This window comes from Enhydra lutris, unplaced genomic scaffold, assembly GCF_002288905.1.
Source record: "Enhydra lutris kenyoni isolate GAN:26980312 unplaced genomic scaffold, ASM228890v2 scaffoldscaffold12, whole genome shotgun sequence".
In the NCBI taxonomy this organism is placed as follows: Eukaryota; Metazoa; Chordata; class Mammalia; order Carnivora; family Mustelidae; genus Enhydra; species Enhydra lutris.
Window position 1 is genome coordinate 56,281,688 of NW_019154096.1, and position 144,179 is coordinate 56,425,866.

A 144,179-nucleotide genomic window follows, 5' to 3' on the forward strand; every position below is an offset into this window, starting at 1 on the left:
ATCTACTTGGAGTTTTGCCTGTCTCCAATTTTCTCCTGTTAGGAGGTAAGAAGTATCTCCACTTCAACCAAAGCCAACCTCTCTTTTTGTGCTCTGGATCCCATTTCCTTACTTCCTCAAGGACTCATTGTTTCAGGAAGGCTTATTACCCCTCCCCTTCATCATTGGTCTGTCCTACTCTATAGTATCATTCTCAATAACATACAGATATTTACCTGCATGGCTCATTAAAGACAAATAAAAAATTCTACTTGATTTTACATCTCCCTTTAGCTTGTATCCCAATTTCTCCTCTCTTTTCCGGAACATCCTTGAACCCATTATCTATCCTTGTTTCCACTCACTCTTCAGTCCTTCAACAATTAAATCCAATCTAGTTTCAGTCTCCAGCCACACCTCTGGAAACACTCAAGGCAGCAAACCTTTCCTGTCCTAATCTTAAATAGTCCCTCAGCAACGTTTGACCCAATTGGCTACTTCCTCCTCCTTAAACACAATTCCATAGATGTCCTCCAATATGAAATTGTCTAATATTTTTCTCATGATTATATGGGAATTATGGTTTTTGAAAAAGAGTACCATAGAGGTGCAGTGCCCTTCTAATCCCCTCATACCAGGTGGTACATGATAGCTACATGGCATCACAGACAATGTACACCTTTATTATTCGGTTAAGGTAGTGTTTGCGAGGCTTCTCCACTTTAAAACTGCTATTTTCCCCTTCCCTTCCTTTGGAAGAGAGTCACTAATTCTAATGCAACATCAACCTGTGAAGGGATGGTAATAATTAAGTTCCACCAAGAAAAATATATTTATCCCAGTTTTCAGATGAGGAAATTGAGGCACAGGGAGGTTAAATGAATGTCCTAAGGCCATACATGAATGGATGATGAATGATGTTGGCTAATTATCTAAATAACTTAAAGCTATCCAACTCATGTTTATGCAGACCAACTTGCGTGAAGGATGAGTTTGGTTGAAATGGTTTAAAAAAAAAAAACAAAACAAACCCTCCAGGTAATTGCAAATAAATGTGCTTAGCAAGACACTTAATCATTTCTGCATGCCAGTGTGTACAACAAAAATAAAAAGGGATACCAAACAACATTTGCCATTGTCATCTAAACCTCCAATATGCCTAATTCAGAGAAAAGAATATTTTAGAGAAGTGGTTGCAACTTGTCTTGTGTGGTTTGGATCTGGCTCGCATATGTGTTTCATTTGGCCTGCATGGTATTGAAAATTATTTTTTTCTTTCGGTTGTCAACTTTCAAGAATTGAGAAAACTGGGAAATTTCACATACAAATACAGATTTCACACGTCTCTCAGAAATTTGAAGGACTTAGCAACATTGGATCTTCATTTACTTATGACAAGGGTCGTGTGGTGCCACGTCACTGACAGTCCCCTTGGATGATTCTCTCTCTGGTTCCCCAGGGTCCCATGTAGCCACCTACTGTGATTTTTGGCTTTTGCAGCTGTCTGAGCCCAACACTCCTGCTAAGAGAGTCCAAATCACAGTCTCTAGTTGACTGAGGGGTTACCAAGATAGAAGGGGAGCTGACATCTTCTGTGGAGCTCCTGAGAATGGAACCAGAGTCAACTACCCAAGCTATAGGAGACAGTCTCTAGTGAATGTAAGGCAGAATGGTCTGCAGGTGTCTGCAGTCTGGCAATGTAGCAGGTGGTCCCAAATATGCTGACTTCCTTTTCCCCCGAGTGTTTAAGCAAAGGGGAGAAGATCATGACTCAGGGCTCTCAGAGACAGGATTTGTGCATGGGAGAGAGTTTGGAGCAGGCACACTGGAAGAAGCCTAACTCCAAAAGAATGCAACCTTGTTTTCCTAACTGATTATACAGGGAAGACCACATTAAAGTTCCCAGTTATTAAAAAAAATAATAAAATGGGGCACCTGGCTGGCTCTATCAGTAGAGCATGTGACTCTTGATCTCAGGATATAGAACTTACTTTTAAAAATATGGGAAGCAAAAGGTACAATGAATGACTCCCATATATAAGCTACAGTGGATGGTGAGCAGGACAGAGATATAGAGAGAAAACTGGGCAGTGGCACAAGGTAAAGGGACTGGCAGAAGATTGTGTTTTGTTGTAGATGGAAAAAGAGGGTTGAGGACGTGATGGAATGAAGCAGGTAAAGGTGTATCATGCTTATCAGTAGGCAAGCTGCATGCTGGATTTTATTTTCTGATTGAGCAGCTTTGGCTTTCTTGAAAGAAAAGAAGAGCCAGATGTAATATAAATAATTTGCACAGTCCCATCTAAGCACAGCCTGCCAAAGATAAGTGTTTTGGTCTTTTTTTGTTGTATGGTCTTATGCAGAGGGCAGAGCGGGTTTTGGTTAGATGGTTAGATAACAGGGGACTCACTCTCTGGTTTGTTACCAATAGAGATCATTCTAGCTTTGCCCTGAGTTGCAATCACCCATGGTCACATGGCTTGTTATAAGGCTGCTTATGTTTACAGATGGGAAGATTTGCCCGGGGAAGCATTTTGCCTGACTCTTTTCATCTATAAAGAAATCACTCAGAAATTAATTTGGGGTGTGGTGTTACTGGATCAAGACAAGCGGAGCGCACCTATCCGTCAGGTGGGCTTATTACCCCAACGGTGATATAGACATTAATCTCCTTGGTGTCAGTGGTGTTTGAGATGAGAAAGAAATGCTTGTGGCAGCTAATTATACCTCCCTGTATTAATTACCATGTTAAGTGACAGTTTTGTTCACACGCTGCTGTTTGGCTGAGGAGAAAGGAAAAGAACAATTCTGTGTCGTTCTCTGAAGATTTAGAACAAGAATCCTGGCCCTCTGTTCAGAACAGAATTCAGGTCGAAATAAGGAAAGGAGAGAACTATTCCACTTGTGTTTGGTGGCTTAATAGAAAAAAAAATTAATTACTTTCATCTTATTTTGACTCAGACGCCTACCTGAGATATGATTTGAAATGAGTTTCCTGTTCCTGACTCCCCTTGTTGAAGACCCAGGGATTTATCAATACCTCACAACAACAAAGAACATTGCTCAGTACAATTTGACTCAGATGCTGCTTCCTGCTCCACAGAGCCAACCACATGTCTTCTTAACTTCTATAGATTTAAGCAGGATTTATTCTTCATGAACCCAAGTGTGTATCCAAATCCTCTTGTTATTATAAAGAACGACAACAAAGAAGCCATCCTCTGAATAAGCCAGTCTTGTTTTCTATAAACCTCTAAAGAAAGATTTGTACTTTCCCCAGTCTTAGCTTTAGAAGAAATAAACCCAGTCTGGCCAGTACCCCTCCCGGAAAGCAGCATCCAGGAACAGCCCCTGGGGCCCTATAACTTTGCAGGCACTAATAGCAAGGACTCGGCAAAGTAGCTAAAGTGAATTTGTCACTAGCTCTTCTTTTTTTAAAGTAAGCAACAACTTATGTTTATGTTTGTCTTTCTGGAACATTGGCATGCCGTGCTGTTATCTAGTCAGAGACATTTTTATTATTTCTTTATGGGATTTATGACCAGTAGGGTTATTTCCCTGCTGATGTGTAGCGTTGCATTTTAGAATTATGCCCACCTGACACTTGAGGAAATTTCCTCTGAAGAGGTTGTATTTAAGCCAGAAATGGCCAATCTCATCCAGAGCCCACTGCTCAGCTGCTACTTTCTATGCAGCGGAAGAAGGACTCTTTAAGTTAGATTGATTTTACTCGTTCAGAGTTAACTCTACCATCTCTTTTCCTTTCTCATTTGAGTTATTCTTGGTTGGCATCCTTGCCTGCGTATTAACATGGAGTCAAGGCAGAAAATGCGGCACCTGAGCATTGCATGAGCATATCACACACGTGACACCCACAGATGTGCGTGCTGTGTGCAGGGATGGCTGGGGGGCTTGCTGGGAAGGGCACACAGGTGTCATGGAAAGAAGAAGAGCACAGAACCAAGTTGAAAGATACTTGGATTAAACTCTGGTTCTTCCAGATACTAGTGCTATTCATTGATTTCCCACCTTCCAGACATTGGAGGGTGGTTGTAAGGGACTTCTTAATATATATGTATAAATCATAGGAGATGGATAGTAAATGTTAGCTTATGTCTGACTGATAGTTGTTTTCCTTGGGAATTATATTGGATTCAGAGTCCATGTGAATATTATATGTGAAGCTTGCTGTTCAATCATTTAATGGTTTCACATCTCAGAAGTACTAACATGCTTTCAAAAATTGTATTTCTAATTTGATCAGCAATCCTACTTCTTCCAAGATGGGTCTGGGTATAAAAGTTTAAAATACTTTTGACTGGCATATATGTATATTTCTATATCTGGGTGACAAAGCACTCCATGAAAAGTACTGTACTATCCCAAGACGTTTTGATCCTATTCAAAATATTAAGATCTAAGTTTAAGCTATTTCAAAGATCTGATAATTTCCACTTTTATTCCCAACCCAGAAATGACTCTTTATGGGGCCCCCAACCCCAGTGGGAACATTTCTGCTGCTGTTCGCAGGAAGGGAGCATTCCTTTCATGCTCAGTGTGGACAATCGCTGATTGCATCAAAAGACTACCCCCTGTCCCAGTGTAGATGATAGAAAGTACACTGTCTTTTACTTAGCAGCTAATGAGTAATGGCTTTGTGGCCAGCAGCCTATGTGGCTGGCCACCGCAGGGCTATTGTGAGTAGGCAAACACTTTTATCCTCCAGGGTCTTGGGTGCTGCCTTCGGGTTTTGCCAAGAAGAGGCTGGGTGTTGGGCCAGCATCTTGTGAGCAGTCTGAGGTTCAGGAAATTAGCTAATTGCTAAATTAGCATGGCTGAGTAGTAGTATTATAGAAAGATGTAGCTGCTAGGTGCACTGGAGGGTCACACTGTTCTGTCTCTTGTAGCTAATTTGACTTGGGAAACTGGTCTGTCTCAAAGGGTTGCTTGGTACATAGAGAATCAGAGGAAAGAGACTGAGAGGTTTTTAGCATTACTTTTTGCTTTTTCCAATTATGTAAGCAATACATTTTCATTACAGAAAGATTGGGTAACACAATATACAGCAAAGGAAAAAAAGGAGCCACACACACCACCTTGAGATAACCAATGTTAACATTCTGTTTTGTAGTCTTGCATACTCTTTTGGGCATCCTCATTGCATTTTGCACATTCCAGGGCTGGAGGATAATTCATCCTTTTGGAGACTTAGACCCGGAAAATAGCATTTGTTTTTTGGTATTTTTTTTAGATTTTATTTTGAGCAGGGGCAAGAAGGAAAAGATCTTGTTCCTATAAAACCAGCTCTTGCCAGATAAATGGATGAATGGGCAGGAGAAAGGAGGGATGAATAGAGTAATGGAATTTGGAATGAAGACACCTTAAACTAACTGGTTGAGTGCATTTCGAGGTTGGATAGCTTTCCTTGGGTGGGCAGGATTTTGTCTGCCAGCATCTTGACCTTGTGGGAATCTCCTTTCTCTCTACTTGATGTGATCTGGTTAATTGTCAAATATGTTGGTATGCTCTCACTCTAGACCTCCTAGCCACGGGTTGGGGTGGGGAAAAGCATGTGACCCAATCTGAGAAATCATATTATTGTAACCTCATGGATAAAATGATTGGTTCAGGAGGGGTGGTCATGTGATCCAAACAGGGCTAACCAAAGTTTTGTTTTGTTTTCCTGGAATTGATATGTGAACATTAGGAGAAAAAGTTTCTTTATAGTGAAGTGGCTTACTGGGGAAAATGGGCGACAAGGGCTGCCTGATGCCTTCTTGCCACCATGTGGCAGAGAGCTTATCCAAGAGGAGGGACCAGCAGTGCAGAGACAGACAAAGATCATACGTATGTAGATAGGTAGGTAGATAGATAGATAGATAGATAGATAGATAGATAGATAGATAATAGATGGACAGATGATTGATTGGTAGATAGATGAGAGAATAATGAGAACTTTCTGTCATCAGTGAGTTGACATTCTTTGAGCCCTTGGATCCAGCCATCCTTAAAATTTTATTGTGTTCGCTAACTAATTTTTCACTTTTACTTAAGCTAGTTTTAGTTAGTTTTGGTTAAATATAACCAAGAGTCATGACTATCATTTTTCTCCAGCTCCTTGGGGACAGGGGCCTTATCTCTAAGCATACCACTTGGCACATAGCTTCCCAACTCGCTGAGTTATCTCTTCTTTTTTGTGTTCAGCATACAGTTTTTCCTCCTTTGAAGGCTTCAGCTTCCAGCTCTGCTTTCATGGTGGTGATGGGCCAACTCTTCTGGGGAAATGAGGAGCCCCAAAGCATCCTTTTGGCAATCAGCATAAGGTGGGACCTGTGACTCCTCTGACAGCTGACGGGGTCAGATGGGGAGGGCAGGCTCAGTTTTGATTAATATGCCTATAAAATGGAATTCTGGGACTGATCTCCACTCAACTCAAGCAATGCAAAGATAATTGACCTTTGGAAACTGCCTTTGTCAGTCTTTTTATTATTTTTATAGGAAAGTCCGCAAACCAATTACATCTCACAATGGGCCTTTTATAGTGCTATTAGTTTAATGCAGCTTTCAGAGAAATTAGTCCTCAGGGAGCCTGAAATTCTAGGAAAAAAAAAAAAAAAGCCCTCCATGGACTTATTTGACTTTTGGATTAGCAGGAAAGATGGATAGGTAGCATGATATCCCCTATAGTAACTTCTGACATTTGAGCCATCTGACCAAGGTACCAAATTCCCATTTGGGGCCTCTGGTGACTGCCCCAAACTAAAGGAAAAAATAAATTTAAAAGAGGACAAGCTGGCTCTTTAAAAAATCCAATCTACAAATCAAAAAGAGTTTATTCCCCCACAGTCTGAGGTTAAGGAAGACCAAAGTGAGAAAATTGAAATAGAACTTCTGCTCGAAGGTTTGCGTTTTTCCAAATTTGCAATTATAGATGTCTGTCTCAGAGCCTCACATTGGCTTCTGCTCCTCTTGCCCTGGCCACAGTTATTTGCAGAGTGACAGTCCTGGGGCCGCTGTCACAGAGTCAGGCTGGGCTGATAGAGAGGAGGTCTCATCTCAGCAAACTCACTTTGCCCTAGCCCAGGGATCAAGTGCATGGGGGACGGCGGCTCTGAAGAGCAGAGCGAGGGTACAGAGAAAGTTAGATGATGGCAAGAGGACCAAGGACTTATAAGGTGTCCTTTCATTGCTCAGGGTCTGATCTGCATGTTGCTTGCCCAGCTCATCTCTAGGACAGGCAAGGGGTCAGAGGACATTCCCATCAGCCCAGCCCTCACCCTTGAAACCCCAGCCCTGCCTGTCCCTGTGTTGTGTGGTCATTAGCCAGGCTGCACTTAGGAGCTCACAGTCCTTCTATCCCTTGTACCTTGAGGACTTGTGCTGTGTTCTTATTCTCTTTCTTTCCCAGTTCCTATGTGTTCTGGCTTTGACCTTGTCATATGCTCCCTGCATACCCAACCAGAGCTTTTTTTCTGCAAGCCTCTGCCACTGTCTGCTTGTGGGCTTCCTCTGGTTATAGGGGGAGCTTGCCTAGCCTGAGGAGGTGGGGCAGGCTGAAGGGCTGGGAGTCATGTCCCATGGGAGTTCCCCTCAACTATTTATGTGAAGGTGTTGGTGGACGGATACCCGAGCTCCCTAGCCTCTTAGGTGGAGAAATTTTGAGGTATGTTCCACATCTTCTCCTGGAGTTCCCTGGGGCAACTGAGCCTCAGTTGCCCAAATGGTAAACTTTTAAAAAAAAATTAACATATAATGTATTATTAGCCCCAGGGGTACAGGTCTGTGAATCATCAGGCTTACACACTTCACAGCAGTCACCATAGCACATACCTTCCCCAATGTCCATAACCCAGCCACCCTCTCCCTACTCTCCTCCCTTCTGCAACCCTCAGTTTGTTTTGTGAGATTAAGAGTCTCTTGTAGTTTGTCTCCCTCTCAATTCCATCTTGTTTCATTTTTTCCTTCCCTCCCCCCAAGCCCCCCACTTTGACTCTCAAGTTCCTCTTATCAGGGAGATCATATGATAATTGTCTTTCTCTGATTGATTTATTTCACCCAGCAGGATATCCTCTAGTTCCATCCCCGTCATTGCAAATGACAAGATTTCATTTCTTTTGATGGCTGCATAGTGTTCCATTGTACATATATACCACATCTTCTTTATCCATTCATCTATTAATGGACATCTAGGTTCTTTCCATAGTTTGGCTATTGTGGACATTGCTGTTATAAACATTCGGGTACATGTGCCCCTTCAGATCACTACATTTGTATCTATAGGGTAAATACCCAGTAGTGTGATTGCTGGGTCATAGGGTAGCTCTATTTTCAAATTTTTGAGGAACCTCCATGCTGTTTTCCAGAGTGGTTGCACCAGCCTGCATTCCCACCAACAGTGTAGGAGGGTTCCCCTTTCTCTGCATCCTGGTAAGTATCTGTCATTTCCTGACTTGTTAATTTTAGCCATTCTGACTGGTGTGAGGTGGTATCTCACTGTCGTTTTGATTTGTATTTTCCTGATGCTGAGTGATGTGGAACATTTTTTCCTGTGTCTGTTGGCCACCTGGATGTCTTCTTTGCAGAAATGTCTGTTCATGTTCTCTGCCATTTCTTGATTGGATTATTTGTTCTTTGGGTGTTGAGTTTCATAAATTTTTTATAGATTTTGGATACTAGCCCTTTATCCGATATGTCGTTTGTAAATATCTTCTCCAATTCTGTCAGTTGTCTTTTGGTTTTGTTGACTATTTCCTTTGCTGTGCAAAAGCTTTTGACCCTGATGAAGTCCCAATAGTTCATTTTTGCCCTTGCTTACCTTGCCTTTGGTGATGTTTCTAGGAAGAAGTTGCTGCGGCTGAAGTCGAAAAGGTGCTACCTGTGTTCTCCGCAAGAATTTTGATGGATTCCTGTCTCACGCTGAGGTCTTTCATTCATTTGGAGTCTATTTTTGTGTGTGGTGTAAGGAAATGGTCGTTTTCATTTTTCTGCATGTGGCTGTCTGATTTTCCCAATACCATTTGTTGAAGAGACTGTCTTTTTTCCATTGGACATTCTTTCCTGCTTAGTCAAAGATAGTTGACCATAGAGTTGAGGGTCTATTTCAGGGCTCTCTATTCTGTTCCATTGATCTCTATGTATCTTTTTGTGCCAGTACCATACTGTATTGATGATGACAGCTATGTAATAGAGCTTGAAGTCTGGGATTGTGATGCTACCAACTTTGGCTTTCTTTTTCAACATTCCTCTGGCTATGCAGGGTCTTTTCTGGATCCATATAAATTTTAGGATTATTTGTTCCATTTCTTTGAAAAAATTGATGGTATTTTGATAGACATTGCATTAAATGTGTAGATTGCTTTAGGTAACATAGACATTTTCACATTTGTTCTTCCAATCCATGAGCATGGAACATTTTTCCATTTCTTTGTGTCTTCCTCAATTTCTTTCATGAGTACTTCATAGTTTTCTGAGTACAGATTCTTTACCTCTTTGGTTAGGTTTATTCCTAGGTATCTTATGGTTTTGGGCTCAATTGTAAATGGGATTAACTCCTTAATTTCTCTTTCTTCTGTCTTGCTGTTGCTGTATAGAAATGCAACTGATTTCTGTGCCTTGATTTTATATCTTGGCACTTTACTGAATTCCTGTATGAATTCTAGCATTTTTGGAGTGGAGTATTTTGAGTTTTCCTCGTAATGTATTATATCACCTGCAAAGAGTGATAGTTTGACTTCTTCTTTGCTGATTCGGATGCTTTTTATTTCTTTTTGTTGTCTAATTGCTGGGGCCAGGATTTCTAGTACTATGTTGAATAGCAGAGGAGATAGTGGACATCCCTGCCTTGTTCCTGATCTTAGCAGAAAAGCTCTCAGCTTTTCCCCATTGAGAATGATATTTGCTGTGGGTTTTTCAAAGATGGCTTTGATGATGTTGAGGTATGTACCCTCTATCCCTACACTGTGAAGAGTTTTGATCAAGAAAGGATGCTGTACTTTGTCAAATGCTTTTTCAGCATCTATTGAGAGTATCATATGGTTCTTGTTCTTTCTTTTATTGATTGATTTGTGGATGTTGAATCAAGCTTGGAGCCTAGGAATAAATCCCACCTGGATGTTGTGAATGATCCTTTTAAGGTACTGTTGGATTCTATTGGCTAGTATTTTGGTGAGAATTTTTGCATCTGTGTTCATCAAGGATATTGGTCTGTAATTCTCCTTTTTGATGGGGTCTTTGTCTGGTTTTGGGATCAAGGTAATGCTGGCCTCATAAAATGAGTCTGTAAGGTTTCCTTCCATTTGTATTTTTGGGAACAGTTTCAGCAGAGTAGGTATTAATTCTTCTTTAAATGTTTGGTAGAATGCCTCTGGGAAGCTGTTTGGTTCTGGACTCTTGTTTATTGGGAGATTTTTGATGACTGCTTCAATCTCCTTACTGGTTATGGGTCTGTTCAGGTTTTCTATTTCTTCCTGGTTCAGTTTTGGTAGTTTATGCATCTCTAGGAATATATCCATATCTTCCAGATTGTCAAATTTACTAGCATATAGTTGTTCATCATATATTCTTATAATTGTTTGTATTTCTTTGGTGTTGGTTGTGATATCTTTTCTTTCATTCATGATTTTATTTATTTGGGTCCTTTCTCTTTTCTTTTTGATAAGTTTGGTCAGGGGTTTATCAGTCTTATTAGTTCTTTCAAAGAACCAGCTCCCAGTTTCGTTGACTTGTTCTACTGTTCTTTGGTTTCTATTTCACTGATTTATGCTCTGATCTTTATTATTTCTCTTCTCCTGTTGGGTTTAGGCTTTCTTTGGTGTTCTTTTTCCAGCTTCTTTAGGAGTAGGGTTACTTTGTGTACTTGAGAATTTCTCTTTGTTTCTTCAGAAAGGCTTGTATTGCTATATACTTTCCTCTCAGGACTGCCTTTGCTGTGTCCCACAGATTTTGAACAGTTATGTTTTCATTTTCATTTGTTTCCATGAATTTTCTCAATTCTTCTTTAATTTCCTGGTTGACCCATTCATTCTTCAGTAGGATGCTCTGTAGCCTCCATGTATTTGAGTTCTTTCCAACTCTTCTGGGTGGGAGTTAAAGTCCCCTAGTATTATTGTATTATTGTTGATGTGTTTCTTTGATTTTGTTATTAATTGGTTTATATAGTTGGCTGCTCCCATGTTAGGGGCATAGATATTTAAAATTGTTAGATCTTCTTGTTGGACAGACCCTTTAAGTATGATATAGTGTCCTTCTTCATCTCTTATTATAGTCTTTGGCTTAAAATCTAATTTATGTGAGATAAGGATTGCCACCCCAGCTTTCTTTTGATGTCCATTAGCATGGTAAATTGTTTTCCATCCCCTCACTTTAAATCTGGAGGTTTCTTTGGGTCTAAAATGAGTTTCTTGTAGACAGCATATTGATGGGTTTTGTTTTTTATCCATTCTGATACCATATGTCTTTTGATTGAGGCATTTAGCCCATTTACATTCAGGGTAACTATTGAAAGATATGAATTTCATGTCATTGTATTGCCTGTAATGTGACTGTTCCTGTATATTGTCTGTGTTCCCTTCTGGTCTACTACTTTTAGGCTCTCTCTTAGCTTAGAGGACCCCTTTCAATGTTCCCTGTAGGGCTGGTTTAGTGTTTGCACGTTCTTGTAGTTTTTGTTTGTCCTGGAAGCTTTTTATCTCTCCTTCTATTTTCAACGCCAGCCTAGCTGGATATAGTATTATTGGCTGCATGTTTTTCTCATTTAGTGCTCTGAATATATCATACCAGTTCTCTCTGGCCTGCCTGGTTTCTGTGGATAAGTCTGCTGCCAATCTAATATTTCTGCCATTGTATGTTACAGACTTCTTGTCCCAAGCTGCTTTCAAGATTTTTCTCTTTGTCACTAAGACTTGTAAGTTTTACTGTTAGATGACTGGGTATGGACCTATTTGTATTGATTTTGAGGGGGGGTTCTCTGTGCTTCCTGGATTTTGATGCTTGTTCCCTTTGCCATATTAGGGAAATTCTCTATAATAATTCACTCCAATATAACTTCTGTCCCCCTCTCTCTTTCTTCTTCTTGTGGAATCCCAATTATTCTAATATTGTTTTTTCTTATGGTATCACTTATCTCTCAAATTCTCCCCTCGTGGTCCAGTAGTTGTTTGTCTCTCTTTTGCTCAGCTTCTTTCTTCTCCATCATTTGTTCTTCTGTATCACTAATTCTCTCTTCTGCCTCATTTATCCTAGTGGTACGAGCCTCCATTTTTTGATTGCCCCTCATTAATAGCTCTTTTTATTTCAGCTTGGTTAGATTTTAGTTCTTTTATTTCTCCAGAAAAGGCTTTTATTTCTCCAGACAGGGTTTCTCTAATACCTTCCATGCTTTTTTCAAGCCCAGCTAGACTTTGAGAATCGTCATTCTGAACTCCAGATCTGACATATTACCAATGTCCATATTGATTAGGTCCCTAACCTCTGGTACTGCCTCTTGTTCTTTTTTTTTGTGGTTAGTTTTTCAGCCTTATCATTTTATCCAGATAAGAATATATGAACGAGAGAATAAAATACTATAAGGGTGGCAAAGACCCCAATGTATGCTAACCAAATCAGAAGAGACCCCAAATTAGAGGCAGAAGAAAGGAGGTAAAAAAAGTTTTTTAAAAATTAAAAGAACACATATATATTAGACTGGTGAATAGAACAGAGCCACCCACTTGATTTTGGGTGTATTTTGTTCTCTTAGAAGAAACTACCTGCCAAAATTTTAAAGAATGAAAAACTTATACATATACAAAAATAAGGGTAAACATGACAAAGGGATGGGATATGACTGTAAAGATGAAAATTTTAAAAAATTCTAAAAAAGGAGTTGATAAGATAAGTTGGTTGGAAAAAGAAAGAAAAAGAAAGTGGAGAGAATTTGCTCAGGCTGGAGACTAGAACAAAGTCCTGTGCTAGATTTAGGTAGATTTTGATCTATTAGAAGAAATTGTATCCCAAAAATTTTTTAGAAGAAAAAACCCTGCATGTATATAAAAAATGAAGTTAGATACAATGAAGGATAAAATATGACTAATAATGAAGTTTAAAAAGATTTTTTAAGAAAGGTATTGTTAAGATAAACTAGTTAAGAGACACTAAAAGAGGAAAGAGGAAAAGTTAAAAAAATTAGATTAAGAAAAAAATAAATTTAAAAAAAATTTTAAATAATTTTTAATTTTTTTATAAACATATAATGTATTATTAGCCCCAGGGGTACAGGTCTGTGAATCGCCAGGTTTACACACTTAACAGCATTTACCATAGCACATACCCTCCCCAATGTCCATAAAAATTTAAAAAATTTAATTAACTTTGCAAGATTAAAGAATCTTGTGGAGAAAGCCATGAATTCCATGCTTTGCTTTCTCCTCCTCTGGAATTCTGCTGTTCTCCTTGATCAGTGAGCTTGGTCTTGGCTGGATGGTCTTGCTGAACTTCGGGGGGAGGGGCCTGTTGTAGTGATTCTCAAATGTCTCTGCCCGAGGCATAATTGCGCCTCCCTTGCCAGGGGCCGGGCTAAGTAATCTGGTCGGTTCGCTTTTGGGAGCTTTTGTTCCCTGAAGGCTTTCCGTAGAGCTCTGTAGAGCTCTGGAGGACGGGAATGAAAATGGTGGCCTCCCAATCTCTGGCCCGGAGGAGCCGAGAGCTCAGGGCCCCACTCATCAGTGCGCTCTCAGAGAAAAGTGCTCAATCATCTCCCAGGTCTCCGGCCGTGCTCTGAGCTCACCCAGCCTGTGACCTTGCATTTCTGTCTCTGGCTCACAGGCCTGTTTGGAGTCTCCAAACCCAGCAGATTTCTGTCTCCAGAGGAGGAAGGTGAGTCTCCCTGGATCTGCCACTGTGGGGTCCCTGCTCAAAGAGCAGTGGTCTGACTGTGCCGCGGATCACAGTCTAAGGTAACCCTGAGCTGAGAGCTCACTTCTCGGCTCCATCTCTGTAGCCAGCTTCCCCACTCTAATACCTGGGTGCTCTGCTACACTCAGACACCCCCGATCCTTCTGTGACCCCACTGGACCTGAGACCACACTGTCCCTGTGAGGGCTCCACCCCCACTTAGCTTCTGGAGCAATGTCCCTCAGTGGGGCAGACTTTTAAAAGTTTGAATTTTGTGCTCCGTTGTTCCACCGCTTACTGGGAGCCCCCGCCCCCCCGCGGTCTATCTTTCAGTCGCTTTGGATTCACTTCTCTGCATGGCCTGCCTTTCAGAAAGTGTTTGATTTTCTGTTTCTAGAATTGCTGCTCTTCTTCTCTTCGATCTCCTTTTGGGTTTGTAGGTGTTCAGAATGGTTTGATAACTATCTAGCTGAACGCCTTCTACCTGATGTCGTCTCAGTCTGCTACTCCTCCACCATCTTGACTTTCCCCCCAAATGGTGAACTTCTTATTAACCCCCCATATTTGCTTCCTTCCTCTCTTGTCTCAGCCCTCACTCCTCTCCCACCACTTCTCAGAGTCAGATCCCAGATAACTCTCAAACTCAGCCTTGTCTCAGAGCCTAGCACTGCGGCTCACACCCTAAGTCAGACCTCACACCACATTTCCCATCTGCTCTGATTCTTTCCGTCTCGGTCTGAGATCCAAAATGCCTTGTCCCATACTGTCCTGGGCTCTTCTTGCTCCCCTCCTTACCTTGAACTCATACAACTTCTCAGATCCTATCTGTCTCCAATTCCCCCAATCCATGACCAGGCTCGAGTGCAAGGACACTCCCCTGGGAGTGGGGCTGGTATTCATACTGGTTCTGACCCAGTCCTTGAGTGGAAAGAATGGAATCTCATTTTTAATGGAGAAAAGAGTAGAAAGAAAGAAAGAAATCCTGAAAGGACCACACCCTGGGTATGCAGTGTAGGGATGGGTGTCTAGAGGAGAATGGGCTAGATGGAGAGCCGTGTTCACCACTCACTGGTCCTGTCAGTCTCTGGTCCTAACACCTGAAATGGCAGATGGTTTGGCTTTATAAGCAATGGGGCTGTGCCTTCTCTTTCCTTTCTTGAAAGTGCTCCCTTTGGACGCAGAAGCCTCTTGCTCACAAAGCAGCAAGCTCTGGCTGCCACCACAGCTTGTGTGACGCTGGGCAAGCTTCTAATCTCACCCATAGCTCAGTGTCTTCATCTGAAAAATGAGGCTCATCACGCACACTTCATAGGATAGTTGCGAGGAGTAAATAAGAAGATGTGATGAAGTGCTACACGGAATGCCTGGCACGTAGTAAGAGCTCCGTTAAGTGCTAGCTGTTCTTATTAACCTGGCAGGGACTGCCTGGATCTGTTCATTATCTTTTGATTTTTTTTACCTCCCTGCCGGCAAGAGGCATGCAGGAGCAGCTTCTTCCTCTTGGTGTCTATAGGGTGTTTATGGAATAAACATGCAAAAAGATACAGGCGTAGGGACCAAGTAGGGTCACATCCTTGCTTTTTCATCCTGACCTCTCAGGCATGCCACAGCTTTATCCACTGCAAAAACTTCCAGTTGCCTCGAAGACGCGCTGGTGCTAGAGGGTTTCTGGAGTATAGTGTCTGCCATGAGGCCACCAGGAGGTTAGGGAACATGGAGAAGTGGTTCTAGCTGTGACGAGGGGCTTGGTCCCATGCAGGTCCCCTGCACTCCTAAGAATGCAGCCCAGTGATGATGAAACGCTTCCGTCAGCAGCCTCTCTTTATCATGTTTAAAACCCATAGTCAGTGCTGGGGCTCGTCCCTGTCCCCGGGGGAAGGCCAGTGCAGCAGTGGGGGTATTTCACACTCTGAGGTGCAAAAGTATTTAAGCTGAACAAGTCGCTTAAATAATAGTGTTATCTGTTGCTTTCCCTTCAGTGTTCCGGACAGATAAAGATAAAATAGCCGAGGTAATTGTGGAGATGGAGTGTCACTGAATGATCTAAGCACAAAGACCATTTCCAGAGACAGATGGAGTGGAGGCTCCGGTAATTTTTCTTGAATCATGTTTAAAGTGGCACAGTCTGAAAAACCAATTTGGCAGGAGGGCCGCTCCGGGGTTCCAGGGCCCTCCTGAACTTTGGAAATATTAAAGTCCAGTGAGGTTTACTGGTAACAAAGAAAACACACTTTCCCCCAAGCAGCCTGGTAGAGGGGTGGGTTGCTACGGGGAGCTCAAGGGTCACCCCCTGGAGAATTCCACCCACACGGTGCTGGGGGCCAAGTGCCGACGTGTGATCACTGGTGGGCCTGGCAACGTGGCCATCTGGGCTTGGCTCGGCTCCAGGGCCAGGAGAAGCGATTTCACAGATAGGGGTGGGATCACCCCAGTGCCCTGGGAGACTTCCTCCCACATAATTCAGTTTGTTCGGGGGCGTGGAGGCAACAGAATCTAGGAACCGGGCTCTATGCATTCGAACATGCTGGCAGCATCCTTGGGCCCAATGCCAGCCCCGCAGCAGAGAGGAAGCAGGTAGGGGACTTCTCTTGACTCACTCCCAACCTGCTAATGAAGGAAGTAATGGGCTCTGAAGGTAAAATGACAACTTCTTATGGAACACTTTGCAGCCATTGAAAACCATGTTGTAGAAAACCATCTAATGATGCGGGGGAATATTTGTGATATATTGTTAGGGGAAAAAAGTAGACTATGAGACAGCATGCAGGTATGCTCTAGGAACCCGTTTTAAAAATTACAGACATGCACCCCATGCAAGGAAAAATGACTGAAGAGACAGCTAACATAGTACGTTATTTACAAATTTGTTTTGGCTTTGAATCTTTCTACATTTTCCAATTTTTCTGCAATGGGTGTGCATTTCTCCCGGAGTGAGCCAAAGAGATACTAAAATTATACCTTACGTTCATATAGTATTTATAGTCTTTGAAGTTTTCTAAATACAGACTTTCATTTGACCCTCATAACAGTTCTGTGAATTAGATAGAACCGTTGTTCCTGTTTTACAGATAAGCAAACTGAGGCTCAGAGCAAATGGAGAGCTTGAATAACGCATTGCCCAGTGTGTGTGTGGCCCTGTGCCAGGGCTAGTACCCAGATCTCATGTATTCTGGCTGTAGTGTTCTTTCCACCACGTACTAGGGGCTTGAGACAGGACTGTCGACAGTATGTGCCACCTCATGTCACACCCCCAGGAATGCCCACCTGCTCCCCTACCTGAGACCAGCTCCTCTGTTTCGTGTTCTCAGATCTGAGTTCATTTTTCTCTATACCATCCAACACAGTAGCTGCTAGCCATCTATGGTTATTTGAATTTGAATTTAAGATAATAAAAATTAAATAAAATGACACATTTGGCGTTTCAGTTACATTAGTGACATCTTCAGTGCACACGGGCCATATGTGGCTGTGCTGTACTTACAGGTATCCATCACCACAGGGTGGGCTGATGGGCTATTTTGGATTGTTTATCTCTTTTCATGATTACACCTTGGTTTATTCAGTTATTTTTAGATTCTTGTCTGTTCCCTGCCCTACGCTGAAGTCCATGAGGGCAAGGATCACCCCTGATTTGCTTCCTTCCATATCCCCAATGCCAAGTCCAGTTTTTTTTTTTTAAGATTTTATTTATTTATTTCACAGAGAGCACAAGCAGGGGGAGTGGTAGGCAGAGGGAGAGGGAGAAGCAGACTCGCCGCTGAGCAGGGAGCCTGACACAGGGCTGGATCCCAGGATTCTGGGATCATGACTTGAGCTGAAGGCAGCCGCTTAACCAACTGAGCCACCCAGGTGCCCCTGAAGATCGGTCTTGACACATACAAGGTGCTAAATAAATGTCTGTTGAATGTTCTCCATGGCTTTAGGATGAAGTCTACTCGCCTTAGTGTGGCTTCTGAGGTCCTGTGTCCAACGGTCTGCTCCCCCTTACCAGGCTCTCTCCAAACATTCACCTCCTTGTCTCCAGCCATCTGATTCCCCAGGTCTCTTTCTGTTCCTTTGATGTCCCATCCTGTCTTGAACCCAAGCCTTCACAACACTCTTCCCTCTCTGCCTGTAGTCCCCTCCTCACTACCCACACTTCTCCTGGATGACTCTTTTTCCTCCTTTGTGTCTAAGGATTAAAGATTGAAGGTCCCTGCCTCCAGGAAGCCTTCCCTGTCTCCCTGAGTCTGGGTTAGTTGCTGCTTCTGTGTGCATTCTTAGCCCTCTGAACTTCCCCCAGCCGCCACTTAGCATGCCATAGTGTAAAGGTCTCTTGAGATCTTTTTCTCTCCAGCCAGATTGTAAGCTCCATGGGACAGAGGCTATGCTTCTTTTACTCTCCATGAGGTCCCCTTGGGCCTAGATCAGTGCCTGGCACAAAGTAATCATTCGGTCAACAAATGTTTATTAGCAACCCACTATGTGCCAGGACCATGTCAGGCACTGGGCAGGCATCAGTGGATGAAAGAGACATAGTTCCAACCTTGGGGCTTCCCCAGTTTTTAGAGCCCTGCAAATGTGTGTTGAATGACTACAAGACTGAGGCTGTGTCTCGTGAGACTGGCCTAAGGCGCCAGCTATAGGGACAGCATGTCAGGCCGGAGCCATTTGATGGGGACTGTGGACAGGAGACGTTCTGGTTGTGGGCACTCATTTTCCTAGAGCCTGCCTTGGATTTCAGGTGAGGTCCAGGTGTGAGAAGACTGCTCCAAGATCTACTTCCGTGTGCTGCTGTCTCTCTACCTCTCCATCTCTCTGTCATTCTCTCTCTCTCTCTCCCTCTGTATCTCTAGCGCTTCTACTTTGTTTTAAATCCCTGTTCAAGTACTCTTAGTACCCCACCCGCTAGCTTATTAAAACTGCCGGGGCTTGGTTCCTTTTTCAAAGCATCTCAGGTCTTTTCTCTTGCTCGGTGAAATGAAAACAAAATTATTCTAGTGGAACATTTTATGTTAGATGCAATCTAAGAAAACAGCTCACAGAACTGAGGGCTCATTTGGAAGCAGCCAGGGCTCCGAGGGGTGGGAGGGGAGAGGGAGCAGACAGCACATTCTCTGCAGGGCAGGGAGGGTGGAGCCTGGGGTGAAACCGTGGCACCAGGTGCCAGCTGGGGTGACACTGGGATAAGTTACGACACAAATTGATGACCATTTTAACTGTTTTTATCCCCCTGGGATTTAAATCTTATTTTAATCCAGAATTACGTGCCCCTTCAGCCAGGAGCCTCTGTCCCTCTCTCCCTCCTTTTATCTCCCCATCCTCTTGCTTTTAATGTTTTTTTTTTTTTTCCTCTACTTCAAGTTTTTACTGTGCGCCTGGCCCCAGCCAGAGCCTCCCCTTCCTCTGACACCCACCCACCAGGCGTCTTTGGTGGTAAATGAAACGCCCCAGCAGGAGACAGAGATTTCTAGCTCTTCTCCTTCCTGCTGAGGCTCCGTGGCTGGGAGTTTTCAGCTCAGCCTGTTTCTTTTTCTTTTTTTTTTTTTAAAGTTTTTATTTAAATTCCACTTAGTAACACACAGCATAGTGTTAGTTTCAGGTGAACTACAGTTTTGTTCACACAGCATACAACAGTGGGTGCTCGCTCTTAATCTCCATCCCTGATTTCCCCCATCCTCCCCCCACTCCACACCTCCTCTTTGGTCACCATCAATTTGTTCTCTGTGCTTAAGAGTATGTTTCTCCATCTGACTCCCTCCCTCTCTTTTTTTTTCCCCTTTTACTCATTTGCATTTGTGTTGTTTCTTAAATTCTACATATTTAAGTGTGAAATTGAATGGTATTTGTCTTTCTCTGACTTGTTTTACTTAGCAAAAATGTCACCGCAAATGGCAGGATTTCACTCTTTTTATGGCTGAGTAATATTCCATTGTACACACATACCACCTCTTCTTTAGCCATTCCTCAGTTGATGGACACTTGGGCTGGTTCCGTAGTTTGGCTATGGTAGATAACGGTGCTATACACATTGGGGTGCACGTATCCCTTTGAATTAGTATTTTCGTATTCTTTGGGTAAATACCTAGTAGTGCAATTGCTGGATGGAAGGGTAGTTTCATTTTTGACTTTTCGAGGAACCTCCCTTCTGCTTTCCAGAGTGGCTGCACAAGTTTGCCCTCCCGCCATCACTCGGCCTCTTTCTGATAGGACGAGCTCTGAACTATGAGCCAGATGCTCAGGGATAGCCTGTGGCTCCATCCCAGCTGAACCAGACCGTTGGTGACTCTGCATTATGATAAGTCAGCGCCAATGTAAATCTCCGAGTCCCACTTATCCAGGTGTCCCAAGTCACAGGAGAGACTGAAGTCTAGAGAGGTGAGAGGGGAGGATTAATTCACACACAGCCCAGGTGCCAGACTCCCCACCCAGTGCCCTTTTCCTATGGAAAAGTCTGGAGGGCAAAACACAGTCCTTCCTCCTGTGGCACCGTGCTAAGGACTTCTGGAAGCCCATGCTGTTGGTCTTCTTACAGAACAGAAGGCTGACGGAGGGTTAAGTATGCGGCTCTGACCCCTACATGGCAGATGCCTTGGGGCCAGGCCAGCGATGGGAAGCAGCAGGGAGCAGTGAGGACTGTGGCAGAATGGAAACTCCTTGCCTCAATTAAAAGAGGAAGGAGAGCCCAGTGTGGCCTCTTGTCTGACTTCTCAAGAGGCACCAGAATTCTGGGCTTTTAAAAACAGACAATCTGGTTGGTTGTATTAAAATAGGAGACCCAGAGTCGTGTGACCTGAGTTCAGGCTATTCTTAAGTGGACCAAGTGCAGCCCGTGCCCTAGGCACATCGATGGACCTGGGGGACTTGACAGGGGACAGGGGGGTAGACGCAAACGATGAACATCAATGAACCCTGACCCATTGCTTAGCACTTCCTTTCTGGCTGCTTTCCTTGAACAACTTGCATAGATGGAGACAGGAATTATAGCAGAAGAATGCCGTGGAGTTTCTGTTTTAAGAATAGAGGGCTAAGGTTAATGCGGGTGGGACCTTCTATCCTATGCAGACAGCGAGGAGTTGGGGGGTGGATCTTGTGGTAGAAACTGACAGAATCCCCAAGTCCAGTTGAATTAAAAAAAAAAAATAGCCGCAGTGAGTGCTTACTATGAGCGAGGCATTACATGTTAGGTCATTCATTTAACCCTCACGATGACCACATGGGGTGATTTATCTCTCTCTCTCTTTTTTTAACGGGTGAATTTGAAGCTCAAAGAGTTTAAGTAACTTGCTCAAGGACACACCGTAAGTGGCTTTTTCTAGCATTATGCTTTCCCTTCCAAAGAGTTCTCCCCGCCCCCGACAAAGCCCATACACATGTGCACATAAGCACCCCCACTCTAGATGCAGACACATAAAATTTTATAAGTCATCCTAAGACCCCTATGAAAAAAAAAGTGACTTTCATATCTTGCACAGTTTTTCATTAGTGAAAACAGCCTTTGGATGAGCTTACCTTTCCCACAAACTGCAGTTTATTGGCTTGGCAAAGGTGTCAGTGAAGGTTTGATTGTGGTTTATTTCCCAGCTCCCGGAGAAGTGCTCAGCCCGGGAAACAACCCAGCCCGTCTTTGTGGCAGCCAGCAAGCTGGCAGCAGGCGAGGGGCAAGCACTGAACCGAAGTTGGCTCCTTTTCCTTTCTTTCCATTCCCTTTGGGGCTAAGCCAGGCTTTCTGCTCTCACTCCTGTCTCGTCCCTCCATGATGGAATAGGACCGGCCTGCGGTCCCCCAGCTCTCTCTCCCTTCCTCAGCCTCGGCCACATCATTGGGTGTGTGCCGGGAACTCAGCACCTACCTGCCTTGGGAGTTTGGTTATAGTCTGTGCGTGATCGGAAGCTCTGAAGGCACTCTCTGTCATATCCCTGTGAATGACGTGCGTTTAATTTTTTTTTTTTTTTGAGCAAAATCAGTTTATCTTAGAGATCATATATTTGCTAGGAATAGAAGTCCTTGGAGTTAGCGTAAGGAAGGGCCAAGGGCCTGCTGGAATCCAAGTAGAACCTGAAGCCACAGGAAAGGCTCTTCCCAGGCATACAGTGGCAGCAGAACGCCCTGACCTCACTTAGTGCTTCACCAGGAGTGTGATTCCGCTCAGCTCCTCTGCTGACCTCCTCCCTTCTATGGCTCGATCTCAAAGTTTCCATTTCAAATTCCCAGAAGTGACAAGCCAAAGGCCATCACCTGGGCAAGATGGCCATCACGGATGGAATCATCATCACAATGTTTTGTGCCCCCTATCATTTTACTGCAATATTATTATTACAGCAAAGATGACGTCAGAATGCCCAGAAGGGGTGAAGTCATCCTTTCCAATACTCAGCCTCAAATGCCTCTGCTGTGAATTTTTTAAAATTAAAATACATTTAATTAAAAAACTATGATATGCACATGCCTGTACGAAAGCCAAGTGATCCTTCTTCCATGCACCCCCCCCCCAAAAAAAAAATGAACATGGGAGGAAATCAGAGGGAAGGAAGTCAGGGCTCTAACCTGTCAAGAGCAGGTGACATCAAGGGTTAGGTGTCAACTCAGACTCTGGACTGTCCTAATTTCTCTTGGAAAGAAAATGATGAAAACAACGTAGAATGAAGGACATTTTGGCAGTCAGTCACCAAAACCAAAATAGTAATACCCCTGTACTGAAGTAGTCAAGAACATCCAGGACAGAGACTGGCACATAATAGATGTTCAGTAAAAGGCAACTGTGATGGTCAACTCCCGAAGGCAGAGCTCGGCAATGGCGTGGGACTGAGTGCAAAATAAAGTTGTTAAGGGAGTAACTGATAACCCACTGTGGCCCACAGAGAGCAGGAAGTGGCTTGCGTGGAACGGACTTGCGAAGAACACAAAAATAGTCTGGATTGGCCGAAAGAAAGCTGGAAAGGAATGACCATGGCAGCTTTTCAAAAATACTTGTGAGTATAACCAATATGCTAAGAAAGAAGAGAGAATAGAATCATATTAAATGCTCAGTTAAAATCACAAGAGACAAAAAAAAAGAGTATAAAACAAAAACAGGAACAAAGAATGAGGACAACAAATAGGAAAACAGTAAAAAATGTGATAGATATTAACCCACTTATATCAATAATCACCTTGAACATCAGTGGTTTAAAAGAAGCAATGGAAGGGGGCACTTGGGTGGCTCAGTGGGTTAAAGCCTCTGTCTTCGGCTCAGGTCATGATCTCAGGGTCCTAGGATCAAGCCCCGCATCGGGCTCTCTGATCAGCGGGGAGCCTGATTCCCTGTCTCTCTCTCTCTCTCTGCCTGCCTCTCTGCCTAACTTGTGATCTCTGTCTGTCAAATCAATAAATAAAATCTTTAAAATAAAAAGCAATGAAAAGACATAGTCACAGCAAATGAAAAAACAACACCGGACTATCGATTAAAAATGGATAGAGGAAAATAGACCAGGCTAACATGACTCAAAAGAAAGCAGGAGTAGCTACATTAATCTCAGAGCACTTTTCAAACTAAGGAAGGTTGTCTGGGCTAATGTCCGGGCTAGGTCATGATGATTGTGAGTTTGAAAACCCTCAATGTGTCTCCAAACTCAGAGCTTTGGAAGCACCTTCTCAAAATGTCCAAAAGAGCCATTTTACAAAAATCTGAAATCACAGAGAGCATCTCTGAGAGGTTGTTGGGCCGATTTCACTGTCTCTTGTGGGGAGCAAGAGGACAGGTGGGTGTGGGGGTGTGGGGACGGAGCAGGCTGGACCGGTTTCCACAGAAGACTCAGAAGATCAGATCCCTCCAGGCATCTGCCCACTCTCCTAGGAGCTTGAAGAACTCAGATACCTTCGGAAGACATGCTGCTGGGAAACCCAGCTCCCTGGTGGAGAAGGGCAGCAGTGGCAAGATTTGGGGGCTGAGACCAAGTTCTGCTTCATTCCCACGAGGATCCAAGGGAGCCAAAGGTGGGCCTGATGGGGACAAGGGCCAGGTCTAGCTCTTCTAGCCCCAAGGTTTCTATAGCACAGAACAGGGGTCGGGGAAGAGGTCCTCCCACCCCTGACCCGTCCCTGCACCTGAATGAGTGTTGCCTTTTAGACCCGCACAGGGAAGGATAAGCTTGCCTCCTTTGGAGACAGAGAGGGCTACATTGCAATCTCAGCTCTACCTCCAATTATCTGCATGGCCTTGTGCATGTTCCCCTCTGCATCTCAGTTTCCCTCATCTGGCAGATGGAAATAGCAGCATGAGGTTGGGGTGCCAGTAAGTGTGCAAGAAGCATAGTCATTATTATTAGCCGGGAAGCCTCACCAGAGCAGAAGGCACATCTCTTTCCTCAGCTGATCTCTCTAGGGCAGCCTGGCTCCAAACGGGCTCTCTGGCCTGATGGGCTGAATGACATCCATCTGTTTGTCTTCAGACCTCAAATATATTCACCCGTCTCTGCTTGCTGGTGAGCTCACCCATCAATTTCTAGTGTCATGGTGAGGATTCTAGAGTTGGAATGCCTGGAGGTTTTTTTGTTTTATTTTTTAAGTTATTTATTTATTTATTATTTATTTATTTATGAGCTATAGGGAACATGAGAGAGTGTCAGAGGGAGAGGGAGAAGCAGACTCCCCGCTGAGCAGGGAGACCCCAAGCCAGGGCTTGATCCCAGGATCGTAAGATTGTGACCCGAGCTTAACCAACTGAGCCACCCAGGGCCCCTGGAATGCCCGGGTCTTAATCCTGGTTCTGCTACTGAATAGCTGTGTCACCTGAGTGATATTATTTAATCTCTTTGTGCAAAATGACATTCTCACTTTTTTAACATTCTTGCCAGGGGTGAATGAATTCATACAGGTAAGGTGCTGAGAAAGGCTCCAGGTGCTTTGGGATCCGCTCTTCCCCTCTGAAGGACGGACGGCAGGGGTTGGGAGCTGTGGCCTGGCTGGGAAGTAAGAGCTTTTCCCCGGGAGCCTGCTTCTCTTCAGACTTGCCCCTGCAATCAGTCCAAGGTTTTACAGCCCCGAGTCCTCGTCCTTGGACAGGTGGCTGGCTTTCTGGAGCCTGGAGGGCGGAGCGGGTGTGGACTGCCCTTCACCGGCTCAGTGGGGATTTGCTCAGCCTTCCAGATTCCCATCCAGATTCCCATCCAGGTGTGAGGGGAGCGCAGTTGGCTAATTAAGCTGAAAGCAGCGTGAAGGTGCCAGGGAGGAAGTGGAGACATCTGTTCTCCTCTGATTGTCAACTGGCTCCTTTGTTGCTTCTTTGTAAGAACGGGCTCCCTCCTCCCAGCTGCAGACTTCCTCCCCCCAGCTGCAGACCAGTGGGAGGGCTGTCAAGGCGAGCTGTGATGAGAGATTTTCTCCTCCTGTGTGTGCTTTCCAGGCCTGGGCTTCTTACTCAACATCTACCTTTGGTGGAGTGGGTTCCATTTCGCCTTGAAGATAGCATGCGGAGCTGATTTCCTTTTCACTCAGTTGACATGTTTCTGCTGTATCCCCCCGGTTCCCTGGGCTCTGTGTATTTATTTCTAACATGTAAGGAGAGCTCTGTCTATCACCCCGTCCAGTGGGGAAACACACGGCCACCGTGTGGTTTATGAAGGGTGATAAAGCACTACAAAATTTGAACAAAACCCTTCATGTGCCTGGGTGGCTGAGGCCAGCATGGTTCATTCAGAGGCAAGGACCGCTTGGCTCCTCTTGGGGACAACGGATCCACAAACGGAAGGATGTTCAAAATCCTTTGCTTCTTTGGTCCGTAGTGAAGTCAGAGATTGGACACACAGTCTCATCAACATTCATCATGTCCCCAGCACGCTTCGGTCACGTAGCCGAGGAAATAAAGAGGAGGTGAGAGGAAAGGTGACTGAGGTTCATATACTGAATGCTTAGGAAGTACTACGCAGTGAGCAGTTGCTTCTAGATCTTCCCTAATCAAAGCTCATACTGATAGCGTGGTCCTATGTGCCAGATGTTGTCCTAGCACCTTTCTCTTCAATTCACAAGATAACTGACTTCGGAGTCATCCTGAGCTCAGGTCTCTGACCCAAGCCTGCATCGTTAGCTCATGCTACACCGTGTTTTCTATTTTACGTATTTTATGTATTTTTTTTAAATTTTATGGATTTTAAACTCGTTAATTGTCCTAGACCTCACACTTAAGGCTGTTACTACCATCTTCATTTACAGGCTGGGACACTCACTAAGACCCAGGAAGGTGAACTTAATCAGTAGCAGGTGAAGAATACGGTTACTGGGTTCCTGGTGCGATTACTCAGGTAATATCAATACGCATTGGAGAGTGTGAATTTGCCTCAGTTTCTGCTATTCATTGAAAGCACTGTTGTGTCTGCTTCGATGTTGTGTCTCCAGTGCTGAGCGCAGGTGGCCCGATAACTACCTGTTGAGCGCCTGAATTCCACAGCCACCTGTGTCCTGCTCCTCCTCCCGACTATAACCTGTGGGTGGGACTGTGCAGGCGGGAAGGCTCTGGTCCTCCAGGATTGCTGGCCCCAGCACCCCGGCAAGGTTCTCCTCACGGGGCAGCCTGCAGACCTGCCTTTCGCTGCCTGTGGCATGTCATTCTCTTTGGAAGATATGCAAGAAAATAAGTGAAATAAAGACATGCCAGTGAAATAAAAACTCACCCAGGCTTTACGAATTTCAACCTTCAGAAGAACTTAGAAACCATGATAATGTTTCCACCAAGGTCAGAAAGTGTGTGAATATATTAAATTGAAATTAGGTTTTCACAACTTGTGGGGTTCTGTGATGTCCTCAGTTACAACACATCAAAAGAAAGATGTATTGCACGAAGTGAGGAAGAAACATTTTGTTCTTGTAATCACCCAGTGTCTGCCAACCTCTACCTGTAAGGGAAGGGGCAATCGTTGCTTATCTCTGAGTTTCCTGAGGCTCTGTCAGGGGACCTGCTCCGTCTGGGTCTGGCCAGTTCTTTTTCTAGATACCCTTCTCTCCCTGCCTGCCAGGGTGTGCTCTGCGCTCTCATAGAATCTGGGAAATAGTTGAGGAGCCTCAAGGATCTACTTGTGGTCTGAACAGGGTTTTAGGTTCACGCAGTTGTCTTTTCCAGTCAGGTGGTAGAATCAGGCACACTTAGCTTACGCTTCTAGCTCAGTCCTGATCTGGGTGAGGTTGGGCAAGTCATTAAGCCATTATTATTATTATTTTGAGAAGATCCTGAAATGTAACCCTTAGAATTGTTAGATAAAGACAAAGAGTAAAGATATATTCTGTTTGTCCACTGAGGAAATAAAGAGGATGATGATGAACTGATGAACCCCAGCTCTAGATGAGACTGAGCTTGTGCCCCAGGGGCTGGGCAGGGAGAGGGTGTGTCTGGGAGTGTAGCTCTAATCCTATAGTTTTCTGCTCTGTTTTAAACGTTCTTGGGGGGCGCCTGGGTGGCTCAGAGGGTTGAGCCTCTGCCTTCGGCTGGGGTCATGGTCTGGGGGTCCTGGGGTCGGGCCCTGCATCGGGCTCTCTGCTCGTCGGGGAGCCTGCTTCGCCCTCCCTCTCTGCCTGCCTCTCTGCCTACTTGTGATCTCTGTGTGTCAAGTGAATGAATAAAATCTTTAAAAAAAAAGTTCTTGGGGCGCCTAGATGGGTTCGTCGGTTAAGCATCTGATTCTTGATCTCCACTCAGGTCTTGATCTCAGGATCATGAGTTCAAGCCCTCCCTTGAGTTCTACACTGGGCATGGAGCCTATTTTAAAAAAAAAAAAAAAAGGAATTAAAAACCTTCCTGCAGAGTTTGCATTGTATTCCATAATATGCCCATGCTCTCTGCTCCTGCGTCATGGGATAGAGAACCAACATTCCAGGGTTAATAGTGTATTGTGTGCCTTGTGCTAAGCTCCAGGACCTTTGGCATCATCCACCTGTCACCACCACTCCCCTGTTTCAAAGGCACGGGTGTCTGAGAAAGCATGACCACAGTGCCTGGTGCTTGGTAAGACATCTTCACTTTTCAGTTTGTTTTTAAATCTTGTAATTCAAGTTTCTAAATTATGCTTCTTTTTTAAATGGACGTATAGTTGACCCACAATGTTGCATTAGTTTCAGGTGTACCACATAGTGATTGGGGGAATTTCCCATGCTGTATCTTCATCCCCCCGGCTCATTCATTCCGTAACTGGAAGCCTGCAGCTCCCACTCGCCTTCACTCCTTTCTGTCCATCCTCCCCGCTGGCAAGCACCAGCGTGTTCTCCATATTTATGGGTCTGCTTCTGGGTACGACCTCTTTAATGTTGCTTGAAAATTATCTCTGGAATAAAGGCTGAAGAGGTCAGTAACTAAAGGGCTCCTTGGAGAGCACCTGTTTGTCCTTCCCCCTCCCCCAGACCTGCTGCCCTCTGTTCTGATATGGTTCCACCCCCGACCCCTGGGGGCCAGGCGCTTACTGCTTATTGAGTTTGTCAGCATTTCCCCCATGGATCTCAGACTGACTAATTAGCCTACCCTGCCTGATTGCTGAAGCCACAGGGCAGTGCCAGGCCAGCACTTTTCCACATGGCATCTGCTGAGAAAAAGCAGAGCCTTTAACCCCGTCTTGTCTACATGGTATGGGTACGCATGAGCTCGTGTGGAGGTGGATGTGGGGGCATACCCCCCTGGCTTGAGGGATCGGGGCTGTGGGTTCTACTCCTAGAGCCCATAGATACTTCCCTGCGTGGTCAGAGAGGGTCAAAACGCTTGGAGAGCCTTAAGCCAAAGATTCTCATCAATAGGGATGATTTAGGGGGAGAGTGGCATTGGGTAACTGAAACCATTACCCTCATTTTGATGCACATTTTATTCAATTTTTCTTACCATCTAACTTAGCCTTTTGTTTTGAAAGAAATCAGGATCAGTCAAAAAAAGATCAGATAGTTCTCTCTTCCTCTCCCTTGGGTTGACTAGATGTGAAAAGTGGGTCATATCACCAGTGATCTATGCTTTCTTGGCTCACAACCCCTCTTGCTAATGCAGGACCCCAGTCCTTGCCAGAGCCCCTCAAGTGTTCCCAGGAAGTTTCTTATGAAGGTCATAAGCAAGTCGGGTCAGCTGCTGCAGGTTTCTACTGGACACTGCTGTCCCTGGGCCAGCTGTGCCTGTCCACCTCTGCTGGACATGACCACAGGACACTCTGCCTTCTCCCCACCTCCACCACCTTCTGCCACAGAGCATCCCAGTCTCCCTCTGGGAATACCTGCCCTTCCACGGAAGCATTGGTAATGCCCAGAACCTTCGAGGGACTAACACATGGCAGCCCGTGGCACAGTTGGAGGGAATAGCTGTCTCTACTTTGTGCTTCCCAGAGCAGCCCTGCCCGATGCTCCTTCCTTTAAGAACAGCCAGACGTAGGGCTCTCTCATTTTTTATTGAGGGTCCTCTCTCCCCAGGGGATCGGGATGGTGTGAGGTTAGAATCTGGGTAATGGGTTCAAACTGATTAGGCTTTGAAGCCTCATTCTCCCACTGGGAGTTGTCTGTGCTAGAGCCAATTTCTTGATTTCTTTGAGCTTTAACACCGTGATTTGTGAAATGGGACTAAAACAGTGGTACCTGATTCAGGATTGTTTAGAGGCTAAACAGGCTAATGCACCCAAAACTACCTGTATCCCATAATGCTCTCTAATGTAGTTGATATTAGCTAAGAGGGCCCAAGTGAGACCGCTAGGGGCTGGGCAAGGACAGGGCCAAGTGACATTCTGCACTATCAACAGAATCATGCCTTCTCTCTCACCTTGACGACTTGACATTGGGTCAAGCTTCTCCTCATCTCCCTCTTCCCTCAGGAGATTCCCTGCTAGAAACTCCTTAGTCCTCCTAATGACCAATTTGTCAGATATTCCAAAACACATGTGAGTCCCAATGGTGATACTGCTTCGGCTCCACATGGGACCATGCTCCCCATTCATCTGCTTGTATCTTTTTATCTATGCATCTAAGCAAATGGGTATTTATATGTTGCCATTTGCTGTATTTATGTGTGTGTGTGTGTGTAGCTTCTTGCTGTACACACACATACACCCACACACACATTTAATTACAGCTACTCAGTTCCTTGATGTTGCGGTCTAAAAATCTCCCCCGTGAGCAGAGTTGCCTCATGGACTCCATGAGAAGATGCTAGTGAAGGTGGAAGGAACTTGCCATGGTTCCCTATGTTCAAGAAGCCTTCTCTGAATGGGGCATCAGAGGTTGTGGACTTGCCTCCTGGAAGGCCTGTTCTGATAACAAAGGCACGGCGGTGCATCTCAGAAGAGCAAGGTTTCCCAGAACAATCCGCGAGAGCCGCTGTGAATACACTGATGTTCTCTGAATGCAGGCATCTCCAGCAGACCCACTTGGCTCCAACTTTCCTGGCAATGAGTACACATTCTATTTCCTTTCATCTCCCACCTCCTCTGCCATATGACAGAACTTTCTACCATCTTTTTTTTTCTTTTTATTAGCATATAATGTATTATTTGCCCCAGGGGTACAGGTCTGTGACTCATCAGGTTGGGTTATAGACACTGGTGAGGGTATGTGCTATGGTGAATGCTGTGAAATACATAAGCCCAAAGAAGTTTCTACCATCTTGATGTCCTGTGATGCTCATGAAGGAAGTCTGCTCAGGTTAATAATGAACCCAGATGGGATAGAGCTTGGTTTGGGGTGTGGGATTTGGTATCTCCTGGGGTTACTTGGGTTTCAAAGTCTTCAGCGGTACTCGGGCATAGGAAGCAAACCCTCCCTTGAATCTCTTCCTTTACCTTCTGCTCAGTTCTCGCCTGAAGTTCAGATGCATTCTACCTACAGAGACTGACAGTTCTACGTGAGATCTGATCTGAGTCAGGACTGGTCCAGAGAAGCGATCGTGTCTTCTGAAACCCATTTCCAGCTCCTTTTCCATGTGTGGGTGATGAGGTATGGGTGCTTACTACTCCCCTATAGGCATTCTAGATCTTATGGGCTATGGCATATACCCATTACCTTTGATACTACATGTACTGTTATTCATTCTCTCCAACTCAAGGAAGCATGTGGGTAGGTGTTATGAAGGATCCTTGGGAAAATCCTATAAAGGATTTGAGATCCCTGGCAATGACCATGTGACAGATTTTTTTCCCCTTTCCAAAGGGTACAGCATATACTGCTAAATTATGGCCACTATTCTTTTTTTTTAATTTTTTAATTTTTTTATTAACATATATTATTTGCCCCAGGGGTACAGGTCTGTGAATCACAGGTTTACACACTTCACAGCACTCATCATAGCACATACCCTCCCCAATGTCCATAAGCCTACCACCCTCTCCCTACCCCACTCCCCCAGGCAACCCTCAGTTTCTTTTGTGAGATTAAGAGTCTCTTGTGGTTTGTCTCCCTACCGATCCCATCTTGTTTCATTTATTCTTTTCCTACCCCCAAACCCCCCACGTTGCATCTCCCCTTCCTCATATCAGGGAGATCATATGATAGTTGTCTTTCTCTGATTGATTTATTTTGCTAAGCATAATACCCTCTAGTTCCATCCACGTTATTGCAAATGGCAAGATTTCATTTCTTTTGATGGCTGCATAGTATTCCATTGTATATATATACCACATCTTCTTTATCCATTCATCTGTTGATGGACATCTAGGTTCTTTCCATAGTTTGGCTATTTGGACATTGCTGCTATAAACATTCAGGTGCACGTGCCCCTTCGGATCACTACATTTGTATCTGTAGGGTAAATACCCAGTAGTGCAATTGCTGGGTCGTAGGGTAGCTCTATTTCAACTTTTTGAGGAACCTCCATGCTGTTTTCCAGAGTGGCTGCACCAGCTTGCATTCCCACCAACAGTGTAGGAGGGTTCCCCTTTCTCTGCATCCTTGTCAGCATCTGTCATTTCCTGACTTGTTAATTTTAGCCATTCTGACTCATGTGAGGTGGTATCTCACTGTCGTTTTAATTTGTATTTTCCTGATGCTGAGTGATGTGGAACACTTTTTCATGTGTCTGTTGGCCATCTGGATGTCTTCTTTGCAGAAATGTCTGTTCATGTCCTCTGCCCATTTCTTGATTGGATTATTTCTTCTTTGGGTATTGAGTTTGATAAGTTCTTTCTAGATTTTGGATACTAGCCCTTTATCTGATATGTCATTTGCAAATGTCTTCTCCAATTCTGTCAGTTGTCTTTTGGTTTCGTTAACTGTTTCCTTGCTGTGCAAAAGCTTTTGACCTTGATGAAGTCCCAGTAGTTCATTTTTGCCTTTGCTTACCTTGCCTTTGGTGATGTTTCTAGGAAGAAGTTGCTGTGGCTGAGGTCGAAGAGGTTGCTACCTGTGTTCTCCTCAAGGTTTTTGATGTATTCCTGTCTCACATTGAGGTCTTTCATCCATTTGGAGTCTATTTTTGTGTGTGGTGTAAGGAAATGGTCCAATTTCATTTTTCTGCATGTGGCTGTCCAATTTTCCCAACACCATTTGTTGAAGAGACTGTCTTTTTTCCATTGGACATTCTTTTCTGCTTTGTCAAAGATTAGTTGACCATAGAGTTGAGGGTCTATTTCAGGGCTCTCTATTATGTTCCATTGATCTATGTGTCTGTTTTTGTGCCAGTACCATACTGTCTTGATGATAACAGCTTTGTAATAGAGCTTGAAGTCTGGAGTTGTGATACCACCAACTTTGGCTTTCTTTTTCAATATTCCTCTGGCTATTCGAATATGGCTACTATTCTTAAACAAGGTAGCCAAGGCCACTGCTTCCTGTAAGTCACCTGCTTATCTGCTTTGAGGGAGAACGTGGAAATTCTACACACCCTGGGCTGGGGGCTTCGTGTTTAGGCATATTTTTATACAAGGACACACATGAGCATGCACACAAGTCTTCAAATAGATTAAGTAGTCCCTTTGTAGCTTTTAAATAAAGCAGAATGTTGTAATATAAATTCACCATGGGGTTGGGTTTTACCTGGGGGCCCGTTATCTTTTCCCGGGATCTCCAAATTGATAGGAGTTGAGCAAATGACTATTGTGTGAATAGTGAATCAGACTGTGATCAGATCTCAGGGATGGTACACGTTCCACATGGAAAGGCAGTCAGAATCAAACCTTAGGAAACCGCTGGCCAAACAATGTATGGGTTCTTCTGAGTGGGAAAGAGCCATGTCCTTGGACCCCGACCTCGCCCCACTGCAGAGCACCCCTGGCTTTTCCCACCCATGATGGCTCCCTCCTTGGTTCCACTCGTGCTGGTGTCTGCATGGTCTAGTTCTTTCGTCCTATTATCCTGTACCCTTACCTCATTGTTCACTTAGGTTTTGAGCCCTTCAAATGCTGGAACAGGCAGCTGTGGCCTTCAGTTTCAACTCTACCCATTCCTATATGCTATATGGCCTGGCTGTTTCAATTCTCTGAACTTCAGTTTCCTAATCTGTAAAACTGGAATAATAACGCTTTCTTTGTGGGCTAAGGAAAAAAGGTAATATATAGCCCTTAGCACAGAGCCTAGCATCTGACATGGGTTTAGCAAATGCAAGTTTTTATTAAAGTTGTTATTAAGATTTAGCATTCATTCATTCATCTGACATTATCCTCTGTGTCTGTACCTCCTTGTTTGCTGACCAGAGTAGGAGCACAGCATGGGTTAGCTGAATGAATCAAGTCAAAGGGGATGAATTCCTCCTTAGGTCATGGGATGTGGCAGGAGTCAGTGCGGTCCGTACTCAAAGGCAGGGCCCAGGAGAACTTGGAGAGTCCAAGAAGGAGCTCGGATTTGGGGAGCAGGCATCAGCTAGGATGTGGGCTCATCTGGTTCCGTGGCTCCATTCTGAGTCTCGCCTTGACTACTGTTTAGATCATGGAAGACCTCTCATGTCCATGGATGGCGTGGAGAGGGTCAGGGTCACCTCTGTAGACCCCTGTGCCTGCAGGAAGTGCTGCCATACAACCCTGATCATGGGTATGGAAGACAGAGACCCTAGGCATTTGAATGAACATTCCAGCCTCTTGCCTTATTTTTGTGGAAAACTGCGGACAGATGTGGGAGATGACCAGCTCTCTGCTCCTTCCTTGCGACCTGACCCGTGGAACCTGCTCCAGGTGTTGATCTCTGTCTCCTCCAGAATGACCTTCCCTTGGCAGGTCAACACCTCTCCCTTTCAGCCCTCCCCTTTCCTTCTTTCTTTCTCTGTTAATGATTTTTGTAGTTAATGAGATCCCCCCCCCCCCCCCAACCATTCTCTACATATGTGACTCTGCCATCAACTTTAGTAACCATCAGCCATCTCTTTATAACCACTGGGCCTCTCAGCTCTCCTCCCCAAATTCTTCCATGGCCTCTTTATTTTTTCACAACTGCAGCAAACAAAGTATGTCTCGGTGAAGATGGTTATTTCTCTAATAAGGCGTCTCAGTATGGGAAGAGACACTGCTGTCGAATAATTAACAACAACTTTGCTGGGACCCTTGGCCTTAAGACTGAGTGTTCAGCAGCTCAGTTAATGCTCATGTGAAGGCATCTAATATTCTATGGAGTTTTCTCGCAATTACAATGGAACCTGATAATAATGATGCCTGCAAGGAAGTGTCCCTCCCTGTCCCTCATAAGGATCACAGAACTCTGCATCTCCATCGATTGATTAAGTCCTTGTCGAACATTTGTTGAACTCTGTGTTGTGCTGTCTGCTCCAGGGAAGTGGCTGGGAGAGCTCTAGAAGGATAGACCCTTGAGGCTCCCTCCAGCCTCTCTGAGCATCCGAAGCTGTCCCCCAGACTCTCTTGTGCAGCCAAGCTTGAAAACCAGGTCTGGGGGAGCAGGGGAGAGCAGGTGCTCTTCAGCGTCTGGAAGCTTTGCAGTGTGTTCAGAGGGTAGCTGCTGGGTGCCTGAACAGGGCTGAGCACTCTCTCGGCTCCCCTTCTCAGTTCTGTACCTTAATTGTGTATGTGTCTTAAATTCTGAGCACAGATGCTGATTTCAAGATTCAGAATCAAAGTTTAACAGCCGGCAGGTGCAGAGCGCATCTCCAGCCTGAAGCTCTCTGGCTACCAAACCCACACCTTTTGCATCACCGTCAAGTGATTTATGCCAGGAAAAGACTCAAGGCCATGTGTAATTGAGTGCTGGCTCCTTGATTCAGTTGGTCCAGTAGACATTGAGGAAGGAGAGGGTACGAGGCGTGGCATTTGGAGAACTCCACCATTATTCATCTGAGGAGGTTTGATTACAGTGGGACCTGACAGAGCCCCTCGATGATCTTGGAACTCATAAGCAGGCAATGCTTCCTCCATTCCTGGGCAAAATGAGAGCATTTCCTATGTTTGACTTAACACTTTCATTATAAGCAGGTGTGTGTTGGGGGAAGGAGGTGGATGGCATTGGCGATTTACTTGCCAGGCTGGGGGATCCTGGAATTTGGGATCCCCGAGAGGGTCATTTGCTTTTTCTGCTTTACAGGTTTAGAATTTCTGCTGTTTCAATTAGTTTGGCATTGAGGTTCTGGGGAACAGATCTGTGGCGGCCCAATAAGGACTCTGCTCCCAGGGGAGTGGAGCATGTAGTGGAGTGTGGAGTGTTGGTGTGGAAATTTACAAGAGAAGGCTTCCCAGCTACAGGCACCTGCGGGAAACAGGGCCTCCTGGGGACAGGGGGAGGCAAAGGGTGATGCCTGAGAAAGCCCCCATTGTAGATCAGAATACTGTCTGAGAGCCCGGAAAAGAAACAAAGGGTGTTGGCTATGCACCAAGAATATTGCTTCCTATTTATCCTGAAGATCTTTTTGCCTTATTCAGTATATGTTATTAGAATCAGACCACCCATACAAGTAGGCAGACATATCTCGAAACATTCTCTTCGGTCTTTCTGCACTCCATCCAATGCCTTTTGACAACATCAAGAGGATAACTTGTAACTAATCAGATACAACTTATCTCATTGATTGCACGTTTATCTCCTTGATGGGTCTTTATTTTTTTTTTTTAATCATTGTCAAGTATACATAACAGAAAATGTACCATTTTCACCATTTTCAAGGGTGGAGATCTGTGGCGTGGAGTACATTCCCATTGTTCTGCATTCATCCTCCCCATCCATCTCCAGAACATCTTCATCTTCCCAAACGTCCCAATCTTCTGTCTGCATGAAACACAAAGTGCCCACTTGCCCTTTGCCTGCCCCTTGCATCCTTAAGGACACTGGAGTCACCCCAGGGAGGAATTCCTTAATTGCACAGCATTCTGAACTGGAATGGTGTGTCCCCAGTCGCAGAGCGCCCCCTCGCAGACCCTGATTCCGCAGGTCTGGAGGGAGGTCTGAGGGCCTGAACCTGCTGTGCTTGTGAGACACGATCACCAGATTGTAGAGCTGGAGGAAGAAGTTCTTTCGAGCCTGGTACACTGACAACTCCCTATCCCCAGCCCCCAAAGCCCACCTGCACCTCAAACCCCTCCCTGGCTAATGCATTCAGAAAATGTGTGTTTCCTTTTCCTCTTCTCCAAACACTCCCAGGCTTCTTTCTGGTCATATGAGGAACACCAATTTCTGAGCCTTTGAAATATTTATCCTCTCCTCTCTGCTTTCCTTTATAATCACTCTGCTGCAAGGCTGCTTTCTTGACAGCCCTTGGAGACCTGTAGAAGGGACAGTTTAAAATGATTTATATATTTCCATTGACTAAAAATTCGGACAATTCCAGAAAAATTTGAGTTGGTCTGTGTGTGTGTGTGTGTGTGTGTATGTATAGATGTTTATAATTAAGTTTCTCCTATGTTATGTGAATGGCTTTCTAGGTGTGGTCCCTGGGCCATGACCATCAGTATCATCTGGGAACTTGTTAGCAGTAGAATTTGGGGTCCTCATTCCTGACCTATTGAAACTCTGGGATGAGCTCCAGAAATCTGTGATTTAGCAAGTCCTCTAAATGATTTTGATGTGCAGCAAAGTGTGAGAACCGCTACTTGAAATACATCGCCTAATTTAACTTTCAAAAAAGTGCTGAGAGAATCTCCATAAAGAGAAGACAAGGGAACTTAGAAAAATTCAAGATAAGGGGGTGGACCAGGTCCCACCTCTCCCCCAGTCCCACTGTCAACTGATTTAGGGACTCCGAAGATCCTGGCAGATGGCACTCTTATACACTCCCATGCTTTCCAGCAGCCACTTGCTGCCTAGAGAGAAAGTTTCCTCCGGCTCTCGCCAACATAGATAGGGAGGGAAGGACAAACAGACCAGAAGAGCATGCAAATGGGAATAAGGGGCTTGGTGTCAGGGGGCCATTTGTGCAAAAAGCAGCCAGGAAGCATCTTCCTGCACTGTTTCCCTTTGTCCCCTATGTAGCCAGCTTGCGCACCCTGGAGGGGACCCCTGGCTTTCTCTGGCATGGGCAGCTGGCTCTGCTCTGCAGGAGGTGGCCACTGAGGGTCTGCTGGGGAAATGTCCTTCCTCAGGGTGGGTGAGCTCGGAGCGCAGCACGCGGGAAGGGAGCACAGAAGGCCAGTTGTTGGCTCCGGGACTGTGCAGAGATCAGGCGCTGGGGCCATTTGGTCTCAGCTATTGCGACCCGCGACCCCTGGGGAGCTGCAGTCTCGCTGCTGCTCAAAAGCCAGCTGTTTCTGGCGCTTCTAAACAAGCATGAAACTCCTCACTAATGGTTTTTCTTTAGCCTTTAAAAGTTTGCTTAGATGCGTGCAAAGTTTGTTAATGGACAATCAACACGTCTTCCTGACTCTCCCTCTGGCAGCATCAGCTCAAGGGCATTGGATTCTTAGCTTACATTTTCCCCTGGTCCAGCCTGAGGTTCAGCGGAGGGGTGGTAGATTCATTCAGCCAATACTGGGGAGCTCTGGCTCTGTGCCAAGCAAGGCTCAGCGGGTGGGGATGCAACAATAGAGCAACCAGTCCCTCCCCCCAGGGAGCCTACCTTCTAGAGGAGGCGGCCAGAGACTTTCTGTTTCTTTGTAATAATGGCGTGAAGAAGGTGAAACAGAGGGATAAGTTATCAGTTATCAGTTGGTGTGTAACACACTATCCTAAAACTCAGTGGTTTAAAATACCACACCTGGGGCGCCTGGGTGGCTCAGCTAGTTAAGCGTATGCCTTTGGCTAAGGTCATGATCCCAGGGTCCTGGGACCGAGCCCACTGTAGGGCTCCCTGCTCGGCGGGAGCCTACTTCTCCTTCTGCCATCACTCCTGCCCCCCACTCATGCTTTCTTTCAATCTCTCTCTCTCTTTCAAATAAATAAATAACGTCTTAAAACACACACACACACACACACACACACACACACACTCCATTTGCTTACAATCCTACAACCAGGGCTGGGTTCAACAGGTTGGGCTCCTTTGCACATCCTGCTGAGGGTCACCTGTGTGGCTACATGGCTGGTGGGTTGGCGGAGTCTCTCTTTCCATGTCGTCTCGGGGTCTCTCACTCTCCCTGCGGCACCTGCACTTACTCTCTCCAGGAGGGGAGTTGGACTTCCTAAATCAGGGCCCCAGGCTTCCACCAGCACAGAAGAGGGAGCTGCCAGGCCTTCCGGAGGCACAGCGTCACCTCTGCCACGTTCTGTGGTTTAAACGGGTCTCAGGAGCAGCCTAGAATCCAGGGGAGAAGACCGTGTGAGACATTTGGACCTGGAGGCATGGCGGATCGGGGAGTACCATTGAAGGGCCATCCCAGATACGCCAGACGAGGCTAGACTGGCGAGGCGTCAGGTGGGCTGGTCAGGGGAGGCCTGCCGAAGCAATGACGTCTAGCTGAGGCCCGCCTGGCCGTGTGGAGCCAGCCAGGTGAAGATCAGGCGGTGAGCGCTCGGTTCAGGAGAGTCCGGCTTTCTCTACCGTAATGCCGTCCGTGCCTTCTGCTTCCCAGGTGGGAGCACCAGGCACCCTGTTGGGCAGGGGTGGAGGAAATGAGGTGCCTCCAGCTCAGGGAGCTGGTCACCACTCGGTGGGGAGGGACCAGCTGCTTCAGGGGTGCCTCTGGAGAGCAGATTCTGAGTCCCTGGCCCTTTGCACAGAATGAATGGAATATGGGGACTCATCTCTGAAGAGGCTCTTCATGGCTTTTGGTGGCACCACTGGTGTCGGGAGTGGGTAGTTTGCTTCTTGGGAGGGGGACGCCCATGTGGAGGTTTCAGGAGTTGTCAAATGTCAAGTGTCTTGTCAAGTATATGAAAACAGCCCTTAGCATTTTGTTTTGTTTTGAACAATACAGATAGAATCAGGAAGGATTGCACCAGTCCTTTATCGGAATGTGGCCCACAGGCCTACTGTCCCCGAGTCGCTGGTGAGCTTGCTAAAATGCGGATTCTCAGTCCCAGTCCCAGATGGACCGATGGGACCCTGTGAGAGATGGGCTCCAAGAATGGACATTTTATATGTGCACCCCAATGATTCGTGTGTTCATAAAAGCTCAGGGAGTGTTGCTTTAAACCCTCTGTGGCCCCAGATGGAACTACAACTGAATTGCTTGGAAATGAAATACAGAGTCATTCTTTGAGGTCCAGCTGAAATGTCACCTCTTCCAAGAAGCCATCCAGATTCACTTGGAGTGAACCTGTTCATGTGTGTCCTGGGATACTTAGAATACATCATTAAGATGATCTGGCTGGGGACGCCTGGGTGGCTCAGTTGGTTAAGCAGCTGTCTTCGGCTCAGGTCATGATCCCAGTGTCCTGGGATCGAGTCCCACATCCGGCTCCTTGCTCATCAGAGAGCCTGCTTCTCCCTCTGCCTCTGCCTGCCATTCTGTCTGCCTGTGCTCGCTCTCTCTCCCTCTCTCTCTCTGATAAATAAATAAAATCTTAAAAAAAAAAAAAAAAAGATGATCTGGCTGGGGTGTCTGGGTTGCTCAGTGGGTTGGGCATCTGCCTTCAGCTCAGGCCTTGATCTCAGGGTCAAACCCTTCGTGGGCCTCTGCTTAGCAGAGGGCCTGCTTCTCCCTCTACCCCTGCCCCTCTCCCCTGCTTGTGTGCTCTCTCTTTCTTTCTCTCTGTCAAATAAATAAGTAAAAATCTTAAAAAAAAAAAAAAAAAAAAAAGATCTTGTTACACATTCTTTGCTCCTGGCAAACTGAGAGCTGCTGATTGTGGGAACAAGTTTTAGTTGGGTTTCTGTTCTTAGTGCTTGGCACACAATAGGTAGAGTAAGTGCTTGTAGTGAATGAATAAATGAACGGAGGGAGCCCTAAGCCTCACCTGGTCCAATCCTCTCCTCTCACAAGTACCTGCAAGGAGAGATGGCTGGCTCCAGACACAAGGCGAGTAGAGTAGAGCTAGGATTGGTGCTTAGGCTCCCGGGCTTTTCTTCCAGTGCTCATTTCTGCCACCCCAGCCAACTTCTTCCTTCAGGGGACAGACGTACCAATTCCATTCAGAAGTTAATCTTGACAGTTTCCCCACCTTTCCCCCAATTCACTGTACATTTGATCCAGATTCTTCTTTGCTATCCCCACTCAGGCCTGACCTGGGGACAGGGCCGGGACTATTGCTAGAAGAGCTCTGAGGAGCACCCCCAGGCCCCCGGCCCCCACTTCAGCAGGACAGAGATTTACTTTGCTCCCCTCCACTTTCCTTCAGTTCACAGCCTGCAAACCCCATTTGGGGTGCACCCATCTGGGCCTCCTCCAGATGAATGCAAATGACTGCTTAGGGTGCCTCCCCCTTCATTGTGGGCAGCAAAGGGCTCAGGGTGGGATTTGCATATTGCTAATTACTGTTGATTCCAACTCCAGAGAAAATCATTGATCCATTTATAACTTACAGTAATTTGGAAAGCAATTACCTTCTGGCATCTCCTTGCTTGCTAAAAATGTGTCATTATTTTTTTTTTCTCTGCTTTTTTGAAAGAAAAAAAAAAGTGTCTGGGCATTATCCATGAAGGTCCAGTGTCTCTGTGTGCCCGAAAGAGGTACATACAATCTTGGAGGGCTAGAACGGCAACCAAAATTTCTAAATCTCATCCAGTTCCCATGCATATAGGTGCAATCAGGCTTTGGTGGAATTGGAAACATCTTTGTGTGGCATATGTAATTAACACAGATGTTGTGGGTATCTGCTGAATCTGGGCTCTTTCTCCTCTCATTGTATGGTGTAGTGATGGTGGGTACAGCCTCTGGAAGGAGGTTGTTCTATTTGGAATTTGAGATCTCTTCTTTACTAACTTTTAGACTTTAGACAGATAACATGTTTTTGTACCTGGTGTTTTTCATGTGTGAAATAGAAAGGCTAGCAATGCCTCCACCCCCAGATTTGGTACAAAGATCAAATGAGAGGATGTGGATAGAGTGAGCCTAGGAAATGGTAAATTTAAATTAATGTTAGCGATTACCTTTCCTTGATTCTAGTTCTTAGGATTCATCAACTTCTTCCAAACTCCTATCAATGTTGATATTTTGACCTCTTCCTAGAAATCATGGTATCTAGAATGGTAAATCCTTTCCAGAAGGTTTTCAGTGGACTTTGCCCAGATCCATCAGGGGAATCACTATAGATGGCAGCTATAGTCTCACAAAATATATTTCTAAAATAATGAAACTTGAAAGTCCAGATGATCCCTTGATCTGCAAAACGGCTACAGAATGGATGCTGCATTGGCAGGCATGAAATCAACATGAATTTTGTACTGTATCTTCATCAGAGCTCTTGGGTGACCAGGTGCATTGTCAATGAGCAGTAACACTTGGAAATAAATCTCTGCTGAGCAGTAGTCCTCAACAGTAAACTTAAAATATTCAGTAAACCATGTGGTAAGCAGATGTGCTGTCATCCAGGCTTTGTTCCTTTTACAGCACACGGGCAGAATAGATTTAGCATGACTCCTAAGGGCCCTAGGATTTTCAGAATGGTCAAAGAGCACTGGCTTCAGCTTGAAGTCTCCAGCTGCATTAGTCCCTAACAAGAGAGTCAGCCTGTCCTTTGGAGCTTTGAAACCCGGCACTGACTTCTCTCTAGCTATGCAAGTCCTAGATGGCATCTTCTCTAATAGAAGGCTGTTTTGTCTGCATGGAAAATCTGCTGTTGAGTGCAGCCACCTTCGAGAATGATCTTAGCTGGATCTTCTGGATGCCTTGCTGCGGCTTCTACAGCAGCCCCTGCCACTTCCCCTTGCACGTTCATGCTGTGGCGACGGCTTCTCTCCTCAAGCCTCAGGAACCCGCCTCTGCTAGCTTCAAGCTTTTCTTCTTAGGCTTCCTCACCTCCCTCAGCCTCCCCAGAACTGAAGAGTCAGGGTCTTGCTCTGGCTGAGGCTTTGGTTTAAGGGAATGTTGTGGCTGGTTTGATCATCTGTCCAGACCAAACTGTCTCCGTATCTGCCATCAGACTGTTTTGCTTTCTTATCATTCGCGTGTTCGCTGGAGGAGCACTTGTAATTTCCTTCAAGACCTTTTTATTCACAGCTCGACCAACTGTTTGCTCCAAAAGGCCTCACGTCCACACTCTTTCAGCTTTCTCCAGGCCTTCCTTACTGAGCCTAATCATGTTTAGCTCTGGATTTAAAGTAAAAGAACTGCGACTCTTCCTTTCACTTGAACACCTAGAGGTCATTGCAGGGTTATTAATCGACCTAATTTCAATATTATCGTATCTCAGGGACTAGGGAGGCCTGAGGGGGAGAAACAGGGGAATGGCTGGAGTCCAAACGCTTACTTTATCGATGGAGTTCTCCATCTCATATGCGCGCAGTTCATGGTGTCCCACAACAATTACAATAGTAATATCAACGATCACGGCTCGCAGACCGTCATGACCAATATAATAATAGGGAAAGCTTGGAAATATTTCAAAATGTGGCATAGAGACATGAAGTGAGCAAATGCTTTTAGAAAAATGGTGCCGGAGGACTTGCTCAATGCATGGTTGCCACAAACCTTCAATTTGTAAAAAAAAAAAAAAAAAAAAAAGGAGCATCTGCAAAGTTCAATAATGTGAAATGCAGTCCACGAGGCACGCTCATGGGATATAGAGCCTTCTGGACCATCTGCGGTCTGAGACAGCCACCGGGGCGGGGGGTGGGCTCAGGCGGTATCCTCTGTGGGTTAGGGGGTACCACCATAGGTTCTGAATGAAATGGAAATATTGCTGTTTCTTGCTAGCGAGGAGCTGCATCAAGAGAAGGCACGATGCAATGAAACCGGCTCGGTTTCTCCAGGCTTAACACTGCGCTCAATTGTCTTTAATTTTCCTGTCAGAGCAGACAGTTTGAGTATCCTGTCTCGTTCGCCCACCGCCCGCGTGGCCCGGCCTGCGACACTTGTGCCGTGGTTAGGTAGGTTTTAGCTGGAGTGCTTTTGTTCCTTTTCTTTTCTTAAAAGAGCCAAGTAAAGAGTAAACATGTTATTTCTCCTTTTTTCAGTTTAAGTAAATATCTCTCTTTCATTTCCAAAAAGCTCCTCACTCCAGTAGGTTCGCATCCTGGCGTTTATTCTATCAGCTCAAAATTCTCGCACCTTCAGAAGAGGCGTTAGGAAATCGGCTCTGCCTCTTCCACTCTGCCTGAACCCTCAGCGGGTACGACTAAAAGCCATTTCGGCACAAAAATGCAATCATCTTTTGGTCCCACGCATAGCTGGGAGCCTGTTTGGTTGTTAAAATGCAATTGGTCAATTTGTATTATGCCGTTTCGTTCCTTTCTCTGTCGACAAAGGCGCTTTTCTCTACCAACAGCGCTGCCCAAATGCGGAGATGTTCTGTGTCTGCGCTAATACCGCAGCCTCCAGCCGCGGGTGAGCTCTTGAAACATGGCTTGTGCAACGGAAGGGCTGAATTTTAAACTTTATTTAATTTTTAGCTAACTTAAAATTAGAAAGAACCCACGCGCGACTACTGGTCACCACTGTGGACAGTGCAGGTCTGTGAACAAGATCACTGTTGGTTAGAAGAGAATCCCGGGACACCTGATAAGGATTTCTGTTTCCACTGGGGTGGGGTGAGAAGGAGGGGTGTCACTGGCATCTCTCAAGGCCTCCCTGAACTGCTTCAGAACCTCCCCCCCTTCTACAAAAGGTACTCATTGTTCTCTGCTCATTGGTCTCTGAGCACATCTGGCCACTGGGGACCCAAACACATCTGGAGGTGAGTGGTAGGCCTGCTGAGCCATAGGTGGGGAGTGCTGGAACTGGCTGTTCAAATCCCTGGGATCACAGGATGTTTGAGCACCTTCCTTAGCCACTCAGGGTTCTTCCTCAGGAGCACAGGCCTGTTGATGAGTTGCAGTGAAAGTAATAGACCAAAGCAGTCTTAGTCTTTGCCTTCCAGGCTTGACAGTCTTCCATAACCAGGAAGCCGGTATCATGAGGAGGAGTCCAACCAGGAAAGTAGATATGACTGTGAATTTTCACAGGGCCGGACATTTAACACAACATGATGGAGAAGCTTCAGGCCAGAAGGGATAGTGAGGCAACTCGGAGCAGAGCAACAGCAGGAAGTAGCTGTCCTGCTCTAGGCTGGAGGGTCAGAGGGAAGAGGTGGTCTTATCAGAGCCCAGGGGTGGGGACAGGCCTGCCATCAGGTGGAAATTGGAGCCCTGGGGCAGGTGTTTCTGATGGGAGAGGGAGCCAGTTAGGAGAAGGGTCTGTTGCCCTAGACACTTCCTGGGAGACAGAAGGAAGGGGAGAGAGATTCTGACTTCTCCCTTTTGCCCACCCTCCGGTTTCCTACTAATGCTTCCCATTGGGTCAATCCAGCCAGAAGCCAGCTGATAGAGTAACCTGGGAGCAGCTCCTCCAAGGTCTCCGGTCTTAGAGAACAGAGCACGGGAGGGGCGAGGACAGTCTGTAGTCTCCGTGTATGTGTTTTAAATAACACGAGCCTCTGTGTCCCCAGCACAGTTACAGAGGGCAAGAACCACCCATGTCTATGTTTCCCCTGCCCCCTGCCCCAGTCTTCCCTTCCCTAGCACCACCCACCTCCACCCCAGTGCCCAGGTCAGAGCACAGCTGGAGCGAGGGTCAGTGGTATTGATGGGGTATAGACCTCTTAGAAAGGAAGCCGAGGAGTGGAGTTCACTATTCATGGTGGTGATGGTTTGAATGGAGTTATGTTTTTTGTCATGAATTACTGTTTTTTAATTTTACTTAAATTTAAAAAATTTTGCCACAATTTAAAAAGCACAACATACATTTTAACCATTTTAAAGTTCAGGGTCATTAAGTACATTTGCTTTGTTGTGCAGCCAATCTCCAGAACTCTTTTCATCTTGCAAAACCCACGCTCCCTTGTCCCCAGCCCCTGGCCACCATCATTCTCATCTGTTGCCATAAGTCTGACTGTTCTAGAAAGTTCTGAACTGGATGATTTCTGAAGTGACTGCCATTCTGGAGATTCTGTGATTCGATCTTAAAAAAATCTGTGTAGTAGAATGTGCTTGCAATTTAGAACAAAACAAAGGAGAGCATCTGGGTAGGATTGCTGTGGCTGGCCTGTTTCCCTTCCAACATATGGAAGGGACAGAAGTTCAGGAAAGCCTGTGCTAGGGGCTGGGTCATTGCCGAGATCCCACCCCTAGAGAAGAGATGACAGGATGGGGGCTATGAGGAATTTAGCTGAGAGTATTTGGAGTGAAAAGTCAAAGGCAAGGCTGTCTCCCCAGACACTGGTCTTTCGGGTCCACAGCAGGGTTCGGACACAGGCAGGCCTGCCCCTCAGGGGCCCCATCGGTCTGAAGAGCCTGGGATTATTTGAGTTCTGCTGGTCTAGCCCTATCACTGCACAGGTGGGAAACTGAGGTCGACCTGAGGGGTCCCAGCCCCCTGATAGCAGAGGCAGGACCAGAAAGAACCAAGCACGTAGCAGCAGAAGGAAGACAGGTCAGTGGAGGACAGTCTGCTATCATGGAAACTCTGGGCAACCTCTCTCTGCTAGTCTGGACTGACACTTTCAGATACCTTGTTCATTTTGACCTATTTATTGGGAATTTGCAATCAGATGGACCTGGAACCCATAGACCTTGCTGAGAAACAGGGTGAAATAAGTCACGCAGGTTGGTAGGTAGTTGGCATATAAGTAGAATATACTGGCTTAAAGTGGATTCAGAGCCAGAATGCTCTGTCTGGGGTAAAACCCGGCTCCATTGATCACTAGCCCTCTGACCTTGAGTAGGTCCCATAATCTCACTGAGCTACTTTCCTCATCTGTACAATGGGGATTCTAACGACCCCAACCACCTGCTATTTAACGTTGTTCTGAGGATTAGATGAGATTGCGCACAACGCCTGGCCCATGACAAGTGCCCATTGTAAGTATTAAGTAGGATGATTATGCATTAAGGGGGACTTACTATTTTGACTGGCCAGCTAATTGTGAAGTTGCAATAATTTGCCTCATTTAATGTATCACCATCAGCTGGTTTCCTTGTGGAAAATACATATTAAAATGCAAACTTGCGTCACGTACCATCTCTTCCCCCCTCCATAACTTTCTGAGGTCCTAAGGGGTTTTAAACAATTACCAGGCATTTATTTATTTACTTATTTATTTATTCATTTGACAGACAGAGATCATAAGTAGGCAGAGAGGCAGGCAGAGAGAGAGAGAGAGAGAGAGGAGGGAGCAGGCTCCCCGCTGAGCAGAGAGCCTGATTCAGGGCTCGATCCCAGGACCCTGAGATCATGACCTGAGCCAAAGGCAGAGGCTTTAACCCACTGAGCCACCCAGGCGCCCCAATTACCAGGCATTTATTAAGTACCTCTTACATGCTTGGCTCTGTGTTGAGAATTGATCCATGAAGTAAGAGTAAGGGAAGAGTTGTTTCTTGACTTAAAGGAACTTGAACTTCCTGGGGCACCCAATGGCAGTGAGAGTATGTGAAACTGTTCTGCCCTGAGGGGTGTACATGTTAGCAGTTCAGGGTGGGTGGTGCTGGGGGCCCAAATCCTTCCATCAACTTTTTAAAAAATAATCTGATTTTTCTGGGACGCCTGGGTGGCTCAGTTGGTTGAGCAGCTGCCTTCGGCTCAGGTCATGATCCCAGCGTCCTGGGATCGAGTCCCACATCGGGCTCCTTGCTCGTCAGGGAGCCTGCTTCTCCCTCTGCCTCTGCCTGCCATTCTGTCTGCCTGTGCTCGCTCGCTCTCCCTCTCTCTCTCTGACAAATAAATAAAAAAATAAAAAATCTTAAAAAAAAAATAAATAAAAATAAAAAATAATCTGATTTTCAGATTTACAAAAAAACTGCAAAGACAGTAAGAGAGAGTTCCCGCAGACCCCACACAGTTTTCCTATTGGTGTGTCTTGTATTACTGAGGTGTGTTTGTCCTGAGCAATGAACCAGTGTTGATACCCAGACTTTGTTCAGAGTTCCTTATTTTTTTGCCTAAAGCCCTTGTTCTGATCCAGGATCCCACTGAGGATACCCCACCCCATTTAGTCATTGGGTTTCCTCAGCAACCCTTGGTTGTGACAATTTTTCAGACTTCAGTTGTTTTTGATAACTTTGGCAGTATTAAGGGGTACCATTCAGGTGTTTCAGACATTGTCCTTTGGGGGAGAAACTAGGGAAAGATGCCCTCTCTGATGAGCTGAAGTCAAAACATGAATGGAGGAGAGAGACAGTTTTGCCTTCTCCACAGGGTAGTCAGAAGGTTGCAAAGGCCAGATGAGGAAACGGATGGGGTGGGTGCTGAAGAATCAGGGAAGCCTTATGGGGGGATGGGCTGTGGGTTGGGCAGAGTTAAGGCGGTGGAAGGAAGCACTAAAAGGACCATGCCAGCATTTCCCCAAGGACAGAGCCTGTTTTCCTACATGATTTTAGCAACCATGTCCTTGCACCTGCGATGGCATTGGGCTGCCTCATACTGAACTTGGCGGAAATGTTTGTGTCTCCAGGGTGGATAGAAGAGGAGGTTGCTGGCTGGGCTCAGTATAGGCTGCACCAAACCTGGCGTGACCTATTGAGGACTCAGAGGGAGCTCAGGGGGACAGGCTGCCCAGTGTCTGCCAAGCAATGGTATTAATTAGGAGGCTGAGAGCCCTGGCAGAAATGTTTGAGACATGACACTGATTTGGTTTTATATTATTTAATTACACAACATAAGCAAGTGAGAAAACTAACCAACCTTCCCCTTGAGACTTAGGGTGCAGCTTAGCAATAATAACTAAGCCCATGGAGGAGGAAAGGAGGTAAAGATTCAGGGTAAACTTGAAGGGACAAGGAGGCCAGAGAAATCCCCCCAGAGTAAGGTCATCCTGTCCATGCATCCATGTGTCCATGCATGCACCCAGCCAGCCAGCCAGGCATCGTTCCAACCATTCACCCATCCTCCAGCCATCCATTATCCATCCCCCCCCCACCAGCCACCCATCATTCCATCTGTCTGTCTGTCTGTCCGTCCATCCATCCGTCATCCCCTGTATGTGTAGGCAGTGGCAGACCACGTTCTCAGTACACACTGAGTCAGTCCTCCCTTGGCCAATCCAGTGGACTGACTCTTCTGGCCCACAGGCCCCTCCCACCTCCATGATCAGCCGATCAAACACCTCTGGCTTGACTCTGCAGCCTGTGCTGTTCCCCTACCAGATCCCAGAGGGGATCTACGGTAAGCATAAAGGCAGCTTCGCCCTCTGGACTCTGTCCCTATAATTAAGGAGCCAGCACATCCACTCTGAAAAGAATATGAAAATATTTGATGGCACAACAGAGGTTTGTGCACAGGAAGCTGTAGTCGCAGAGCCTGGGAGGTAGAGGGTAGACAGCTGAGCTCTCCATGCAGGGGTGAGCCATGAAAGAGTCACGAGAGGGAGGGAAATAATGTTCTGCTGTGGCTGTTAATATCCGCATTTTACAGATGAGGCAGTGGAGGCACAGTAAGAGGAGAACAACATGCCTCATGCCACAAGGGCTGGTTTGGGGCCCAGGGACTCAGCCCATAGAGTTCCTGTTGGGTCTGCCACTCCGGCCCCCTGGCCACAGACGGTGGGGAGGCCCTGGCCACTCCCGCTGGCGATTCCCTCCCTCTCCGCCCCCCTCGGAGGGCCCACGACCACGCACCAGGTGCTTAGTAAGTGTTTGTTCCACTGTGGACTAAGATGCCATTTCCGAATTGTTTGTGATCCCACCCGACCGATCTTTGATATCCATTTCCTAACACCCACCCTTTTGCAGCAAAGAGGAAATGGGGTGGGGTGGGAATATTGGGGCTATCATTATTTCGGTGGCTCTCTGAGAGAAAGCAGGGTCCTTTAAGTGCAAGATAGTCATCCTGCCCATAGCCGAGCCCCCTGTGGAACCTGTGAGAACTCCTCTGGGATGTCTGCCATGACCCGGGTGCCCTGGTTTCTAGGTAAACTGAGTCTCCCAGAGGTGGTGGCCTGAGTCCAGATTTGCTCTTCTTCTGGCCCCTCCTGGCCCAGTCCCTGCCCACTGGGGTGTAAGTGTCCCTGCCAAGTGATGCTTCCCTGGGGCCAGGGGTCCTCGGAAACCACTCTGAGCCTTCTCTGGCCTCCATGGCAAGCCCCATCTGACCCCAGAAGGCAGAGAATGTTTCTGCTACACGGGTGACATAAAATAATGTTGGTTGTCTTAGCAAGAAGAGACAAATAAATCACTGGGAAGAGTTTTTTACAGGTCAGCAGGTTTGGGACTCAGATATATTAATATGGAAAATTGCTTTTCCTTCTGAGCGGGGGCTGGAGGTAGGTGGGGCACCGGGCTCGGGCTTCCCTGTCCAAGGGGCAGGATGGACCTGCAGCCCCCGTGGGAGCCCTGAAGCCCATGTCAACATGACCACAGGGAATGGAGGAGTGATAAGAAAGAGTGAAAGTTTTGGGGTCTGAGGCCCCCAGCACTTTCCCTGCAGGCTATTTGGAAACTGTGTGGAGAGGCTGAGGGTCAGGCCCCAACTATCCCAGTGTCAAAGCTGTGCTCGGCCATAGGGGAGCTGTACGAGGTCGGGCAGGGTGCCACGTGTGACAGTGTGTGCCTCCAAGGATTGGTCAGGGACTGTGACAGCATGGGGCAAGCATGGTGCTTGCTTAACCCGGTGCCTGCCTTGGGACCACCGGCAGAAAGGAATGCACCCATTGTTGTTAACAAATGCAACATAGTTTTCCCCTTTGCTATGGCTCCCACGCACTGGGTTCCCCGGTTAACTCCCACTTTGCCTCTCCAAGGACCCCCGCCCAAAGATGTCTGTGCCTCCAGGAGCTGGGAGGGCAGAAATCCAAGCCTCCTGCTCCAGAATGGACAACAGGTGAGCCCTCCCTCAGGCCCATGCAGGTGGTCTCAGGATGAGACCCCCGACTGTGGGGTCATTCAGATGGAGGGGCCGGGTGGGGGGGTGGGGGAAGAAGGCGAAGAAATACGAGTGCAGAATCATTCTATTAGCAAGCCAGCAGCTTCGTCTGCCATCTTGTTGAAGAAATGTATTCGTTTCTGGGCTCTCTGAAAGGAGGGAGACTCTCAGTTGTGGCCATAGGGATGACGGTGCCCATTCGCCAGGCATCGCACCTATCTTGGTGCCTGTCCCCACAGTTCCATAGGGTCAGCACTCTTGTCGTTCCTGTCTCCCCACCGGGTGGGGAACTAAAGCACAGAGAGGTTAACTGAGCATCTTGCTGGATTCTTACCACCAGCCAAATGGAGAGTCAGAATTTGGACCCAGGCAGCCTGACCCTTTACAACATATCCCACTGCTTTGCTCTCAGGATGCTTACCGATGCCCTGGTTTTTAAGGAAGGGAAATCACAGTTTAGAGAGGCAAAGACACCTTCCCTAGGACACAGAGCTGCATCAGGACCCTGGTTGCCCATTTCTAGCTTGGCCTGGTTCTGTTTCAGAATCAGAACGGTCTCCTGGGGTCCACCAGCCCCCAGGGAGAGGGAGTGAGGGCTGTCCTCAGGCGGGGCCTGCAGGGACGGGCCAACCCTAGCGGCCAAGCTTGCTGCGGCTAAAGATGGAGGGGCCGAGATGAGGGTCCTGGCCCCAAGCCCGGGCGTCCTGCCAGAGCCGCCGACACCCAGGTGCATTTTGTCATCTGCTTCCTCCGCCTGATTTAATACAACCTTAAATAATATGGGGCAGGGGGTAAGGGGGGGATGAGGAAGGAACAGCCCAGCCAAGAGTCGGTGTAACAATCTTATCAAGCCTGGTGTTTTCCCTTTGCTGTTTGAGAAGCAATTTCTCCTCTGATGTAAACATTTTTTTTTTATGATGATTCTGGGCTGAGCAGCACCAGGGGCTGCTGCTCGGTGCTTTCCTCCCGCTCCCTCTGGTCCTCAGATGCAGGCAGAATGGGGTCTGTAACCATGGCAATTTTCTAATGTTCTCTCTCCATAAACCATAAACATAGGGGGAGTCTCCATTACAGCTTCTTCAAGGAGAAAACAAAGCTTTCCCCTGACTGGGGCAGGGCAGGGTGGCAGGGAGAGGGGTGGAGAGGAGATGACGAGAGGCTTTAAATTTTTTTTTTCTTGTCATAGAGATGAATTGCCTCAAAATTAGCTCAGTCCAAACCATGGTTTCAGTAATTAAACAAGACACAGCCAGGGCCAGGCACAAAACTTGTGCTCCTTAAATATTCTTTGAAGGGATGAAGGGAAGGAGGGAGAGAGGAGGTGGGGGGACAAGGATTTGGAGAACAGTGAGGAAGGACGTTGGACATAATGAAGGGGTATAGAGTGCTGCTGACTTGTCTAACAGACTTCTTGGAAGATGTAGATGATGTATAGATGGTCCTATGTGCAGGCTGGGGGGATGTCTTGCCTTCCTTGTATTCCTATGCTGGGCACATGGTCTCTGGGGGGGTGGTCAGCATCCATAAGTATTTGTTGAAGAAATGAGGGAAGGAGGGATCAAGTTTTTAACTCCTTGGGGGCAGTCCTAATTGTACTGAGGTTGTAAATAGAGTGAAAGCTATGAAATCTTGCTCTAAAAGCTATGAATTCCTGCTCACTGAAAACATATGTCTCATATGTCATTCAGGGTGTTTATGGACTCATCCCTGGCCATCTCTGGACCCAAACAGGGAGAATTCCTGGCTACATTAACCTCCAGGTGCCCTTGAGCATTTGTTAGGTTGGATCATCGGTGAGAGAAGCGTCTACTGTGCTGCCTTGGTTTCCTCAATGTGACTGAGAATAAGTGGATCCGAAGAGGCAATTTTACTTTCAGGTTTTTTTTAGAGATTTTATTTATTTGAGGGGGAGAGAGCATGCACATGCATGAGAGAGAGCAAGCGCTGGCAAGGGGGAGAGGGAGAGGGAGAGGGAGAAGTAGGCTCCCCCCTGAGTAGGGAGCTAGACACAGGCTTCCATCCCAGGTCGCTGGGATCAGGACCTGAGCTGAAGGCAGATGCTTAACAAACTGAGCCACCCAGGTCCCCTGCTCTTAATTGCTAAGTTCTGGGAAGATAAACAGGGTTCGCCGGAATGCTTTGGATCCTAGGGACCTCAAGAGAAATTCCACTCCAGACACCTGTGCTCCGAGAGAGAATTCCTCTTCCAGGAAGTCTCAGAATGTGGACCTTGAGCTGAAGTCCGTTGGCATTTCTCTTGTTAAAGCTGCCACATTCATCCTCTCCCTGCTTTGTGTGGTCGGGTACCACACACCTGTCCTGCTCATTCCTCCCAATCACAAGCCATGCACCTGTCCGCCTCTGCACTGAAGGGAAGACTGGCTCTTGTTCATCCTGGTGTCCTCAGGGCTTCATGGCATGGGATCCCGATTAGATGACCCGCGAATCCTCTACAGTACTCTCCTGCTGGCAATCTAGAACCCTCCATGTCTTTGGGATCCACTATTATGAAAGCAATTTACAATCCAAAAGAATCCAATGTTAGACATCATGGCTCATCTTGAATTTCTTCCCCTTGTCTTGAGAACTAAGGGTTCTTTCCTTTTTTACCCAACAAAAGCATTCTTGTACCTAAAGTGTTCCCTCCCCTGCAAAGTATTCCAGGATGTGTTACTTCCTCCCCTGTTCCCCAGCTCTTTGCTTCATATTCAAATGTCACCTTTTTATGGACTCACTTGTTTCCTTTATTGTAAATTCCTGGAGGGTGGAGACTGGATCCAATTCAACTTGGTATCCCATCGTGCTTTGCATGTAGCAGAAACTCAGCAAATGGAGGACCTGGTGAACAGCAGGAAAGCAGTCTGTTCCTTAGGACGAGGGGTGGGCTTCCCCCTCTCCAGGTCCATGCCCTGTATTGTGTCACTTCGCCGTTCCTTCCACCAAGCTGGATCACCTGTCCCTGCCCTTCCATGTTAGGCTTCGCCAGTGGGATGTGAGCAGACCAGAGGTGAGCAGAGGCTGGAATGTGCTCCTGCACTTGGTCTGCCCTCTTGTGCCTCGACCGTCACCTGACCCAACTGGGCACCACGATAAGGATGGGAAAGGCATGGAACCGAGCTGCCCAGCCCACCTGCAAACCTGTGAGTGAAAGATCTGCGTTGTTTCTGCCACTGGGATCCAGAGGATGTTTGTTATGCAGCAACAGCTTTTTAATACAATCGCTAACCTAAAATACGGGCTGAGAAACACGGAAGGCCTTGAGGTGTTCATCCTTTTTAAGGGATGGCATGGACTTTTTAGGACAAAAAAAAAAAAAAAAGGAACATCGAGTAGCGACATGAAGACCTGGTTGGTTACTCCCCCAGGGGAAGACTTGCTGGGAGGAGGGGGAGGGGTAAGATTTCCCGCAAACATCTTCCTTTCTAAGCCAAGCCTGTTGCTCTTAAAACCTGAATGATGACAGCTTTTGTGGGTGGAAAAAAAAAAAAAAAAGAAACCAGGCTTCTTTGAAAAGCAGCCCATTTCCCCCATCGTTACAAAAGGTGCTGTTTACTGTTGTAGACGTCTGTGAGTGACTCTGTAGACTGAAGTGATGTCCACGTGTGTGCACGAGGGCGTGGGTTTCAGACAGAGTCTGACTTCGATGCCTTCTGGAAAATTGGGCTGCTCCATCATTCTGTCACGGGGTTCCCTGGCTGGCTCATTGCATTACCAGCAGTGTTAGGGATGGGCCATGAGAGGTGAGGGAGCCTAATCTGGTTTCTACCCTTGCCTGTGGCTTGGGGGTTTTCACACGATGCGCTGTCTTCAAAACCCGCAGGTGCCGGAGCGTGGCTATGGCCCAACTTCCCAGCCCCTTCTAACTCACAGCAGGTCTCCAAGGAACCAGATCATGGTGCTGGAGAAAGGGATGGGGGCTCAAAAGTCATCCTGCAGAACTTTGTGATGACCCACAGCTGGGACAGTGGTTTTCACTTAATAAACCTTGGCTGATCATTTACTATGTGGCAGGCACTGCTGGGCACCAAAATAACTCCTTGCTCCCTGCTCTCTTGGAGAATGTGATCCAGTGGGAAGACAGACATTGATAAATATTCATACAAATAGATGTAAATTTGTAAACGTGACAGGTGCTACACATGGGAGCTACTCGGGCTATGAGAACTAATAATAGAAGTATTTGACTTTGGAACATTAGAGATGGGAGACGATTTCTGAAGCAGTTTAAAAGTCTGTCTTAGCAGGGTCCTAGCTACTCCATATGAAGCCATTGTGCAAATTAGGAAAAGACTTCCCAGCTCCCAGAAGCCCTTGCGTGTGAACGACCCACAGGAGTGTGCACAGTCATCCTGCTGCTCAGCCCCATCCCCCATTCGACCTCAATCCACAGCCATGCTCCCACAGCCCTGAGATGCATGTCTGGACCTGCCTCCTTGCCTCGAGTAGCCAGGGCATCCCGAGCCCCACGTGTTAGACACCAAGGGCGGAGTTCTGTTCCATGTGCAGTGGATAAAAGATAATATTGTAAGAGCGTCACCTTCTCTGGTACAGAACTAGAAGCTTTTCCATTCTGATTATCATAGAGCTGACATTCTGATGAGCGGAAAACCTACTTTCGGTGGTCTGATCTGGGCTCTTTCTCATTTCTCTTCTTCCTGCCCTGTCCAAATTGATTCTGGGAAGTATGGGGGGCTCTCTCAAAGGATCAGGGTACAGTTTTCAGACCTTCATGGTTTCCATGATGTGATTAGCCCACCCGATCACAGCTCATCTTGCTGGCACTCAAGGAGGCGGAGGGCAGAGGATAGTAGAGTTCCCAAATTCTGGAGTCAATAGAGATCCTGACTTGGCCTCCCCTTAGCTCTTCCTACCATGGCATCCTGAGTCCCTGCCAAGCCCTCCATCTGCCCCAGCCCAGCTGGTCTATTTCCAGCCTTTGCAGCCTTTCACCTCTGCCTCAGTGGGCCCCACAGAAAGCCAAATAATTCTTGACTTGGAGCCTGTGCCACATGCAAACTGAGAGGCTTGGGAGGAAGCTCCCAGCGGGTTTCTTCAGCTCAGAGAGAGGGCGCCTGCGTTCCACGGGGTTCCCTGCACCGTGCTCTCTTACCTGCATCCCCCACACAAACGCATTGACTCCACAGCATCGCTGCCAAAGTCCTAACATGGGGTGTGTCCAGGTTGCAATGGCCTGGGGACCTGGCTTCCTGCTTCTAATCTCCTCCCTCCTGACCCAGCCTTCCATACTGCGGTCACTTTCCTGATCATAAAACAAAGCTCTGGTTATAACATCTCCTGTTCAAAAACTTTCAGCAGCTCTTCACTGCCTCCTAATTAAGCCCAAACTTTTCAACACGCGGCTGACAAGGTCTTCGCTCCTGGCCCCAGCTCACCTCACCGACTTTGCCTCTCATTCCACTGCCCCTGCATTCTTGGTGCTGGACCCCGGAGCTCCCGTGGGTCCCGGAGACACCAGCAGCTTTCATACTGCTGTGCCTTTGCTCTCCCTGTGTCTCTCACCTGGGGTTCCCTTTCTTCATGCTGCCTGGAGACATATTTCATTCTTTTCACTCCTTGATTCAGATGCTCTCTTTACTAGGAAGCCTTCCTTAACCGCTTCCCCCGCCATGGGAATTAGCATGTTGCTTCTGCGTGCGACAGCCCATGTCCGTTCATTTCTTTTCCTGGCTGTTTTTCCTTCTAGGTTGAAAACCTTGATTCCTCGAGGTCTGGGAAAGGCTCTTGGTCCTCTTTGTCAATGTCTTTGGTGGTTGGTAGTGTCTCTCTACAGTGGGGCCTCCATGAACGGTCATTGCTGTCAAATCCATAGGCCAGAGAAGGTGTTGTTCTTGCCCTGGAGGTACTGATTTTCTGGATGAGGAACCATCACGGGAACATGAAATGTCATGAAAGCAACGCTGACCAATGAGTCAGCAATGCCGGGAAAGTCAAAGCGTGTAGCCGCTAGGGAAAAGTAGGGCAATTCCTCAAAAAATTAAACAGAATTATCATATGGCCCAGCAATCCCACTTCTGGGCACATATCTAAAAAAATGGAAAGCAGGGCCCTGAACTGCATTCTGTACCCTTGTTCCTAGCACCATCATTCACAATACCCAAAAGGTGGAAGCAACCTAGGTGTCTGTCTATGGAGGAATGCAAAGCCGAAGTGTGTTTTATACGTATAGTGAAATCTAGTCCATCTTAAAAAAAAAAAAAAGGAAATTCTGATACGCATTACAAGCTACATGCATCTTGAAGAATTTATGCTAAGTGAAATAAGCCAGTCACAAAAGGGTAAATGTTTATGATTCTACTTCTATGAGGTACCTGGAGTGGTCCAAATAATAGACACAGGAAGTGGGGTGGTGGTTGCCAGAGTCTGGAGGAGGACAAGTGGGGGAGGGGCAGACTGGAGCAAGTGCTAATGTTTAATGGGGGCAGAATTTCAGTTTAAAATTTTTGGAGAGGGATAGTACTAGAGATAGTTACACAATGATGTAAATATACCTTATGCCTCTGAACTGTACACTTAAAAATGATCCATTTGGTAGATTTTATGTTATGCATATTTCACCACAATAAAAAAAGGAAACACAACAACAAAAAGAACCAGCAAGTACAAATAATTGTATACGAATTGGCTGCAGACTCAATTATCTTTGATTGCAAGTGCTGAGGTGGGTTTCAAAGGCAAAGGGTAGGGGTTCCAGCAGAAATGTTATGAGCTATTTGGATCCTGCCTAAGGGGGGAGTAGGTGAGGGGTCTTCTGGAGTCAAGCCTGCCTTGGTGGGAGGTTGCCTATCTGAGTCCCAGGGATCGACTCCTAAGGACCACGCAGCTCAAGTCTTCTCTTTTCCAGGTGCGTCTGGCAAATGGGAGAGATGAGCAGGGGATAGACAGGCAAGAGAAGAATGAGGTCAAGGACCCTCTCCCTGCCTGTCTGGCAGGGGCTCTGGTCCTCTCCTGCCAGCGTATCTTAGTACCAGGCAACAAATGGGAAGAAGAGAAGGAAAAGAAGGCTTACTGGGAGTTTCCCAACACTCTTCTGCTACATTTCTTGTGGCCAGAACCCAGCTGTGTAAGGAGTCTTTACTCCTGGGGATAGAGGACAGTGTACGGGCATAAATGTCAGGCTTCTCTGTCTAAGGAAGAAGGTGGGACAGATACAGGTGGTCTGCTGGCTGGCTTTGCCAAGGGCTGTGAAAGACCCTTTGAGATGGGGGTGGACAGAGTCAACTGTGCCTTTTTACTTTTCCCAGGATCAAGTATCTCGGCTTTGGTCTTCTTTGGCTGACTTGGCCCCTTCCCTGTGCTAAGTGTAGAGGAGGGCACCTGTGCCTGGTCTCAAGGGAGATGGTGAAGAACCAGAACAGAACCAAGCACAGACATCTTAGATCAGGCAGCTGAAAGTGCTGTTTCAAACTTGCTCCTCCCACCTGTCCTCTGAGTTGTGTTGGGATATAGGCTGCTATATTGATAAGATAAGGGAGAGGATTGTGGGTGCTGAGGCTGCTTTCACCTACACATAAAACTTTGTAAAAGTTTCCTCCAAGGAGCTGGATCTGGCATAAGGCAAAGCCTGCCTCTAGTTGCCAGAGGGCTTCCCCAGGTTTCTGTCCACCAAAGAGGTCTTGCAAGAAACCAGTGCTGTAAACTGGGGAGTCTGGCAACATTCCAGGAGGGAGAATGATTCTGTGCAAATCCAAAAGCCCTGGGATGAGCTGAGAAAGCTCTCCTGCTTTGGACTTGGGAGTGGGGGCAAGAAGAGCGGTGGCCAGGAGTGCAACCTGGGAAATGGCCCCATCTCCTGGGAGAAAATGGACAGTGGTGGCATGGAGCCCAGGCGCTGGCATTTCCCGGGGTTGGGTCCTTCCTCTATCACTTTTTCATTGTATGACCTTGGAATAATTTCTTTCATTTTCTGAACCTCTGCTTCCTCACCTGTACGGCATGGATAATACCAGCTCCTGAGGGAATTGCACGAGGGAATACACACAGCATGCTTAACCCAGTGTCAGGCGCCTGGTGTGGGGTCTACTGGTGGTTGTCTTAACTGGCATTTCCAGGTGATGAGAGCCTGTATACTTCAGTGTGTAGAGAGTTACAATCTTTTTTTTTTTTTTTTTTTTTTTTTGAAATCAAGACGTGCTCCAGGAGCAAGGAAAGGATGGGAGTGGAGGAGGGGTGCTGTGACAAGCAGGTAAGGGGCCCCAGCTTCTTTGCTCCTGAATTATTCATGAAAAGAGGCTTTGAATAATTGGAGGCCATTTTTCATTACCATTATTACCCAGAGAAATGATTCCATAGCTAAATTTTGAGGCCGGGAAGTACACTTGATTCCGTTTAGATTGCTTTCTTAAAAACTGCTTAGGGATAGCCCCAAACCAGCACCTCATTTTAGGATGTGTGAATGCAAGGGCAAATAATCCCACCTTGTCAATTACTTCCCAAAATGTAAGTGGGGGGGTGGGAGGACGGAGGGGGATGGGGGAGGAAGAATGGCTGTGGGGCTCTGGAAGGACCTTGGGCCTGATGGATGTGGGGAAAGCCTGGACAGAGGAGTAGTTCTCTGTGTCTGTGCCTGGAGGGACTCTGAGGAGGCTGTCTGGCATCTGTCCCCATCCCCACTCCCATGTTTTGTCCCCATCAAGGGATAGAGTATTAAAAAATGCCTCCCCTCCACCCCTGGGTCACCTGGGACAAGCCCTGTTCCTGTCTCCATGCCTCAGTTTCTCTTTCTGAGAAATCAGACTGCGAATGTGTCTTTTGCAGAATTGTTATGAGGGATGAAAAAGATGACGGACATAATTTGCCCGGGACTGTGCGTGACCGAAAGGAGACTTTTAAAAACTGTTGGAAAGGGGCACCTGGGTGGCTCAGTGGGTTAAGGCCTCTGCCTTCGGCTCAGGTCATGATCTCAAGGTCCTGGGATCGAGCCCCGGATGGGGCTCTCTGCTGAGCTGGGAGCCTGCTTCCTCCTCTCTCTCTGCCTGCCTCTCTGCCTACTTGTGATCTCTTGTCTGTCAAATAAATGAATAAAATCTTAAAAAAAAAAAAACAAAAACTGTTGGAAAACCTCTGCCTCTCGCTCTATATCCCAACTTTAGAGATCTAGTCCTAGGGGATAAGCATTGCCCCCTTTCAAAATGTAGAGACGAATGCCCCGGTAAGGTAAGAGCTTATGCCTTTAATCATAATAAACCAGTTATCTTTGGGCCTGGAAGGGGGCCACTGGTTCTTCTTGTGTTTTGGGTGGGCAGTAGAGGAGGTGAGGGTTGGGAGGTACGGGGTGTTGAGGAGAGGGGGAGAAGGGCACTTAAAATGGAGGCGGGGACAAGCCTGCAGCTGGACGTTTTGGGCAAAGGCCAGTCTGAAGATGTTCACACGTGCGCACACACACCCCAGGGCCCACGCACATGCTCAGGCACGCGCATGCTCACACACCCACACACACGTAGTTGCCGAGTCTGGGTGTTTTATGAAGACTTCTTGGACCGCCCATCTCCACCCACCTGCTCCAGCCCAGCTGACTCAGTTCAAGGCAGACACATTCATATCTGACAGATAAGATGTGAACGGAGGTGTCCTATGCTGGTTTCTGGGACCTGCCTAAGACAGCGGGCATATGCCCTTGGTGGTAATTCAATCACTGTCTGGGAGATCTGTTAGGATTACTTCCGTCAAATGAGTTAGTAGCTCTCAGAGAAAGGAATACCTACCTCTTCTATGTCATGCCCCCTATCTCCCACCCACAGTCAGGCCCAGGGGTCTGCATGTCCTCCGTCTGTAATACTCCACTGGCTGTCAATAGCCTGACTGATGGAAGCAGATGCTGCCCACGGATGGGTTTTGGACCTGGCTGAGCATTAATCCTGGGGACCCTCTGAGTGAAGAGAACCCAGCCCAGAGTAGAACAATTGTATCACATTTGACAATAAAAAGTAAGCAGGGGCCCACCCTCGCCCCACTCTCAGAGAGAGCCCTACCCTCAGAGAGAGCCCTACCCTGGCAATCCTTTTCTCTGCGGATTCTCTCCATTCCATTCCCTGTGATGACTTCATCTCTAGGTTCTCCAGCCCTGCTCCCCTTCTCTACCAAGGAAGAAGTTGAAGAAGCTGCCGTGTACTGAGTAGCACGGGTGTTGTCCCCTGGTCATTCCCAGAGGTCTGCAGAAAGACGAAACCTTAACCCAGTGGGATAGACCATGGGGGACCACTCAGCACCTGGAGGTCCTTTCCAGAGCCCCTGCTCTAGAAAACCATGCAGGGGCTGTATCTTCACACTAAAGCAAGGCCTTCGGGGGCTGTGGGTTGTGTATATCTGGATGCTTTTGCTCCAGGCAGAGGTGGTTGTGCTTTCCCTTCCCTCTGTCAGACAACTGAGATGTCAGATGTCACACCCAGACAGCACCGAGTCTGAATCCCAGCTCTGTTGCTTCCGAGATGTCACACAGCCCCCGTGGGGGTGCCTTTTGTCCATTTGTGAAACCAGGGTCCCAGGAGAGGCTTCTTCCTGGATGATCCTTCTTGCCAAGTGAATCCTTTCCTCTGCTACTGTCTCAGACTAGCGTAGCCTCTTTGTGGCCACCCGTGCATAGCCAGAGAGGACGTGTGGCAAGTGTAAGTGCATGGTCTGTTTAAACTTCTTATGACTCATGGCAGAGGTGACAAGTTGTCCTCTAATACATATTTTTTCCTGTCTTCTATAGAACATCTGATTTTCCTCTGGGCATGTGGCCAACCCTTAAAGATCATATTTCCCAGCCTCCTTTGTGGATAGGTGTGACCAACCATATGACAAAGTTCTGGTCAATGAGCTGTGAGTATAAATGTGATTTGTCAGTCTAGGAGCACCTTCATTAAGGAAGTGGGCACACGCTCATTGCCCCTTTATTCTTTCTCTTTCTTGCTGCCTAGAAGACATAGATGTGATGGCTGGAGCTCTAGCTGCCACGTTGGACCATGAGGATGAAGCCACACTCTAGGGAGAGTAGAGCAATTAGATGGCAGGAGCTTTAGTGTGTGAGGGGTTTATGGAGCAGAACCATTGTACCACCCTTAGATGACTTACCTCTAAACTTTTATGTAAAGGAGAAATAAACTTTTATTTAAGCCATCTCATCTCATCTTAGCCTCATAGCTGAACCTAATAAGGACCAATCCATTAAGAACCTCAACACATTCTTACCCCTAGCTACATATTTTAATCACCTGGAGAAGAGTTAAAAAAAAAAAAAAAAAAAAAGGCCCCATCCAAGACCAAAAGACCTAGAACTTCTGGGGGTCGAGTCTGGGCAGAAGTACATTTTTAAAGCTCCCCCAGGCAATTCTGATGGGTAGACAAGGATGAAAAATCACTTCTCTCCATCAACTAATGCGTTTGTTTCAAATCTCTGCTCCCAGCTCCCCAGAGGGAGGGTAGGGACCCTTTGAAGGAGCTACATAATCTGTGCTGGTATTAGAAGGGGTTTGGGGATGGCAAGTCTTAAGTTATTTCGTTTACCACTGAGAAGCTAAGAGGAAAGTGTTCTGTGGTCAAATAGGTCTAGTTACACATTAGCATATTAAAGGCGCTGAGAAGTACTAAAGCAAAGAAACAATTAACTTTGTTAAATCCTCTGTTTTCCAAACCTATTTCCCAAAGTTCACCCTCCCTTTTTCTTTTCTTTCTTGCATAGTCCATATTAAAATCTTGCGGAAGGATTTTCATATGTTGGTTTGGGCAAAGGCCAGAGATTGGCCAAAGCAAAGATTTGCTTTGGGGGTACTTCTGGGATTTTCACAGTTGGAAGTTTCCTAAGACTCCTCCATTAGAATCTTTGGTTATAGATTTAAAAAGGTAGGTCTTGGTTCTAGGAAGTGTGGAGGGAAAAGGAAAGAACCTCTACCTCAGGGATAGAGTAGGAGAAGCTGTCTAAGAGGGTTTCCAGGTGTCCAAAGACTGCTCTTGCATTGCAAGTGGAGGCTTAGGGCAGGGTGTCCGAAGCTGTGTGGGCGGAGGGTATCCAGAGGTAGGTGGAGGGAGCCCATAAATCCTGTGAAATGATGACACATTTGCTTGTGGGCTCACCGTCTAAAGGAGAGTAGAACCCTCCAGAGGGTCTAACACTCAAGGAACCACGGGCTCTGACAAAGCCAAGCTTCAAAGATATTCAGAAGGCTGAGCTGATCAAATTCAGCACAAATTATCCACACGCTGCTCTGAGGTTGTGCTGTGGAAGGTGAGTGGGTCCAATGAGGGGACAGGCCCCTGTCCTTGGTTTTGATGGGGCCACTTTTGATTCTGGGAGTTCCCCATGCGGGGGTGGCGGAGACAGACTCTGGGCTTCTCAAGCGGTGGCAGAGCCAGGATGATGGAGGACTAAAGAGCAGCTCACAAACCAGGGAAGCTTTGTCCCCAAGACAGCCTCCATCATTCCCATCCTTATTTGGAACTGTGCTCTCCCTCACTCTGGACTTGCTTTGATTCCCAGAAAAGAATTCCTCCAACAAATCTCATCTGTGTTTGCTGAATGACAGAACTTAAAGAGGTTTCCAGAAGTGGAATTGGAGCAGGTAGGGACTCAGGTGGCCCCAATGGCCAAGTGGGCTATAAGGTGGGGTTTTTTGAGGCTTGGTTCTGGTGTAGGGAAGGGCTATATAGGTCAGGGGACAGGAGAAAAATGAAAAGTCAGGTCAACAGCTGATGTCTCCCAGCTGGGCCAGTTTTATGAATGGGTATGTCCGTGGAAAAGGTTCCATACTCAGGAAATTGCGCTTTGAGGTGTTTTTGAAGGGCTCTGCCAACCTTTCCTCTACTTGCACGATAAGGCACAGACCCTCGTCTGACTAGCAAACCCCCGCATTGTCTGGTAGCTGTGTCCCCTCCTGTCTCATCATGCTCCTTCTGCCCCTGGTGTTCTCTGATTCAGCCATGGTGGTCTTCCTTCAGGTCCTGCGAGGCCCCTTGCTTCCTCCTGCCTCAGGGCCATGGCACAGGCTGGAATATTTTCTTCTGCCCCTTCTTCTGGTTGACTCTTACTCATTCTGTCACTCTTGGCCCAGGTTACCTCCTTCCCGAAGCCTTTCTCAGGCTCCTGCATCGCTCAGTTCTGGTGGGAGGCATCGTGTGAGTGGTCTTTTACATGAGTGGCAACCCCTGGGGTACAATCCCATAGGAAGTGCTCTGAATAAGGGCCCCTGAGCTGTGTCCTGCTGCTTGCTTGCCCTTCCCAGAGAAGCCTCTCATGGCCTCTGTCATAGTTATAATTTTACAGGTCTTTGAGTTAATCATTAAGGCCTGTCTTCTCTGTTAGACTGAAGCACCACGAGGCCGAGATGATGCCTGTCTCGCCGTGGCACCTAGCCCAGGGTCTGGAGCAGAGTAAGTGCTGACTGAGTGAATGAGTGAAATAACTGAATGATGAGAAGGGTTGCAGTGCTCTGTACAGGGTGGATCCAGAAAAGCAGCCTTTGCCGGCCTCCCCAGAGGCTTATCTCTGCTCTCCTTCTATGAGTAAGGCCTCAGATGTGCCTAGACTGTGCATATATGTGAGGGAATGTCGCGGGAGGAGTGTGTGACTGTGTGTAAAGAAGAGCCGGTAGGAAAAGAATATTAATATTATTTAATTGGATTAATAGTAATTAATCCAAGCAGAAAAGCCCGTCCTATGCAATTTTTCTCCTTTTTTGCTCGTTCATTCATTTATCAACTACTAAGGGCATATTGTGTGCTAGAAAATATGCTGGGCAATTAGAGGGATCCCAGTAGGAACAAGACATTGTCCTGTCCTGAAAGAACTCACTCACAGCACAGTAAGAGAAATGGAATATTTATAGTAACACCCCCCCCAACAGTGATAACACACCTGCTGGTTTTTAAGCAGTCACTCTATGCCAGATATCGTCATATATACTTTAAGATACTGGCCCATTCATTTTTTTTCAGCAACCCTCTGAGGTAGGAATACTATTCCTATGGATTAGAAAATTCAGGCACAGAGAGGTTGAGTTATTTTCTCAGGGCCACACAGCATACTTTTATTCTAAACTCCATGCCATGCTGTTGGAGTACAAAGTAGAACGGGAGGAGGGGTGTCCACAAATGCACCAACAGTGCCACAGGAGTTCAGAGGAAGGGCTACCACATGAGCTTTGGAACCTGGGGAGGCTTTGTGGGAGAGTGATGTTGGAGTTTGCAAGTTAGGGAGAAGCTGGGGAGCTGGTGCTTCTCGGTAGGGGGATGGTTGAGGGAGGAGTCAGGGAGTGCAAAGGCCTAGGGATGAGGAAGGGCATGGGGCATCTGGGGAAACAGAGGGGAGTTCAGTGTGGCTGGAAGTAAGTCTCTATGAGGAGAAGGAGGGACGAGAAGCCTGAAGAAGAGGGTCCAGCATGGGTAGGATCTCGGGTACCACTGAAGCCTCCTCATGGGCCATGAGTAGGGGACAGATAGAAAGCCTGTGAGGACAATGAGGACCCGGTCTGCCCTGTGCCTATGGTTGCTGTGGTGTGAGGGGCAGGGAGGGGGCTCTCACTCAGTGTGTGAGGGCTCTGTGTGTCCCAGGTAAAGCTGCTCACTGGGGGAGGGGGCAACACTGAACACAGTGATGCTCCTAGGTGGCCCCCAGGAAGTCCCTGACAAGGTTCCCACTGCTCAGGGGCCCCACCCAGACAGCCAGCAAAGGTCACTCATCACATTGAGCCATCCCCGGAACCTCCTGGACCAATCGCTGGCAGAGTGGGCAAATCCCTGTAAGGATCCTTGAGTAACCATCCTTTCCCTCCACACACACACACACAATTTACCCCTGCCAAATGATTTCCTTGCTTTGACCAAGAATTTCCAGCATGCATCAATTAGAGAGAGCTCTAGGTGGGGGGCAGAGGGAAAGAGGAGATCGTGAACGTACCCGCTGTGCGAGAGCGCCTGCAGGAGAGGTCTGGGGAAGGAGGCTCGGTGGGGGCTGCCGAGAGAGCGGCTGAGAGAACATATGAATTCTGTCATTGTAAGTGAAGATTAAACAGTGAAGAGAATGGGGCTTCGCTGGCAGCCACCGGATTAACAGCTTGTAGATTTCAATAGTCAGTTTAAAGCTGAGTTTATCACGCATGCCGCGAAACCTGGCTCTTTAAGATGAGCTATGCCGTTGTCGCTGGAAGTGGTGAAAGTCAGAGGGAGGGCAATTTGCAGCCTGAAGAGGCTGCCCCTCTGAGAGAGAGGAATCACGCAAGCCTCCTGCAGCAGCAGCCAGGGAGGAGAGATCCTGCCGACTTCCTAAAACTGTGAATTCGAGTTGCTATGCCCCAAGGAAAGGCAGATGCTGTTTTCAGGGTAGTGAGTGAGAGGACCTGGCTCAAGAAGTAACAGGAGAAAGGAGCTGAGGGAAATTGGAAGGGGAGGTGAACCATGAGAGACTATGGACTCTGAAAAACAATCTGAGGGTTTTGAAGGGGCTGGGGGCGGGGGGTGGGAGGTTGGGGGAGCCAGGTGGTGGGTATTATGGAGGGCACATATGGCATGGAGCACTGGGTGTGGTGCATAGACAATGAATTCTGTTACGCTGAAAAGAAATTAATTAAAAAAAAAAAAAGAAGAAGAAATAACAGCCGTGCCCCATGGCCAACAGAGCAAAGCTCTAAATCCTTGACGCACAAGCCTGAACCTTCCCCCACCTCCCCAGGGCCTCCTGAGCCCATTTAGGGTCCTGCTTCACAGGCCTGTCCTCGCAGGACACACCCACTCCACCCCCACCCGCGGTGTAGCCTTCCTGCCTAAAGGGCTTGTGCTTATTTTCACCATCCAAACTCTTCCCACTCACCAACGCCACGTGGAACACATAGTCCTCTTGCTAGAGACTTCTGACGCCCTGCTCCTCCCCAGGTGGAAAGGCATCCTCTGTTCCTGCAGGAACATCTCCCTCGTGTCATAACATGTGGATGGTTGTAAGAAGACTTCTACTAGTTTGTAAGCTCCAGAAGGCATCCAGCCTTCTCCATGTGTCCATAGCGTGTAGACCAGTTGGCGAGTACCTTTCCTGCGGCCACCACCTCACACGTTGTCTGTCCATTCTTGGCTTTCCCATCGCATTCTTTGACCTACAGTAGGCAAGTCACTGATTACCAATGCACCGTGAACTTTCACATCTCTGGGACACTCACTCATTCATACATTCCACGTACATTTTTGGAGTGCCTACTGTATGCCAGACTCTTCTACTTCCAAGACTCAGGGGTGAGCACATGACAGACCTGGCCAATCAGAACATTCTACTGTCCTAGTCACAGAGATTGGTGACGTACAGATGGGCAGGCGACACACGTCACACCACTGAAACTCAAATCTAACACTGGCGAGGGCACTCTTGGGAAAACAGCTCGTACTTTCCTCTGGAGTTGTTTAGTAACAGGTACCAGCCTGAAGCTTCTGGGGGCTGCCCATGAACCCTGACAATCAAGTTCCACAAGGAAAGCAGATCTGAAAGGCAGAGAGCTGGAGCTTCCTGGTGACATCCATTGAGTACCTAGATCCAGCTATGCCTGAAATACCCCCAGAATTTTCAGTTTGATGAGCCAGTCAGTCCTGTCTCAGCCAGTTTAATATGGAGGCAGGCAACTAGTTGTTCTCATTAAAATAAAGGTAACACGCTGGCCTTCATGGTTGTGAAAAGCAGTCCTTTATTCTCCTGGTTGTTCTGAACCTGGTCTAGGACATCCTTTGTTTTCTTTTTTTTTTTTTTTTAAAGATTTTATTTATTTATTTGACAGAGGTCACAAGTAGACAGAGAGGCAGGCAGAGAGAGAGAGAGAGGGAAACAGGCTCCCCGCTGAGCAGAGAGCCCGATGCGGGACTCGATCCCAGGACCCTGAGACCATGACCTGAGCCGAAGGCAGCGGCTTAACCCACTGAGCCACCCAGGCGCCCCCATCCTTTGTTTTCTTGTTGCCAGGAGAGCATTGGACGTTGGTGAGGGGTTGTTTGGTTGTGTATCATCATCTTGAGTCTGGCCTTCAGGACTCACTTGGTTGGAGCCTCCTGCTTCTTCTAGAAGCAGGCCTGGCACGGGCCCCCTCTCACGTCTCCTGGAGAGCATGGGATTAGTAGCACACGTGAGATGCGAGATGGGCTCTGGACAGTGGAAGGAAGCTGATTCAGAGGCCATAGCTCACTCTGGCTCATCTTGATTAATAACTAGGTGTTAGTATCCCATAGGATTTGAACGTGCATGGTTTTGGGTTACTTTTTGTATTGGGTGTATATATTCGTCATTACTGCTATTGTTTTTACAATGGTTTTAATCGAGTTGCTGTTCCTCTTCTGCCTCCTGAGATCCTGAAGTCCCATCATTGCCCCAGGGACTGAGAATGTTCCCGCACGTTTAATGAAGTCTGCAACGGGTGTATTTTTAGTTGCCTTGTTTGCATCTGTTCTCTCCCTGTTCCCGGCCTGATTGACACCTGCTGGGTGAGAGGCACGGGAGCAGAACCTCGCTCTGGGAGCGATTTGGCTACAGTGGCTAGCTTCACAGCACCCCTGTTTCTAGCCTATGAGGGGGCATGGAGATTTCCATCTCTAAAGCTTGCCTGTTCTTTTGTTCAGGTGGACTGCCAGGAAGTAAACTGGGCTTATTTACCATTTCTCCGTGGCCAGTGGATGAGATAAATGAGAGGCATCATGGTTAGGAACCGCCACCCCGCCACTCCTCCACACCCCCAGGTTCAGGACAGTCTGCTGGAGAAAGGAGTTTCCAAGATGGGTGTGTCTCTGGCACGGAGAAGTTTCTCACAGCAGAAACCAGGTTTGCAGAAAGCCCTTGCTCTGTGTTGGAGCCCCCCACAGCCCTTTGCTGGTGGCTGAGAGCTGGGTTGCTGCTCAGAGTCCAGGCAGGAAGCAGATGGCACATCTACAAGAGGGGGATGGAAGAGAGGATAGTGAAGGGATGGCTGGCCATGGCTCAGGTTAAAGGAACCAGCAAGGGATAGAAAGCCCCTTGGGATTAAGAACAGTAAGAAACAATTTCCACACCTGTCACCCACCCAACATGAGGCCCAAACCACAAGTAACAGCTGCAAAAGGAGCTGGCGTTTTCAGTAGAGTAATACAGCTGTTGTCAAACCGGGGCTGGGCTGCTCTGTCCTCTTGCTCTCGGGTCTCCTATTGGCTGAGCCCAACCCATCCAATGCATGGATGGCCGCCTCTGGGGGCCCTGAGCAAACTGGAGGGGATGGAGAGCGCTTCTGGGAAGAAAAACAGCTCTCGAGTGCTATCTCCCATTTCATACAGGGCTCTTGGGATTCAAGAACCAGATCTGCTCATGGTGCCCCCAGGTAGAAGCGAGTGTTGGGATGGAAACTCAAAGGTAGCAGTGCAAGGGGCCATGGAGTTCAGAAGAAGATCTCTCATAAAGCAGCCTGGGGAGACCGTGTGTGGATGTTGCATGAGATGGTAGGGGGAGTGCATGATCTGCCTGGCCCCTCCGTACCCCGGCCTTGGCCATCAGCGTCACAGGAAAGAGGCAGTGTTCTGTGGGTTAGTGCAAAGTCTGATGTAGCTGGACTTTGTACTGTTTGTACCACTTACGGACTCCCCTGCAGAGCAGAAAGTAATGAATGCTCATTTCAACACACTAAACAGCACAGAGCCCTGCAAGGGGAAAGGCTGACTCCTTCCTCCATTGCCCCCTGACCCAGAAAACAAACGTTAATGGTTTGGTGTCTATCCTCTTCTCTGCACTCACACACATTTAAATGTTAACAAAATACCCCGGCCAGTATTTTTCTTCAAACATGGGGTCACACAGTGTACATAATCCCACAATCAATTTTTTCCCATTAAAACTAAAATGGGTATCTTTCCAGATAAATCGATATATATAGCCCCAACTCATCTTTTTAAATTGCTTCCTAATATTTCATAATACCCATATATAAAGATTTTGCTAGAAAATTGCACTTCTCTTTCAATTAGCCAACATAGAGTTCTTGGTGACCTAATGGGTCAAATTGCCATAAATACCACTCGTTTTTAGTCTTTGTGTACTCCTAGTCTAGTCTGGGCTCTAAGGGTAGGTGTGGGATGGAACTCGCAGTTCAAAGGAGCCTGTGCATGGCACACAGTGGCCCAAGCTGAGGCTGCTTTAGGGGAAGTTGCATGGGCTGAGGGGTCCTGGAAGGCCCCATGCAGGGAGAAAGGAGGGTGATTGGGCTGGACCTCAGAAGGAGGGAGAGTCACCATTGCTATTTTAAGCAAGTGTAACAGCAGGGATTAGCCACCAACGACGCATTAGGGGGCGGAGGGTCTGCTGGGTCTGTGCTGAGCTGAGCAGCAAACATTTGTTAGTGACGTTGTTTGGATGCAAAGAGAGAAGAGCTAATATCGGTCCAAGTTCCTGAAATCAGTGGTTTTTTTCCAAGGTGATTAATTATCCCTCTTGCCCATCGCCCTTTCACACTCTCGATTCGTGTAAAAACTGTTTTCATTGAAAGCTCATATGTCAACTCGAGTCTCGTCTGTGTCCAAATGATCACAAATTTGAAATCGGACATGTTCCTGTTAATGAGGTTTGACATGAGGCCCATTAGCCAGCGAATACCACTGGCCCCACTGGGCTGTGGCTCATCCCATGGGCATCTTAGCACCAGCTGCCATCAGGTCCCCGTGTAGCAGAAAGAGCCTTCGCTGTCTGGGTGGTGTGGGAGAGCGGCGACCATGATCCCTCCTGGCCACATGGTGGGTACACCTGCCTTTGGCCTGGCCTCCCTCCTGCCATCCCCTTGCCTTGGCCTTCACCCCTCTGCTGCCCCCTCACCAGCATCCCGGAGGGCAATTCCCTTTGCTTCTAAGCCACCAGTCATTCTCTCTGGCTGGCCATTTGCACCCTCTTCCTGAGTACTCTCTTGTCTACACTTCCTTTAGGTTTCTGACCAGCTCACGGAAACCCTGCCTTTTAGAGTCCTTATCAAGGGTAGAGTGCTTTGACCCAGCCCCAGTGTATTTCTCAAGGTCTCTGCCCTGGGGACACCCACTTTCTCTCCACACCCTTGTCCCCCATCTCTGAACTCCTGGAACACTCCAGAATTCCTCACCTCCTTAACTCTCTGTTGCTGTAACTCTTGACTCTTCCAAGGTTTGTGGGCATAAAAATTCACCACCCATCTCCAGCGCAAAGTTACACTTTATGACTCTTCATTCAGAAGCCTGAGGACTCATTACAAGCTCTGAGGAGGAATGAAAGAGACACGGAACTTGATGCAATCCCCTTTAAATGGGAAAAACTCCCAGTTATGAACCATGCGGGGGAGGCAGACTCTCGCCTTAAAGAGGTGGCACCAGGAATTGCTTTTCCTCTCATGGCATGCTCTGAGCTGCTGAAATATCTCCCCTCATTATTGGGAACCTATATAAAAGTCGGTAAACTTTTATTGCAGACATATTATAGCTTTACTTCAAAACACTGCCTCCCCCCTGCACCTGGCAGCACTGAAGGATGGATTTCATAGACAATTTGCAGCTGCCATCCAGGTGCTCTGTGAGCAAGGAGCGGGCTGGGGAGTCACTCTGGGAGCCCCTCAGACAGCCTCATCTGGTCCAGGCTCACTCACCCCAGAGTTTCCACCTGACCGAGCCGAGCCTCCTCCAGGACCCTGTGTGAAGGTCATGGGGCCGCTTGCGTGGAAGGAAGAAAGAGCGTCTTCAGGGTGGGAGAATGGTTCCTAGCGGTTCTCAATTTGGGTAGCTGCCAGCAGAAGATTCTAGAGAGAGTTGGAGACTAGCTAGAGTGGTCCCAGTCGAAATGGAGATTGTCGGGAGGAAAGGGGCCGCTCTCTGGATTCGACTCTCACAGGAACAAAGCCCCAGTCCTGCAAAATGACTCAGGTCTTAGAATATGATGGCAGTCGGGGAGCTGGGGTGGGGAGCCCCAGCTCTGGCGTTCAGCTCTTCTCTATTTCATCTCGATTTCCCCACTCATTGGCTTCATGTCCTCAGGCAAAGACTTCATTTCTCTGCTCCTTGGATCTCTCATGTTTTAGAGTAATGTTCTGCTGGAGGGAGAGGTGGGGAGTAATAAGAACAGTAACATAGGTGGGTCTCCCAGTGCTGGTCCGAGCATGAAGCGAATGCCCACTGGGGCCAGGCCTTCTTGTACTGGACTCGCACTGCTTCCAGGGCAGTCATGGTTTGCTGCCTCATTTGGTTCTCAGTGGTCTACTCTTGTCCATGATTATTGGAAATACTTCTACTGGGTGAAGCCCTAGGTCTCTTGCAAAGCCAACTCTAAGACACTACATGTCCATGGTTCTCTTTTCCATATATGTTTCAGAACAATTAAAAAAAAATTTTTTTTTTTTTTTTGCTTTCTCTTGGTCTTTTCTGTATTCTCCACTCATCGGCTTGGACTACCTGAGCTGTCCCAAATGGATATCTGGCATAAAGGCCAGAGTGGAGGTTCAGGATAATGAAAGGTTGGTTCATACTTTTTAAACATCTCTTATATACAACCAAATGGGGTCGTGTATTGGGTGTATAATAGTGAAACTTTGTCCAGTCCTACCTAAAATGATTTGCGACTGACCTGGGGTCAGATCAGGGGTCAGTAAACAACAGCCCATGGGACAAATCCATTCTACTGTCTGTTTTTGTAAATAAATGTTATTGGAATACAGCCGTGCTCATTTATTTACAGATTGACTATGGATGATTTTATGTTATAACGACAGCACTGAGCCTGCAGAGTCTAAGATATTTACTTATGGACGAATGTTGCCGACCTCTACCCTAGATCATCTGCTGGTATGTTTCAAGGTTCCTGCCTCAACTCCAAGGGGACACTGAGGAATTACCTCCATGCAATCCATTAGGCAAGCTTCCCAGCAGAACCAGTTGTTTCCTGGGAAAACACGTCTTACGTGCAATACACATATGTGGCCTGGGTGCCACACCGCATGTATGTTTCGTGTGCATTTTAGGCAATTTGGACCTTTCCTGACAAATTCTTTAAATCTCAAGATTCATTTCAGGGGTAAGGCCAATCCAGGAAGACCCCACCAGCTGAAGAAAGACCCAGAAAGCAGTTAGCTCAGCTGCTAGCTGTCCTTGATGCTGATCTCAAGCCCTGGTTGAGTCTAATACCTTAATGAGTAGCATCTTATGTTTGTTAGACATTTTATTGTCTTCAACGGACTCTAAAATGTGTTTTCACTCGATTCTACTATCGTTTCTGGGAGACAGAGAAAACAGAGTTTTGTGTATGCTAATGGTAGGCCCTGGAAGAGTTCAGACTCTTTCTACACTGTGCCTTAGCTATATTTTCACAATTACAGCTTGATTTTCAACCTCTCATTAAGCCTTATTCTGCCTTGCCTGCAGATCTTGACGGGCTTTGCTGGAATGACAAGATCTTTTGCTTTTATTTCGGTATTCATCTTGCCCAGACCTACACTTGACTCCTTGAGCTCCTTAAGTCCTGGGCCAGGCCCTTCCGTGACCTCTTTCCCTGTCTGCCCTCTGCTCAAGAATTTGCCTTCTCGCGCTTCCTGCTCAAGTTCCTGCCATTTGCTTGGTGTTAGACAACTTGCTCCCCATTAATACATTCTCTGGACACAAATTATAGCCTTCAGGCAGCTGGTAAGTGTTCATCTTCTTTCATAAAAGGTAGTCCTGAGGTTAAGGATATTTACTTTTTTAAAGAGAAATGATGTGGTCTTTAAGATCCCATGAAACTCCAGCTCCTGACTTCCCATTTTGGAAGATACTTCAGGATCTTTGCACTAAGGTTGATAGGTCACTTTCTGCTACTTTCACCCTCTGACCAAAGCCACGGCTTCATTCCCAGGACTCTTGGGAATGACTGATTTGTAGCGTGTTCCATTATGCTGCATACAAGTACCCTGATGAGGACCAAGATAGCATATGATGATATGGCTTCCTGTAATAGGAGCAACTGCAGCTTGGTGGTGGGGGTCTAGCGACCTCATGGACCTCTAGGATTATGCCAACTAATAGTCATACAGCATGATCAGTTGGAGTAGACATGGAGAAGAGACAGGGAAACCAATAATCAGATCCAGTAACCAGAGTTTTCCTTGAGTTATAGAAGTCAGTGCATCATTTGTGGTCACACACCCCAAGCTTCTCAAGGTAACCGTGAGACAGTGGAGACTCAGGGTGTAGAGTAGCTGGGCCGGGGTCTTCCTGGGAAGTAGGAGCATGACAGACATTAGAACTCACATCTTCTGATTCATCCTGCACCAACAGATCCCTAAGGGTTTGGAGGTACTCGGGAGACCCTTCAGGAGAGAAGGGGACGATGGGATTGGTTTTATCTATGTGATTTATTTTGAGGAAAATATTTTGCTCCCTAAAAAGATTTGAAAGTCACTGCAACAAAACACGCTGACTCTTGGTTTCAGAGATTAAAACCCTTAAAGGAAAACTGAAAAGTCATTAAACAATTGGCTTCCATTTACTGAATGTCTATTGTGTTCCAGGTATTTGACACTTGGTGGCTCATTGAAGCTTAATAATATTCCCATGAGGCAAATATTATGATCTTCTTTTAAGTGGGGAGACTGAGTACTGTACAATTTAAGACTCTTGCCTAAGATACACAGCAAGTAAGGGGGAGGAATTGGATCGCAGACTGAGGTCTTTCTGATTTTAAGCTACACTCTTCCTCATGACCCTCAGACTTCACGTCATCTAGTCTCTTCCACAGCCAGCTCCCTGGTGAGAGTCCAGCCTGCCCATGCATCTCATGTTCCTCTAGTCTGGAGAAGACCCCTCCTTTTGTTTCTTCGGTAGCATTTAAAAATTGGACTGCAACAGTTCCTTCTGGCTCACTCTCTCGGCTCTTACCCTCTCCATCCTCATCTCCCTCCTGAGTGCAAGCCTCTCCTGTTCTGTAGAAAGGAAAATGAGCAGCACACAGAGTGACACATTCACCAAGAATGTAGCTGGTACTAATAGAGGATATGAATGAGACAATATTTTGAGATAAAAATCCATTGTTTTTCTTTCAACATCACTGATTCATTCCCTCGAACAGTCTTGCATTTCTGTAGACTGTGGAGAGGGAGTGAGTCTGTAAGCATGGGGGGAGAGAGAGAGGCTTCTGGGTGCTATTTGCAGATAGGCTGACGGCCTAGAGATCTGTCTCCTCCCCTATATGTCATCTCTTCTTTTCTGAAGTTAGGTGTGACTATCCTGAGGCTCTTCCCTAAGAACTGCTAGCCCTGCTGTGGCCGGAGGTTTCAGATGGTATTGACACTGGAATAGAGGCTCTTCAACCAGGATCATCTCCAAATGGCAAATAAGCTTTTGTTTCTGGGGAGAAGTTGTAGCCATGATAACCTTCCCGTTGTCAGAGGAGGGGACAAAGCCTGCATTATAGCAGGAAGTACATTGGTAATGGTATCCAGACAGATGGAGGAATGCGTACATAACCAATGCTTCATGGCTCCAGAGGCTCAGGGTAAAGTCAAGATGGGGGGAGAAGACCCATCAATGTGCAGGCTCACTGATCTTTCCAGCACCTGTTGTCAGCTGCCACCAGAAACGACCTGTGTGAGGTCCCCCAGTAGAAGAGCTCTTGGCAGGAGAGAGTAAAAGAGATTTGGGGTCTGGTCCTAACTCAGCTGCAGGCTCACTGTGATCTAGGGCAAAGAGAAGTCTTCTTACGAAGACTCAGTGTTTTTTCACTTTGTAAAAAAAGAGAGTTGGGTCAGCAGGTCCTTTCCTGCTCATGCGTTTTCACCACAAAGATGGCGTTTGTACCACTCAGGGGCCAGAGCTGCTTCTTCTGTATCTGGTGTATTTGTTGTGTCTTCTGTGGTTGTCTGGGTTGTGTATGGCGCATGTGTGTCTATTTATAGGACATAATGAGGGCAGGGAGAAAATGTCAGAACTCTAGGTAGCCAAATGAGTAGGGAGAGATAGGAAATAAAATTTTACCTCTTCTTACTGGACCCCTGAACCACCCTTGAGTGGGGTCCGAGATGCTGTTTAGAGGAAGCCTCCCATTGCCCCAGCCATCCCTCTATCACTTTCTTTCCCCCAAGTCTTTCCCCTACACATGTGGTCTGCCCTAGAGAAGGCAGGACTAACGCTGTTAAGCCTTCCTGCTGTTAGTACCATGTTCCCCTGCACACGGAGGGAGCATGTTTTCCTTGGATAGAGATGAGAAAATGGTGGAGATTTTGGCTGGTTTATGCCTGAAGATTTCTCAAGGAGGATCAGCTCATGGAACTCACTATGCTGATGGGGACTTTACCCTTAGTGGAAGAGGTGGTACCTCTAATTGTAGGAGAACTACTTGTTGGTGGGATGACTGAGACAGAGATGCTCCTTTATGCTGTTACCCAAAGGGAAACTCTAAGTTCAGGAATAAGGAGATAACCGAATCATACATCTGCCTTGAAATTCCTTCGGGAACCTCCTTGTCCTCTGATATTGCAGGAGCAGGGTTGTCCCCAGGTTGGGCATTCAGGTTTCTCCCTTCATTTATTTTAAGAACACCGAACTGCCTGATCTGGGACTGTGCTAGGAATTCCAGTGCTAATGCTCAGTCCCTTTTTGTAGAGACATTGCTATCTTTAGGTTCCTTTTTAAAGAGCGATGTTCTGTGCCTTTAAAAAAATATAGACACGGGGCGCCTCGGTGGCTCAGTCATTAAGCATCTGCTGTTCGACTCAGGCCATGATCCCAGGGTCCTAGGATTGAGCCCCGCATCAGGCTCCCTACTCAGCGGGAAGCCTGCTTCTCCCTCTCCCACTCCCCCTGCTTCCGTTCCCTCTCTCACTTTGTCTCTCTTTCTCTGTCAAATGAATAAATAAATAAAATCTTAAAAAAAGAAAAAGAATATAGACATCTATAAGTCTGTAACACCTCCATATAAGTTAGATTATCAAATACCCTGAGAATATACCCAAAAAGGATGGGAGAAGTAAAGAGTAAAATGTCAGAGGGCACTCTTTTCTTTGAAGCATGAGATGCTGCCTTATGCCGGGTTTGGGGGATATGCATGGAAGGATCTGCGTGACCCAGGGTAGCATCCATAGAGTGGGCACAGAATGAGATGTGTATAGCTGGTTGGGCTCTGGAAGGTAAGGTGGGCAGGAGCCAAAAGCAGATACTAATTTCTAACATTTGTTGAATATGGAGTATGTTCTAGGAACTCACATATGCATTAGCTCATTTGTCCCTGGAGCACTCTGTGAAATAGGGGTTATTATTATGAGCTTCCTTTTATTGACAAGGATCCCAAGGCATAGAGAAGGTAAATTATTTGCTCAAGGTCACACAAGTAAAATGTGCCAGAGCCAGGATCTGAAAACAGAGAGTATCACCCCAGTGCCCATACTCTCGCTCTCTCTCTTTTTGGCGAAGTTCACAAATGTAAGGCTGTGAAAGAATAAATGTACAGAAAATATCTATGACCCCTAAGATTCTATTTGAGGTTTTTCTCCTCATACAGCAATGATGATTCTTTGCACAGCACATCTCTACTCTCTGCAAAGTATTTCCACTCACATTAGTTTTGTGAGATGAGCCGGAGGTGGGGAGGGTCTGCAGACTGGCTGGTCAGAGCCTTTGAATACTGCTAAGAGGGAATATCTTGACTAGGGGAGAACCGACCCTCTAGAGTGACTGTTACCCCATCCTATAAAATTTTAGGCAGGGCTTCCACACCTTCTCTTCAAGCCTTATTATCTGCTACTCTTCCTGGGATTCATCTGTGAATGTTGGGGCCACAGAGCCTGGGGTTCTCTTCAGATTAAAGGGACCCCAACTGGTTAGCAGCCATTAAGACTTGGGTAAATTTTGAGATAATAGGTTAAGTTTTCTTTTTTTAAAGTCGTGTCCTGTTATTTGTGAGCATAAGCCTGAATTTCACTGGGTCAGTTTGGGGTGGGGGTGATGAAGAGGGGCAGAAGGGAGCTGGACTCTGTGTTTTCCAGGTCTGGCTTTAGTCCTTCCTTGTTCATTTGGTCACTCATTTATTCATTCAAAACTGTTTGGAGTGGTCATTCTGGCCTGGTCCCGGGTGGATATGTACAGGAGACAAGGCAGGGAGAGGAGACCATCCCTGGCCTCAAGGAGATCCTAAGCCTATTGGGGAGAGAAGACACCCACCAGAAATAAAGGGTCCACATCCAGAGCTTAAGGCAGCAGAGGTGGCAGAGGGCTCCCAGAGGTGAGAGGAGGAATGCTGCTAGACAGTGGCAGGGACCCTTTCTAAATATTTCCTCTCCGTACATCCTTTAGCATCCAACCCAAAGGCTTCCTTCTCTCCAAAGCTTTTGGGCTCTTGTATTTACATGGATCTCCCTCCTTTCTGAAACCAGACAGCATTTCTATCCTCTTACACTACTTGACATTGTTCTTTTCTTGAGTTTTCCTTGTATTTCTGATCTGGACCATGGTAGACCCTGCTGTGATTTCCATCTTCTGTCCCATCTTCTCTCCAGTAGGACTTTTCCAAAAGTCATTGTCAAGTAGAGTCACCGGGGAACTTGTTAAACTGTATATTTGGATCCAATAAGTCTTGTGTGGAGCCTGAGATCCTACATTTCTTAACAAGTTCCCAGCTGTTACTGATCCTGATGCTATAAGGACCTCACATTGAGTAGCAAGGTTGGGCAGTATTAGACACAGACCAAACCCTTCCAGCTACCTTGTTGATATACTGACCTGGCTAATGGCCATGTCACTTCCTTTCTCTGGCTCTCTTTTTCTTATAAGCCTGATGAAGAAATTTTTTGAGGCCTGACAAGTGCTCAGTTTCAGTACCACCATTTCTCTCCTCTGCTTTCTTGGCTGGCATTGATCCCAGAAGATGGTATATTTTCCCAACATGTCCTGTTAAACTTTCTCTATACAGTGTCCTAGAGAATGATTCTGGTTCAACAAAGTTGGCTTGAGGATGAATCCTGTTTGCAACCCTGGATAAGATGTGCCTTAAGGTCTTTTCTAACAGAATGATTTGGGGTATGTGGGGAAGCTGTCATGGGGACCATACACAGATGCCTCAGGAGCCGTTGCCCACCCTAAGAGAGGAAGGCATTGCTGCCACTGGAATCTCTCATCCTACAAAAGCCCCTCAGCACAGGTCTGGGAACTGAGAGGAGGGATGGGAAGAGAGAGAACAGGTGCTGGAAGGGCATGATTAAGCTAATAGTTCTCAACCACGACTGCCATTAGAATCAGTAGAAAGCCTTAACCAATAGTGATGCCTAGACCAACTCCTAGATACTACATTTCACGGGTCTGGGACATGACCTGGGCAGCAACATGGAAAAGTCTCCCAGGTGAATCTAATATGCAGTCAGGGCTGAGAACCACTGATTAAGCCCATACGGTGGTGTTCAGCAAGTGGCAAGAGATTGAGATCTGGGTTTAACCTTTGATGATGGGCTCGAGAGAAGGAGAGCTCTCACCTCCTTCCCCCAACTGGCCATTTCCAGGCTGCGCTAAGATAAGCTCTTAGAAGTAGCTCTGTTTCAAGGGCTTTCTGGTTAGAACAGATCCCATCTCAGAGGCCAAGTCAAAGATAAAGGATTTGAGAGAAAAGCAGCAACTCCTAGCCTTTTCTTTTTCTTTTCACTTAGAATGGATCCATCCTCTAAAAAACAAGGTAAGGTAATCCCTTTTAAGATGATTCTCTCTTGGTGGGATGTTGTTGTTATTGGCCCTGTTAAACTAGATTGGCTTTTCTTGTTGTCTAAGTGTTATGAGGGGACCTCTTCTTCTGGGCTGGGGCTTGGCGCTGGGAAGTAGTTTTTTGCCCATTGCTGTCGCTTCCGGGCTGCCCTTCTCTCAATTTCCTCTTTGATATGCCTACCCATCTCCTCCACCCCCAGAGCTGCAGAGCTCATCAGCTCTTTGTTCAAGTGCAAGGACTGGATCAGACTGACTATGGTATAGGGGACTGAGCCCTAAGTCCCACTAAGGGTAAGGGACTAAGGTGTAGGGGACTCCCACTGAAGTGTAGGGGACTGAGCCCTGCCTATAACCCAGCCCCCTTGGATTTTGAAAAGACGCTGCTTGCTGTCCTAGAATACCTTTAGTTTCTAGAATTCCAGGCAAGAGATGAAGAAAACTGAAGTACTTTCCCCATTACCATTGGGAGAGATTGGCTGTTTTTTTTTAGAGGGGAAAGGGATGGTGTTCCATGCTCTTCCATGTCTCCTCTAATGGTGAGAACAAGGCTTTGTTTGGAATAAGCCAGATACCTGAAGAAGAGCAGTACCTCTTCCATCTTAAAAAAAAAAAAAAAAAAAAAGACAAAACGGGGTCTGCTTTGGGCAGCTTTGACATCGTTCTAATTATACTGCCCATTTGTAACCAAGACTTTGGCCATCCAAGAAGGCTTGATTGCAACATTCGTAATTCATTGGCAGATAGTCTATTACTGATTCAGTGATTTCTCCAGCCAGGGAGAGAATTTTGATCCTTTAAAAACTGATTTTTCACATTAGAATAGCAAAAGCAATTAGTTTTATTTTTAGCTTGGTTAAGCAAGAGCTCTAATGAAGCTGAAAGGAGGTTTATTCCCTTCTTTCTTTCTTCTGTTATTTCCCCTGAGCTACTTTGGGAGAATTCAACACAGAAGTTTATCCCCTGCTGCTGCCGGGTCTTTGCGGGATGACTCTGGCTGCTTTAGAAAACCTACAGGTGATGAGTTTGTGAAGGTGGAAGGTGCTTTCTAGAACTTTGTATGTAGCCCTGCATCTCCTGAGACCTAGACCCAACCTCCACTCGTTGTGAAGGTAGGGGGTGGAAATGGTGTGTAGGGGTGAGCTTGGCAGCTTTTGTCCCTAAACCCCACATCGTATCTGGAGTTTGTGGCATGAACAGCTGAGAATAATAGTACTTGGCATTTAGGGCCCTTGTTCCAACAGTGTGAGCTCAACTTATCACTCCCTGCTTGACTCCCCCAGCTCCCCTGTGCTAGAAAAAATGGTTTGCATGTGGACTAAAAGTAGGATCACACACATTTCTAACTCATTTCCTTGACCCCTCTCCCTGCCCAACCCCACACCCTGGAGTTCTCTTTCCTCTGAATTCATGGAGGCCAGCTTCTGCCTATCAGTGTAAATTCGTAGCTAGTGGTGGGCACAGGCTGCTGCAGGCCAGTAGGTGATCTGGTCAGATTTTTTACCCACTCAGACAACTATAGGGTCCAGAGAGGTGTGTTAAAAGAGGAAAGCTGATGGTGGTGAGAAGTGTGGTGACCTGCAGAAGCCAGACTCAGTCTAAAGGGTACAAACCATTCTTCAAGCCAGTCTTACAGAAGACTATTTTCATATTGAGCTTCTGCTCTGGTGTAATCAGATTTTCTGTTTTTTAAGAGCAGCTGAAAATCCAGACTTTAAAATGTAAGATCTCCTTGTTTTAAAATGTTCAACGAATTCACTTTCCTTTAAAACCCTGTGTGGCCCCCAAACTCATATCTGGGGACCACCACTTTGTTTCCTCAGCTTCAGGGTTTTGAGAGCATAGCCCACAAATCCCAGGTCAGAATCTCTGCTTTAAAGCATCTTTGAGGGGCGCCTGGGTGGCTCAGTCGTTAAGCGTCTGCTTTCAGCTCAGGTCATGATCCTAGGGTCCTGGGATCGAGCCCCGAGTCGGGCTCCCTGCTCAGCAGGAGTCTTGCTTCTCCCTCTCCCACTCCACCTGCTTATGTTCCTTCTCTTGCTGTCTCTCTCTCTCTCTGTCAAATAAATAAATAAATGAAATCTTAAAAACAAAACAAAACAAAAAACAAAGCATCTTTGAGCTCCTGCTGTCTCTGGTATCCTGATAGATGGGACAGAAGAGCCAGCCCTACACACACCAAGCTCAGAACTGTAGGGGCTCCACGGTCACACGGGGACCTGAGGGCAGAGCCAGCGCTTACTGATGACCTTTAGGCCAGAATCCCCTCTGCTGGTACCACCCAAACCCATGGTGATGTTGTCTGATGTGTGGTATCAATTTCTGTAGCATCCTTACTGTCGTCCGACTTCAATGAAAAATGAGAAAAACACTCCCCTGGAATGGATTAGACAAAGAAAAGAAAAGAAGACTTGGCTCCTGTTGGCTTCTGTATCATTTTTTGTGGGATGGGAGCAACTGAAATTTAGCACTGAAGAGGCACCACGGAGTGGGCTGGAGACTGGGGAAAAGCCACAGGGCAGAGTGAGTCCCCCAGACCTAGTTCTGGTTGCTGGTTTGATCACAGGACTCCCAGCCCTTAGTACGCATAGAAACTTAATAAGTTGAATTAAAGAGCAGGCAACCCCAGTGATACGCAAAATGGAGAGGCGAAACAAAGCTTCAAACTAAACTAGTCACACTGTTTCCTCTCGATTTGGGGATTTTACTTCCCATGAGTCTGCTCTTACATGTCACGACACTATTTTCTCTTGGTGAGCAACATTCTGATGTGACCGACTCAAATCTCAAACTGATATATAATACACCATTATTCAAATTGATATTGCCTGGAACACCGAGTCGGGGCCGGTGGAGGGAGGCAGTAATGGCAGAAAACAGGCAAAAATCCACGGTTGATAACATTCCTTCTGAGTCCTCCCCTCCTTTTCCCTCTTCGTAGTTTACCCTCACCCCGGCCCCTAAGCTAGTCCCAGGAAAAATGGAGCACTGCTGTGTGTCTCCCCATCTCGAGGCCCTGAAAAATTGCCTGCCATTCTCCGGAAGAGAGTATACAAATTGGACTCCAGTGGAGGCCAGCTCAGGGTGTTGGATGAGCCTCTGACAGAGGACATGAATCTTGGCCCCGGGTCCCCGTGAAGGATGGCGGGGCTGACAAGCCTGCGTCAAACACGCCTCTGTTCTGGGGGAGCCATCACTCACCCCTCGGAGCTCTAGTGGCACATGCTAATGAGGACCCCGCTCAGGTACTATCCCTGCCTGAAATCTGGGGTGGGGAGGGGGCTCGGCATCCAGGCAGACCCTAGAAAGGGCAGCCCGTGGTGGAACTGGGAAGGGGACAGCACCTGGCGCTACCCCTCCTACGTTCTGGGCGGTCTCCACTTGTAAAGGACCATCTCTGCCTCTGCTTCAGCTTCTCATTTATCCTTCCTTGGCATGGACCCCCCTCTCGAATGACTAATGGATGCTCTTCAGGACTCTATGTGTTACTCATTCCTCTCAGTGGCTTTGCTGTTCTCCTGGGGATCCCGGGCACAGAACAAATACTTCACCTCAGGAACAAGTGGCCGATGGTCACATGGGTGCTCTTGAGAGCCCTTGAGGAAACAGAGGTTCCCTTTTTACCAACAGGTGGCCCTGTCAGCTGAGGTGTAACTGAACCCACGGGGTGACCGTGGTGACGACGAGGAGGATGACACGATGATGGCAAGTGAACATCTATTACGTGCCTGCCACGTGCCAGGTGCTCTTAAGACTTTCACATCCACAAACGCACTCACTCCTTCTGTCGTCTCCATGGTGGGCACTATAATTACTCGGAAACAAAGAAACCAGGGCTCCGAGGGTTTAAAAAAACTCGCCCATGTAGCTAAGAAGCATCGCTGGGAGTTGCTCCAGAAATCCTGCCTTTCCATAATAAAAATGTGGAGGCTTCGTCTGTCCAAATGCCACTTCCTTTGTGAGGCGTTCCCCAAATCCCATCCGATCCCCTGGTGACGTGGCGTGTAAGGGCGTGGGACGTAAGACCTGAGTTTGCGTCTCGTCTTTGACGTGTCAAAGCTGTGTGGTCGGAGGCCAGTGGTTTAACTTCTCTGTCTCCCACCTCATGACAATGGGACAAGCTGACCTGGCGGTTGTGAGGGTTAGATGGGGGGATGAAGGCGGAGCCCCTGCAGGGTTCCAGCGCCTACAGCCCCCCTCCCCGCATGTGTCTTCCCACACTGCGTGCATTTGTCTTCCTCATATGACTATCTGGGGGCAAATTCCATGTGTTACTCCTCTCTGGAAGTATTTCCTGTGGAACTTTGGATAAAGCCAGTCGATCAGGTGACTAGAATTGGGATAACAGCAGCATAAGGCTGTGCTGGGCTGAGTCCTTCCAGCCACCCAGCTGCGCAGGTATCCTCAGGCTTGTTTTGCAAGTGAGGGGATTGTCCTGTGGGTCAGTTAAGTCATTTCCTTGGGATCCCACTCTCGGGAAGGGGAGGAGTCAGAGGTGGACTCAGGGATTGTGGATCCCAACTCGGTGCTTATAATCACTATCCCAGAGGGTGATCTGCTTCCTCCCCATCATGCAGCTGCTGTAGCCGTGGAGCCAGAGCTGGGGCCGAGCTCTGGGGACTGCCAGCCCCGTGCTCCTCACTGGAGGTGTGCCCTGTCATATGACGCTGTGATTAATTGGGAGAGAAGCTGTAGGAGGTTGACATTTCCCAGCCTCATCTGTGTTTCCTGCCCACACACCGGGCCCTGAATGTCAAAGCCCCCCACGCTGCTTTGCTGGAGGGGAGGAGGGAAGCCCACTCACTATTATTAAGCAATTAAAAATATGGGCTAAGCAGACTGGGACAACCCCCCTTCCCTGGTATGTGGGGCAACAAGGTAGCTGGCTGTATCTCGCTCACGCTGAGAGACATTGCAGTGACTGAATGGAAAATGGCTCCTCTCAGCATTCAGGGGAGGCGGTTCTGAGCAGCTCACTTATCACCTTTCCAGGTCTGTGACCCAAACAGCCTGGATGTGATGAGGAGTGGGGACTAAAGGGTGTACCCAGTGACCTCTGAAATCTGTGGTTGTATCATTATATGCACAAAAGTGAGGTGGAGTCTAAAATCTTTCTCTGGATCTTTGGGTCTGTTCCCAAAATGAATGTGTTCCTCATCCCACTCCCCTGCAGTAGTCTAGAACCTCAAAAGTCAAGTTCATGTCAAGTTGGACCCAAACCATTCCTATGTTTTGTTTCCACCTATAAGGATGAGTCCAGGATTTAATCTATTACAAGAAGAAGTAGGGACAGAAGAGGTTGGTGGTATGGTCTGAGTGCTTCAGAATTCATATATTGAAATCCTAATTCCAAGGGGATGATATTAGGAGGTGGGGGTCTTTGTGAAGTGATTAGGTCATGAGGGCATGGCCTCATGAATGGGATTAGTGCCCCTGTAAGAAATGCCTGAGAAAGCTCCCACAAGGAGCAAAAGCTTTTAAAAAGCTTTTATTTTGAATTAATTTTACCCTTACAGAAAAAAATTGCAAAATAGTCCAGTTTCCCTGTACTCTTTTCTGAGCGTCCCCTGATGTTAACAACTTCCATAACCATAGAGCAATTATCAAGATGAGGAAATTAACATTGGCCCAATCTATTAACTGAACTACAGGCTTTGGATGTTCTACTGCTGCTGTCCCTTGTCTACCCCAGGACCCTCTGCAGCATCCCACACTGCATTTAGTTGTGATTTCTCTTTCATCTTCCACAGCCTCTAACAATTCCTTAATCTTTCCTTGCCTTTTATGACCTTGACCCTCTCAAAGAGTATAGCACTGAGGGCACAGCTTCACTTCCTTGGAAAAATACCACTTCTATGGTTATTTTTGCCCAAAATACATAACCTCAGTCCAATCAAGAGAAAACGTCAGACAAATCCAAGTTGAGGGGCATTTAACAAAATAGCTGGTCAACTGATACTTTTTTGAAATAAACTTGAGCCTCTGCTTTCATACTCTATTGATCTCAAAATAGGTTTGGGGACACTGCTCCCTGGGGGTAGAAAAATAGGACACTCAGTTGGAGTTTAACATGCAACCTTGTTAGGGAGCAGTGGGTCTTCTCTTGGGTGATGGGGATAATCCTGGACAAATGGTTGGAGCCATGGATTCTGGTCTCAGCTCTCTCCTGACAGTCAGATGTCTCCTAGATGTCTTTCTGTGAAATGGTGATACCTCTTCTCCAGCCTCAGAATCCAATGTGATCATGTGGAAGGGCTTTTTGATTCTCCAGGGATGATGTGCATGGAGGGCCTTATCATCCCTAAACTTTGCGGGGACCCAGTGAGGTGAGAAGCTGGGAGCTTGAGCTTTGTTGGTCAATCAACTTCCCCACACTCCTTGTTAGCTATAATGTTGGTGGGGGGAACCACGAAGAAGAGAAGAGGCAATGTTCCAGATATATATACCCTCCAACTTTTGCTTGAGGGATGTAAGCTTTAGAAGAGGAGATGTAGTATTTCTTTCAATGAATACTTCCAATCATCTATGTGCCAGGCAGGTATGCTAGGTGCTGGTCATATGACCTTGAACAAAACAGTTGAAAATCTCTGCCCTGTGGAGGTAACATGCTAGTGGGGGAGCCAGACAATAAGCAAACTAAATAAGTAAATATTAGAAGGTGATGAAAATCCATCTTTGAATTGATAAAAGTCAAAATGCCTTTGGATAAAATCCATGCTGGGAGGCTGACAAATGGGAATGGTTATAAAACAACAGACAGTTTCCATTAGGGGTGGGAGAAAGGGTGTTGCCAAATGTCTCACCCACTTAAGCTTTCCCACTTCAAGTCTCAAATCAAACTCTTACTTTGTGTAATTAGACAATCCATGTAGCAGTGGAAGTGTCATTCCTTTGACCTGGGAAAACACCTCCTGATCATTCCCTTTTGGCCCCCAGCATCTTGGGAGAGAATATGAAGGAATAAAAGCACCAGGAGGAATTCATCCTTGGAATAGTAACACCAGGATAATAACTGAGAGATGGATTACACACATCATTTGGGGGCATTTGAATGAGCATGAGAAAACGGTGGAAAGACATGTCCCAGACTGTCAATCTGTTAATATCAGAAACCTGGTGTTTTTGAAGAATGCAGGGTGGCAGTGTTGGGTGGGGGGCGTGAGGTGGGTAGGTGGTAGGAATACTCAGGATACTTGTCTGTTTGGCTTGTAGTAACAAGTGAGTACTGCTTTTATCATTGAAAAAAAAAATCGAAGGAAACATTTTACTGGACAAATAAAAAGGGTGAATGAAAGGTGAGAAAGAGCTTATGAGACTTCTGAGTCTCCAAAGTTTATAGCTTTTCTTCAAATTATTCCTTCATCCAAGCCGACTGTTCATTGTCTTTCTACGCCCGCCTGTGCTAAAGATCAGGGGGATGAGGGCACATAAAGATGAATGGACTTGATTTCTACTTTCAGTAGCTTTATTTTTTAATAAACTGCTTTTTATTGGTTTATCTGATTTATTCCTTCTTTAACCGAGGTGAAATTCACATCATATAAAATTAACCATTTTAAAATGAGTAATTCAGTAACATTAAGGGCATTTACAATATTGTGCAACCACGACCTCTGAAACATTTTCATCATTCCCAAAAGAAGGCAATTACCTTCCACTTTTTTCTCCTCTCTAGCCCCTGGCAGCCACCAATCTGCCTTCTGTTTCTGTGGATTTACCACCTCTTCTGACTATTTCATATAAATGAAATTGATACAGTCTGATCTTCTGTGTCTGGCTTCTTTCTTTAGCTTATTTTCAAGGTTCATCCTGTTTGTAGCATGCATCAGTACTCCATTCCTTTATTTGGAATTCCTAATTTTCTTTTATATATATATCCATTCATTTATCCATTCATCGTGGAAGAACATTTGGGGTTCCACCTTTTGGATATTGTGCTGCTATGAACCTGTGTGTCCATATATTTGTTTCAGAAATGTTTTCAATTATTTTGGGTATGTACCTAGGATGGAATTACTGGTAAATACCGTAGCTATACTTAGTGGTTTGAGGAACCACAGCAGCTGAATATTTTACATACCTACCAGCAGTGTAGAAAGGTTCTAATTTCTCCACATCTTCACCAACACTTGTAATTTTTTTTTTAAATAATCATCCTAAGTGGATACAAAATACTATTTCATTGTGGTTTTTATTTGTATTTCTAAAAACATTGCTCATCATTTCATGTGCTTGTTGGCCATTTGTACATCTTCTTCTGAGAAATGTCTGTTCATGTCCTTTGCTCGTTTTTAAATCAGCTTTTTCGTCTTTCTGTTATTGAGCTCTGACTGTTCTTTGTCTGTTCTGGCCACCAGACCACTACATGATTCGCAAATAGTTTTCCCCTACCATGTAGCTGTCTTTATACTATCTTGATGATGTTCTTTGAGGTACAGAGATTTTTAGTTTTGACAAAGCCTGGTCTATCTTTTCTTTGGTTGGTTGTGCTCTTGTTGTCATAATTAAGAATCCATTTCTCAATCCAAGGTCGTGAAGATTTGCTCCTCTTTCCTTCTAAGAGGTTTATGGTTCTGGCTAAGTTCATTTTTCTTCATTTTAGTTTTCCCCTGTTTCCTTAGACTGAATAATTTCATGGACTTATCTTCAAGTTCACTAATTTTTCCTTTTTCCTGCTAAAATATGCTATTGAGACCCTCTAGTAAGTTTTTTATTTGCCAGAATTTTTCAGCTCCAGAACTTGCTTGGTTCTTTTTGATAACTCCTATCTCTTTATGGGTATTCTCTATTTACTCATGCATTATCTCCTGGTTTCCTTTAGCTCTTTGAATATATTTATAACAGTTTATTTAAAGTCTTTGTCTAGTAAGTCTGAAGTCTATTTTTCCTCAGGGACAGTGTCTGTTAATGGTGTGTGTGTGTGTGTGTGTGTGTGTGTGTGTGTGAATGGAGCATACTTCTTTGTTTGTATACCTCCTAAATTTTTGTGTGAAAAGTGGACATTGAATATTATAATGTGGTAACTCCGTAAATCATATTCATCTTCAGAGTTTATTTTTATTGCTTGTGATAGACTAGCTATTTGTTGCTTAGAAATTTTTCTAAACTATTTTTACATTCTTTTAATGTGTGGTCTCTGAAGTTTCTATTCCTTTTGAGTTCAACTAGTGTTTTGACATAGATTCTTCTGAATTCTAGGAGCTAAAAGGAGAGCATGTGGGAGGAGGAGTGAGAGAGAGGGTAGGAGGGGAGAGAGAGAGGGAAAAGGAAAAAAAACCTCAAAGAATCAAATATTAAAAATGTGTCCCAGTCTATGGAGATGTGCTCTGTACAGGAGTACTCCCTCAGCACTCAATTAGACCATTTAAAAATTTGCCTTAGCCTTCCTGTCCTACCTGCACTGAGCTTAGAAATTAGCTGCAGGTGAAAGTGTAAGGTCTTTTCAGGTCTTTTCTGAGCGTGCATTTTCTACCCTGAGCGTATATATGCATGGCTTTCTTAAATCCCCAGTATACAAGGGGACTTCTGAATGCCCTAATTTCTCAAAGAAACTTCCTCCCCAACTTTAGTTCCCTGGCTTTAGATATGTTGTTGTATGTCTCAACTATAACCTTTTGCCTTAGGTGGCTTCAGATTTTTTCCCTATGCTTCACAGTATCTCTAAAGAATGCACACTGCCTTTTCCACCCTGAGTGGGTTCTGTGTTAGGCTAACCAAGGACTCCGCAGCCCTGCGGAGAGCTCCCAATAGGTTACAACAGAAAAACACAGTTCCATGTGAACAAACCCTGTTCAAAGTCCCTCAGAACCAGGGAACCCCGTGGGTAATAGACGCTAATGTCTTTTTTTTATAATTTATTTATTTGAGAGGGAGAGAGAGCGCGCGCTTGGGGGGGGAGGTCAAAGAAAGAATTGGGGTTCCAGCTGAGCAGGGACCCTGATGCGGTACTTGATCCTGGAACCCCAGGATCATGACCTGAGCTGAAGGCAGTTGCTTAACCAACTGAGCCACCCATGTGGCCCTTCACAGGCTAATGTCTTCAAGACCACTGTCAAGTTGGAGAGGGATTGGGTCAAAGGGTAACTAAAAAGTCACAAGGCTTTCTTACTATTTTAAAGTTGCTCTTTGTTGAGTCAGAATTCACTTGATTGCTATAAACTTTGGCTTGTTTTCCAGAATTCGGATGAAGTTGATTCTGAAAGCCTTTCCTTGATTTTTTAAAATATTTCTGTGGAAGGATGGGCTCTTAGAACTACCTATTCCACCATTCTGCTTCTTAATAGACAAATTCATAGTATACAGCTAGAATTTTCACAAGGCATACCCATCTCTATATTCACCCTCCAGAACTTTTTGTGTTTTAAAACATATTTATATCTCCTCTCGTTTCAAAAATTGCTTACAGAAACTTATAAAGATGCACATCATGTCAATGAGAGAAAAAAAATAATCTTCAGTGAGGAAAGTGGAGGCAGGAGAAGTGATGAAAGAAGAAGGAAAACAAAACCAGGAGTAAAATATTTCCCCAAGTACATAGAATCCTGTCTCACACACTTAAGAGAGGCAGGATAGAAATTGGTCCCTGAGTTCCTAGTTGGGGAAGCAAAAAGTAAAACGCCATCACTTGTAGATCTTGCAATGTCTGCGGGAAAAATATAAACCTGTGGTTCAGTAGACATGCGGCTATATTAGGTCCTGCAACTGGAAGAAATATCTCTTGGAGTTACTATTAAAAAGACCTTGATGGAATTCATCAGAGGTGGGACCTTTAATATCTCCTAGAGCAAATAAGTCCCACAGCCCAGATCCCAGGACTTCCTGTATATGCACAGCAAGGGAGGCCAGCACCACAGTGACCCAAGGGAAGAGTAATGACAGCAAGCCTATGAGGGCCCCAAATGCTGCTGATTGGATGGGTGAGGAAGAGTGCTATGGAAATAAGGGGGGGCAGTGAATTAACTGCCCTAAGCCTCAGTTTCCCTCTCTGTAAAATAAGAATAATAATAGTATTCAAGTATATAGAAGAAAAGGAGAAATTATGTATGTGTCTGGTGTGTAGTAAGTGCTTGCTCGATCTAGTGATGATTATTGTAATTCTAAAGACTTGTTTTAAGACCGCTGATGACCTTTGGTTGAGTCACTCCACTTCTCTTTCCCTGCCTCTCGATTTCTAAGCCCTGAACCAAGCAACCAAGGCTTTCAAATGGTTAAACTGTACTCAGAGCATTTGATCCTAAGAACCTAAAGGATGGTCAGGGTGTGCAAGTCAGGATGTTCCTAGCTCTGGAGCTCCCAGTCCTGCAGGGGATCAGTCCCAGGACTCAGTGGAGGCAATTGTAACTCTTAATGGGGAGGAGGAGAAGACGACTATGTCTACCCCACTCCGCCCAACACCTCAAGGCCAGCTGCTTGAAGTATGCCTCCCTCCTTGTATACAAATCTGGTTCAGAAAGGTACAGAACAAGCATTGGATAGTACTTGCCATGGATAGTAAGAATGGAATTCTTTATGTCAGCAGCACAGCCAATGGTTGCTCTCGGGTTGTGATAAATGCACGTGGCTTTTGTCCTTTTCCTTGGAAGATGACCACAGCCCAGATGGGTGTGACTTCCATGGCTCTGCTGCGGTACTGCCCGAAGGGCAGCAAGGTGCCCTCAGACCTCTGATAGGCGGAGCATCTGTCTACAGTTACAGCCAAGTCCCCACTGGTGTCTCAGGAAGAAGCACCTCTTTATAGCAGGTCATGAGCCTTTAATATATGACCCCTAAATCATTTAAAACTAGACTAGTCGGAGCAGCAGTGAATATGCCAATACAGCTGGGAGCAATCTCTGGCGGGCCCAGTGAAATGGCCGAGATGATCTAATAGATCTTGCTTCATCTCCAAAAGTCTATCACTCTGCCTCTCTCCTCCTTATTAAACCAAAGCTCCCCACTCACAGGAAATAAAACTGCTACCTGATATTTATATATCTTCAGAGAGTAGTGTAATTCAGAAAGCAGGGGGAATGGTTTAAAACTATTTATTGAAAAGGAGATAGGTTCTTGCATGAAATAATCTTATTGGAAAAGTTACCTTCTTTCTTCTACTGCACTTGGAAAATCCAGACCATTTGTAAAGCAAAAGGCAAAACAGAAATTGATTTTTGTTGGCATGAGGTTGGCTTTTGTACTTTTGATTAGTGGCTTGAAGCTGATGAGTCATGTGATGGCTCCGGTATTTTGGGGAGGGTATTCGGACTGAGATCATAATGGCTATTTCTAACCTTGACTTTGAGCAGAATTTTGTGGGAAGTCTTATGTCACCCCAGGTCTCCCTCCAGCTATTTGCAACCTTATGGTACCTTTTTGATTGGTGTTACGCATCAAGCATAGGCCCCTCCTTTCCATCACTGTGACATTCCTAGACTTTAAAGTTCTGAATGGATTTACACCTACGGGTAAATTTTATACTCATTGTTCTAGCATTCGTGTGCCTCTGAGGTTGGACCCAATCTGACATGACTTCTAGACTGATCTCCCTCCTGCCTCCATGGTGTGAACCCTTTGCCACCTTCAGTCCTTCTAGCCGCTCAGCACACATCTGCACACACACCCTGGCCACTCCACCATTCCTGAGGCCCTTTGCCCTATTCCCTCTGTTAGAACGTTTACTCCTTTCTGGGGTATCTCTTCAAAGATACTCTCAGAAGTCACACCCCCTTCTTGCCTACCAGTGGACCTTCTCGGTTCTCCATGAGGTCACGATCCTCTGAGCTTGATATATTTACTCTGCTTGCCATCCACTCAGTGTGGATCTTGAACCTAGAAACCTCTCATGCTGATGACCTGTGCATTGACCTTATAAAAATTCAACTCTACCTGCTGGAGGGAGGTGTCATCCACTCCCTCCAAAATTCATGTGTTGAAGCCCTAACTCCAGTACTGCAAGATGTGACTATATTTGGAGGGTTAAAAAGAAAACCACAGGTCCAAAATGGTGTCACGTAGGTCAAGGCCCCCAAGTCAGCAAACCAAGACTAACCTAATTGCAATTTCAACCCCCACAAATGTAACCTTCAACCAGTCGCCATGGGATTTCTTGGTCAACACTAGGAAATATATTGATAGACCCTTTCCACTCCCCTTGGGAGGGTCACCTTGTCTAAACAATAAATATCTCCCTAACAAATTCCTTTCTTTCTTTTTAACGCCCTATCTCTGCCTTTAAAAACCTTTCTTTTTTTTTTTTTTTTTTAGCTCAGCCAAGCTCCCCTCTACTTGCTAGATAGGATGTGGCTGAATTTATGAATTGTTTAATAAGGTCAATTGAATCTTCAAATTTACTTGGTTGAATTTTGCTTTTTAACAGGATATAGGGTCCTTAAAGAGGTGATTAAGTTAAAATGAGTCAGTCAAGGTGGGCTGGAATCCAGTCTGTCTGTGGTCTTTGAAGGAAGAGGACATTAAGCTACAAAAAGGGCCACCAGGGACAGGCACATATGAAGGAAAGCCCATGTGAGGACATAGCAAGAAGGCAGCATCTGTAAGCCAAGGACAGAGGCCTGAGGCTTCTGCCAACACCTTGATTTTGAACTTGCAGCTTCCAGAACTTTGAGAAAATAAATTTCTGTTGAGTCCTCTGATCTGTGGCATTTTTTTAGGGTAACATAAAAAACTCACTGTGAGCCTATCCTGGAGGGAGGGTGAGGTCAGAGGAGTAAATTCAGTCTCGGGTCCTCAGGCTTCCAGGAGGGTGAGCATCTCCTCAGGCTGGATGGGCAGTGAGTATTTGAAGATTATCTATGTCTGTCTATTTTCTACCATCTCTCTCTTTGGCCATATGTTATCAAATCCATTTCTTCTAATATTCCCCCCACCCAAGCACAGGTAACTGCATAATCTGGGGCTCTATCAAAGAATTGGTGATCTATTCCAAAACTGGGTTGGACTTGCTGTGTCTCCAGCTCCCTGGAAGCATCACCTCAGTAAGGTGGGGCACACTGGGTGGAGTGGGCTCCAGCGGAAACCTACAGGCACAAAGGATCAGGAAGGTGGGGTAGGCTGTGTCCTGATCTGCTTCCCTGTGGGGGGTGCCATGCATGGGGGGCACTGGAGGGGGAGCTCAAAGACGGAATTCTTGGCACATTCCATGAAACACACTGTTCCATTATTCACCTAACAACATTTATCAAAAGCTTTCTGTGTGTGGGTCTCTGTGATTCCCTGCTTTTGAGGTCCCTCTTCCACCAAAGAACAGGGTTCATATAAGAAACTCCTCTTAACAACACCTTCTGTTCATATTTTAGGGAGTGGGAAAAGCCCTACCGAGACAGTGATGTTTCAGATCATGAGCTTGTAATGAATGAAAGTTCTGAGCAAAAATTCTATAGAAGAGGAGAATCTATCCTAGATTTCCTTCTCTTCTGTCTCACGGGTTAGCTCTTAAATGGAGGATTGCTTATTTGGTGTTTGGGAATATTATTACAAATATTGACTGGATGTTTTTTCTGTGGCAACCACATTTTGAGGAGGGGGGTGGGGAGTGAGGGTGGAGAGGCAGGAGGAAGTCAAGGCTTTCAAAAAACATAGACTATTTCCTGCAGATCCCAGGGGATGAGCCCTCTGAAAACTAAAGTGAGTGGTTCTAACTCATTTTCCATGGAAGGGCAGGGCAGGTCACCCCAAAATGTGCCACTTTGGTCTATGGATTATTTTAAATAAAAGTTACTTTTAATTATTTTAATAGACATTACAGTCTGTGCAAGAGGGGCACTTGAGCCCTTTCCTGTCCCCCTGAAGGCAGGAAATAAATCTACCCTGTGAAAGGTCCCCTCCCTGTAGCAGGAAATAAAGACCTCCTTGTCGCCAGTGATGGGAGATTCAGGGCCCAGAATCCTGTACAAACAGCACTTGTTGCTTTTTACTAATTCACTTCTGCAGCCCAAATTCTGTTTAAAATTTCTTACTAATTGAAGCTCCCCATGTTAAGCTTCCCACAAAGATTTATTGCCTCTTTATCTAGAAACTATGAAAACTACCTGCCTTGGTCCCTTGTTCAGGTGTTCCTGGGCCTCCTTATGCACTTCATAAAACTTTGGGTTTTCTTCTGTTCATCTGCGCATGTAAAAGTAATGCTTAATCCAGCGGGAAGAACTTCAGAGTGGAAGAAGAGTTTTTCCTTCCCTATATCCACTATGGACTAAAGTGCCTCTTGAAGGCCCCTGCCCAGTGCAGGACGCCCCAGGTTGGCAAGCTCAGGGCACCTGCTTGGAGCTATCTGATGCTGTCAAGATCACTGCCAGTCTGCCTTCTGTCTTTTGAGCCCGTGCCTCCCAGTCTCTGGGCTGCCAGTCAGCGCTGCTAGCCGAGAGCCCTAAAACATGGCCCGCTCCCCCATGTATCCCTCCAGACACAAAGGGCCCTTCTGGTGACGCTTCTGTCCATCCGTGACAAGCAATTGGTGCCCCACATCTGGGGTGGGACTTCTGATCTCAGCTTGGAGCTTGATGAGCTGATGACTGCTGTTCTCACTGAGAGCCAGCAGGACATGAGCAAATCACTGTTTGAACGTGGCAAAGTGATGGCTCATGCTCATATTTAATCCGTGCTTTCAAAGGTGGCCATCTAATGTTTAAGACCATGGAGACATTAGATGAACAAACAGCTGGGTGGAGAGTGGAAGCAATGGACAAAGCCATGATTTGCTCCTTAATATACAAACTATCATATATGGCTCGGGTGCATAGCTTAAAAAGACCCCTAACCTGTCGGTAAGATTTTAAAGTCTCGATCACGCTGCAGATTTGGGAAGCAGTGCCTTATGCTAATGACAGTTTTTGTAAGAAGATGGTCTTCTTTCTGTCACCAGCTTGTCCCTTCAATTAGTTGAAACCTGAGGCCATAAATTAAAAAGCAAGAAAATACAATGCAGCCGATTGAATTTAGGTTTGTGTGCTGTGTTTGGAATATATGAGTGGCTGCTGGAGACATAATTGAAAATCAACGGTGGGTTCCTTATGCAGAATCCCCTTGAATGTGTGGGTATTTGTACAGGAAACCCAGTTTCTGCTCAGCACCGTTAAAGTGAGATCTCCCTCCCCGCCACCTTCACCATGACTATGGCTTGCTTTCTAGGCTTCCTTGAGCAGGCAGGCATCTTAGATACCACTACACCTGTGGGAACCTGCTCCTGGATTGCTGTCCCTGCTCAACCTGGAGGAGGCAGATCTTGCTTGCGGTCCTTCTTCCCCTCTGCCATCAACAAGAGAGGTGCCCAAGGAGGAGTGAGGGCTGGAACTCTTTACCAGCCCCGGGCTCAAGATCCTTTCTTCCTGGCCTGGCTCTCAGGGCGTGTGGAAGGTAACATTATAGCCAGCTTTTGCTTCATGCATAATTGGTGAGTCTCTGCTCTCTGGGCAAAGGCCAGCTCATTTGCAGTGGCTCTTAAGGCTGGATGTGTGTTAGAACAAGCTGGGAGCTTTGGTAAAACACTGATGCCCAGGCCATGACCCCTAGAGATTTTAATTTAATTGGTCTGGGATGGGACACGGGTATTGAATGGTGTGTGTGGGTGTGTGTGTGTGTACACGCTTCTTAGTTTATTCTAATGTTTAGCCAGAGTTAAGAAATACTGGTTTGGAATTAGGCAGATTTTTTTTAAAATCAGACTAAGGCAATGTGATAGGCAGACAATGCAAAATTAGCTGTGTAGAGAGAGGGAATTAGACACTCTAGGCATTCATGACAAAATTAGTCATGTACCCTCTTCACTGTACTCGAAATAGGAGATAGGAGAAGGCTCTGAAAAGGCTCCTCAGGGCTTGGATAGGACTAGAAAGTAAGCAGCTTCAAAGCTAGAGGCTACCCATGTTACAAATATTTACTCAATCAAGTTATTTCTTTCATGCATTCATTCATTCATGCCTGCGCCTGTGCGCTGTCTACTTACTAGGTACTGTTTAGTGTCAAACTCTGTAATAGGCTCCAGGTGGTAAAGATAAATATCTTTAAGATAGGAGCTCTAAAAGGGTTGGAAATACAAGAGATTAAAGTTAGTTTTCTTAGTCGTAGATACTTGACTTTTCACATGGGCTCCCCTTCCTTTGCAAAGGCTGGGACCCAACCTTCTGCCCTTGGGTCCTCCTGGGGGTGATACCATTCCCCCCTCCCTCCTTTCTGCTTCCCACTTGCGAAGTCTTCCCACTGGCGTTTTCTCCAGGATATCTTTGTATGACGATGAGTAGCATATGGGCGCATCTTTGTCAGACACACATTATCTTAAGTACATCCTCATTCCCTTTCGGCTTGATTCATGTGGTGATTGCAGAAGGTTTGTATTAATAGGCAAGTGTGCATGCAGATGCAGAAGGAGTGGTTTAGAATTGATCAAGATTGAGTACTAGAATGTATGGACATGTGTAATATCTGTATCTATGCCCTTTTTTTTTTTAAGATTTTATTTATTTATTTATTTACCAGAGGAAGAGAGAGCACAAGCAGGCAGAGTGGCAGGCAGAGGCAGAGAGAGAGAAGCAGGCTCCCCGCTGAGCAAGGAGCCAGAAGCGGGACTTGATCTCAGGACCCTGATATCAGGACCTGAGCTGAAGGCGCGGCTTAACCGACTGAGCCACCCAGGCATCCCAATGTATCTATGCCTTTTTCAGCAACAAAAAAGTACAGATGATCTCATGGTAGCTTTGCAATACACTAAGTAGAACGTTGGGCAGGAAATTATACCTATTTTACCCAGCAGGAAGCTGAGAGGTAGAGAAATTGACTGGCAAGCATCTTTTTCTGGATTCTTCTCCCTGTGGGTGGCAGACATCCATCTCTAGGCTCGGCATCGGGAAGTACTTCCCTTTGCAGCTACAAGCTCCTTTTGCAAAGTCCCCAGCACAACCTTCTCTCCACCTCCCAAGCGGCAAGAGAAGCCCGCATTCCTAGGGACGCTCCTCCGCTGGCGACTAGACATGACCACAAGGGGGCACCAAAGAGTTTCCATTACTTCGTGCCGGGCCTCGTCTGCGTTTTCCTGGGTGTAGGGAATAGGTAATAGTGTGAACTAAGAAGGGATGATGTTGGAAGGTAAAGCCTGAGCCCCAGCTAGAAAACCGTGCCTAGACAGCTGAGGCCATGCCTCTGGTTTTTACTGTGGTCGGAGAGGTGGGGGAATGCTTCCGGGTGGGGTGAGGTTCTAGGGCTCTCAGGAGCAGGGAGACGGGCTGTGGATGTTTTGCTTTGCCTTCCCAAAGAAAGATAAGGTCCATGAAGGAGGTGTTTGTTCAGCAGGTCTTTCACGGAGTGTGGGTAGCACATGAAGTGTGAAAGGTAGGCTGCGGGTTAATAGGGCCACATGGATGGTGGAAGGGAGTCTGGATTTTATTCCAAGTGCCACGGGGGTCTGTGGAGACATCCAGGCCACGGGGTGCTTCACCTCTGGCTGCCCTGTGAGGAGCAGACAGCAGAGCGCACAGCAGGGAAACATGGGAGGTGGTGGTGAGGATGGAGAAAAGCAAAGAGAGAGGCGCCTGGGTGGCTCAGTGGGTTAAAGCCTCTGCCTTCGGCTCAGGTCATGATCTCAGGGTCCTGGGATCAAGCCCCACATAGGGCTCTCTGCTTGGCGGGGAGCCTGCTTCCTCCTTTCTCTCTGCCTGCCTCTCTGCCTACTTGTGATCTCTGTCTGTCAAATAAATAAATAAAATTTAAAAAGAGAGAGAGAGAGAGAGAGAGAGAGAGAGAGAAAAGCAAAGAGACCCGGGACAGCTGTTGTGGAGTCAGGATTGGAGTCGGGACAGCAGTTGGAGTCAGGACAGCTGTTGGACTGGTAGGATTTTTTGGCAGACTCCCACCAAAGGTGTGAGAAAGAAAGGTGGATGGTGTTGAGATTTACTGAGGAGAAGGGCTTTGAGAACGCCAGGAGGGAAGGAATCAGTGTTCTCTTCAGTCATGCGGAGTGTGTAATGCTACCACATTCCCACATGGCCATGTCCAGTGGGCAGCTGGAGTTCTAAGTCAGAGCCCCGGTGAGAGGCATTGATTAACAGGGTAATTAGCACACTCAAGGGCAAGAGCTAAATGCCTAGAGGCCAGGTGGAGATCTTCACCTGTTTGAAGAAAGCAGGAGGTATATGGCTGGCCCCTGGGATTCCAGAGATGGCCGCCATGTTTCCTGGTTGGAGGGTTCAGGGTGGTGGAGGCGCAGGGGTTGGGGTTCGGGTGTCCATGAAGGCAGGACAGGGCTGGTCAGAGGACCTCATTCAGTGCTAAATCTCATTACGGGCTGGGAGTCAGGAGAATGAGTGAGGGCTTTTCTTGAGAGGGAAGAGTTGGCTGGAGGGACAAGTGTAGACCTCCAGAGAAGCAACCCGGGGAAGGAAAGTAGTGATAGACGGAATCTAGGGAAAGCTTCCTGGGCCCTTTCTGTCTGCAGTGTTGCACTCTCCCTTCTCTGTCTTCTTCAGAAACTGGCCCTCTGGGGCAGAATAATGTAATGTGTGAGCGCTTGTTGGGGAATGAGGAAGCCAAGCTTTGGACAGCCACCCAGCTTCTGAGGGATGAGGGAGACTTTCTGCTGGTGGGGAAGCCCAGGGAAGTGCTAAGGGCATGAACCAGCATGGGCTCCAGAACACAGGACAGGAGAACATCTGAGGCCCGAAGGCAGGAAGCCAGAGTTTGGGGGGACCTTGCGCTTTGCTGAGTGGCTTCAGAAAACCCTGGCATGGGACTGGTCTGTTTAGAGAAAAATTGTGAAAAGAACAGAGGCTGGGTGATTTCTGGGTATGGGCAGGTCAGGGCATCCTTAAACCAAGCTCCCCTAAGACCTCTCCAATCAACAGGTAGGGCAAGTCCCCGGGCTGCCCTGGGCTCATTCTCTGTGTCCGTTGCCCTGTCCTGCATGGAAGCCTCCTGCCCTCTGAGCACCCGGCTGGCTGGGTCAGCGTTGGTGGCACTGGCCCTGGGTGGGCCCGATGGCAGCAAGGGCAGTTACCCACTGCCCATCGTAGCCCCTTTCCTGGGCTGGCCGTGGGGATTCACACTTGTGTTGTTCCTTTGCCTTACGTCATTGCTGAGAGGCTGTTGGAACAACCGGAGCCAGGAACTGTCCTTTGTTTATCTGAAGGACGCTCAGTAGTTTGGAAGCAAGGAACAGAACCCCTGGGAGATGGGAGGTGGAGGCCCAGCAAAGAGGGAGAGGGGGAGGCGGTCCCAAATAGAGAGCAGAGCCACCAGCAGCTTCTAGAGAGATGGAAGAGTCGGGGTGTCCTCTGAGGGCACCTGGAGGGCTGGCCCCTCCCTCCTTTCATGGTCACATTGAGGCAGGCTGGACTGCGCCCACCCCAGTGCAACAGAGATGGAGAGGAAAGGAAGCACCTGAAAGGTGCCCTGGGGACTCAAACGAGCCATCCCGCAGCCCCTCCAGGTGTTTGGCCCTCTCTGGATAACAGAGAGCACACTGCACAGTGAAAGGCGTGTTTCAGGAGAAGGCCATCTCCCTTACAGCCGGCTAGGGCTCATTGTATACCAGAGAGGAAGCAAGATAGATAAATATTTGGGGGAATGAGTGTGTGGGAGAGATGCACTGTCAGGGAGAGTGAACGTTAGGTGAAATGGATTGCGTCCTCTTGGTAACTTTCCCTTAGCTCAGTAACAGGATCATCGCTCCTGGGTCTGGGCTCCTGGGCGAGCCTCCCCCCTCCCTGTGCCATTCATAGTCATCGAGTTCCTTCTGATCAGTGTCACCTGGGGAAGGAAAGGAGAGCACAGAGAAGGGACGGGTGGTGCCAGTTTCCTCCAGGGAGAGGAACTGACACCCCTGTCTTCAGGGCTCGCAGTCAGCTGTCCCCACCCTGGGACACAGAGCAGTGGGGTGAAGCGTGTCTTTATTGAAGGAGGGGAGAGGAGTCAGGCGTGTTTGGCCCAGACTCTAACTCTCAGACACTGGGGAGGTTTCAGCCCGTGTGGGAATCCATCAGCTATACTTCCAGAACCTTGGTAACTTTCCTGTCGTGGTTATTTGTTTGTATTGAAGCATGAATTTCCTTTCCGTGAAAGTCCCTCACTGTCCGGTGGGTTTTAGTAAACGTGTGGTGTTGTACCACTGTCACCGCGACCCTGTTTTAGGACAATGTTTGCTTTTATTATCCTGTTTCTCTGACTGATTCGCCTGGATGGTTATGGGAGGAGAGGCCATGTAAGAAATGGAGATGCTGGAGTGTCTGGGAGGGGGCATGTAGGGCTGGTGAGCTGGGGTGGTGTGGACCTCGTCGAGGGACGTACCACATGTGCTTTCAACAGGAGCCCAGGGAGATGGGAAAGCCTCTTATTCCCATTTCACAGATGGACAAATGGAGAAAGGAAGCTAACAGAGGTCCAGTCACTCGGACCTGGTCTCACCGCCAGAAGGTGGCTGAGCTGGGATTTGGACGTATACCAGTGGGTGACATTCTTCAGCCAGTACAGTGTGGGGCATCTGGAGGCTTTGGTCTAGAGTGAGGACCTCCGCAGCTACAGTCAGACGACTTTTTTTTAAAGGATCTTATTTATTTATTTGAGAGAGAGTGAGCGTGAGAGAGAGAGAGAGCGCAAGACAGAGAGGCAGAGGGAGAACCAGGCTTCCCGCTGAGCGAGGAGCCTGACATAGGACGCCATCCCAAGACCCTGGGATCACGACCTGAGCTGAAGGCAGACGCTCAATGGACTGAGCCACCCAGGCGCCCCAGTCGGATGACTTTAAATGTGACAGATCCTGATGGCATGCTGCAGTCCTCTGATTTTGTGACACTTAACTGATTTGAGTTTATGGAAAATGGAAACTGTATCCCTACCCCTGATTGATTCCGATTCTCACCTGTCCCTGGGCTCACTGTCCTTTGGCTTGGACAGCACCTGGAAGATAAGCTCCAAAGCTGGGTTTGTTTGCTCTCTGACCCTCAGCAGGAGGGTGCCTTCCTCGTGCCCAGGAGTAGGGCCCCTGCACACATGGCCTTCCTGCCACCAGAGTCAAGATGTTTGACAAAGTCACGCTGCCTCTCCCTCTCAGAATCAGTCTTCCAATTGTAGGCCAGAAAACTAGGCGCCACCATCTTCTGATGTCATGCCAGCGCTTAGGAATGGTTGCTCCCCACCATGTAACGTGTGAAATATGATCTCTCTGTCCGGGCATATATGAAAAGGAAGAAAGAAAGAAACACCCAACAACAACCCTCTGTTGAATTTTGAAATGTAAATGTTTGCTAATGCTTTGCTGGAGACAGCTTCACTTGGGCTGAGAGCTATGTGTAAAGAAACATTAAAATGCATCATTTGCTCAGGGCTAAAAGTCATCAGCTTGTGATATTAATGCCCTTTAAAAATAATTTGTCGGCATGAAATCAGAGCATGCCTTCTGCAAAGGATTGGCTCTTGTCACTTTTCTCATGGATCTGCTGAGTTAGAATTGCATTTAGATCTTGCCAAAAATGAGTCCCCCACCAATCTCTCTCTCTCTCTCTCTCTTTCTCTCTCTTTCTCTCTCTGCTAAAAGAGAGGTAAAGGGGTTGACTTTGACTTCATGGAGTGTGTAGGGCCCCAGCCCCGCAGTCTGGCATTACACTGGTCAGCTAGAAGGTCACTGGGTCGCATGCTGGCTGCTTCTCCAGCCTCAGCCCATGGGTTCCGATCACGGCTGGTCTAGGCTTAGGGATGTCTGGGAGAGCACCCACAACAGGTCACCTAAGTTTTTCAAGGCCACGATAGCCTCCAGTGGCCAACACCTTCCTCAAACTAGCTTATGCAACATAGCAGGAAATCTTGCCCAGTACAGGGGTATGGTTCACAGAGCCCAGGGCTGGGAACGGGGCTGGGTTTTCATCCCCTTGGATGCTGGGGCTCAGTGCTCCTGACCCCCCCTCTCCTGGGCATGCAGGGTGGGTCCATGAGAGGAGGGGGGGCCGGAGTGTGGCTGGAGGAAAGCTGAGGAGGTGGATTCCAGGGAGCTCTGGTCTTCCCTTCCTGCCTCCTCCGAGCAACCCCGCTTTCTCTCGCGCTGGGTGGTGGAGGATTCCGTTTGGAATAAGGATTCCAGCGTGAAGAAAGAAACCGAAAATGCCTGGACTTCCTAATTCTTAGCTTCCTCACCTGCTCTGCTGCCAGGAGATTCCCGTATGTGATTTATCACCTAAGGCATCTAGGCTTTCCTTTTTAATTTCTTCCTTTGAAAAAATTTCAAATACTTTAAATAGATTCTTTAAAATACATGCATTTTATTCATCCAGTCATTCACGCATTTGTTGAGTGCCTCGTAGGGGTTCTAGGCTCCGGGGACAGAGCGGGGAACACAGCAGGAGGCACCTGCCACCCTCCCGGAGCTTCTGTCCCTGCTCGGGAGCAGGCGAGGTGGTGGCAAGCATGTCTGTGCTCGGCTCAGCCGGTGGGCCACAGCCGGTCCTGCTCTTCCCTCCGGTGCGAGGGGCCGCAGCCGTGGATGTTTTTCTGGTCCCAGATCTTCTGTGAGGTCTGGGGTGGGCGTGTCTCCCAGCGGTGACCCCGGAGCCCAGGGAGCACAGAGGATGGTTTGGGCTCCTGGAGGAGGCGATCCTGTCTCACACCCTCGAGTCCAGAGTGGGAAGGGATGGGCAGCCAGAACGCCTGACCAATTCCCACAGCCACAGCGCGTTTCAGAGAGATTCCTGGGGCCTGAGGTGCCCTTTCAGCCTCCCTCGAGGAGTCCCGGGAGTGCTGAGAAGGGCAGGGGTGTGTTATCTTGTGAGCTCCAGCTGCTGGGCACCTCTGTTTCTAAGCTGTGGAGACCAGGTGATCTTCTGTGGCTGGATGCTGGGCAAGGTGCACAGAATACAGGAAGCGGGTGAGGAGAGCCTGTTACACTCCTGGGGCTGCCTCCTTTCCTAGGTACAGGGCAGGGAACGAACTTAACAGCAGAGTGCAGCCATTAAGAGCTCAGTTTCTGGAAGGAGATTAGGGTCCCAACTGGATCCTGGGCTCTGCTTCCCTGGATATGGCTACTTCTGGAAAGGAGCCAGGTGGCCGTGTCAGGGAAACACGAGAGAAAGGCAGAAGGGAAACAGGCAGGGCCAGCAGAGCTGGCTGGACCAAGGCTCCTCCACTTAGCAAAGCAGGCATGTTCCCCACAGCTGGCTCTGGGATCTTCTCTCTTGCCTGGTTTCCCACCCCTTCCCCTACTCAGAGCAAGAGGCAGGCCCAGCGAGGGGTGGGGAGAATTTGGCCAGGACTGGGGATGAAATGAGGTGGGAGACTCTCTCCCTTCGTTGTCACCTGCCAGAATGCCCTGTCCCATGCTAAGCTCCATCTCATGCTCTGTGAGCCGGGGACCACCTGCTGGTTAGAGCTGGGGACCACACTGGCTGGAGGTACCTGGGAATGTGCCAGCCCAAGCCTCAGAAACCCACCCTGCCTTCCCTCTGGAAAAAGGCAATGAGATGCCAGAGAAGAAAATCCTGGAAGAGAGGGTAGGACCCTGGGACGGCACCATAGGTGGCTTGTTTCCCTGGCACTGGGCAGAGAGTGCCTTGCGGGACCAATGACAGTCGGATGGAGGGACAAATGGCCAAAGCTTGTGTGGGTTGCAATCAGGCTCCCGGTGCCCACTTCCCTGCCCAGCGCTCTCTGCACACACAGTGCACTCCTGCTGAGCCCTGTCCCTCCCATCTGCAGAGAACTGTCTGCCAGCCCACCTGTCGGGAGGATGTCCTGCTGAATGTGCTGCCTTCTCAGGAGGGTATGAGTTTTAAAAGAGAACAATGAAACAAGAGAAACGAGAACAATGCTTTCTCCAGACTGGTATTCTCGAATGCGTTCTCCTCTACCTGTTTGCTCAAGATTTTAATTGGTGTTCTGCAAAACTTTTTATTAAATCCCTTGTCAAATGAATTTGCCAAACTTCAGACATTTTAGCTCCATTTTGAAGATTTAAAATGCACATCACCATATCCAGGGTTCTGAAAAGTCCCGTGGTTTAAAACGACCCATCTGATTTTTTTAAGCAATAATTAGTCTTCCTGAGGGCTGGCTTACAGACAATAGAATTCACTTATTTTAAGAGTGCAGCTCAATGAGTTTCCACAAACATATACACTCAGGGAACTAACTCCACCGTCAAGATATAGGACGTTTCCAGCTGCCTGGAAGGTTTGCTCATGACCTTTTGTGGCCATTCTCCCCCCAGCTTGCGAGCCTTGGCAACTCCAATCTGCTTTTAATAGCTTGAGTTTTGTCTTTTCTAGAGGTCCCGTAAGTGGAACCATACCGCGAGTAGGCTTCCGGGTCCCTGGTTTCTTCCCCTTCGCACAGTGTTTCTTGAGGTTCAGCTGTGCTGTGTACACTCAACTGCCGTTCACTGCCAAGCGGCAGCCCCTTGTCTGGACCACCCCAGCTGCCGCCTCAGCCCCCGGCGGACGGACGTCAGGTGACACAGAGTAAAACTGCTTGGGCATTTGTGTGTAAGCGCTTCTGGGGACATAGATCGTCATTTCTCTTGGGTAAACAGCTGCGCGTGAACTTGTGTCATTGTATTTGATCAAGGAACATTTCAATTGAACATCTGTGAATAAATGTTCTGAAGAACCGTTTCGGAAACACAGCTCACGTTCGCTCAAAGGCTGGGCCTGTCTGCGCCCCCCGGGTGGCCCTCTTCACGTCCACAGGCAGAGCCGAGGTCCCTGGCCCCAGGGCCCTTGCCTGGTAGCCATTCAGGAGGGCGTATGGGTGACCCTGGTCCTGCCAGGCAGAGCTTGGCAGGGAAAAGGCCCCTTGAGCTGGGCATGGTGAGTCACCCTTAGAACAGCGGCAGCTTCTCTCCCATCATTGCAGTAAACTCAGAACCTGGCTGTGCTCTCTGCTGTCCCGGCTCTCTCCTGGGTGGGGAGACTGGGACACTCGTCGGGGGGGGCCAGGCTCTGTGTTGCTTCCCCCCTGGTTCTAAGAGGAACAGGAGCCACAGTATCGTGGTGGCAGAGGGTGGAGGAAAGGCTAATGGAGAACCCCGGGAGCATATAGAACAAAAGCCAGCCAGAGGAAGCCGCCAGGTAAATGATAGCATTACCAGGCACATGAAGGAAGCAACATCTATTCCCCGCCGTGGCGGGAGCCCGGGGACCCGGCTGCTCAGCACACGTGCTCCTGCTGGTCTCCCCTGAGGAGAAAAACACTTTGGGAGGGCTGGGTAGTCTAGATTTGAAATGTTTCCCGAGCAGCCTGATTTCTTTTGTTTGTTGTCACACTGTCTTAACAGACTCGGGATTTTCCAATTTTGTTGCTCAGTTAAAGTTGGAAATGGCGCGTTACTTCTCGCACATCATGCCTCTGGATGGGGTGTCCCAGGCCACATGGGACAGGCTTGGCTGGGTGAGCAGCTTCTCTGACGCGGGCGCTGCGGCTATAGGAGTCACAGGGCATTTGCTGTCAGAACCAAGAATGTAGCTCCTTTGCTTCCCTTTAGCTGCTCTCAGCTCTCAGGCCCCACTGCTATCTGGAAATATTCCTTAGGCATTCTGTGGTTCTGTAGAAAGAGCACAAGATTCTGGAATCTGACAGACCCTGTTTCCAGTCCTGGCTCCATTACGGGCCACGTAGCAAGGCCAGGCCTTAGTCTTGTCTCGCCTGTAAAACGAAGGAATATACCTCTTCAGTGGTGTTAAGAGATACAGTGTCTTCTGTAGAAGATAGACCGGCCAGTGCCTGGTGTGTGGCAGGGGTATAGTAAACAGATGTTCGTGACCCCAAACTCCTGGACCCACATCCCCCAGCCACAGTGTGTGCCTGACCACGACGGGGAGAAGGAAGGTGGGGAGTGTGTACTGGAAGGGTGGAAGACACAGTCGTGAGACCCTCGTCTATCAGAAAGCTCACTCAGCATCCTAGAACCCTAAAATCCCAGGCCCTGGGGGTTTCCCAAAAAGTCTTCCATCCAACTGCCCTCCCCATGCTAGAGACGGCTTCCCAAAGCCTTCCCCGTGCTGAATGGACGTATGACTTTCCCAGGAACGTCAGTGGGTGAGGACGTAGTCTCTGTCACCTCTGATCCACAACCTTGGGCCAGTTCCTTACTCTCTCCCTGGCTCAATTTTCTCATCTGTAAAGTGGAACTGAGTGAGATTGCCACTAGGGTGAAGTGATGGAGGTAAATTCCTTAAAGCTGTCCTTGGCAAGGGAATTCCCCCAATAAATGCCAACTCTAAAAGCTTTCCATGGGGTGCCTGTCTGGTTCAGTCAGAAGAGCCTGCGACTTGATCTCAGGGTGGCCAGTTTTACCCCATATCCTTCCTGGCACTTCGGGCAGCTTTGTGTCCAGCAAGGGAGGCTCTCCCTGTCTTCTGGAAATTTCCACTTGGGAATCTCTTTATCATCCTTCTCAAGCTTGCTTCCTTCCTTCTTTCCTTCCTTCCTTCCTTCCTTCCTTTCTTTTTTTTTTTTTCTTCAGAAAGCTATCATTTCTTCTCTTCATCTTTTCCCCTGTACTTTCACTCAGGAAACTAGCATTAGGTTGAACCATATGAAATTGCCAGTTTGTGTATCAAAAGCAGCTGAATACCAGTGATTTCATATGGTTTGACCTAACAGCAGGTTACCCAAACAGCACCATCTCTGGGCCCCTAGAACCACAATCACCACCGCCATGTTGAACACCTGTTGCTGGGGCCTGTCCCAGGTGTGGTTCTGGGGTGGTGCCCAGGAGTCTGTATTTAAGGTCTCCATTGACGCAGCAGGAAGAACACTGGCCTCGGAGACAGGACACAGACTGGGGATTGTCCTATGTCTGGCTGACCACGCAACCTTGGGCAAGTCCCTCTCTGTCTCTAGGCCTCTGGTTCTCTAACCTCCAGAATGGAGGTTCCAGAAGGTGATCTCTCAGATCACATCCAACCCTGAACTCCTATGGTTTATGAAATATTTATTAGGGGCACACTAGGAGCTGGAGGTTACAAAAAATACAGCCCCCACCTGCAAGGAGATTCCCTAGTGGGGGCGATCCTGGCCGGTGCAGTGGGGCTGAGCAGTGTCATACGGAAGGTAATGCAGAATAGCAGCGCTGAGGAACGCAGGGCTAAGCGCAACTGCAAATGGAGGGTGAAGACATGGCGGATGGGGTAGGCTTCCTACTGGAAAGGGGGACTTTGAGGAGGGTCTTGGGTAGAGAGAAGGAAGAAGTACCTTTCCTTTATTTCTCATCGATATTCCCAGCACACTGGCTCCTACCATTTCAGCAGCCTTAAGGTACATCATTTGTTCCCTTGCTCATTCATTCACCCCTCTATCCATTCCTTATATCCATAAACAGATACTGGGTGCTGACAAATAGTAAACAAGATAAAATTAGCGTCTCCCCTTATGGAGCTTCTCAGCGCACCGGAAGGATCAGGTAAGACACGAACACAAAAAATCAACCATAATGTGAGATGTAGTGTTTTGCAGAGAATTAAAACAGGATGAAACATTAGTGACCACATGGGGTCTTGAATTGGGACAGGGATCAGGAAAGACCTCTCCGAGGCCATGGCATGTAAGTGGAGATCTGAAAGTCAAGAAGCAACCACCAGGGCAGGATCGGCACAGAGGACTCTAGGCAGGAGGAGTGAGGTGAGAGATGGGAGGGCGGCACATGGTATATCCGGTAAAGTAGGCAGGGGTCAGAACGTAAAGGGTTTTGTAAACCAGGATAAGGATTTCATGCTTTATTCTAAGTGCAACAGGGGGCCATTGAATGGCTTTAAGCAGAGAAGCAAATTTGACTTATGCTTTTGAGAGATCTCTCTGGCTTCAGAATGAAGGATGATCCTAGGGAGGCAGAGTGGAAACAGGATGCCTGGTGAGGTTATTGTCGTGGTCGGGATGAGCAGTGGCGATGGTGTGGACTGGTGGACTGGTGGACAGTGTGTCGATATTTAAATACCCAGGGCAGACAGGGTGCGGTTGGGAGACACAAGGAGGTAGGGCACGTTCTCCATAGTTAAAGCAATGTTTCTCAAACATCTTTTTCCTGCCCTTGTGGGAAATGTTGTACATTTGCACCAGAAACCGTGCATCTGGGGCGCCTGGCTGGCTCAGCCAGGACAGCGTGTAACTTGATCTCGAGGTCTTGAGTTCAAGCCCAACACTGCCATGGAGCCTACTTAAAAAGAACAAAAAAACAGTGTGTCAGTTCAGCAGTGATTGTCAGCTGGGATTCCCCTGGAGCTGGTAAGAGCACAGCACTGGGGGAGGACAGGGAGCACGGCCGACCTCAGCATCCCACCAACTGCCACATGATTTTGTGGCCTGATGACTACACAGATCCTAACTGTGAGTGAGGCCTAGGGTAGCTGCCCAAGTGATGGGCAACATTTATAAATACAACCCGGGGTGACCTCTGGAAAGCTCGTTCCTTGCCATTTTGACCCCCTGAGAACATTTTGATTCCTTGTGTTAACATTAATCATGTTAACATTAATTTTTGTCAAAAAATGATTTTTGAGAGTAAACTCCAGTAAGTACATTTAATTTCTTCATAATCTTCTGCCATGGGATGAATCTAAAAATATCTAATCATTTTGGTTTTCATTTCCATTTTTATTAGGAGAAATGCTATTGCATATATACCGTACAATGAATATTTGGTTTGTCACTCAGGGTTTTTCTTTTTCTTTTTTTTTTAGCCATTATAGTTTTTGCCATGATGACTGATTTTACTTTTTTCGGGTCCGTGTTCTCAGGCTCGATTTTGCAAATCTCAATTGTGTCAGGGAGATAAGATTCTTTAGTTACATTCTCATTATAATGAAATTTATTATTACAGTGTTAGCCACTGTCAGTTCTGTTTTCCATTCTGTGTTTTCTACCAGGAGTATTCATTATAAACTGAGAAAGGCAGGGACACCTGGGTGGCTCAGTCAGTTGAGTGTCTGTCTGACTCTTGATTTCGGCTCGGGTCATGTCTCAGGGTCCCGAGATGGAGCCCTTTGTCAGGATCTGGGCTCAGCAGGGAGTCTGCTTGGGATTCTCTCTCCTTTTCCTTCTTCCCCCTCCACGCCTCCTCTGCCCTGCTCATATGCTCTCACTTAAAAATAAATGAAAATATAAATAAACTGAAAAGAGCTGATGGTTATATTTACATTCTAGCTCATCCGTGAGGATATGATGAGCTATGATCTCAGGTGTATCAGAATTGTTCTCAAACATGGGCTGCCCAGGCTGCTGGTGAGTGCTCGGGCTCCAGAGTCAGGCTGTCTGGTTTCAAGTCTGGGTTTACCACCTTCAAGTTGTGTGGTGTTGGCCCCAGTTCCTTCACCTGAAAATGAGCATCCACCTTCCAGGCGGCTGCTGCCATGCGTCACGGAGTGCACGCCAGGCATTTGTTATTCTGCAGCAATTAACGGACCTGATCCATTATTCTGATGAAGGCAGCAGCCAGCCCCCTGTTAGGAAAGTGGGAGTGGGTGGAGTTTATGTCGATAACCCCATGTCCCCACTGCATTGTCTTTGCCCATTTTACTATCTGCTTCTATCCCCCCAGAAGCCTCTTGGGTTCTCATCCCGACTGACTAAAGTTTCTCGAAATGCAATCCATAACCCGCAGCAGAATCAGTTTGGAAAGTTGTTATTTCTGCTGAACCAGAATCTTTTAGGGCAACCTCCTGAGTCCTTTTTCACCCACTCCCAGTGATGCTCCCTGAGGTAGGAGAGACTTAGGTCCTTGGCCTCAATGTCCCCCCAAGGGTAGATGGCGATCTGCTCTTCCTGCCAGGCCAGGCGTCCACACCAAGAGAGCCCCGAGCTGTCCTCTGCCTAAGATTTTGAGCAATAGTCTCAAAAGCACCCTAGAGCACCCCAGAAGGGCAGGAGAACTCGACCACCTTTCTGCAACTCCTAGGTTTTGAAAGTCACCATCTGTGTCAGAAGAATAGGCTTGCCCCCATTCATAATTGTAATTGAAGCTGAAAAGAAGCAATTCCATCATTTTTAGCTGTCCAAGGTTAATGCTGTAGAATGACATCATGACCAATGAGTGCTCTGGTTTCACGTCAACAGGTTGCTGACGGTGTAAAACACATCAGTGTAACCACACCCAGTGTGAGTACGTCTCTGGTAACCCTGTCAGCTTCCTTTTTGTATCCAGTCAAAACCGCCAGTGCCCACAACCGATGACCGCCCCCCCCCCCGCCCCCAACCCTGAGGAGAATGCAGATTTGCTAGGTCAAGTCTGCAGGCAGGGAGAGAAAATGCTTCCCAGGATGCTATACCTTCCTTTGTCTCCATGTGAGGCGGACGAGGCTAAGAGGCTAACCCATCGTTGCCACTTCCCATGAGCCTGGGGGACAGACAGAGCCAACAGGCTACCTGGAATCAGGTGGTTTAACCGTCTTCTGCCGCCAGTGGTGACGAGCTCTGCCTGCAGACTCCCTTTGCACCTGTCCGCACTGAGCCAGCAAAGAGTGAGCATCCAAGTCAGAGGGGGACCTGGAAGAGCCCAGAAGCCCAGGGTTAGGGTCAGGCTGTGGGGTTGTAGAGCCAGCGCTGGTTTGGTAGCTGACGTTTGTGCTGATTGGTGAGTTCTTAAATCTTCTGAACATCACCCTGGGGAACAGCTTAACATTTCTTCTCAGTGCAAGGCTGCAGGCAGTCATTACCAATTATCAACTGTTGGTAGTTTAGAAGAAACTTATTTACCATCTGTGGATTAAGATCTTGCTTCCCCCAAGGGTGTTTGGTTTTCAACCGTGTGCTCTGGAAGTTAAAGCACGAGGCTCCAGGACTGGCCCTCTAAGGCTGTAACTTCTGGTACTGGAATTGGAAGGAAGTTGCGGAGGGGGGGGTTGTCAAATCTCATGTCCTCACTGGCTCTGACCCTTGAACCCAAGTTAGGGCAAACGGGACAGACAACAAAAAATCCCCCAAGCCCTCAGCCCCGTGCTGGCTTCTAGCAGAGCAGACACTGCCCGTCCAGGTCCGCGTTCAGCCTCCGCGTCCTCCCATGTAGAAGCTGGAGTTGGCCAGGGTTTCTCTGCCATACATTTTCTTTTTTGCTGCCTAGAGATGGCAAAAGTCACTTAGCATCTAAACAGTGTGACTTGTGCCCTACATAGAAGGAATTTTGCCACATTCATAAATTGTTTCCATTCTCGTAAGTAGCAATGTGCCCCTGATTTTAAGACAATTACAGTCACGCTATCCTCAGCGACAACTTGGGCAAATATGGAATTGCTGTGGGGTAAGGCTTCTGGGGAGCAGGAGCAGAGAGGGAGCGGCGGGACGGCATCTTTGGAATAAGCGTCTAGATACGATCGGCTGGTCCAGCGGGAGAACACGGCCACCCTCCACAAGGGCTGGTGACACTGGGCCGTGCCAGAATAACCTTTCTCCAGGATTCCTCAGTTTGCTTCTACACTTGGCTTTTCTGACTATCAGAGTTGCCATAACCCTCATTTCAGCAGGGAGAGGACTGAGGTCCGGAAGCATTAGCCGACTTTTCTGAGATCACGCAGCTAGCCCAAGACCAAGGCAAAGGCAGTGGGGTCCCGACATACCTTCTATTCACTTTAGACAACATGTCAGTGTCATTTATCTCTTTGTGGATAACCCAGGGCAATCATTACGAGTGCTAATTACCATGTAACATTGCAGTGCAGGGCTGGCTGAGGTGCAGGGGTCCATCTGCTCCTACACTCAGATGCTCACTGAATGTTACTTTGTTGTTTGCTCCTGGTACTCCTTAGGTCTTCGTCATCGTCAATCCCTTATTGTGTCTGCTTCAAACAAATCTCCCAAAATCTATTTCCCCACACTGCTGTTGGCTGTGAAAGGACATTCATAATTTAATTTTGCCTAATGATTCTCCCAGCGTGGCTGGTGGACATCTCAGCAGGGCCATCTCGTCTCCTCCCTCTTCCTCCTCTCCATCCCCTGGGTCCTCTACACCTTCTCAGCCAATGCACAGTGCCAGGAGCAGGAAAGAGCAGGGTCCAAATCCTGACCACAAACAGGGTGACTGTAGGGAAGTTTCTTAGCCTCTCTGAGCCTGGGTTACCCCTTGTGTCTCTCAGGCAGAATGTGAGGACTAAAGGCCTGCATAGAGTTGTCTTTTAGCAAAATCTAGTTTCATCCCTGCACTTAGAGGCACATCCCACCTTCGCTGTAGATTATGCTGGTTAAGGGCATGTCTGTGCTCTTTGAGGGGAAGAGAAGAGTCCTTGAGATCGGTGACCGTGTTCGCTGATTCTGAGTCCCCTTGTACGGAGCGGAGATTTCCCGCAGGCTCTCCATTCATGCTTGCAGAGTGGGGACTATTGTAAGACACTAAGTTCTGTGGAGGCAGCTTGCAATGGCTGTGTTGTCACCCACAGGCTCAGGGACACAGGCCTTTTCCTCTTCTCTGTCTCCTAGGCGATGTAGTTACCGAAGCCCAGACATCCACGAAGATGGAGTGTCTCTGTAAATGACAACCCCCTCTTTGGAAAGCGGCCCCATGGCAGGGGGTCCTGCTCCCAAGACAGAATCGGATTCAGGGAACCAGCTTCAGAGCCTATGGGAAGTGAGCTGGCCTGCTCCTTCCCTGTGGGTACAGAGTCTTCAAGGTGGAGCCCCTTGAAGAGGTGGAAGCCATGGTTTTGAGGGGCTCTGAGTGTTTCTCTCGAGCAGTCTCCGGATGGCCTCACAGCTGGGTTTAGTTGTCACATCAGCCACTCTCCACATGCCTGGCCCTGTGGAGGCCGAGTGGCTGGCAGGGAAAGGTGAAGTGAGAAGAGGCTAGAGAATGGAGATGGGAGCGCGAACCAGGGGTGTCAGGGAGGAGGAAGGGATGGGAACCGACTTGTGAAGCTGCTCTTCCTGCCAACACATCTCCCTCTTTAGCTTGGGTGATTTCCTTGGGGACACTTGGGCTTGGATTCCCCTCAACAGATAAGCCCCAAGAAATTTCTTCTTTCAACGAGCCAGGGTGTCACATGGTAGGTTTCTCGGGGGCATTTTTCTTTCCTTTCTTTTTCTTTTTTGAAGAGAGTGGGGCTGGGAGGGGCAGAGGGAGAGAATCCCAAGGAGGCTCCACACCCACACCCAGCGTGGAGCTGATCCCACGACCCTGAGATGATCTGAGCCAAAATCAAGAGTCAGATGCCTAACCTTAACTGACAGAGCCACCCAGGCGCCCTGGGGCGTTTCTATTCTTACCTTTCCCTCCATGTGCAATATAGGGCAGGGTAAGTAAGAGAGGATGGTGGGTAGTCGTTGCTGGTTCAGTGAATGATGAGCCTGGGTAGCACTAGGCTGGGCACAGGGAGTGTGTTTGTCCCCGGAAATGTCAACAATTATCCAAACATTTCAGGCAGAAAGGCATCCTCCCCACCCCCCACGCCGTTCCCCCATAGAGCGTGAGTGTGTGTGTGTGTGCTTGTGTGTCCATGAGCCTGGTGCTCTAAACCATGTCTTAAGTCCCATGTATGGAGTGTTCTGTTTTTGAACACTTGAATGCAATATTCTTAGATTGCCTGGTTCATTTAGTAATTAGAGTATGTCACTCTCACAGGTTACTTGAACGTTATGCTTCCTCAGTTTTCAGCCCTCTCTGAGCCTCCTCCAGACCACTGCTAGTGAAATATTTGGACAAAGTTGTAAATGCATTTGCTGTATCTTTCTACCTAAGTTATTTGCAGCAGGTTTTATGAACCTTGTAAATATGAACTGATTTTCTGTTACATATGTGAGTCAGCCTTATTTGAGTCTTAAGTGGACTTTATGAACCTGCACGGATTAGAATAAACAGTGAAGCCAGCAATCAGTTTTATATTTAGCTCTTACACAGCTAGGATTTTCGTGTGTGTGCACATGTGCGCGTGCTGAATATTAAGGGAAAAAAAATTATGTGTGAGTACTGACCACGGCTGTGTGTGAGGCCAGTTGACCTGGAGCTATGCCTGGCAGAATTCCTGGTCAGGTGGGATCCAAGTTGATAGCTGAGGAGCCTCTCTCCTGAAAGCCATTCTTTGCTTACCTGCAAAATGGGGGAGAAAAACTCCCCCATTACTGGGATATATCCCCAAGGGGGATATCCCATATTGGGCTGGTTGTGCAGATCAAACGGAACAGGGGATGCAAAAAAGACCCAGCACAGGGCTAGGGCCTAGTTGGTACTCAGTGAATACTACTTCCAGAATCTCAGCTTTGAATGAACTTCAGCGTTCCAAAGGACAAACGTTTGTGTCCTCTGCTGTGTCCCTGACAGTTCCTAGGAAGCTCTGGCCCAAATAAGAATATTTGGTTTGTGTCTCAGCTCAGGCCATTTAAGAGCTGTGTGACTTTGAATGTGTCAGTTAGCCTCTCTGTGCTTCAATCTCTTCACTTGTTAAGAGAACACAATAATACGAATGTTCTGTGATCATATATATATATATATATATACACATATATATAATGAATACACATAAAATGGCTAAATTGCTTGGCACACAGTGTGTCTGCATCATCATTACCTTTATTATTGTTGTTAGTGGTTAAAAGAATGGATTTCGGTGGCAGAAAGATCTGGGTTTGAGTCTTGGCTCTGCCGCTTACCAGCTCTGTGACCTTGGATAATTTTTGGACCTTCCTAAGCCTCCGTACCCTCCTCTCTTATTTTGGGGTGTCTTTTATCTCCTGGGGTTATTTCGAACAAGATTTGTAAAGCACTTAGCATCGTGCCTGTTGTGGAGAAAGCATAGTCAGTGATTCCTTTTTTATTATCTTGAGAACTCCCCGCATTTACCACCACTCACTCAACAAATATTAGTAAAGCCTGTGCTACGTGTGCACTCAGTAATGGAATAAAGTGTCCTCCTTCCTTAATGAGGAAGCACTCCCATCTCTTCTGTTTCAGAGGAACGTTTCCTTCCTCCACCCGAGTCAGAACACTGTAATCTTGTACAAAAAACTCTAGAAGAGAAACTAAGGTAGGGCCACTTAAATCCCCAAGGGGGACTTGGCTCTGGCAGTTGGGTTTCTCATGGGGAGACCCCAGCTACAAAGCAGTTGCACCCCCCGGACTGGCGTGAGTAGACCGGGCATTAAAGGCGTGGCCGCTCCTCCGGTCTCTGCCTGCTTCCCGATGTTATTGGTACCTGTGCCCCATTCCGCTGAGCTACACAGTACGTGAGTGCTTCTCCATTCCCGATCTAATTAAGAAAAACACCTCCTTCCAGCTCAAACGAGTGTGGTTGAAGGACCACTTGGCCACCTCTGGCATTTGGGAAGGATGGAATAGGCGAGAGGGCCTCTCTCGTGTAGTCAGGAAGGCCACAGGAGCAGAGGACCATGGACAAGACCCCTCCTTCCCTCTCCTGGAAAAGTCATGGATGTTTATTTTTTTCCTGTCTTTTTCCAGGTCAGTACACACTCTAGGGACTTTGTCATCCTCCTAGATTCTGCAGGGGAGGAGCTACTTGCCAGAGGGAGACAAGGCAGAGAGGCGAAATTAAAATGACAACTGAGCAAGGACCCTCAAGTGAAAGGACCAGGCAGGCCGCCTAGAAGAATACCCTTCTGGCCTTAATTTGAATCCTGTGGTTTCTGGGTTGTTTGGCTGGTTGTTCCTTGTTGCCATTGGGAGAGGGGAAAGTGGTGGGTGGATAGTGCGCAGCTGGGCGGGTATTCTCACCCCTGTGTCCTCGCTCAGTTACTGGGACAGCGGAGAGGGAGGACATGGTACCACAGGAAGGAGGCATTGGCTGAATACTTTGGAGCATTGTTCACTAAGACTCTTATTAAAAAGATAATTAAGTATAAAGAGCAAAATAGGGATGTCCCAGGGTTTATTCAATGCTAATGTGTACTTTCAGTAGCAGGAAAAAATATATTTTGTAAAGAAAGATAAGACTAATAGTAAAGCTCACATAGTAATTACTACATATCAGGCTTTTTTTCCTCCTAAGTGTTTCATGTTTCCTCCTAAGTGCTTTGATGTGGGAAACAAAGGCAGAAGAAAAAGTATTAAATGTCCTTACTACCTACAGCCCATTGATAAGTCCTTGAAACAGGCAGAGTGACCTTCCTCTAGGGACTCAGCAGCCTTGATGTTGATACTTTGCTGAGGGAAAAAGGGCAATCTTAGCCCAACCCCCAGGACCCTGTAAGTCTACTTTAATACGTAAAAATTCCTTTGGAAACTTCCTTTATCGCTGCCCTCGTTCCCCCACGCAATCACCCTCCAAGCCTAGGACCCAGGACCCACCGACATGCATCTGAAGGGCTTCATAACTGAGGTTTTTACTAAACAATAACAAATGACCTGTCCAACAATAGCTAGCCCCCTTAGGATCCTTGAAACCTTGTTTCCAAAATACCTGGAAGGCTTACACTATCTCTAGCCCCCTCCCAGCTTCAAAGTATTTAATGGGCCCCCCTCATGGCCCCAGGGCAGCTCTCTCTCCCCAGGGGTCCTGTCCCCTTGCTTTACTAAAACCACTTTTTGTGCCAAAGATGTCTCAAGAATTCTTTCTTGGCCATTGGCTTTGAACCCTAACATCTCTTCTTACATCATACTTATTTGTTTAATCCTCACAATTTCTGAGTTGGAGAGATTCTCATTATCCCCAGTTTCCAGATTAGGCAACTGAGGCCCCAAAACGTTCAGTAACTTGCCCGAGGTCAAATGGCCACCCAGTGGCAGAAATTCTACCTAGGCAGTCAGGCGCCAGAGTCTAAACTCTTAACCAAATTTTATTTTACCTCCTTGGCTGAAAGTCAGCCTAGGATTAGGAAATTGAGGCACAGAAAGATTAGGTTATTTACTGAAGTCACACAGCTTGGAAGTGAGAGCAGGACTCAAACTCAGTCAGCTTTGCCTAGTTCCAGAGACTCTACCCTTTAGTTACGCTTTCCCTCTTTCCTTGGGTTCCTTAAAAGGATGGATTTTCAGGAAGATCAAGTGAGACAAGGTAGGTGGGTGTGTTTAGACACCTATAAAGATCCCACAATCATCAACTAGGTTTGGGGGCTAGAGGGTAAGCGGAGAAACTCACCTTGTGTTCAAGGGAACCTCAGGCAGAGGCTGCAGAGAAGAGACACACACATTTTCAGTGAAGAGGTTGAACAGTACAGGTGTGAGGGGATCTTAAGACCAGATAGGGTGGAAGAGGGGAGCATTTCTCTACTGGTGCTAAGTGTCAAGGCCAACAACTTGGCCCTTGTTACCCGAGACCCTGGCTCACAGAACCCGACACGAATAAAGCATCCTCATTCAAGACAACAACAAAAATGTTCTTTTGGCCAAAGACGTTCCATCTCCTTCCTCCCACCCCACTTTTCCTTCCTCTGGGTTGCTTCCAAGTATTTCCCCAGGTTATTGACTCTTTTCAGACACCTCCACAGAGGGGCCCTAATTTGCATCTCCAGATGGAAATTGTTACCTGGAGCCATTCTCCCAATCCCCACCAGCTGTAAAACAGAAACAGAGCTGCCCTTACTGGTGACTGGAAGTGGGACAGAAACTGCAGCTCCTTCCCTCCCAATCTTGTTCCCCCCTCCAAATCCTGGCATCCCCTGAAGGCCCAGCTGTCTCCCGTCTTTGTCTTCAAGTCCACTTACCGCACATTTCCTTGCATCTGCTCAGAATTGACTTAAATGTGGATCCACGGATCACAAACCCCAGCACTCAGAATAGTAACTTTGTTAAATTTTGCTCCATCACAACAGTTGTCTTCTTTTTCTTGTCTGCTTGTGGATGTCCTGTCAACAGAGACTAAAAGACAATGTTTGGAAAGCTAGCAACATTAATCCCATGGAAGTGATTTATTTTTAACCACCACACTGCAGGCTGGTCCCTCGTTATTTCTGAATACGTATCAAGCCCAAACTTTGAAATTTTGGCAATTGGTTTCTTAAAATTGCATTATTTCTCCTTTTCCTCTGAGTCTGATGTGTGTGGAAAGTTTCCCAAGTATGCATTCAGTAAATGAAACCTGTATATAAAGATAGACACAGTGACATAAAGTTAAATAAGGCCTTAGTTACTCATTTATTTAGGGAGTATTGATGGCACGTCTTCCTTGTGTCAGGTAACTGTATGAGGAGCTGGGGACGGTAATGGACATGGTCAGTGTCTGTGCTCAGGAACTTACTGGCTAGTGGAAAACAAGTAATGAAAGAGCAAAGAGATGTTTTACAAATTGTAATGAATTCTCAGAGTGAATCAAGTATGGGTATTGTGAAAGGAAAACATGGAAGGAAAAACTCATGAAGGGAGTGTTTTCTGATCACAGAACCCAAAGACCTCATTTTGCAGATGAGAAAAGTCAGGGATGAGTAATTACCCCCCATCCTATACAAATGACTTCCAGCAGACCCAGAGCTAAAGGAAGGTGCCGCCTCTCGGAAGGGAGATGGTTAAATCTGTGGTGAAATGCACTGTTTTCTTGTGATGAGTTTTCTAGGAGGATCTATATCAAGAACATGTGAGTGTATATAGTTAATACATTTCTGGGGAAATGATAGGAAGTATTCTGGTATTCCTCTTCTTCACATTGCTGAGGGCAGGATGCTGTGGAAGAACGAGTTCTTCCCTCTCCTTCCAGACTAACTCCGAATTCTTGGGGATGAAATTCACTCCTCTGTATTGAGCAGAACAGGCCCTGAACTCTGGATCCAAGTTCTGTTAGGCCCAAAATCCAGGTGCTTCGTGCTGAGAAGGAATTGGAAGAAAAAGCATGGCCTGAGAGAAAAGGAGTAGAGAGGTGGAGAAAATAGAAATAAAGGTGGTACCAAGAGAAGAAGCCAGAAACCAGGACAGCAAACAACTGACACATTAGGGACAAGTGACCCATCATTTGGTTCAGCATGTGTACCAGCCCAAGGGATGATAATCCCAGTTCACTAGTAAACACCACCCCCATTTGCTTGTGTCCCCTATTTCTGCCCGTGGTCCCCTTTCCACAAGGTCATTTTTTAAAAAGGTTTATTTATTTGAAAAAAGATTTATTTATTTGAGAGAGAGAGAGAGAGAGAGAGAGAGAGAGAAAGAGCAAGCATAAGTGGGGAAGGGCCAGAGGAAGGGGGAGATCTCAAGCAGACCCCTGCTGCATGGGAAGCCCAATGTGGGGCTCAATCTCATAACCCTGAGATCACAACCTGAGCTGAAATCAAGAGTTGGGTGCTTAACCTACCGAGTCACCCTGGCACCCCTCCACATGGGAATTCTTGAGGATGGAACCAACATGGGTTATCTTTGTGGTCAGGTCTTCCTGACAGGTGGGAGGTAGCAGCTTATTACAGACCTGGAGGTGTCACCCCTGAGCTTGTCTCAGCGGCCACACACCCCTCTGTTAGCAGCAGAGCACTTACCATGACACACACCCCTCTGTTAGCAGCAGAGCACTTACCATGAAAGGCAAGGTAACTTCTCTTGCTCAAAAATCTCTAGTCTTTCCCTATTGAATATTATACTAAGGTCAAGCTAGCCATCACACACATTCTGATTTTCTATTGCTTTGTAACAAATTGTCCCCAAACACAGTAACTTTAAGTGACCATTATTACCTCTCATGATTCTGGGATTGATGGGCTCTTTGGGAAGATTCTTGCTTGGTGTCCCTCATATGGTCGCAGCCAGAAGTTGTCCAAAGGCTTCCTCACTCTCCTGTCTGGTGCCTGGGCAGGGATGACTGGACCAGCTGGGGTCTATTCAGACTTCTCTCCCTGTACATGGCCTCTCCTCATGGCTAGCTTATGTTTCCTCATGCCTGATGGACGTAGTGTGGGCACACTTCTCACAAGCCTACTGGCTTTGCCAGAAGACTGGAAGAGGAAGCTGCCAATCTCTTAAGGTTTGGGCCTAGAAATGGGCACAGTGTCACTCTGCCATTTTCTGTAGATCAAAGTAGTCACAGAACCATCTACACTGAAAGGGAGAGGACGTAGATTCCCATCTCTCAATGGCACAAGTAGCAAAGAAGTCATGGCCATCTTTAATCTGCCACAAATCTGCTGTTCCTTCCATATGGGAATGCTTCATTTTTATAATGAAAGCAAACATATCTCCATTACTTTTTTTTCTTTACAGGTCGTCCTTGTGAGTTTCTTTAACCTTCAGATCACTTACACGCTTCCCAAGCCCCATATGAGTCCAAACTGTCAAAGAGCTCCTTTAAGACAGGTGGCCCAGGACTTGATTCATTATCCCAGATATGGCTGTCCCCCTACAGAGTGCAGGGAACTGATCAATATCTCTCTCCTGGGAAATGTAATTCTGTGTATGCTGCTTAAGTCTGCATTCTTTTTTGTTTTTATCAGCCATGTTACATTGTTGATCCATATTGAACTAAAATGACATTTTTATTATAAAGAATAATTACAGCAAATGTATAAAATATGAAACAACACAAAGAAGAAAATAAGATCACCTATATTTTCACCACTGAAAGTTAACTGCTGCTACCTTTTGAGTCCTTTTTCTACTAATATCTGTGTGTGTGTGTGTGTGTGTGTGTTTTCAGTAAACTGGTTTTTATCCACTCAAGAAAATGTAATGAGGATTTTCCCCACATCAGGGAATTCCTTCTATATTATCGTCCATAGTGATGGTGACATACTATACTTTGAAAATCACCTGTATCTTTTTCTTAATGAAGCGTGGTTAAGCCAGGTCTTCTCTATTCTGTAGTTCTGTTTTTTTTTTTTTAAGCTTAAGTATAGGACTAGCTCTTTTTTTTTTTTAAGATTTTATTTATTTATTTGACACAGAGAGAGAGATCACAAGTAACCAGAGAGGCAGGCAGAGAGAGAGAGAGAGAGGAGGAAGCAGTATCCCAGCTGAGCAAAGAGCCCGATGCAAGGCTCGATCCCAGAACCCTGGGATCATGATCTCAGCTAAAGGCAGAGGCTTTAACCCACTGAGCCACCCAGGTGCTCCTACTACCTCTTTTATTAAAAGTTATCTTGTTGCTTTTAGGGTAAATTATTGTAGCCTGTTATGATCTTTTAAGTCCTGATTTCATCAACCAATCTCTCCCAGGTTTATATGATTTTAAAATCAATAATATGAAAATCACTGATATATCATTTTAAATAGGATAGATCCTCATAGCATTCCCTTGGAATCCACTCTCTATGTTTTCATTACTCCATTAATCAAACCCTCTCTGGCTTTGGTAATTAATCATTTTATCTGTACTAACATATGGCTTGTTTCCACATTTGAAAATAAGAATTTTCAAAAACAGGAGGAAAAAAAGACTACCAACCACTTTACTATTGGATTAATTATGTCTGCTATGGTCCTGTTTATGCCCATATTATCATTTTATTAAAGAAAGGAGATTGGAGTGGTTTGGTGTAACTTTTCCATAGAACCCATGCTATTGTTCTGGAGGAAAAGGAATTCATCAACTACTAAAATCCAATTCAAATTTCTTACAATTCAGGACTGTATGGGTTAGACTTTTAGGTCCTGAGATATCTCTCAATTTGGAGATTAAAAATAATTTCTTTTTCAGATTAAGTTTTTTTGTTACTGTTGTTTCTCTCTGTCATATGCAATTGCTAGTGGGAAAAAAAATGGGACTAATTAGTTCCTTCAAAAAATATTTAATTGAAAAATGAACACATTTTTCTGTGTTCAAAAACCAACTATTTAATTTTCCAAGGATTAAATACAACTCATTAGACTGTAAATAATAAAATCCATTTTTAAAAATCCAGATTACTTAGCAGTTCCCCGAAGTCCTTCAGCGGGTACCCTCAGGGGCTCAGCATTCTCATCTTTAAGCACTGGAAACACACTTCACTGTGTCTCAGTTGGGAAAAGCCATTTGGACTCATCAAAGCAGTGATGAGCTTTCTTCTTTTTCCTCATTTGTCTCAGATTTCTGAACCCCGAAAAAACATTTGTTCTGCCCTCTCTGTATGAAGATTAGTTTTCCTGAAATAATGGAGGCAAAAGAGAAGTGGACTAGTTGTGCTTTCTATCTGCTGTTCTCATTACAGCGTCTGCTTCAACTGATGGACCCATTTCTTTCCTTTGTAAACTACCTGAGGGCTTGTTCCTCTTATGACCCTCCACGGTGCCTAACGCAATGCTTTACTCGTTATAGGTATATTCATCAGAACTCTTGGTTGCAAGGGATAGAAATCAAACTCAAACGTCCTTAAACCAAAAAACATAAAATTATCTAGACAATCCAACAGCAGGCTAAGTTCAGATACAGCTAGACAAAAAGATCCAAATTATGCCATCAGGACCTGGATTCTCTCTCTCATCTCTCCTCAGTGCATTTTTCTCTGATTTCACTCTGAGGCAGTCACCCTCCCCATGGGAGCTCAAGGTCTGCATCTTCACAGTCTTGAGCTGTGAGGAAAAGGACATTCTTTCTTGGTTGCTCAAGCATAAGTCTCAGAGTCAGCTCAGTTTAAACTGATAGGCTTGGATTAGGTCATGTGCCCATTCCTGAGCCAATTAATCACCATGGCCGTGAGCACATGGTACTTCAGTTGGACTTACCCAAATCACGTGACTACCCATGGTGCTTGGGGTGTGATCAGCCCTACCTGAGGGACAGTTGGGAGAGTGTGGCGCTGGTGCTTCCTCCAGAGGAAAGTCCGAGTTTCATTATCAGGAGAATTCAGGAAGGATGCTGGATAGGCAGAAAAACACCTAATCATGACAAGTTTTTAATTAAATATTTTTTGAAGAAATTAATTAGTTTCTTTTTTTTTTCACCAGCAGTTGACAAAGAGAAACAACAATAATAAAAAACTCAGTCTGAAAAAGTTTATGTTTAATCTCCAAACTGAGAGATACCTCAGGATGAAGACCTTGAGTTCCAGCCTGTAACTTCATGACTGATAAGGGACTGGAATTGGGTTTTAGTATTTGACTAATCTCTTTTCCTCCAGAATAAGTGAGTTCTTTTTCTTTTTTTTTTTTTAAGATTTTTTTTATTTATTTATTTGACAGACAGAGATCACAAGTAGGCAGAGAGGCAGACAGAGAGGGAGGTGGAGGCAGGCTCCCTGCAGAGCAGAGAGCCCGATGCAGGGCTCGATCCCAGGACCCTGGGATCATGACCTGAGCTGAAGGCAGCGGCTTAACCCACTGAGCCACCCAGGTGCCCCGTGAGTTATTTTTCATCTCATGAATTTCCTGGAAGCAAATACAGCACTTCCTATCATCTGCCCTTTAAACAAATGAGATTTCTCACTTCCAGCTAAAATAACAATGTTACAGCAGGACCACGATACACATTGGAAAAGATGGGCTCCTTGGTTGTGGTGGCCTTAGCCAAGTTGGGATCTTAAGGATGACATCCTGCTAATGTACTGTGGTCCCTCTCTCAGTGGTTTGATTTTACCTTCCTAAAGTGCCACCAAAAATAGGAGTCCAGAGGCTGGTGCTCTGATGATGAGATAGCCTATCTGAAACAGTCAATATCCAGTCTGAAAAACAGAGCCTATGCTAGGTAGTCCAATAGAAGGAACTTAGTATGAGAAATTGATTGCAAAGGCGTTGGGAGAACTCAAGAACCTAACGGGACCATGAAGCAACCCAGATATTAACAAAGCAGGAAGCCTCTACAAGCTCTAAGGTGTGGGGGATAAAGGGAGGAGATGGTGTGATGGGATTTGGGGTGCTGAGGCCATCTAGCAGGACTTAGAGCAGTAGGGGCTGCCCCACAGGACCTGGATCTATGAAAAAGACTGCCTGATGTGAGCTGGAACCAGAGTGGAGATGCCAATCGAAGCAAAAAGAAGGGGAAAAATACCTTAATTTCTTTCTCTCTGTTGCCCTCCAGTCTTCCAACATGATCTCTCTCTGGCTAAACAGAAGGCAGCTAGCAAGGCAATCAGGGAAGTGTAGCTTTCAGGGCAAAGAAAGGAATGCCAAAGCAGCAAATGAGTGACACAGTGCTTGTAGCAAGATGTGAAGACTGGGGCTGTTTACACATGATGAATTAACAGCTTTCTTTCTTTCTTTTTTTTTAAAGATTTTATTTATTTATTTGACAGACAGAGATCACAAGTAGGCAGAGAGGCAGGCAGAGAGAGAGAGGGAGAAGCAGGCTTCCCGCTGAGCAAAGAGGGCCATTTGGGGCTTGACCCCAGGACCCTGGGATCATGACCTGAGCCAAAGGCAGAGGCTTTAACCCACTGAGCCACCCAGGTGCCCCAATTAACAGCTTTCTTATTAGTCATTTTCTTTGTTGCAGTAAGAGGATTTGAAGACTTTCTGCTTTGAGGAAAAGGAAACTCATATTTGCTGATTCTAACCATGGATCTACTAGACTACAAGGGACCAAAGGATGGCGGGGACAGAGAGGAAGCAGGAGTTTAGCAGAGGAGGGAATTAAAAGAAAATGGGGTGATTCATTGGTGTGACATCTTGGAGAAGCAGTGGGGAGTGTGGAGATTTCCCTCCAAACTGGAAATGTAGGGGAAGAAAGTGAGTATTGTCAATGGTTTCTTTTCTTTTCTTCTTTTTTTTTTTTTTTAAAGATTTTTTTTTTTTTTAGTTTATTCATTTGACAGACAGAGATCACAAGTAAGCAGAGAGGAAGGCAGAGAGAGAGGAGAGGAAGCAGGCTCCCTGCTGAGCAGAGAGCCCAATGCAGGGATTGATGCAGGGCTCGATGCAGGGCTCGATCCCAGAACCCCAGGATCACAACCTGAGCCGAAGGCAGAGGCTTTAAACCCACTGAGCCACCCAGGTGCCCCTATCAATGGTTTCTTAATCGGATGAGTCCTGCTTGCTACTTCTCAGCCCTTCTGCCTGGAGAGTGACGAGCCCCGGGGGGTGTATCTGTACTGTTAGGACCAGTGTGCCTTACAAAAGGCCCCTGAGCCCGAAGCATGGCATGAGATCAACAGAAGACAACCAAGAGGGGACTCTTCGGAGGGACTAGAGTCATTCTCCGTAAACTCAAGGGGGGGTTGTAGTAGGTTATTCTGTTATTCTGTTGAGGATCCCACTAGATTTGCCTCTCACTAGGGCCGCCCTATGGAGGAGCTGCTCCATGGTATCCCCAGACCTTGCTCTCTTTTCCACTCCCCCTCTGTGGGTGTTGCCACCTGCTGGGTAAGCCCAAGAGAATAAAGCTCAAAACCGCAGCTCTGAGAACTTAGTTTGGGTACAGAGTTTGAACAGTGTGCATTTAGGTAGTAAGTTCAGATCACAAGAACTGAACCGTCTGAATGTCTGTGGTTTCAGACTTTTGGATAGTGAGGGTTTGGACAAGAGAGCGAATCCTCTATTTCAGTATTTTAACAGCTGGTACAATCAATTGAGTGTCAGCTCTGGCCATGACCCTCCCTCCTCCAGGAAGCCTTGGGAGGTTTGACCACCCACAGGCAGTTTACCAGATCCATGGCTGCTCTGGAAAGGCAGTTGTGGTGGGAAGCCATATCGAGATTTCAATTTGTGCCTTACATTGTCGTTAGAAGCTACAACATAGATTTCAAAAGCTTGTCCAAGAATACAGAACACAGACAAACCTCTGAACTCCTGTGCCTCAGGAACTTCTGTGTTGCCAGGCTACAGCAGACTTCTCCTCTGCTTTTGAAAGCCCAGGCTTTGTGAAAGGGGAATGCCAGAGCCGTTGTGTCTCACAGAAGCACAGCCCAGGGCCAACGTCAGTGAAGAGATGTGAACAGGATCAGTCAGTACAGAGTTTGATGGTTGTTAATATGTTTTAAATGGAGAGATTCTACATCCAACCCGGATTTCAGACATTTTCTAGAAAACTGAATGTTTAGTTAATAGTAGCTCCACATTTGCAGTGTCAGCCATGGTTGTGTCCCCTTCAGAAGGCACGTGTGTCTGGTTGGCCATGGTCCCTACCCTGCCTTCTTGTTTTCCTGACCCAGACTTGAGTTCTTTGCCATTCTGTCATCTTCTGTCTGTGAGGTACCATTCATTTGCATGACCTGTTGGGCTTCCTAGGTCGTTGAGTCTCTGACTCCTGGGCTACATCAGGGATTCTGGAGTGAAAGGCAGAGGCAGCTGGTGGGGAAGCCAAGCCCAGATTCTCTGAGCCTTGGAGACGACTGGCTTCTTTGGGTCTTGTGAGGGGAAGAGGCCAATTCCCCATGTTAGGACGGGCGGGAGGTAGCTTGGGGATGATTGGGTGACCAGAGACCATGCCCTTTGTCATGGTGTCAGAAGAGCTCTGGGCTCAGGCTTGGATCTGTCGCCTCAGATGACCGGACGAGCTTAGACCAGGATCACCCAGTTGTAATTGTGAGGACTGAAGACAAGGGGATTTTCGTCTGAAAATTTAAGATGTACAAGAACCCTGGAAATTCTGAACAGCACTTAAAGAAGGCCCCCAGGATTACAGAACTGAATATCCTCTGGTGATATGGGAGAGAGTTCAGCACAGAGTATTGATTTAGACACGAGACATCAACTGTTATATATTAGCCTTGGGGACGTCTGGCTATATCTTCATGTCTCCCTGTATCGAGAACTGGGATGAATCCCATTCTTCTACCTGCAGGGCTGGATTTATGTGGTTTGCTTATGCGCTGTCACCAAGGAGCACTTTTGCTTTGTTTTGTCATTGTGTGAAGTTGCATGCCTGAAATGATCTGGTGATGATTTTTCAAAAAGCCCCAAGCACAGAGCTCAGTATTTTTTTTTTCTTCTTAACAGCAGATGTTCTAATAGCCTGTCTCCTTCACACGGAGAGATATAAAGAACATTATGGAGCCACCACATATCTCTGAGCATGAGCTGATGTTCCTACGGGATATTGTGGGAACTTCCTAAGTGACTTCCCATATTTTACTTTTCCAGTGCATTCCATACGCCAGTCTCAGAGTTCTTTTCCCAGCTCCTGGGAGACTAATCTGTTTATACTCAGTCTTTTACAGTCCATCTCTGGATCCCTACACCTTCAAATGAAGCCCAGTGTCTTTAACAGAGCTTTCTAGACCCCTCCTGGATGACCAGCTTTATCCCTCCACCATGATGTGCTTTACCCAACTTCCTGAATACTCCATTTGCTGCTTCTCTCCAGGCTTCAGCTCAGCCTACTCCTTCAACCTGAGGTGTCCTTTTCTTTACCTTTGTCTTTGAACCTTTTAACTCCTGTCGAACTCTTGTTCTATCTTCAAAACCCATCTTGAATGCTGCCTCTCTCCAGAGTCATTTCCATTAATTCCAATAGGCATCACAATGCCTTGGATCTCTGTCCTAGCACCTTCCCTAAATTACTGTGTGTATATCCTCTATCCCCTGCTTCCTCATTCCCATATCTAAAACACTTTAAAAGTAGCAGAGTAACACCCCTCAAGAGAATTTGGACAGAAGGCAAATGAGAGGAATCTTCTGATAATTAAATTACAAAATAACCTAATGGGCCAGGAAAGTCACATATAAAGACTACTTAAGTGGTCAGAATGATTCCTGGTTCAGAGCGTAACTTGATTGAAGCTGTTCTTAAAACAGCATTAATCGGACCGTAATCTGGGGCTGGTGGGGAGGCATGTGTGCGTGGGAGAACCCACTGTCTTATTATATCTTTCTCTGGATGGTTTGCATCATTAATTAGCATATTTATTAAGGTTCTGAGAAGTCCTATACTAATGATCCCTTTATTCACTTTGTTGGATAGAGTATTTCTTGAATTTATATGACATTTTTTTCATACAACAGTACGGACCATTTTTTCATAGGATACTATTACTATCTGCTGAACTAAAGAAATGATGTATCACTCAGAAGGGGAACCGGTCTATACTGAAGCTGGAAAAAAGACTAACAGAAGGACCAATGGTGTCAGTGTCCATCCGAGGGCATTTGAAGGAGATGGTGTCTTGGCCCAAAGCCTGGTCTGTTGCATCCTGCAGCTGGTAGGCTCTTTCCAGGGAGATAACACCATGTCTCCCCTTGACCAGATACCATAGGGTCATTCGAGTTGGACAACCAATTTCCTTTTTTCTCACTTTATGCTCACCAGACAATCTAATTATTTAGTTTCCAAAGTAAATGTCTTACATGAAAGAAATAATCTGGCCCGAGGGCAGAGCATTTAACCCCCTTGCAGGTCTGTTATGGTAGTAAATTGACATTCTGGGCTCTACATCAGTCCCTTGTGACCTTGATTCATGACAGTCCATCCTTGAGATGGTGATTCACTCTCTCTGGAATAATACAAGATACCACTTCAGAACCTACAAGGCTGTGGATGATGTCCTAGTGCTGTGGTGAAGGACAAGGTCAATACTTAGCATTTATGAGGCACCATTTCCATTATCTGTTGCTGTGTAACAAATAACCACTTAGTGGCTTAAATCAAAAGCAATCATTTTTGGCCCCATCCCGGTGCCCGCTGTTTCTGTGGATCAAGAATTTGGGAAGATTTAGCTGAGCACCTCTGGCTTGGATTGTGGTGATGACTAGAACAGCTCGGGGTCAGCTGGCATGTTTCTGTCTTCATGTAGACTCAGGACTTCTCTGTTCTCCAACATGAGCTGGTTGGAGCTTCCTCACAATATGGCATCCTCAGGGCTCCAAAACAAGATTCTCAGTGAACCGGGTGGAAGTGCTATCAGCTTTTCTGATCTTGCCTCAGGAATCACATCAGTGCTACTTACCTGGTATTTGTTACAGAAGAGTTACAGGCCCATCCAGATTCAGGGTAAAGGGAACTAGACTCCCCCTTGGGAAGTCTAGTTGGGAAAGTCTAGATGGGAAAAGGGCACAGTTTGAAAGAGCACGTGGGATGGGAGATAATGTTGTGGTTTCCTTCAGAAAAGCAAAGTTTTCCTTTGATGTAAGGCCTTACTATACTCAGTGGCTTTGCTGAATCTCTCTCTCTCTCTCTCTCTCTCTCTGTCTCTCACTCTCACACAGCCCCCTTGTTTATTCCTCACAGCAAATCCACAAGATAACTCTTATCATTCCTCATTTTTACACAGGTTAAGCAATTGTCTGGGGACCTATGGTTGGTTAGTCATAGGGTTGGGTGTTGAAACCACTGTGCGTTCCTAAACAATATGCTCTACCACCTCCCAGTGAACCAAGGTAAACGGCACCTGAGGAAGAAGTTCCTGGCAGTCTGTCAGCCAGCCTTCCTAGCCACTCCCGCCTGACTGTGCACGTTAGGTGTGGCGGGGGGGTACATGGTGTTGATCAGAATGGCTTCCTCCTTAAACCACCACATTCCTTTGCCTGTACCCTGAGGGTCTTCCCCTCACGGAAACCCTGACTGCTCCTCGCCACCTCTGGTCCAAATAACTATGGACAAGTCCTCCCTTCATGGATCCAGCAAACAAAAGGCCACATTATTAGGTTTTTGAGTTTTTGTTGATGGAATAAAAATGTCCCAGTACTTGGGCACCTGGGTGGCTCAGTGGGTTAAAGCCTCTGCCTTCAGCTCAAGTCATGATCCTAGGGTCCTGGGATCGAGCCCTGCATTGGACTCTCTGTTCAGCAGGGAGTCTGCTTCTCCCTCCCCCTCCCTCTCTCTCTCTGCCTACTTGTGATCTCTGTCTGTCAAATAAATAAATAAAATCTTTAAAACAAAAATGTCCCAGTACTACTGACAATGTTGGTGCTCTGCCCAGGTCCCCCTGTTGGTATTCCTGAGTTTCTTACAGTCAGCACCTGTGGCTTCTTTTCAGTGGTCTGCCCTTGCCCACCTGGAGCTTGCTCTGCCCAGTCATATGAGGAAAGAGAAGAGAACTTATGCCCCCCAAGTTGGTCCTTGGCCAATGCCTAGAGTTTGGATTGTGAGGGCCAAACCCTCTGTTCTCTGGTTGGGACAACTGTGAGGAGTAACTTACCCTCTAGAGCACCACTGGGGGATCAGGGCCAAGCTGTCCTCCACAGGACTTTCATGAAATTGCACCCTTGGCTTCTTTCCCCTTTTCTCTTATTTCCTGCACTTTCCTGGAAAGCACCACCTTTGAAAATCACTCCGCCTGCTCCTGGGGAACCTGACACCTCAAATGGGAAAGGAGAAGAGGAAGGAACTAGAGAAACTTCTTCAGGACAAGCCCAGTCCTTTGCCAGATCAGAGAGCTACAGGGAAGGTGGGCCACCCTGGCCTGTCTCTTGTTCTTCAGAGCATAGACCCTCCCCCTAAGCCAAATGACAGGAGCTGTGGGGTCTGACGGCCATAAGCATGATGCTCTGGACCAGCAGTCTAACCTGCCTTCTTACCACATTCAATGAGACAAGCCCCCTAGAAGGCGGCTTAAAGGAGTGGTGGTCATCTAAGGGAACCCCCCACCAACCGTCTCCCATTATACCTGACCAGGATGATACTGGCTGGAACTGACACGCCACTTAGCCAGGGAGGGGTTGGAACGCACATGGAACGAGGAGTTAGACATCTTGAACCTAGCTCAGCCCCCACATAGCTCTGTGACCTGTTTTTTCATGTGCAGTGTAGTCTCTGCAATCCCTCCATCTCTAAATGTCTGTGCTTTCAGACGACGGGTTCAATGCCTCCCAAGAGCTTATAATCTTATTAGGGAAACACGACACAATTAGAGAACCGTGTATGACAGACTATACTATAAAGCTGAAATCAGTCCAATTAAGAGGAAAAAGGCATGGTGCAGAAAACAAGTACAGGGCTGATTAGGATGGTGGGTCTCTGTGAGACAGTCTTCAGCAAAGCGTTCAAGGAAGAATCTGAGAAGGGCCTTGGAGGTTGACTATTGCTTGGAGGAAGGAAGGGAAAAGCCACCATAGTCTTAGTACCTGTGTGTGCAATGAGGGAGAGGCAAGAGAATGGAATCCTAGTTATCATCTAATTGCTGTTCCAGCTCTAAGTGAATAGAACACACACACGGCTCCGGTTATAATATGCTAGTTATTTACAAGGCCGTATTTCTATTTTCCCTGGCTTAACACACATCACTGGAAATCTGACATTCAGAATTGGCTTTTCCAACCCCCTAAATTTTAATTAAAGTAATTATGTTACTAACAGAAGCTGTAATTTATCTTTTCCCTGTGTTTACAAAGAGGAAAAAGAGACAACTTTGGCCAAGCACATTTTCCCTGCATCCTATTGCTGGTTTGATGGTAGGGGAGGGGAGAGATGTCTTTGTTTTGGGGGGTCCAGAGACCATACTGCTCACTGGTTTCTTCTCTCTGCAATGCAGAGGACCCTGTTACAACTGTGTGGAGTGACTGTGCTGGTGAGAGCCTTAGAATGGCCTGAGCTCTGTCATTCAGAAGCAGCATCTGAGCTAACGGGCAAGTCCATGTTCTAGCAAAGTCCTCTTGGCACAAGGCACTCTGTGTGTGTGCATGCACGTGCATTTCTGACATTGGTGCGAATAAGGAGCTCAGTGATTGAGATGAGAACTTTCCATGCAATTAATTTCTTCCATCTGAAAGCAGGTGCTGAAGGGAACCACTGGGGCAGTTTGCTTAGTAAATACCCATCCCCAGATGTAGAGCAATTCAATGGAAATAATTATACTGGGTTAATTAAGCACAACTCAGACCTCCTCCTGTTAGCCTGTTTGAATTTTCTATTTCCATGAGTCAGGTTTGCTCAGGATGTAAGCTGCTTTACCTTTGGGAAAGGGAGCCTCTGGGGAAACATTATTGATTTGTGCTGTGGTGGTGGTGGCTAGAGAGGGTGGTCTGATTCCCAGGCAAGAGCACTTGGGCTGGGCCTCAGGCAGGCCTGGGCTGGAGTGCTAGCTCCAACCCTTAGCAGCCCTCTAAACTGAGACAAGTTACTTAGCTCTCTGAACCTCCGTTTTCTCATTTTAGAAGTGGGGATGGGAAGACAGCTTATGTCCCCATTTCATGAGGATGAATTGAGAAAATGCCGGTCAAGCTCTGAAAAAAAGGTCCTGGGATATAATCAATGCTCCGTAAGCAGCAACTGTTGTTGTTATTGTTATCAACAGAAAAACTGGGTATTAGTATAACTGGGCCACCTGTGATGACCCAATGGAAAATCTTCATAAAGACTGGCATGCGAAGACCTAATTATGCTCATCGCCAAACATGCTGAATTTAAAGACACCAATATGTGAAGTTGTGAAATGGGACAATTAGGGGGTGATGTAAGGGCTGGACCAAAGAAGGAACACCAGAATTCAATGAATTCTAAAGACCCTTGGCTGCAGAGGCCGTCAGTCCATTTGTAGATTACCAATGGCCTGTCACAAAGGCTGGGAGAGAGGCTGGGAGACTAAGTGTTGGGGACCATTGTCAGGTTGAAAATGAATCAGAAATGAAATGACATCACCTCTAAAACGTAAGGCAAATCAGTAAAAAAAAATGCAATCTAATGGACAAAAATTCTGTCTTTTGCACAATAATAGTATTTATTGAGAGCTTACAGTTTGATAGAGGGATTTATATGGATTCCTTATTTAATCCTTACCATAACCTATAAGGTGGGTTCTATGATTATCTCAGTTTTACAGACACGTAACCCTTCAGAGACGTGCTTACTACAGAAAATGAAAGGTCACTTACTTCTTAAAGAGGTTCCTTTATAGCCTAGGAGAGTGTGGACCCACCAGAAGCTTACATGTGGGAGGGGCTTACTTCAGCTCTGAAGAATGTGGATTTAGTTGTGTTCATACAATCATTAAACAACCATTTATATAGGCTCTACTACAAGGTGCTAGGAACTGAGTTTGGTGTTGAAGATGTAATGATGAACAAAAAAGTAGGTGTGATCAACTTCTGAGAAGATGGAGCAGGTATACTTTTCCTCATACCTCCTGCTGCTTTGTACAACAAAACCCCTAGACATTGTATGTAAAACAAACATAAGAAGAGTTTGAAAGGTGGGAAGAAAATCACAAATCAGTTAGAGACCTTGGGACCCAAGGAGTAACATGTGAGTTCTCTGTTTTTGTTTCTTCTTGGTTTTACTTTTTTATTTTTTTCTTTGGATTTTAGGGTTTGTTTGTTTTGCCTCATGGATCCCAGACTTGGAGATGAAGAAGCCATCAACTTGGAAATGCTCATGCACACAGTCCCGTTCTCCCTAGCCAAAGGACTAGAAAAGGGGCAGTTTGGTAAGACAGAGATCTTGTAGACTATAACAGCTTTACTCCAGCCAAATTCCACAGAAAAAACTCTGGCCTCACTTCCACCCATACCTGCAAAGGCTGAATGGGGATCCTAGACTCCTACCCTCCTGAGGCTGTAACAGGGGCTCCAACCTCTGCAGGAGTAGTGTCAGAAAAGGCCATAGAGGAAGCCAAGACTTTCATCTGCTCTAGGTGATAATGAGGCTCCCCCTCAGTGGAAACTAGTTTCACCCCCACACAGCAGTAATAAGCCACCCCTGTTGCTCCCTGCTAGAGTGGTCCCAGAAGATGCCTAGTGGAAAGTCAGGATTTTTACTTCTGCCCATGGTAATGAAGCCAGCTCCTCCCCCATGTTTTTATATTAGTGGAGGCCACAAGAGAAGCAGTCATGAGACAAATTCCTAACCCTTCCAGCCAGAGAGGTATCAGTGGAGGTTTGGGGGGGGAAAGGAAGCTCCCACCCTTGCTCAGCCCCACCCCTCAGGTACCAATGGAAGCCAAGAGGGAATGTGAGCTTATTCTTCTACCTGGCAGCACCAATGTACCACCCCTCTTCTTCCCCTACCAGGGCTATATTAGAAGCCAGCTGAAACAGAGGTTAAGATAAGATCCAGAGTCCCAAAACATATAGTCACAATAGCTGGGTTTCAGTAAAAAAACAAAACAAAACAACAAACCAAAAAAAAAACCAAAAGCAAAAACAAAAACAAAAACAAAAAAAACAAAACAAAACAAAATAAAAACAAGAAAAACAAAATGAACAAACAAAAAAACACTTATTATACCAAGAACCAGGAAATCTCACAATGTCAATGTATAAAGACAACAGATACCAGCATAGATAAGACAGATAAATTAGAATTACCTGATAATAATTTTAGAGCAGCTATTATAAAAATACTACAATAATCAATTAAAAACAAGCTGGAAACAAATGGAAACATAGAAAGTTTCAGAAAGGAAATAAAAGATATGAAGAAGAACCGAATGGAAATTTTAGAACTGAAAATTATACTAACAATAAAAATCTCAAAGGACCAATTCAACAGCAGAACAGAGGAAACAGAAAAAAAAAATTAAGTTGAAGAAGATAGAAAAGTAGAAATCATCCAATCTGAACAACAGAAAATAGATTGGAAAAATAAAAAAGAACAAAGTCTTTGGGGTTTGTGGGACTGTAAGGAAAGATCTAACATTCACATCCTAGGACTCACAGAAGGAGAGGAGAAAAAAGATGGGGAAAGAAAAGTGCTAAAAGAGATAATGGTTGAAAACTTCTCAAATTTGTCAAAAGACATACCTACCTATTCAAGAATCTGAGTGAACCTCAAACAAACAAAAAACCAAAACAAATCCACAGCAAGACACATTACAGTCAGACTTTTGAAAACTAGAAACAGAAAAATCTTGAAAGCAGCAAGAGAGAAATGACACATTACCTATAGGGGAAAATAATCCAAATGACAATGTATTTCTCATCAGAAACCATAGAGGTCAGTGCTGAAAATAAATAAATACCAACTCAGAATCCCATAGCCAGGGAAAATATCTTTTAAGAATGAAGGGGAAATGAAGAGATTCTGAGATGAAGAAAAACCAACAGGATTTTTTGTCAACCAGCAGACCTACCCTAAATGAATGACCATGGGAAGTATCCTAAAAAAGGAAGAAAGGAAATGATAAAAAAAGGAACTCTGAAACTTCAGGAAGGAAGAAAGAATGTGGTAAGTCAAAATATTGGTAAATAAAATAGGCTTTCCTTTTCCTCTTGAGTTTTCTATAAAATTTTTGATGGTTGAAGCAAAGTTTAGAACACTGTCTCATATGGTTCTAAATGTATGTGTAGGAAATTTAAGGCAATTATAAATAAAAATTATAAAGAATAATAAGATATTTATACTTCACTCAAACTGGTAAAAGGAAAAACTGACAGGCTATGATAAATTTTGTATGTTTAATGCAATACCTAAAGTGAGCACTAAAAATTTGTCCAGAGATATATTAAAAAATGCTATAGATGAAATCAAACTGGAATTTAAACAATGGTCAAGTAACTCACAGAAAGGCAGGAGAAAACAAATCACATTAACTGTAAATGGTCTAAATATACAAAATAAAAGACAGGCAGAGTGATTAACAAACATGGCCCACATACATGCTGTCTATAGGAAGCATACTTCACAGACAGAGACCTTCTATAACAATAAAAGGGTCAGTCTAACAAGAAGAGATAAACCTTAAATGTGTAAGTATCAAACAATAAAGCTGTGAAATACGTGAAGCACAAACTGACGGAACAGAAGGGAGAAATAGATGAATGCATAATTATAATTAGAGAATTCAGCACCCTTTCCAATTGTCCCTTGATAAAACTAGGTAGAAAATCTATCAGAATATAGCTAAGATAGACCATATCCTGGGCTGTAAAACAAGCCTCAATATTTTCATATTTTATTATTTTAATAAAATTATTTAATATTCTAATAATAAAAAAGTTGAAATCATGTAGAATGTGTTCTAACAAAATGGAATCACACTGGAAATCAACAATAGAAAGATACTAGGGAAATCTCCAAAAAACATGAAAATACAAGAACATACTCCCAAATAATCCATGGATCAGAGAAATCTCAAGAGAAATTTAAAAAAAATAATGAATGTAATGAAAATAAAAACAACCTATTGAGATTTGTGGGATGCAGCTAAAGTAATACTGAGAGGGCAATTTATAGCACTAAATGCATATATTAGAGAAGTAGAAGAGCCTGAAGTCAGTAATTTAACCTCCCACTTCAAGAACCTTGGAGTAGATTGACAAAGTAAAAAGAAAGATGTTAATAATCAGGAATGGAGGATGTCACTACTTATTCTTCAGATATCAAGGGATGATAAAGGAATACTACTAATAATTCTACACACACAAATTTGACAACTCAAACAAAACAGAGCAAATTTTTGAGAAACACCAACTACTGTAACTTACTCAGTATAAAATAGATCATTTGAATAGCTCTATAACTATTAAGGAAATTGAACTCCTAATTTTAAAAACTTCCCCAAATAAATTTCCAAACCCAGATGCTTTTACTGGAGAATTCTATCAAGCTTAAAGAGGAATTAAAAGCAATTCTACCTACTCTCTTCCAAATAATAAAAGAGAAGGGAGCACTTCCTAATTCATTTTATGAAGTTAATATTACCCTGATACCAAAACCAGATGGATAGTACAAAAAAAAGCACCACAGTCCAATATGATTCATAAATATAGACACAAAAATCTGTAACAAAATATTAGCAAATAAAATCCGGCAACATATAAAATGAATTTTATACCATGACCAAGCGGAGTTTATTGCAGAGATGCAAGATTGGTTTAATATAAGAACATCAATCTATATTAATAGGCTAAAGAAGAAAAATAAACTGATCATATCAATTGATGCAGAAAAAGCAATTGAAATTTAATACCTGTTTGTGATAAAACCATAGGAATGGGGGAAACTTTCTGGATGAAGAGTGCTACAAAAAACAAATAGGGAACATTGTACTTAATGATGAAATGCTGAATGCTCTTTCCCCAAGGATGTACACTCTTACCATTTTTCTTCAGCATAGTTAAATTCAACTGGAAGTTCAAGCTAGTGCAGGCTCCATGTCCAGCATAGATCCCAATGTGTGGCTCCATCTCACGACCCTGAGATCATGACCTGAGCGGAAATCAAAAGCCTGACATTTAACTGAGGCACCCACATACCCCCAGCAAGATTCTTTAAGCTATAGATAAGGTTATTCTAAAACTTATACCAGAAGACTAAAGCTTTTTATCAAAAGTATTAAAATAGCTGAAACAATTTTGAAAAGAAGAATAAAGTAGAAGAAATCAATCTACCTGATTTCAAGATTTAATATATAACAGCAATCATGAAATTTGTATGGGACTGGCACATTTGATGGGTCAGTGGAACAGAATAGAGAACTCAGACAGCGACTAGCAATACGCCCAACTTATTTTTGATGAAGCTACAAAAGCAATTCATTGGAGGAAAGGTAGCTTTTCAACAAATGGTGCTTTGGCCATAAAAGTGAACCTCAACTTGTTTCATACTTTATACAAAAATGACATCGAAATGGATCATTGACTAACATGTAAAATGTGAACTATAAAACTAATAGAAAAAATTGTAGGAAGAAATCTTCAAGACCCAGGGCTAGGCAAAAAGTATTACTGACACCAAAAACATGATTCATAAAAAAAAATTGATAAATTGGATTTCATCACAATTTTTTAAAATTTTTTAAAGATTTTATTTATTTATTTGACAGAGAGATAGAGAGTACAAGTAGGCAGAGCAGCAGGCAGAGGAACAGGGAGAAGCAGACTCCTTGCTGAGTAGGGAGCCCTATGCAGGGCTCGATCCCAGGACCCTGGGATCATGACTGAGCCAAAGGCAGCCGCTTAACTGACTGAGCCACCCAGGCGCCCCAATTTCATCACAATTTTAAAATTCCACTCTGGGAAAGATCCTGTTAAGATGGTGAAAAGACATGCTATAAACTGAGAGAAAATATTTTTAAACGACATTTTCAATAAGGACCAGTATCTAGAATATGTAAAGAACATTTGAAACTCAGAAAACAAACCAACCCAAGAAGAAAATGGGTCTAAGACATGAAGAGATACTTCACCTATGTGGACATATGGTTGGCTAATAATACATTAAAAAGATGTTCCAGGGGCACCTGGGTGGCTCAGTGGATTAAAGCCTCTGCCTTCAGCTCAGGTCATGATCCCAGAGTCCTGGAATCGAGCCCCGCATCGTGCTCTCTGCTCAGTGGGGAGCCTGCTTCCTCCTCTCTCTCTCTCTGCCTGCCTCTCTGCCTACTTCCGTCAAATAAATAAATAAAAATCTTTATTAAAAAAAAAAAAAAGATGTTCCATTTCCAGGCATTCATACTCCTCGTCTTTGGGACCTCGGTTGCGCGGTTTTGATGACTCTGCTAGGATGAAGCTAGTGAGCTTTTTGATGAAATTGAGTCACAAAACCATAACCACTGAATTAAAGAACAGAACGCAGATCCACGGCACAATCAGGTGTCGTTGTCAACATGAATATGTATCTCAAAGCTGTGAAAATGACTTTGAAGAACAGAGAACCAGGACAGCTGGAAACACTAGGTAATTGAGGAAATAACATTCGATATTTTATTCTGCCAGACAGCTTACTTCTGGACACACTACTCCTGGATGTTAAGCTGAAGGTGAACTCCAAGAAAAGGGAAGCTGTTGCCGGAAGAGACTGAGGAAGAGGAAGAGGACATCCTAGGTGATCATGTCTCTCAAGATTACTATTTCAAAGTGATATGTACTTTTTGTACAGGTTTTGTTTGTGCCAGTTTTTGACAAACATAAATGTAGAAAAAAAATAGAAAAAGAAGACCTTCCACATCCTTAGCCTTAGGGAAGTGTGTATTAAAGTCACAAGGAGATTTCATTACGTATCAACCAGACTGACTGAAATAAAAATAGTGATAACACTAAATGCTGGAAGGGATTCAGAGAAACTGGATCGCTCACACATTGCTGGTGGGAATGTGAAAGAGTCCAGCCACTCTGGAAAACAGTGTAGCAGTTTGTTAAAACACTAAATACATGGCTACCATGGAACCAAGCAATGGCACTCCTAGGCATTTATCCCAGAAAGATGAAGATTTATATTCACAGAAAAACCTGAAAGTGAATGTTTATGGCAGTTTGATTCATTATAGTCCCAAACTGGAAACAACTCACATGTCCTTCAATGGATTAAACAAACTGTGATACATCCTTTCTGTAGAACATTACACAGCAGCAAAAAAGAATAATTACTGTTACAAGTAACAACCTGGATGAGTCTCCAGAGAATAAGGCTGAGTGAGAAAAGCCAGTTGCAAAAGGTTATATGCTATATGATTCCACATAGAACATTCTGGAAATGAGAGTTACAGTAATGGAGAACAGATTAGTGGTTGCCAGGGGCTAAGGGGAGGTTGGAGACAGGATAAAAGCGGGTATGGCTATAAAATGGCAACATGAGGATCCTTGAGTGATGGACATGCCCTGTAGCATGTCTGTTTCAGTGTCAATATACTGTTGATACTGTATTGTAATTTTGTAAAATGTTACCATTGGGGGGAACTGGGCAAAGGGTACATGGGATATCTTCGTGTTATTTTTTTTTTTAATTTTTTCTTTTAAAGATTTTATTTATTTGACAGGGAGAGTGAGAGAGCACAAGCAGAGGAAGCAGTAGAGGGAGAGAGAGAGAATCAGGCTCCCCGCTGAGCAGGTAGCCCAATGTGGGGCTCTATCCCAGGACCCTGAGATCATGACCTGATCCAAAGGCAGAGGCTTAACCTTCTGAGCCACCCAGGTGCCCCTCTTTGTGTTATTTCTTATAACTGCATGTGAATCTATGAGTACCTCAAAATTAAAAGTTTAATTAAAAAATAGGTATGACCCCTTTGCTGATGGGGTTTATAGTACTCTGGAAGAGAGAGTCATTCATTAAATCTCTATGTAAACATATGTGTAAACATATAATGCATATGTAAACACATAGCATTCTTTCAAATGTTTGAAAGAAGAGTTGTCTAGTCCCAGGAGAATGTGTAATAGGATTAGTGACCACAAAATTTAATGCTCAAACTGGGACACTTTTGAGATTGAAAAGAGGTGCTATTATTAATTAGTCTGGGAAAGTAAGCCCAAGTTGGGGCTCATGGTCACCCTAATAATGGGGGGTCCTGAGGTCAGGGGGGGCTCCTTGAGGGAGGTAAAACTAGACCTAAGATCTGAAGGAAGTTTGAGAGTGAATTAGGCAGGTGGTGAGGGGAAAGGCAACATAGGTAAAGACCCCCAGCAGGAGAGCCTGCTCCTGTAGGAACAGGAGCACCCAGGGTGCTCCCAGGAGTACTGGCAAATCCCTGCATGGTTTTTGGCAGGAGACGACTCATCTGGGCTCTGGTTCTTGTGACCTGAGCATCACTCCCCTTTCTGCCTTCCTGATGCTGAACTTGGGTGTAAACCACATGGTTGTCTTCAGGCTATATTTAGTTCCCTGCTTTGCTCTCTCTGCTGTGCTTGAACAATTTTCCAAGAACTGCCAGCTCTCTTAGTTCTCCCGTGATGCTCCTGATTCTGAGCGTGGATGGGTGAAAGAGTCATGGCCCAAGTGCGGGGGTGGGAGGGCCCCAGGGCACCCATGATATGTCATCTCCTTCTCCTCTGGCTGCAGCTAAATGGCCTCAGGCCATTCTTGAGGGCGTCCACCCTTCTCCCCAGTGGGATGCTTCCTCTGAGGCTCAACATGTTCTTTGCTCTTTACTTGGCTGTTCTTGCTCTTCTGGAAGCTAACCCCTGCCCCTTCTTTCACTCCACATTTTTGCTTCTCTTGTATCCGAACTTGCACTCAGGAGATACCACTGTCCATGGGCTTCCCTTATACTGCTCAAGCTGCCCCTTCCCAGGCTCCTCTGTGTGTCCTCCTGGTTCCCACTCTTACCAATGTCAAGGGTCTCAGCTGGATGTTTTCATGCTGTCTTGAAGAGACCACCTTTTCTCTAGAAATTTAGCATCGCTTTGAGAGTCATTGGGGAGAAGAGTAAAATAAGAACCTGTTTCCTCCAAGCTTCTTTTTCATTGCACCCACCTCATTAGATTGATGCCCTTCTTTTCTTTCCAAGACATGAGTAGGGGGCAAGTGTTGACAAAGTTGTTGATGACTTTCAGCAGCTTAATGAGTGTGTTCTTTCCTGGAGGTTGTTAGGTTTCCACTGTTGACTTTACTTTTTCTTTTTCTCCTCCTCCCCCTCCCCCTCCTCCCCCTCCCCCTCCTCCTCCTCCTCCTCCACCTCCTTCTTTTAAAGATTTTATTTATTTATTTGACAGACAGAGATCACAAGTAGGCGGAGAGGCAGGTGGGGGGAGAGAGAGAGAGAGAGGAAGAAGCAGGCTCCCTGCTGAGTAGAGAGCCCGCCACCTCGGGGGTTGATCCCAGGATCCTGGGATCATGACCTGAGCTGAAGGCAGAGGCTTTAACCCACTGAGCCACCCAGGCGTCATCCCCCCACCTCCCCGCAGATTTACTTCTTCAATCGCAACTTGCTACTTGAATATAGACCTGGAATTCACTGACCACAATTTTCTCTTCCTTACTAGGGATGTCATTTAAAGATAAGGATGTCACCAACTAAATCAACCACCTTCTTCTCAACTGCTGGGCATGTTTCGGGAACCATGTGCCCCATCAGAACCAGCTACCAGCATTAGTTCTCAGTGTGTGTCCTTGTGTGGGGACAGCAGAAAGAACCCTGGCCTTAGAGCCGAAGAGACCTGACTGTAAATATATTGCCTAGGTTATGTTTTATGATCCAGAGCAGGAAGAGAGTTTAAACCATTGTGTAAGAACTTAGCTCTAACATCAGACAGATCTGGATTCAAACCCCTAGTTCTGTCACCTACAAGCTGGGCAACCCAGCCTCTCAGCATCAAGATTTCCTCATCTGTAAAATGGGAACAAAGTACTGACCTCCTCAAGACTGTAAGACCATTTACAGCCAAATTTACCTAACTCTTTATCTGTGCCACACTTTATTCAATGGGCATTAATTTATTGAATATTTACTATGACTCTGTACTGTATTTTACCATCCCCATTTACAGATGAGGAATGGAAGCACAGAGAGGTTAAGTAATTTGTCCAAGATCACACAGCAGGGGTTGGGATGGTTGGCATTTGAACACAGGTAATTTTGCTCCAAAGTTTGGACTCTATTTTCTTTTTTAAAGATTTTATTTATTTATTTGACAGAGAAAGATTGTGAGAGAGGGAACACAAGCATGGGGAGTGGGAGAAGGAGAAGCAGGCTTCCTGCCGATCAGGGAGCCCAATATGGGACTTGATTGCAGGCCCCTGGGATCATGACCTGAGCTGAAGGCAGACGCTTAATGACTGAGCCACCCAGGCACCCCAAAGTTTGGACTCTTAATCACTCATTACTACACATCTGGTCTAGAGTTAGTGTTCGGGGTACGTTAACACTTATCATTAACATCGACGTGGTGGCCTTTATCATCACAGCTTCACCTGCATTCATTCTGTTTCTCAGTCTATGGACTAGAACCAAGAAAATCTACTTTGGCAGAATTAAACAAAGCAATGGCATAGAAGCCATGGATGCTATTCTTTCCTGCTCCTTCTTTCCTTCCTCTTTCTCTTCTGCTTTTCCTCAACATAAAGTCTTTGATGCCTTTATGGCCAGGCTTATTTTTTTCTAAAATTTTTTTAAAGATTTTCTTTATTTATTTGACAAATACAGATCACAAGCAGGCAGAGAGGAAGGCAGAGAGAGAGAGAGGAGGAAGCAGGCTCCCCGCTGAGCAGAGAGCCCGATGTGGGGCTTCATCCCAGGACCCCAGAATCATGACCTGAGCCAAAGGCAGAGGCTTTAACCCACTGAGCCATCCAGGTGTCCCTTTTTTTAAAAATTTTAATTAAAAAAATTTTTTTTAACAATGACCAAGCTTCTTAATGTTACTTCCTATACCTGGGTGACTGGGTGGCCCAGTTGGTTAAGTATCTGACTTTGGCTCAGGGTCTTGGGATCCAGCCCCTCATTGAGCCCCTTGTCGAGCTTCATGCTCAGTGGGGAGTCTGCTTGTCCCTCTCCCTCTGCTCCTCTCCCTGCTTGTGTGGTCTTCTCTCTGCAATAAATAAATAAATAAATAAAATCTTAAAAATAAAAGTTACTACTTATACCTATGACTGCTGGGCATATTGTCCCTTATGGTAGGAAAGAGCTTTAATCAAATCATAGAGCTTTTCCTCTTTAGAAGTGTACACGTGCTAAAACGAATAGATGACTAGAAGCTGCACGCAGAAGTGTTATTATTTATACTCATCTGTTCCACCTGTGATTGCACATTTATTGAGGGTCAGTGCTGTGCCCAGGACTGGGCCGGTGCGGAGGTTATAGCGAGGAGTGAAACAGACACTTCCTGCCTTCAGGGACGTACAGTGGTAGGGAGTCCTGATTCCAGTGGTCTTCTGACTGCTTTCATCTGCATTTCAGGGTTTGTTTTATAATCATTTACTTCTGTAGAAATTCAGAGAGTTACAATGTGAACTGCTGTTTTGATGTTAATCAATTAATTAATTTCCTAGTTAGTTCCAAAAAGGATGTGAAGTGGCTTATCAACACCGCACAGCTATAGTAAGACTGGAGAGTATCAAACAATAAAAGCAAACAGTATTTAGTAAAAGGGGAACAGAGGATAAAGATCTTGTTCTGAAGACAGTTAGAGCAAGTGAACCTGGTACTCAGCTTGACTGTGGAGACAAGAGGAAGACAAAGTGAGAAGACAAAGCCACTTTAAGAAAGCCTTTAAAAAAAGGACGTGAGCTTCACAGGAGAAATCCACTTTCCTGGCTCTAAGTTGTATGAAGAATTTGTGTTTAGATCCTCACCTAGGGGCGCCTGGGTGGCTCAGTGGGTTAAGCCTCTGCCTTCCACTCAGGTCATGATCTCAGGGTCCTGGGATCAAGCCCCACATCAGGCTCTCTGCTCAGTAGAGAGCCTGCTTCCCCTTCTCTCTCTGCCTGCTTGTGATCTCTCTCTGTCAAATAAATAAATAAATAAGTAAAATCTTTTAAAAAAATTCTAGATCCTCACATAAGGACTGCTGAACATGTTCTAAAATATGAGAAACGGGCATAATTGTAATGCTTCTCTGTATGTGCTGGCCCTGGGTGCTGACGACAAGCTCTGTTAAAATATTAAAGGTTTGGGGGTGCAGGATATCAGGAAGAGATAGAGAGAGAGAGACAGGGAGAGAATGAATATGAATGAGAATGTATCTCTGATGTCAGGGAGAAGAATAGTATTCCAAAGTGTTATTTCACTGTGATGGTTTAAAAAAAAAAAGAAACCAAACCTGAAAGAAGTCATATTAGGGTGGCAATGGTGTAAACTCATGGGTAACTTAGAAGATAGTGTTTGCTTTCTGCAGTTGTTTGTAACAGGGACAGTAGCCTGGAGGGAAGATGCATTCTCAGGAGGGCCTTCTTTGCTCTCCCCATTGGACCAGGGTGTGAGGGCTAATCCTGGCTCCAGACATGCCTTTCCCAGCTGAAGTAGGCCTTATGCCAGCACGGGAAATGACAGTCCATTCTAACCCTAGCCTCTCTCTCTTTTTTTCTTCCTTTTTTCCCTTTCTTTTTAATTTTTATTAACATATAATGTATTATTTGTTTCAGGGGTACAGGCCTGTGAATCATTAGTCTTACACAACTCACAGCACTCACCATAGCACATGCCCTCCCCAATGTCCATCACCCAGCCACCGTATCACCGTATCCGTACTCTACCCGCCACGCCCCCCGCCCCCCAGCAACCCTGTTTGTTTCCTGAGATTAAGAGTCTCTTACAGTTTGTCTCCCTCCCTGGTCCCATCTTGTTTCATTTTTTCCCTCCCTGCCCCCCATGCCCCCTCACTCTGCCTCTCAAATTCCTCATATCAGAGGGATATGA